This window comes from Candoia aspera, chromosome 13, assembly GCF_035149785.1.
Source record: "Candoia aspera isolate rCanAsp1 chromosome 13, rCanAsp1.hap2, whole genome shotgun sequence".
NCBI lineage: Eukaryota > Metazoa > Chordata > Lepidosauria > Squamata > Boidae > Candoia > Candoia aspera.
In genome coordinates this window covers 8,013,683-8,157,861 of record NC_086165.1, presented here as the reverse complement: position 1 = coordinate 8,157,861, position 144,179 = coordinate 8,013,683, and the positions used below count along the sequence as shown (strand labels likewise).

Genomic DNA, 144,179 nt, shown 5'->3' with positions numbered 1-144,179 from the left:
GTTTCATGTCATGCATGCAAATAGGCAAATACTCAGCTTGCATTTGCAATGATAATCTGATCACAGAGTGTGTTAGCAAATTGTACAAGTTGTGTAATTTGATGCAATGCAGTTGTTTCTGTATCAAAAGATCAGGTTAGCTACTGGAGATGTTCCTAAAAGCCATTACATTCAAGTGTATATTGTCAGTCTTTTCAGTTTTAAAAAAGACAGCATTAAAATAAAATCCATTATGATTATGTAACGTATCATTTTAAAAAAAGACTTTCTCCAAGCAGGATAAAAATAGCAACATTTTTTTTAACTTCTTATATAAAATACTGTAGGAAATAACTACCATGTGCTACATGAAGTACTAAAGAAAGTACTTCAATTGTGTTTTCCTTTGCACTTCACTAATTATAGTTTTGGTGTGACCAAAAATCATATGAACAGACTAACAGATTTATTATGACTCATGTGTTGAGGTAGGCAAAGCTTTCTACAGGGTGTGCTTTTGCAAACTGGCACAGGAGCATTTCTCAGAAATGATTCGGACACAGATGGATTTGTTTGCTTAAGTTGGGCAGCCAGTCTGTTGCTCTCATTTAGGAAGAAATCATTGCTTTGACTGAATTTCCATTTTTCTTTCATGTAGTAGATGAGTGTTCCTAATTGGTTGAATCAGATAGAAGCAGAGCAGTCTCCTGTTTTGCTCTGTGATGGGATAAGAGCTTAAAAGTAGACAAACCTGAGGATGGTTTTAGTGACTATGGCAAGGTTCTCACATGCTAAGTCATAAACATTGGTTACCTGGAATTACTGTATACTATAGACCAGTGTTTTTCAGCTTTGGCATTTAAGATATGTGGACTTCAACTCCCAGAATTCCCCAGTCAGCATGTATCCAAAGTATCCAAACTATATTAAAGCTTTGTAAAAGTGCAACCTAAAGTTCTACGTTAAATATACACATCTCATTTTCCACGCTAGTCACCCAGGTCCAGCTGGAAGCACAACCATGAGTTCCTTCAGAAGAGGAGGAGGATGTTCAAGACACCTTCAGATCACTTATAAAATACGCTTATATTTTTATTACTTATGGTGATCCAACATAATCTACAGAGATTACATACATTATCTAACAGTGACATAGAAATACCAGTAATAAATAATAATGTAGGAGGATGGGGGCTTTCTCCCAGGTATGCTTTTTAAAAGTGATATATACAACAATATTATTGCAGTTAGAAATTTAACAAGCATACCTGGGAGAAAGCCCAGTGACTTGCTTCTACATAGATCTGTTCACGTCTGCATCGCAACAGAAGCACTTTTGAGTTTTAGACCGGCTGCCCACAAAACCATTTTTCTTTGCAAATGGTCATGGCCTGGAAGCCTTGTGAAGTTAAATTTCCAGCCTTCATGAAATGAAAGTGCATCAGATCTCCATGGCTTATGTGAAGCAGCCACATTGCTGGTTCCCCAAATACGCCTCTGCAATGCCAGGGATTGATGTTTTCTTCTCATTCTTTTCATTCCCTACTGCTTTCTTCATCCACGCTGTGGCAACCAAGATGTGTCAATGCCTTCTTCCAGAAACTGGCCTTTGTCAGAATCCCTGGAGATCCTTGCAAGTGTAACATCCCCAAATTGACTCATCTCGAGCAACTACTAAAAATATGTTCTTAGTCACAATGAATTTTCCAGCATTTGTGAGCCTGTTGGCTGGACTGGCTCTTTTTCAGATACTTTAAGAGGAAGTTGTGTGCTCATTCCTGAACAACTGCAAATAGGGTTGGGGGAATGGCTGGGCTTCAAAGCAGCTAACTGATTTTCCTTGAACAATTTTGAGCATGATATGGAAAGCCAAAATGTAGATTGAAACCTTAAATTATAAGGGCTCTAACAATTTATCCAGAACTAGATTCATCGACAAATTATACCATCACAGTTGGGACACTGAATCTTAATAATAGGCTAGTCAATATTGCATTGATTCATTTTTGTAATTTAAATGTCTCTGGCAGACAACACAGATTTGCTTCTTTTTATAATCCAGGCAATAATTCTAGGAACGTGACTTTCCATATTTCAGTTTACAATTGAAATTCTTTACACTTCTTATGTAGAAGAATTCAATACTGGAGGTAAGATTAAACATGTTAACTCTTCGATTTAAGAAATTAATGTACAGGCTTTGTAAACCTGACATGAAGGACCCAGGACCCATTCCCTCTGTGAGACACATGCTGGCAATAGACAGTTGGGGATCACTGTTTTAGCAGACAGTTTTGCAATCTGCCCAGTTGCAACCTACAAAAACAGTACCTAGACAGTTGAGAAAATGATACCAAGATGAATTGTAGGCAACATCATTAGCCAAAAACAGTGAAATTACCAACATTTCTTACCAAAATTCATCTTAATGACATCAGTTTTCCAAAGATTTGTAAGGCAGATCAGATCAGTAATTAAACCAATGATTATTTCTCTTCAGAGAGCCATAAAACTCAGGTCAATTCTATTTAGTTGGCCAACACAACCCATCTTTAATCACAGTTCCTTTAATGGTGAGAACCACAGACCTCTGCAACAAGAGCGTGTCCATCATTAAAAATAGATGCAGTATCTGTTGTATACAGATTGACCTTTACAAAATAAAACCTAAAAATAATCCACCAGAAGAGAAGTTCAAACCCACTGTTGAACAATATTCTTCTATCTGATCAAAGAGCCCCAAAAGGGCATTTAGCTTCTCCTGAATTTTCATCAAGTGAGATGGCTTAAAAAGGGAGGGGAAAGCAGCTGTGCCTTGTGTATCCCTGACTTGAATTAACCAAATCTGGTGAGTTCACACAGGCAAGCCCAAACCAAACAAGCCACAATGCAGCTTGGCATTGTGCATAACCAGGCCTAGTTTCAGAAGGAGATCCAGTTTGCAATCTAATCAAGAAGGTATCTAGGTTTGTCTACCAGAAAACCAGCCAGTGTGCCAACAATCTCAGCTTTTTCTGCCACTAGATAGCCTGGGTGTTAAAGGCCTATCACCCTCTGGAGCCTCCTGCTAAGGTCATCTGGTTTTACTTGCTAAATTAAGCACAACTCCTTAACTAGCTTGTTAGCCAAAGACTGAAGCTGTTGCCTAATGATTAAATGGCGGGGACTTTTAAAGAGGACACTAATACAGCAGAGTGGCTTTTGATTCCATTCTCATTTTAGAGTCAAGGGGAACTTTGTACACGGCAGCTGTTCATACAGAAAAAGTAATAGGTAGATCAGTAATTTTACTTGCTGTCACTATGGAAACATCTAGGCTTGGATGAGCCTGAGACTTCACCAGACTTGGAGTTTGCTTCAAATTTGGAGCTTCTCAGTTCTACAACTGGAATTCCATTCAGCCATCAATAGATACATAGAGATAAACCATATTTACACAACATTCAAAAGAGATAATAAAAAAGCTAAGAAGGAAACAAGACCAGAATACAAAACTCCTCTCCAGCAGCCTACACCCAGATAAGCAGGGATTAACACCAGACAAACAGTCAAGCAGAAAACCACACCCTGATCAAGGAACTACCAAGGAGAAAACCAGACCCCCACCAACACGGGCAGGGCAAGCTACTGTAAATAGACAGGGAGCCAACCCCACCCTCCCTCGCACTGATGGTGTTACCTAGTTGGGTAATGAAATGTCTGCAAGCCAACAACCAAGCTCAGCACCAAGGACTCCATAATAAAGCTTGAGTAACATTTCACAAATGTAACACTTGCTCAGGGACAGGACTGTATCCTTGGTCAAGTGGGGCCCTGGATTTATCATAATTTTGGTTAGCCAGGCAACACTTGTTGAACTTCGTTTTCAGCTTTCATGGGTGTCTGGGTTGCTTGATACCAGCAGGTTTTTTTATTCTTGGGGACAGGGAGTAGCTGAGACAAGGCCTGAAAGGTGGAAGGTGTGTGGGTTAAGGAACCAATCCTAAATCCCTCACACTGAGGGGTTTCATTCCATGATGTCTGAAGGCCTAGTTTGGCTGAACTGACAAGGAAGAGAGAGACAAGAATGAGGCACTGGTTATCTTCTTTAAAGGGGTCTTGCAAATTGCCCGTCTTTTGTGCCAGTCTTATGGACCAGGACTCAGCTGTGAATCTTTAGCCCTGATTTCACCCAGCTTAACCAGGTTCCTGGGCCTGAGCTTTGCAGAAATCAGTCAGCAGACATATGACATGGTGTGGCTATATAAAAATCTTTCTCGCAAACTAGACTGAATCGGCATTAAAAAGTTTATTGCTGTCTGTCGGCATGAAGATGCAATTGCTGCTTCTTTAAACCTGTTGCCATTTCTCCTGCTTCCCCCACTTTTCGAAAGAGCTTTTGCCTTGTGCTTTATGACCTTGAAGCTAAGCAGCCATTGGTTGTTGATATAACTGACATCTCTGCCCTGAGACCGCCTGGGTCAGGCTTATCTCTCGCAATGCGTTTGTACAAAATTGCACCATAATGAGCCTCCTTTTCTACCAGGGCTCCTGGCTATGGCAATTAATTATGGAATACCAGTTTGTATGGGATGCTGCATTTGTTGAAAAGAATCCCTGCCATCTACCTCTTCAACAGCTAGGGCAATATTCTGCAGTGCCCGGCATCATTGCAATGGGAAACGTAGGGTGTTGCCCCAGGACTGGTTCCCAGCTTCATTGGATCCAACCTCCATCTCTCAGTTAATTGGATCTAACTCAATAACAGGACAGAGAGGATTTGTACTAGATGCCCTTGGATAGATGCTGTATTAGATGAACATTGTTTTCCAAAGTGCAAGGTGCATAAACCGCCTTTTTGAGCACTTAGATTTCCCAGGGCCTAACGGTCCAGTGTTAAACATTAACAGCTGGGCAATGAACTCCGGCAAACTCAAGGGATGAATCAGCATTTGCTGCAGTTGTAAAGGGGAGCCAATATTCCCACAAAAGAAGGCAAGATTTGCTGAAAGGAGGATTAACAGAGCTCATTGGGGCACGTTTTGGTGACTAGGCAAGGACAGGCACTTCATAAATCTGTCTCAACTAGGTAGTGATTGGGCTTTTTTTTTTTTGCACATGAAGCAGCTGCACCAGCCTGGCCTGAAAATGAAAGAATTGTCTGTGAAACAGGTCAGATTCTTAGGGCAGTAGTACAGAAACATGCAGCTGACATTACTGGGGCTTTTCACAGGCAGCAGAATATGAGAGTATCACAGGAACCCACTCCCTAACTTTTTAGCCCTGTTGTTCTACCTCCCTAACTCCGACGTGAAAGATTTCTGCTGGAAGATAAGCCACTATCAGTCAGCCTCAATATTATTAGGCTCGATGGACAGGTAATGCCTTTGGAATAAAGCTGTTTGCTAAGCCAGCGTTCACTATCTTCTGCTAAAACAAAATGGACAATCCCATGTATTTAGGCCTCTGATGGGCAACCAAATGAGACAAGAACCCAAATGCGAATTGGGGGAGGTGGGCCAAACCTTGAAGGGATGTACACAAGCGATGTTTCTCGACCTTGGCAATGTTAAGACGTGTGGACTTCAACTCCCAGGATTCCCCAGCTGGCATATGCCAGCTGGGGAATCCTGGGAGTTGAAGTCCACACGTCTTAACATTGCCAAGGTTGAGAAACATGGTGCCCAAGAATAGCTTTTCTCACCCAAAACGTGCAAGCTGCCATCTGGATCAGGTGCCGTTTCTAAATATGTCGCTGTGGCTGTTGCATGTAGAGCTCCTGGCAAGAGGCTAATCTGGTTGTAGTTGAGGTGTGAGTGACAATGCTCAGTTGGGGAACTGCTAGCACCCTGTCTAAGGCACAGTGAAATGTCGTCCCACGCTTCCCTGCTGTAGCCTGTCATATAAGGCCACCGTGGACTGTCTAATTCAGAGTCACTCTTTGCTTTCTCCCAGATGAGATACGATGAACCAGCAGCAGGTTTTATCTTGTTCTGCCCAAATGTTCTGCCGCTGGTCATGTTTCCCCCCCCCCCGCCGCCCTCATTTCCTTTGCTGCTTGCTATTTGTATCCAGCTCTCTGCTGCATTTTCAGCTTGCCTCAGCCAACTTTTCAGGGGCTCTTCGTTTTAAAAGAAAAAGAAAGGAAGGGATCTGCAGAATGAGAATTAACAGATAAAATGTTTGGCTAGATCTTGGTCGCTTCCTGGGAGAACATCCAGAAATATCTTATGTGGGGATAGGGAGGGGGCAGGGGAAACTCTCTGGCACCAAAAGTAAAAACACATATGGATGTCATGTTTTGAAAACATGAGTGACAGCATCGCACCTGAAAAAGGCCTTTCTCTGTAGTTTAAGTTTTTTTTCTAAATTCCCATCTATGAATACATGGTGACTGGGTGCCCACATTTCATTGATTTTCTCTGCCCGAAAGTAACAGCATTGTTACATATTGAATGCAAGCTTAATTTACTGTGGTGACAAATTCCCATTTATGTATTTTGGCAATCTATAGTTGCAGTCTAAGTTTACAGTTCCAGCTAATTTATTGTATCACTGGGATGGGGACCTACTCCATACTTCAGGAATTTTTATGAGCGAAAGAAATCTGAATGGTAATTGAATCACTGCACAACAACACAAGGGATTCGTTTGTCACCAGCATCATGCCCTACCATTAGGATGGTCTTTGCTGGGGGTGAAAAGTGGTCCAGGCCAGTCATGAAAGCCAGTTTGGTGTATGGTTAAGGCACTGGGTGGAAACCAGGAGACTGGGAGTTCTAGTCCCACCTTAGGCACGAAGCCATCTGGGTGACCTTGGGCCTGTCCCTCTCTCTCAGCCCTAGGAAGGAGGCAATGGCAAACCACTTCTGAAAATGTTGCCAAAAGCCAGCATGGATTTGTCTGTGTTACTGTTTCTCAACCTTAGCAGTTTTAAGATGTGTGGACTTCAGCTCCCAGAATTCCACCAGCCAGCATGAGAAACACTGGTCTATGTGGTCATCAGAGACTGACTTGATGGCACCCCCGCCCAAAAAAAAAGTCCAATCAAGAGCTTTCAGAACTATAAACCATGGTAGTGTTAGGTGCAGTGCACTTTAACCAATGAGATTTCTCTGACTTTAGTTTCCTTTGAAACAAGATCATCAGTGGTTAAGTTAGGGCTACCAGATCTGGGTGACCCCTAGATGGTTATCTATTGTGTTATCAAAAAACAACACTTTGCTGCCACCCGGTGGTGGTCTCAGGTTGGCAATCCAGAACGGGTAACTTTATTTTGCACAATATGGCTGTCTCTCATAATGTGCTTAACCATGGTTAATTTAATCACATCTTACTCAATTAACTCCATTTTCTGGCCTTGTTCAACACTGAGCCATAGATTAACAACATGGGCTTGGCTTACACAACCTGATAAGCTAAAATGTGGCTGGCTAGTTTGTTGGTTTATGATACCAACAGAACCCAGCCAGAGAATTTACTTACAAATACAAAAGTTAAGGATAGAGAGAGGTGTATCATGGAACAGTTTGACAAAGGGTCTAACGTTCAGTTCTTCTATAGCAGTTTTGTGAGGGTCCACCAGTGGTTGGTCTACCTTTACTATATTAGAATTCCTTCTTTCTCACACACACAGATACAGCTTATGCCATAATCCCCAGCCAAGATAGCTAGGAAGCAAACATCTTTCCAGTCCAGTCGTAATTCCAGAAGCAGGCTACTGAGAACAATCAGCTAAACCTTCAAACAAAGGGAAAGAAGTCAACCATTTGTTCCAGTGGCTTTACAAATCAAAGATGCTGACCAACTGCAGAGCAGTATCTCAAGCAGATGTATGGATAGGAAAGCCAAAGTCACAAATCATGGAATTTGGAGGAGTTCAAGACTCTACCACCCCATCTTTCCAGATTCTTTGACTTGAGCACTGAAGACAACACTTTTCGGTGTGCTGTGCATGTTTAGAAAGTTGTGTTCAGAAGATGGGAATTATTTCTGGATTCTGGGCTCTGATACTTTGGAGTTCTATAGGACTCTCTTCTATCCTATAGGATTCTTCAGATGTATTACTTACTGCATTTGGGTTCCATATCTTCTCCAAAAGCGCAAGGCAATGGAGATGAAGATCTCACCTAATTTTATGCACGCAACAACCCTGTGACATAGATTGGACTGTATGATGCATCAAAGTCACCTGATGAGTTCCATGACCAGGGACTGGATTTTGAGTCTCCCTGATTCTAGTCCATTTTAATCACTCTTTTGCACTGGTTCCATATAGTTTTACAACCATCTAAACCAATAGCGGTGGCTTTTGAATATTTTATTATTTATTTTTCTGTTGCCCCTAAATTAAGTCCAGAGCCATCCTGCATGCAAAGATGCTTATGGAATGAGCTTGGATCAGTCTCTCTCTCTTAGCCTAATTTACTTCACAAGATGATCATGAACTCTTAGGAAGAAAAGGGATAGCAATGCAATATAAATTGAAAAAACAAAGTAAATAAATAATTATATTTTCCAAAGAAAAAGCAGAGATTGGTGGTGATTTCAGGGAGAAGCTGTGTCCCATTTGAGTCAACAGGACTTAAAACAATGCTGTTTGGATTGAGTCCAAAGTAACCATGAGATATTTGTACAGAGCTTAACTTCTGTACTAGTTTTCCACACATTCAGCCAAGCTGAATTCCATTTGGTTAATAGATTATCTTCAAGAAATGCATACAAGGGGAAAGATGATTCATTTGCAATAGCATCTTCAAGCCATGTCCACTGTCAAAATTTAAATAGCCTGTAAAACTGTCACCCAACAGCTGTGTTTAGTCCGGGAATGTTTGGTTTGGTTTGGTTTTTTGACACTCCCAGAATTCTTCCTGAAGAAATTGCTCGGATTCACATGTGCAGTTTCCTGCTATTTTGAGGCAGAGAAGACATAAGAATGGTTATGTGAGTCCTCAAAGAAAGAAAATTCTCAATCCTCCCCAAAGCAAATCGGAAAATATGAGCAGGAGGAGCAACCAAGTGAGGCTGTCTAGCTATTTCAGTGTTACCAGCTGATTCTCTTGGACCCGTAACCTCCCTTGGTAAACTCTGGAAAAACAGCCAAATCCTGATGTCACAGGTTGACTGAGGCCATCTTCATACAGCCTTGAGCTCTTGAATGAAAACATCCTGAACCACACCCCAACAAATGACAGTGGGATAATTTCTGATTAGCCAATTTCAGTACTAGTTTAAGAGTTAACCCAGTTTTGATTAACAAGACAAGGAAAATGCATTTATTTAACCGTCCCATGGGCACAGTCCTCTTAACTGGATCAGCTGAAGACTTAACCGCGGCATTCATACGACATGTTGAGCTTGGTTCCTCTTAACCTGGGCTTGGGGTGGCTTGTGAATTTTGGGTTGTTTAAGCTTCCATTTCCTCAATGGATTGGCAGACATAGGAAACGAATTACTTCGACAATTGAGGGGTGTGTGTTGTGGTATGAAGCTACCCGGTGAGTCCCATCTGATAACTAGATTGGCGGCAACACATGTACATACACAAGTGCACAGATCTGTTTAGAAGGCATAAACAGTCTCCCCTGGCCCCTCGCAAAACCTCTGATTTTTCAAGGAGCTGCAGACTCAAGGGGAAGCCTCACTCAGGGTGGCAGAGTGAAGCTCAAGCAATTTTTGTAAATCGTATTGATCTCTGTCCATGTTCAAGACCAGATTATCCAAGCAGCAGAGCATATTGGCAGCCCAAAGCAGTCGTTGAGAAGAAATCCTCTATTCATCACCTCCACTTGGTTTTATTTAAGGCTACACATGCACTTGATCTTGGCCAAAAGGCCAAGAAACAATTTTTAAGGCTATCATGTATGAGCTGCAAACATCTGAATGACCATCAGGTGACAACAAAGAGATCCAGAAAGCTGCAGGTAGTCCTTGCTTAACAACCATTCGTTTAGTGGCAGTTCGAACTTACAGTGATGCTGAAAAAATCGACTTACAGCCGGTCCTCACATTTATGACCGTTGCAGCATCCCATGGTCATGTGATTGCCATTTTTGACCTTCCCAGCCGGCTTCTGGCAAGCAAAATCAATGTGGAACCATGTGATTTGTTTAACAACCACATGGTTCACTTAACACCTGCAGTGATTCAGTTAGCCACTGCAAAAAAGCTCGTAAAATCGGGTCAGAATCGCTTAATGACCACTTCGCTTAGCAACCGAAATTCCAGTCCAACTTGTGGTCATTAAGTGAGGACTATCTGTAATCCTTAGGTGCCCTCTGGTGGATGGCTAGAGTTTTGCAGCCCAGCAGTGATAGTCCTATTTATGTCTTTCTTGCCCATATCAAGCAGACAGGATCGTGAAACATCAAGATTCATGTGGGATTCATCCTCTTGACATCTCTACAGAGAAAGAAAGCCCTACTGAGCCCATATTTAGATAGAAGCCTCTTGTGAGTATTCATTTTGCTCTTAACATACATCTGTTTCTCTGTTCATTTGGTGGGAATGGCAGGTAGGGCAATCTGACTCAGGCAAGGGTGACCCCTGCTGTGGAATGATTGAAAAACGCCTCTCTATACCAATTCAGAAGTACAGGTAGTTATTGCTTAACAACCATTTGTTTAGTGACAGTTTGGACTTACAGCAGTGCTGGAAAAACCAATTTATGACTGGTCCTCACACTTATGACCATAGCAGCATCCCCTGTGGTCAAGTAATCATGATATGGGTGTTTGGCAACCAGTTTGCATTTATGACCATCACAACATCCTGTGGTCACGTAATCGCCATTTTCGACCTTCCCGGCCAACTTCTGGCAAAAAAAAATCAATGGGGAACTATGTGATTCACTTAACGACCACCGCAAAAAAGGTTGTAAAATCAGGTCGTATTCACTTAATGACTGCTTTGCTTAGCAATGGAAATTCCAGTCCCAATTGTGGTTTTTAAGCAAGGATTACCTATAAGGCCATTGCATTCAAGGAGACCTACTCCTTGGGGTGAATCTGAACTCTGTATGTAAGTTGCCCTTCAGATATAGGCAGCAACAGTTCAGCTTTGTTCATGTCACTTGCTAAACTCAGGACAGCAGATTTTGCGGGGGGCCAGGGGAGATTAATTCCTGGGTTCCCATAATAAGCAGCACCCAAAGAAATAAACCACTTTATGTCTTAATGGGATTATCTGAGTCCCATCACAGCTGGATTCCCCATAACCCTGAACCATGAACGATTCAGCCCATTTTACCTAAGTTTTAAAAATTGGGTGGAGCTAGCCATCAAGACCAAATCAGAGGCGATGGAAGTTGAACAGAATTAGAGGCTGCTGATTTTCACACAATGTGACATAATTTCATGTATTAAATCTTGCATTTTACAGCAGCAACAGACCATGCTGATTGTTGGAACAGATTGTGCCCCAGCGGGCGCTCTCCAGACATGGTGGATGCAGGGCTTTGTTAAGGAAGCAATATTTTGCCAGGAGCAAAATATTCGTCTGAGCTTATCGCGCACTGCAAACCATGTTACTGCCATTTTTGTCTGTTGCAGGGGGGTCCGCAAGGGACAAAACCCCACCCTTTTCATTGTGCCATGATTGCATGGTTGTGGCTGCCATCTTGACTTTTTTGACCCCCCACACAGATACCCCTGCTCCCTTGGTTTCTTTCAATTCAGTTGGTAGCTTAGTAAATGAGGAGGCATGAAAAAAAATCCAGAATTCTGAAAATACTTTCACGGTTTGCATTGATTTGTTTATTATCTTGTGTGACCAGATTAGTCCAACCCATCAGTTCCAAGGTGTTTTTTGTTTAAATCATCTTAACATGTTTTACAGAAAGAAATAAAAAAAAATACAAAATTCCATCAATTCTAAGGTTGAGCTTTAATGTACAGAGTCCAGGGCAGTTCATAACCCCTGCCCACTGGAAACAGAGGAGCTCGCTTATTTGAACACCGAGCAATGGGAAGAGAAAGTCAAAGCATTTGGAAGACATGAGGTTGGGAACAGCAGGACGCCCCAAACTGTGGTCTTTTCCAGGTGGGATGCTGTGAGGTTGTTGTGGAGTTTTTTATTTCTGTGTCTTGCCACTAGAGGGCAGACATGGACATCAAAAGATGCAGGTCTCTAAATATGTCTGAGGAACTTATTACATCTCTGCAGTGGAAGGAGACAAAACACAGGTAGTCCTTACTTAACAACCATTTGTTTAGTGATGGTTTGAACTTACAACAGTGCTGAATAAAACCTGCTTATGACCAGTCCTCACACTTACAACTGTCTGAGCGTCCCTGTGGTCACATGATCATGATTTGGGCACTTGGCAACCAGTTTGCATTTATGACCTTTGCAGCATCCCGTGGTCACATGATCGCCATTTTTGACCTTCCCAGCCAGTTTTTGACAAGCAAAATCAATGGGGAACCATATGATTCGCTTAACGACCATGTGGTTCACTTAACACCCACAGTGATTCGCTTAATGACCACTGCAAAAAAGGTCGTAAAATTGGTTGGATTTGTTTAATGACCACTTTGCTTAGCAACTGAAATTCCGGTCCCAATTGTGGTCATTAAGTGAGGACTACCTGCATTTGAGGAGGAAAAGAAAGCATATCCAAAGGGCAGGAGAAAGTGTGGAAAATCTGTATTCATATACTTTTAAAGCTGATTATTCAAGGATGACAGGCAGAAGGACTAGATTTGTGACTTGTGATAAGCCCCTTTTGGTATAACCATGATTTATTGAATCAACCACAGCGGTTGGGTTGGGTTCAGACAAACAATCAGCCAAATGCGTGCAACAGCATTAGATTTCCACTACATTGATTAGCCATGGTTTATTGAGTAAACTACAATGGCCGGGTTTGGGCAAATGGTCAACCAAGGTCTTGCAACCACCTCTTATTTCTAGCCCAGCAGCTTCTTTGAAGCCAGAGGTGTTTAGAAATCTCTTCACCGCCTTTTGATCCTCACAAGCATCAGCATGAATGCACACCCTGCGTCTGGATCCACGGCTGCCGCAGGACTTCCTCTAATCTGTGCAAAGTGTGGTCTTGAGAAAGTCATGTCAGCTTGTCTTTGAAGTGAAACAGAGCAATCTTTTCATGGGACTCCAACTTAAACAGATAAGTGCTATGAAACACCCTAATGATGGGAACACAGCAAGACTTGTTTGAGTGCCATAATTATGGCTGATTCTGGAGCACGGGATGGGGGGAATGTTTACATTGTGGATAATGTATGTAGCCGCACGCCTGGCCTCACAGTTCAAACACTTGTGCTATTGAAAACAAACTTTGGGGCAGCAATGTTAGGGGGATAACGGAGCTTAGCACCAAAGGCAGATTGGATTCCCCTCTCCCCCCACCCCCCGCCCCAAATGCCAGTCACTCAGCCCCGCTTCACTTTGCAAAATAAAGGTAAACACCCTGTTCTCTGCGGATCAGAGTAGAACTAGAAAGACACGAAGGATGATTGAGGACTGGAAACATAGGAAGAGAGATTGAGGGAACTGGGCGAGTTTGGAAGAGAAGCCCAAGGGGATGTGGGTTTTTTAGGGGGGCTGCCTTTGAGTCAGTATTGACTCCTGGCCACTGCCTGGACAGGTCCCTGCAGTTTTCTTGGCAAGATTTTGGAAGTGGTTTGCCATTGCCTTCTTCCTAGGGCTGAGAGAGAGTGACTGGCTCAAGGTCACCCAGCTGGCTTCGTGCCTAAGGCAGGAGTAGACCTCAGGGTCTCCCGGTTTCTAGTCTGATGCCTTCACCACAATACCAAACTGGCTCTCTCCAAGGGAAGATAGGATAGGTGAGATCCTCCTGAAGGGGGATCTCACCCCAGAAGGCGAAGTTGTGTGCTCTGTGCTTGACACAGAATAATGGTCTTTGGTTGCACAAGAGCAGGTTCTTATCAAATGTTAGAAAAAAACTTCCTACCAGTAAGAACAGTTTGGCAGTGGAACAAACAAGGGAGATGGCTGGCTGCCCTTCACTGGATGTATTCTAGCAGAGGCTGGACAGGGTAGAGACGCTTCAGTTCAGATTCCTGAATAAGGGGTTGGACTTGGGGTCCTTAATGGGCCCTCCTGAATCTGGGATTCTATGAAATCTTGATTGGATGACTGGCAAGGAGGCTTCTGAGGGACCTTGTTTGGAATAGATGGCTTGTCGCTATTTAGGTCTATACCCCTGTTTAGGTCTACAGCTAGCAATGTTTACTGTTTATGTTTTGTGCTGGATTTTATTGTAAACCGCCCAGAGTCCCTCTTTTGGGGGAGATGGGTGGTGGCTAAATTTGAGCAATCAATCAATCAATCAATGTCATATTGTCATGACAAGGAAACATCTTGTGGTGTTCAAAACTTGTTTAAACAGTATTGGGGTGCATGTGAGTGCCTTTCCTCCAGGACTCCAAGGTGGCATGAATGCCACCCCTGTTTACAACATCCCAGTGAGTGAGGGTTAGTGGCCAGGATCAAACAGTGCAATTGGCCATCATGGGGTTTTTTTTTGGCTTCTGCTAGGTGTGTTGGCCCTATGATTAGTCAGCTGGGACCTCTGGCTTATGTGTGAGCCTGACCGTTGTGGTTTATTCCATAGTGCAATTGGGAACCAGGTCAGTGATTGGCCCAGAGTGAGTTTCACAGTAGATGGAAGAACTTCAGTCCGCCCAACACTAATTGGAAATGATATGGTAGGACCTACATGGTTAGGTTTCTTGGATTTACGTTTTAAATAATTGCAATGTGTGTGCAGTTACTGCTCCCCAATGGCTGCCCAGGTAATGAAAGAGTAACTCCATAGGAAGGCACCTTAAAGCTGTGGAGTAGCAGCTATTCCAGTCTGCAAGAATAAAGACACATTGGAATTCCAGAAGGGAGATACCATGAATGCTCACTGGTTCTGCAGAGTGGTAAAGAGATCTGGAGAGATGAGAAATCCCCACCCCTGTATCGCCCATCTAAACTGCACCCCCCCCCATCAGTGCTTTCCTTTTCAACAGAAAGGATTTAATTGCACACATCTGCATGTAAACATTTAGCTCAGCAGAGGGCAGGAACAGTGGGAAATTACTCCCTTTGTCAAAACATTGGAACCATCATCTGTCCAATAAGAATGACTGGCAGCTGGTTTAAGAAAGACGAAAGAAGCTCTTTCTTCCTGCTGTGTGCAATCAACTGATGGAATTTGTTTGCAAAAGTGGCAGTTGTGATGGCTCATTTAGATGTTTGTGTTTGGGGAACATAGACAGGAAGGGTCTTGGGCGTCTTAAAGACCAAGTGATAGATACCATATGAAGCTATCCAAAATGGATGGTAGCAATTGTATCTCCACATTCAGAAGTGGCCTGTATTGGCAGAGGCTGGGAGTCTGCAGGGGGTCACATGTTGGGGGGCAGGTGGCCACACACACATTAGGGCACCATCACACAAATTTGTATGGTTTGCATGGTGACATCAAATGTGCAATTCTATTGTGGCTGGTACCAGATGCCCTTGAAATGAGGTGACAAGCTATATCAGCTCTCCCCAACGGGCTGCACACTAGCGGTGCCCAGTTGCAAAGCCCCCTACCTCTGAATTCTGGTTCTAATCCAACCCACATAGTATTAACACACACTTTGGAGATATTCATCTTGCCATGGCTATAATAGGATGGTGTCCAACCCTGCCACCATGCAGAATTCCCACTGTACCAAATGTGCAAACCAGCATGTTTAGCAAGCCATAACATTCCCTTGTAATGAAACAAGCAAGGAATGTTGATTTCAGCTTGTAATGTAAAGCTTCAGATTGTCTTTTGCTCAAGGTAAACAAAGCTGTTTGCCCTATAAGAAAAGTTCCAGGTCAGGGGTATTGGTTAAACATTTGGTGCTATTAAAGCCAACTCCTTTGTTCAGCCATGATAGCTGGACATGGCCAAAATGATTTGTTCATTTTTCTGGGGTGGTGGCTAAATGCCAACATAAAGGTAAGCCAAAGCTCCATCTATTTACCATCCCACGGCTGCTTAAGAAGGCAGCACAAGTTCACAGAAAATTTGATATTAATCATTCACAGGTCCAATCCAAGGGAATGTCAAAGTTCTAGGAATGACCAAGCACCCACAGAATAACTAAACAACGAACCAGGGCTACAGATCCCTGGAAACAAAAGAATGGTCTTCCTCCACTGGCCTGCTTCACACAACATGAAAACACAATCTATGGTTTGGCCTAGCAAGTTGTCCAAACCTAGAGCAAGAGTCCAAGTTGAAAATTTAAGTTTGAGGTTAGGTTTGGACCCAGATAGGCTGCTTATTCCAAAATTACCCACCTGGTAACGGGGCATTTCTAAGTACAGAGTCTCTGTCCCCCTTGTTTTCATCCTCTGCAGTTATGTTGGAGAAGGCAATGAGGTCATAAGCAACTGGGGAAGTTCACCCTTCTTTGTCTTCTCCATAGTGGTTTGGAGCATTAATTGGAGCACTGTTTTTGTGTTTTTTGGGGGGTAAATATTACTAAAAAAATAAATAAGGGAAAAGTTGGCTGGACAACCAGCCAGCCGTTGCAGAGTTGACTAGGGTATTGGCCAAAGTGGCTGTCAACCATGAGCAAGGCCCAGCTTCCATTTGCTGAATCATATGGTGTGAGCCAGCTACCCACATGGCTGAGCATGCTTAAGTGCTGTCTTTGTTCCCTGCCCCTATTTCATCTCACAACCAAAATACAATATCTCACAGCACTGAAATCTCTTTGTGCCAAAGTTCGGAGCCATTTTCAAAGACACGCTGGGCTGACTCGTGGACACGTTGAGACACATATTGCTTAATGTCTTGCAAAAAGCAGAGCAGCTGGCATTGGACTGTTGACCTGTTGGCCCAACACCATCCCTGCCCTCCAGGTCAGAGATGACTCCTGCATTTCTCCAAAGCCGTCTTTCCCTTGTCCAGGAAGTAAGGGAGAAAGAGAGAGAAGGTCAATCTGAATTCAGTTCAGCTGAAAGTCACATTTTTCCACAACTATATCCCTCCCACAAAAATTGAAAGCATTTATTAGCCTTTCCTAAAGTTCTTTAATTTCGGTTACAATCATTTACAATTTTTATTCCTTTTATTCAGGGAAAGAAATAAAAAGAGAGAGAAGAAAATATAAAAATGAAAAGAAGCAAAATTTTAAAAAAAGCAAGCGAAAGGAACATATTACAGCAAAACACTCTTCTAACATTGTTGTGAGCTGCCCAGAGCTGTGTTCTAAGATGGGTCGCTATATAAATCTTTAAATAATAATAAAGTAGAAAATAAAATAAAATAAAGGACCATCTGGAGTGTCTGTTACTGCCAAATGTCCATTAAATGCAACAGTATGTAGTTACAGAGACTAATGTCATATGTGGGCTGATATCATGACACAAATTAGATTTATGCATTACACAAATGATGTAAAAGATGTCATTTGTGACATGTGTGTGTCATTGGCATAATTATGTCAATAGGCCAGTGACATAAATTGACCTAAATGATATAAATCATCACTGGTCATAAAATTAAAGTAGAATTAAGATAAATTCCTTGCCCAGACTTTTTCAGAGTTGTAACTGTAAAGGTGAGCGTTTAACTGCGTTCACATATTTGAAAGGCTGGGGAGCACATTACTAACCTGGATTATCATTACTACTAATAGTAGCACCACTACCACCATCATCTTATATATTCCTATTCACTATAATAAGGTAGGGTTGGGTTAAAAGAGGTCTGGAGGACTTGTTTCCAATGCTTCTGTCTTCCTCAATCTAGCACCTTCCAAGTGTGTTGAAACCACCCCTCTCCCCAATTCCAAGCCAGGTGGGCAAAGGGGGCTACAAGTTCTGGAACCGAATTCAAGTTCCACTAGGAGGGGGCCGCTTCGGGGAAAGCAGTATGAAAGGACATGGGTTGACAGGCTCGCGAGCTCCTCCATTTGGGATGGAAGGGGTCCCACCAAGGACCTGCTCTGCAAGCTGGTTTCCAAGGTCACACTAGTTTTCTCCACTCAGTCTGTCTTGAAATCTGGAGAGCCCCCATAAGTGACGTTAGACCAGGCTGAGCTAACAAGTCAGCAGAAGGATGTTTCTGGTGCTCTTCGGACACAGCTCTGTTGTTTCAGGTGAGACCAGCTCTTCAGTTCCCATGAAGCTCAAGGCTTCAGGAGCAAACCAAGAATTGCTCTCCAGGGCCAAGACATGCATGTTCTGTCTCAGCTGCCCGGAGACTGTTGCCCAGACATTTTGTTGTTGTTGTTGTCCCACTTCTCCTTTTAAGTGCCTGCTCTTTGATGAGGCCGGGATGAGATCAGAACAAATGGTAAAGCTGCAGCATGAGCAAGTTGCTCAGCTGCTGCTAGACAAATGCAGGCTTCCATGATCTCATTCAAGGCCAGCAGGGAAGCCAATGCTGTTTCTTTGCTTCCTTCCTTCCACAAATCTCTCTTGTCATCATCTGGCCTATAAAAACCTTCCACTTGAACTCTGGCTTCGAAACTGGCAATGCTGAAGAGCCGCTGGATTCTTGCACATAGTGAAGGGTAACTCCCCAAGCATCATTCATGGGTTTTGGGTTTTTTATTTTTTTACTTTTGGGAGGGAGGGAAGGAGGGAGGGGGAGGATCTGTCAGCATTATGTGCCTTTGCAATCAACAACGTTGCCCAGCTCTTCCCCACATAATAAAGTTGCTTTGACAAGCAAAAGTGGCTTCCGTAAGGCAGGCAGGGATGTGTGCAAGGCAATCTTTGGACAGGAGCCTCCTCCAATAGGCGTCCAGGTGCAATTCAAGGTGCTGGTTATCACAAAGCCCTTCACGGCACAGGGCCAGGTTATCTGGGGCAAGCCTGTCTTTAAGGGGTTTCTTTGACGGCCTTAAAGATTTGTGAGAGTCCTCCAAGGCAAGGCGTTTCAATCTTTTTGTCTTTTGCCTTTAATCCCGATCTTAGACACCCAGCATCACATTTGTGAGTCGGGCAACCATATAAATTGGATGGGTGGGTGGATGGGTGGAGTCCTGTGCTGCCCTTTGGATAGATGTACAACTTTCACCCTTTGGATGAAAGCTCCAGGGAATTCATTTCTTTTGTGCTGGCCCCACAAAAGTCTGTCCACCCGTCCGTCTCTGCGTCTGTCCATCCGCCTCTCTGTCCATCATCCGTCTGTCGTCCATCCACCTGTCTGTCCGTCTGTCACCCATCTGTCCATCCGTCTGTCTATCCATCAGTAGACCATATCCGAAAATCAACTCGAACTCTAATCGAAGAAAATATCTGTAGCTCAGGGTTGAACTGTGGAGTCCTTGGTGCTCTCTGAGCTTGGTGTTTTGCTTAGTCAGGTAATGAAACATCTGCGAGCAAACAACCAAGCTCAGAGAGCACCAAGGATGCCACTAGAATTCAACTTTATTGAGATAAACTATAAGAACAGAACCTTGCTAGTTCGATTGTGCTTTTCCTCCCCTCCCTCTTCTACCTCAGTGAGTTCGGTATGGGCCAAGTTGAGCCTCTTCTTAATACTATCTCCATTCACAGGATTTAAGGAATGCTTCAGATGGACGGACAGGACAGATGGACGGACAGGATTTAAGGAATGCTTCTGCCCTTTTGCTTATGTAATGGTTTCTGAAAATTTGCTTCCAGGCCACCTCTCTAGCTCTCTCCATTTTGTCACTGGAGTCCAGACAGCCTCTAAAGACAAATATCTTGTCATCATGCATTCCAGGGATATGAAAGTGTCTGCCTCCACTGAAGGTTTCAGTACAACCCTTCTAACTTCAAATTGCAGGTTGGGCCTCTGAGTGGGACCTGGATTGAACTGGTTGAGAATTGAACATGCCAAACTTCTATCAGTACACTTGACCTTCCGGCAGGGATCACAGATCCAAAATAGTCCGGGCCAAGATGAAGGAAGTTGACAGGGCCAGGACGTTTGGTTTGATTTTTTTAATTTATCAGTTATTTGATTGTATGAATGGTTCCCCCTTTGGTCACTTTAGAAGTCACAATTTAATGGCAACCTTAGAAGGCTCTATGGGAATAGAAAACCCACCGCTGTTGAATCAGGTTAGGATCTGAAGCAATGGCATTACCAGCTGAACACAACAAGGACAAAGGCTTGATGGGTGACATTCTTGTAAGCAGCCTAAAGCAAATAGAAAGTAGCAGCTTCCCTGCACTGCCCGATTGAAATCCTCTGCCCTCCTGGAATGGAAAGATCTTCTCTCCCAAGAAAGACGGTCCTGCTGACGATACTTTCTGTAGTTTATAGTTCACCTTGGAATTACAGAGGAATTGTTGACCTTTCTTTTTTAAAAATGTTGGCCTATATTTTCCATAATGAAAAATAAATCTGGGTTTTGGTATCATTTATTTATTTATCTATCAAACTTTATCACTGCCCATCTCCCTCGCAAGGAGGGACTCTGGGCAGCTTACAATAAAAACAAAATTCAAATTGAAAACAATTATAAGAACAATAAATACAATAAAAATAAAAATGTGATGGATAAGTCCAAATAAAAACCTAAGAAGCTGTATCAAGCCAGACCCAGCAGACAATGGAATGAAGTTAAAAGCTGGATTGCTTCTTTTAAGGCCTAACTACATTTCATCTCCATTTCAGTTCTGATTTGTTTTTCCTTCCATTTCATGCACTGGCCAGGCCTTCATTCCTCAATTTCTATTCTGTGCCTGCAGCTCCAGGATTTCAAAAGTATGTCAGTGTTACCTGTCAAGCTGTGAAATACATAAATAAGTAAACTGGTTTTCATTGGTGTAATTCCAAAAGGCTGTTTTGCAAAAACAATTAGGAACTCCAGTTGGAAAAAAAAAACTTAAAAGGCTATACTTCCAAACTTGTGGGAAAAGGAAGAGAATAGAGGAGGGTTTCTCAACCCCAGCAACTTTAAGATTCTGTATATGGACTTCAACTCCCAGAATTCCACACATCTTAAAGTTGTTGAGGTTGAGAAACAGTGGAATAGAGCATCCACAATAACTAAACAGAACTTCAAATTCTAATGTGGGCTTCTTCTGAACACAGTTCCGCAAATCTTCCTATTGATTGGAATAGTTTAATAAGAATTTTAAAAGGCACATACAAAGAAAACACTGCTTGCACAATATTAAGAATGGGAGGGTATTGTGGGGAAAATGTTTCGTTTTAAAAAAATCTAGATGGAATCGAGAGAAAGGCCACTTGCCTAGGCATACATGAGAAAAGATCCAACTAGGTTGCTGAAACTTTTTGGCTTCAAGTACTTCTTGCTTTATCGTGAAACTAGAACCCACGGACCCTCCAGAGCAGTGTTTCTCAACCCTAAGATCTGTTGACTTCAACTCCCAGAATTCCCAGGCCAGCATGAAGCCCACCAAGTAATTTTAACAACTCCCATTTTCCAACCCCATCTCTCTGACAAGGTAGTTGTGAGTATTTCATTCTCAAGGGGAAAGAGAATCAGGTATATCAGCTTAAATTTGGGAGGGACAATAGGATACCGATGTAATAAATAAGAACCTCCATAAACTGTAAGTCAAAGATCACCTTTTCCAACCTGTTGCTGTGCAGATGCATTCAACTTGGCTGAAACTGCAGGAGATTGAAGTCCACCCTATCTGGAGGGCATCGGTTGGAGAAAGCTGTTGTCTTGAGGGTTTAGGTGCTCAAAAAAGCTCAGGGAGGAACAAGTCAACAAGTACAACCAAGTCCAAGTAATTTCTATCATCACCACCACTTAGGGATTAAATATCACATGTAAAGGCCAGGGGCTACAACCAGATGCTAAGCTACTTTATCTTGGTGCCATGCATCTGACTGGAGGTTGACCTTTCCTGTTCACCTGTTTCAAACAACATCAGACGCAGGCAATAAACAACTTCAGCTCTGCAATCTTTTCCAAGAAAATACATGAGAAAACACACATAACTTGGGTCCCACTTCTCTTGCATCAGGCCAGGCAAAGCCTTACGTGTGCTTTAGATCCTGAACGTTTTGCAGGGACTTCAGTCTGACAGTTGCTATCAGACAGTCCTGGACTGGTCAACTTCTTCTAGGGCAGCGTTGAAGCCATTGCCTGAAAAATGCAGAAAGGCAGTTTTGCTTCTTAATTTCAGTGGGTTTCACCTTCTGTACACAGATCTTCCTATATGGGTTCTTGCTGAGATACAGGAGTCGATTAATGAGAAATATAGAAATTCCCCTTAGCTAAAAAACCTGACAATTTTGAGCCCTCTCAAAAAATATTGCAAAGAAAACGAGTGGGTATATTGCAATCATCCTACCCCCTCCTTTGCAACTCTGCGAAATCCTCTTTGTAAACTATGGATGTACAGACACATATCCCTAAACTTGGCTCTCCTGTCTGGTTTGTAGGGGCAGATTTCCCATCCAGAGTGTTTCTTCTCTGGATTTTTAATTTCAAACATCCAAAAGAAAAAAAATATCAGGTGCAGTCATAACGGCAGGGCCTGATGGATGGACAGACAGTCCGTCCATCTGTCTGCCTGTCCGTCCATCTGCCTGTTTGTCCATCAATCCGCCTGTCTGTCCACCCATCCGCCCGTCCATCTGTCCATCCTCTGTCCAACAGACGGACAGACAGACGGACGGACGTACAAACATTTTTTTGTCAACTATCTTGGGTATCCCATGGTATAATGGGGTATGTTAAATAGAATACGCCCTCTATGTTTTCCTGCCAATTTTTTTTGTTTTTAATTTGTTTTTATTTTAATTTAAATTGGTAGTTTTAAAAATTTATGTTTTTGATGTGACCTCATGGCATGGCCTTCATAAGACCCCCAACCCTCTTTTGGGGGAGATGGGCGGTGGCGAAATTTGAATAATAAATAAATAATAAATCAAACCCTTCCTGAATGGCAGCCTTACATCAGTCTTAGTTTTAAAACAATCGCTTCCTCTTATCTCAACACAGGTTTTGCTATGATATCGTCTGATATCCTTCATCTATTCCATTGGTGGAGGCTACCCCTAAGGGGTGGGAACAGCCTCACAACTATTAGCCACTTCACACTGGGGCAGGCAGCAACCATGTGGCTCCTGGGCACTGCCCTCCAGGTCCATTCTGCTTTGGGCAGCAGTTGAATTTGTTCTTTCTGCTGCTCCATAGCACAATACTACCTGCCCCCTGTCAGCAATTGTTTATTTGGGCTGGTTCTGAAGGTGGGTTTAGCTCTCTTCTGCAATATTACTAAAACTGTGTCACAAAGGATCCTGATTATCAGCTGATAGTCAAGCTTCCTTCAAGCACACCTTTGCAAAATATTTGCACAAAACCAGGGTGTGTTTTGAGAATTGGTTAAACCTGTTGGCCTACCCGCTTGTCAAAACCTGTCTCCTCCCCCACCCCACCCCTATCCCTGTTAAGGACAGTGATTAGTGGTTGCTTTTTTGCTGGGTGAAGTTTGTTGTGATGGGAAGGAAACAAGGCAGAGGGGTCACCCAATCCATGTCTTAAAAGTGCCTATTCCTGTAAAATAAGGACAGCACTATTTCCAAGAATCATTGGATGGTGATCACTAATTGTGGTGGGCAGGGGGAGAATAGATTTTATGCTAGTAATGTTTTCTTCTACCTCTCTAATTCAGCCATGAAAAGTCCTCGAGAACAATACAGAGATGAAAATGGAAGCTCCTGGATCCAGTTATGCGGGCCAAGGCATCCTCTACTGCTGCCTGGGCTATTGAGGTCCCTCTGGGTATCAGATGCTGAGGACGAGCTTGCTGAAGGCTGTGCTTTTCCTCCATGAACAAACATGGAAGAAACACAGTGTCAGACTGAAAATATCCCAAGAAATTTAGGGGAATTAAAATGTTGCTTATGTTAGAGAAAAACTGGAAACAGAAAGCAGAAGGAGAAGCTGAGGGATACCAAAAAGAAGAACTTTATAGACCAACAATTGACTGGCAATTTACATCACAGTGTGAAATTTCCTGCTTGGCATTCATTGCATTTTCTGGGCTTGGCAGTGTGTCACAAAAATGCCTCATTTTCATAATTGCACCATTCCATTTATTCATTCTTTAAGTTATTGTTACTCAGCCCATAGCTGCTATTCCAACGTGCATCTCTCTCTTTTTATTGCCTCCCCTTAGTCTTTCTGATGATTTCCCTTTTCCTCAATAAAATTGGCATGTGTACATTCCTCTATGAGGTGTGCATCCTGAATAACTGGAAGGCTGGTGATTTACATCCGCATACAATTCAGAGCAGAAACTCTCCTGCCACAATCACGGCATAGTGCAAACACAATGAATGGATCTCTCTTGGTTTTGCCAAACACTGCTTCTTGATTTAACACATTAATTCAAGGCCATATTCCCATTAACTAGGTGTGGAAAAGCTAAAACCTCTCTGATGTTGCTGAACTACAACTTCCAGCAGCCTTAGCCAACACAATCAATGGTCCTGACCCTGCAAGCCATTCCTCCTACAGTGCAGATATCCAAATTAAACCTTCCCTAATTTGAGGCCCCACAGATATTTTGGGCTTCAACTCACATCATCCCTCAACCATGTTGACTGTGAATAGTAAAAGCTGAACCCTTCACAACTTGATTATTCCAAACAACCATGGTTTTCATCCATTGGTTCTCAAAAGTCATTGGTATAAGAAGATCTTTAGGCTCTCTGCATCTTCACTTGAGTTACGCACAACAAATGAAACCAGCCCCAGATGTACCACAACCTCTGGTTAACATTCTATGGCAGCCTAGAGAGAAACATAGGTTACCTTTGAAATAGGAGCAGCTGCTTTTAAAATAACCTTACTTCAGTTATTCTCTATTTGAGAAAAACAGCTAATCTTATGATGTTTTCTCTCTGCCAGAACTCTGGAGCACATTTGACTATGAGAACATACATTGCTACATCTTGGAGGGGGGTGAATCTGTTTCAGCAAGAGTAGCATTTAAGAAAGGAGTAAAAAAAACTTGAAGTTCATGGAGCAAAAAATATCAATGCTAGCAAAGTCACGTCATATATTTAGTCAGAGTCACAAGACCCAAAAAAAGTACATACAGTGCGAAGTAGCCAAAAATTCCTTGAAGAGGAGGGAATTTGGCAGGACTTACTTCTAACTCAATCTGCAATGATTGTTCAGAATGTTGTTTTCTTCTTTAAAATCGGCCCCCATCATCTGCCATGGCACTTGCTTTTATATATGACGGTCCTGAGCAAGCCAATTCAAGAAGGACATTTCTCTGTGAGGAATAAGATTGTCACCTAGTTAAAGAAATCTTGGCTAATTGAAAAAATAAATAAATCAAAAGCCTATTAATTTTAGTTGGTATGAAGAGTGTTTTTGAGCATCCTTCAAGCAGGAAGGATTAAGGTGCTGGGTGGGACAGGACCGGGGACAGACTTGGAACCCCATGCCCTTCTGGGGTGAATCTAAAATTACATCAGCCATGAAACTATTCAGATGATCACTTCAGGAGATCATTGGTAAAGGATGGTGAGGAACTGAGAGGAGAAGATAGTTAAGGGCTACAGGGCATAGATGGGCATGGCATCACCTTCTGATCCATCCATTAGACATCCATTGGCATTGTTGGTGCTAAATGTCATATCCTTTCACAAAATCTTACTCATCTATGAGTTTATCAAGGATGAGGGAGTCAACCTGATGTTCATTACTAAGTAACTGGTACAGCCCTGATTCCTGTAAGATAATCTTTCTTTTGATCAAATGATATTGTAACTAGTGACTTGAAATAAATACTAATGTTGATGTATCCAAGTGCCAGTGATATGGGTTCTGTGGATGGGGAACTGTTCTGTCAAGGCTGAAAAAGCTTAGGAAATAGCAACATCTCACTGCCTTCTGCTTGAAGGTATGGTCTATGTTCTCACTGGAGGAAATTCCTGACAGATTCCACCTTACATTCCTGGGATTCCACCAAAATCCTTAGCAGGAGCCCAAATGCAGAACTGCCCACTTACTATCAGGTGTTTTGAAGTCCAGGGAGGTTTGCCACCATGGAGAACATGGCACCGGAGGAAATGCAAGCAACATACTTATTTTATTTTTGTGAAATGTGGGGAAGGAACTAGGCACAGTCTTATGGAAGTGAGGTAAGGCACTCAGTTATTGGCTGGGAAGTGAGCACTGATTGATTGGCAGTTGTCTACCAGCCCTGTGGATATGCAAACATGCAAAAGTACCCATGTTCAGCTCATCTGGTTTTTCAGTGTAACTTTGGGGCGGTGGGGGGAAGGATGAAGTCATGTGGTTCATCAGAAGCCACTGTGGTCCAGCAAAGAATCTGGTAGCACCTTTTCCAACTAACAAATATTATTAGAAGGCTTTAAATAAAAATGTGTTAGTCAGAAAAGGTGCTACCTGACACCTCCCAGTTTCTTGCTGCCATAAACTAACACAAAATGTAGCCTGTCGGAAGATCGCTGTGGTGATCTTGCTCACCATAAACATCTCCAGACTCAGACAGACCAAGTCTCCTATCCCTAATTACATCAACATTTTCAAGTGGCAAAAGTTGCTGGAAAAAAAAAATCAGCAACACAGTTTTGAGGCAGGAAACATGAAAACAGCAAAGCAAGCCATAAAACTGGCTCAGTGCATTTTAAAAGGCACATACAAAGAAAACACTGCTTGCACAATATTAATTTTTTTTATATTTTAATAATATAATAATATAAAATAATTAATATTTTAATTGATTACTGTAAACCGCCCAGAGTCCCCCGAAGGGAGGAGATGGGTGGGGACAAACTGGAGGGAGAGAGAGAGAGAGAAACAGGAGTGTATTGCATGGGGAATATTCTCTGTAAAAAAAAATCTAGATGGAATTGAGAGAATGCTTAGGCATACATGAGAAAAGATCCAAACTAGGTTGTTGAAATTTTGGGGCTTCAAGTACTCTTGCTTTGTCATGCAACCAAAACCTATGGACCTTCCAGAGCAGTGTTTCCCAACCCCTTAGGAATTCTGGGAGTTGAAGTCCACACATCTTAGAGTTGCCAGGGTTGAGAAACACTGTTCCAGAGGAATGACTGTTCAAACAATTTACATTTATGATGTAAATTCACCTGTACTTCAGGGTAAGATGCCCTCAACCTGCACTGTTCCTCCATAAATCATCAGTACAGTATTTGTTATAAATCACACAACTAGCTTGGATGTAAAACCTGCTTGTTTTGTACATTAATCAAACTTTGCATCACAGAGAACTGAAAGAGCTGGGAAATGGAAGCATCATCTCCATTTAAACCAAGCCAATTTCTATTAAGAGGGGCCAAAAGTGCTTGGAAGCCTCTACTGGGTTTTTCACAGACTCCTTGAGAGATGGCCAAAGCGAAGCAACATAATATTGTTAGCCGCCCAGAGTCACATACTTGAGATGGGCAGCCATATAAATCTACGAAATAAATAAACCTAGCTGATTCACTCTTACAAACGGCAGGTTTGGGATAGAAGGCAGGAGGCTGCAGATCTGTAGGAGCAGTTTGCTCAAGACGTGGTCGAAGGGAAGGATCTCCTCATAGCTCACAGCCTAGAGAACAGAAGCTTGACCTTCTGCACCAATCACTATTTCAGCATGTGCCTATTCTCCTAACCAGCAGGAATTATTGATGACCAAGGACATTTGGGTGCTACTCAAGGGCAACTGTCAAACCTCTTAGAGCATGGCACAGCCAAGGAAGCAAGAATCAAAGATGCTTCAGTGATGAGTTTGAATGCAAGGATTAGGGATAAGGAACAAAATCTTGGAAACTGGGATAGGAACTTCCAGCCCTTCTTTATTAGTAAGCTCATTAAGTGAAGCTCATCAAGATGCAGTCTCTTCAAAGTTGCAAATCTCTTATTCCTAGGTTTTCTACAGCCAGGACTGAGCTGCTGTTTATTAAATAAGCCACTAATAAACTCCTCCCCTATCGGTTGATTGTTCATAAAGGTTCTTCTGCGTCTTCTGCAGCCTCTCACAGTAAGGCTCAGTGGCAAGAGGGACTCATGACCACTGGCTGCCTGAGAGACTAGCCAATATGGTGTCCCTCTTCCATTCTATGTGCAGAAACCATCTCACATGATGGCTGATACTTCAGCATGAGAAGGTCCCACCATATCAGACAGCAAACAGTTAGTTTAGGAAACCCAGTATAAGTCCTCCATCACTGTTGCTCCAGCATCTACTGCTTCTACCTGGACATATATTCTGTATGTATCTTCTCATTTCGCCTAGCCTATATTACAGACTCCTAGCAGAGATAAAAGGAGGAGACAGGACAATGTGCAGATTGAGACAGGATAGATGAGTAATTTCATCATCATATAATTAATCTGCCTCGCCAGTATGCATGGCTGACTTCCCTCTACTGAAATGACAACAATAAAAGCATGGAACCAGCATGCAAGTGAGACCAATCTCCTTGTAGATTTGTCCTTGAGATAAAATTGCCCAGACTGATATTGATTTTGGAGTGTTGAAAGATCAAGCCAATTCGGTCATCCCATTTCTGCAAATCAATGCTTTTCTCCTAGTAGTCTAAACCCTCCCCGCAAAACTGGACTTCAATAACAATCCAATAAAACCTCTTTTAACCAAAATTCCCATTAGTTGTTACTCCGTCCCTGTTTGAACAAGCATGTTTGCCTTAAGCTGCACATCAGTCCCAATTACAAATGCCTGGATTTACCTTCATGTTCTTCCTAATAGCTACTTGGGGGGGGGGGGTTCCCTTTGTTTCTGCTTTTTTCCCCTCTTTCCTTTTTGTGCAAAACATCTATTGGATAAGGCTCCCCCTCCCACCCCAAGGAAAACAAACCTGTCAGATGTCAAAACTTCATAATTCAAAACTGAATCAGTCCTTTTGAGAGGGAAAAAAAACAGACAAACGGGTTTGGGGGGAAATGTTTTAAATGCTTCAATACAGAGAAGATTTGCAAGATAGGTGCAACGCTCACACCACCCATTATATTTCTTTATGCTAAGTCATCAGCCTCATTACCATTCCTTTCTTTGCTTTATTCTTTGTATTATTCTAAGGAATGAAACACTGTGAAGCACCTTGCCTTCCAGTCCTGTGGCAGACAGATCTGTGACCTGTCAGAGATGAATAACTTTAATTTATCCTTACACATTTTGGTTAATGTTTTATCCAGCGCAGCACAACACTCAGAAGAACTTCCCCAGCGATCTCCAAATCTGCATCAAGAATTGGAACCCTATTATAAAATGATAAAGTGGGGAGAGAACAGCAGTTGATCATTCTGGTTATATCTCTTCATCTGTCTGTCTGCCTATCCATCCATCTATCTATCTATAATTACATCACATGGGGGCCGGAGTTTTATATTAAAACAAAATGAGGTTCTTTTTTAAAAAAAAAAGATTAATGTTCAATTATATTGTTTTACTTCTCTTTTCTTTTGAAAAGTGGTGGATAACTCGGCTCCACAGCTTGCTATCAACTTCGAGAGAAGCCATCTCTGGTGGCTTTCAGGAAACCAAAAATAAGTGGGGAACATCAGCAGCATCTGTGGGGGGGGGTCAAAAGAGGCAAGATGGCAGTTGTGACATCACAATCAAAACCCCATCCCTGTACTTGCCTGTGATGTCAACACATGTACAAAAGGGGCAGGGCTTCACCCATGAATGCCACTGGAAACATGTAGCATTCCAGGTGCTGCTTAACTAGTAAAGGTCAAGGTTTCCCTTGACATTAAGTCCAGTCGTGTCCGATTCTAGGCGGCGGTGCTCATCTCTGTTTCAAAGCCAAAGAGCCGGCGTTTGTCCGTAGACACTTCCTCTGTGGTCATGTGGCCAGCATGACTACACGGAACGCCGTTACCTGCCTGCTGAAGCGGTACCTATTAATCTACTCACATTTGCATGTTTTCGAACTGCTAGGTTGGCAGGAGCTGGGACTAGCAACAGGAGCTCACCCCGTCACGCAGATTTGAACCCCCAACCTTCCGATCAGCAAGCTCAGCAGCTCAGCGGTTTAACCTGCAGATCCTAATATTCATGATCACTGGCTACATAGTCTAGGATTGCAGTTCAAGATACCTATTATTTTCCCTAAAACACATGATATTAAGCAAACTCGAGAAGCCGACACTGCAGGTGTTTCTTGGTTGGCGGTGATTCTCTGCCCCATCTGCCTATGTGGAAAAATAAATATTTTTCTGATATTCGATTAAACAACAATTCTCACTTTATTGATCTTGGTACACTGTCATGATCCCAGTGCCCAGAACGGTCCTGCGTCAAAACCTGGAGGATGTTTGCAAAGACTGATAATTATAGGGTGTACTATGTGGCATTTTCTTACTCATATCCTTACTAAGAAAGAGAAAAACACATTTATTTTAACCCAGCACTTCGTGTTTAATTCAGTCTGCAACCTGGAGGGGTGGTGCTGCACTCAAATTTATTTTTATTTCTTAATTACACAGCTTTTATAGCACCTGCCGGAGAGTCAGTTGAGGCTCAAGTGGTGCTCTGTGGCCAGTCACAGTGATGATAGCTTTGATGGCTTTCCAGTTTTACATGTGATAATGTATGCATTTAACACAAACCCACTTGGACTGGAAAGTGGACATTCATGTGGCTGCATCCCAAACTGATCCAAGGACAGATCTCCTTGATCTCGCTCTCCTTAGCCAAGGCCACTGGATTATTTCCATCTCAGCTGATTTACTGTATAAAAGAACGCTATGCTCATTTAGCCAGAAATATGGCTCCCTGCCTTGAGTTCATACAACACATTAAGCCAGGGTACTGGGGCTAATTTTCCACCTTTGCACAAGACACTGACCTATACGTGGCATCACCTAAAGTACCTAACCAAACTTAGCATGTTTTGCAGCTACAGCTCCTAAGTGTGTTGTGCAAACACAATCCTTTTGCTCCATGTAGGGTCACTGCTAGGAATGTATGCATAGAAGTGTCATCTTAAGTCAAGGGTAACAAATTTCCTGCAGCCAGGGTCACACTTCTTTTTTTAACTCGATGGTGATGCTAAAGTTGCAGAGTTTATGCAAATGATGTCCAAACGGTTGAGCTTAGAATTTGAAGAATTTTTATTATTTGGTCTTTCGGATTTCACACATCTCCAAATTTTGCGACGCAGTACTTGGCCAAAACCTGCATAGAAAATGTGCACTTTGGGGGATGAAGTATCTCAAAGACCCATAGACTTGGAAAACTGCCAGAAATACACATAATTCAGGGGGGGAGAGTATCATCCCTGTGAATTCTTGTGCGGTATTGTTTTTTAAGGGAAGTATGTAAGGAAATTGGAAGAGTATAAAGTAGATTGCAAATGTTTGTAGCCCTTTGCTCACTTACTGTCACATGCAACAAAGGATCCTGTCCTCTTGCCAAGATTGTCAACTGTGACTGAGTATATCCACTGTGCATAGAATCAAGGACAGGTGAAGCTGACCATTTTTACATCCAGCATCAAAATGTTTTAGTCTAATCCTGTGCTGTACAACAAGGATATACAAGTCTTTCCAAGCTGAAGGCTGCACTTGGCCAGGAATGGCAAGTCAGTAACTGAATAGGGCCAGGAGAAAAACAAAATGTAATTTCCATTGCTAATCATTGCCTGTAATTACTATTACAGGTAGTCCTCACTTAACGACCACAATTAGGACAGGATTTTCAGTTAAGCGATGCAGTCATTAAGAGAATCCAACCCAATTTTACAACCATTTTTGCAGCAGTCATTAAGCAGGTCACATGGTTAAGCGAACCACATGTCATTAAGTGAATCACATGGTTCCCCATTGATTTCGCTTGCTGGAAGCCAGCTAGGAAGGTCGAAAATGGCAATCACATGACCGCAGGACTCTTGATGGTTGTAAATACGAACTGGTTGCCAAGCACCCAAGTTGCAATCATTTAACCACAGTGATGCTGCAACAGTTGTGTGAGTACCGGTCATAAGTTGGGTTTTTTAGTGCCGTTGTAAATCCAAATGGTTGCTAAATGAATGATCGTTAAGTGAGGACTACCTGTAAACAGTTTGGGGATAATTTTCCCATACTGCATTAAATATTACCACTTGTGATTAATTTTTGGAGGTCTCTTGGGGCTGCACTGAGGTTTTAAGGGGCTGGATTTGGCCTTGGGATCTCCACTGGTGTTCCTCTGATCTTAGAAAGCTGAACTTCGGCCCATTTCTTCCAATCACATTGAAACCCTTGGGGAAAAGTACAGTTGCTCAGCAGGATTTGTTCCTGCAACAAACATGTTCCTAAGAGAGCTACAAAGAGCAAGAAAATCATTAATACTGATACTAATCTGTGCATCTTCCTGGCCTTGCAGCTCCCTCATGGAGAGGACCAAGAGGTGAACACAAGCAGAACAAATCTTTCTCCCAGGAAGATGTGTACAGCTCAGGTCCAAAAGGAAATGCAAGCAAAATGCAACAGTAGCAAGGAAGGACTCGGCCCACTTCAGGCAGAAGATGTCTAGAACGTGTCTTGTCCAGAGGCCCTCCTAAAACCACAAAGTCAGCATTGGCTTAAAAAGACCCCAGAGCTTGTGAAGGCAGCCTTGATGCTAACCAGTAGGCCACTGACACAGAAATGGAGCTCACGGGCCGTGCTGGTTTCATAGAAACATAATCAGAGTGTTGTTCCTTTGCTTACTGCCCACTTGAAACGATGGGATTTCTCTCCTGGATGTAATAAAAAGAACTGCATGCATGGAACCTGTTTTTCAATGTCATTGGTAACCACTGAACTCACGCACTGAAGATGATGCAAGAGTTAGGTGCCCCACCATTACACCACAGTTGCATAAGCACATTAAGGCCCTAACTTGGTTTGCCCACTGGGGCAACACACAGGTGGGTTGTCCATGGTTCTCCAAGTGTGAAGAAGCTGAGATAGATTATTTTTAGAAGCACTAGTGTGAGATGCATGAACCAACACTAGTGATGTCACCTCCCAAGATGTGGCACTTCTAGAGGGTGTCACCTCCCTGTCACCATTTGTCACCAAGCTGTCTAAGATCATAGACCAGTTGTTTCAGAAAAAGGAAGCTTAATTTGGTGTTAAGCACTCCATCTTCATTACATTCACTCCTTCCCATCTCCCCTTCCCACTGTTGGACAGTGATTCTGTTCCGCAGCTGTTGGCACCTCTAAGCAGAAGAGAGATAGATTTCAGTGTGGGATGAAACCTTCCCCCAATATTCCTTCTCAACCCTGCAGGCACATTGCTGAGAGGTTGAGTTATTTAAGGGCTGCAGGGGTTCTGCTGTGAGAAATCCAGTAAAAGGATACAAAGAGGTGGAGAAGGGATCTTTATGGAGAAAACTGAATGGATGGTTCGGTTCAGGTAAAATGCTGGTTGGGCTCCCACACCCAAAGGTTGCTTGCGTTTTTTGCTCAACTTTGTACACCACTGACTCCTTGCAGCTCTAGGTGGTCTACAACATGTATCAAAACACCATTAAAAAAATGAAATTATTAAATACCTTCCTTAGGTATTTAATCTCCTTACCCAAATGCCATCTGAAAGAGGACTCTTTCAGGATCAAGGATCATAACGATAAGGACCTCTGGGGCATGGTGTTCCACTGAGCGGCGGCTGCTCTTGAGAATATGGTTCTCTGAATCCCACCTCCCTTAATTTCTTTTGGGGCAGGCACTCAAAGCATTCCCTCCCTACTAGACCATGGGGGACAGGCAGATTCTACGAGGAGATGGTTCTGAAGCCATGGTTTAATTGTAGCTTGATGAATAAGCTGCAGTGGCTGGCATCACACAATATACAGAACATGGTTTATAATCTGTAAGAAGTGGGTTCCATATCACACTCTAAGCCAAACCCACACAATCCAAAGTATGGCTTAGATCAGCCTTCCCAGAGATATTTGGACCATAGCTGTCAGGATCCATAGCCAGCTTGACGCAAGGATGTCATAGGAAGCCTGGGAATTGTAGTCCCAACACATCTGGAGGGCCCCTATGGTCGGGGAAAGTGATATGTGAACTGAGATTTCCTATCATGTCATGCAGGCTTGGAGGTCTGGCATTTGAAGTCTGGAGGGTGGAATGGCCAAACAGCTGAAAAACAAAAGGGAGAAAGTTAACCTACGGTTAAGGAGTTACTGCACAACTAAGAGGGCCCCATCAGTGGAGAAATACAACAGATGAAGCAGGGATGCAGGGATTTTCCCTCTGCCCCAATTTTGTCATACCACACTGAGTGCTTTTCCCCAGATTAATGAACCAGAGGTCCCTTGGATATCTCTAGACCTAGATTTGCAAAGTGTTTGTTTATTCTAGAAATGATGATCTGGAAGCATCTGAAAAGTCCAGAAATGCAGCGGCCAAAACTCTGAGTCACAGGCGATACACAGACAGAGGTTTTGCAGACAGCAGGCTCCCTGGCTCCCTTATGCTGTAGCAGTTCTGTGCATGCGGTACATGAATGGCAGGCATGTAAGTTACAAGCAAAGATCGGATGTTGGGACAGCATAGGAGATCTCCTCCCTACATCCATTCACTAAATCCAACTTGGAATTCAGAATACAGCATTTCTCATGCAGGGGTCAGCAACCTGGAAGTGTGGGCAACTTAGGGAGGCCCCCCTTCCCTAGCTTTGACACTGGTGAAATTTAATAAAAAATCTTAAACATTCAGCAATGCCATTTTAAAGACGAGTTCATCAAACATCCAGCAAAATCTGTGTGCTAAGCAGTTTCTGGGCTCAATGCGCTTGTTCTACTTCACAGAAGTAACCCTGCCCCAAAGAAGCATCAACATGTCAGACTTGCCCTCTTCCACTGCTATCACTATAATGCAGCCCGGGGCTCCTGGAAGCCAAATTTTAAATCAAGGGTAGTCTTCAGTTTGAAAACAGTCCTCCCCCAGCCACCCACCCAATTCGAATGAAGCTGGCCCTTTTGCCTTTGAGTTTCTGATAAAACGTCATTTGCTGCATTAGAACAGAGCAATAAACCTGCCCCCTCCTGCATTTAACCTCTCCTCCATCAATCTGCGGTAGAGGTGTATCTTCTCACTTTTTAGAATTGGGAAGGTATGAATAGGATATGCAGCTTAACTTGCTAGAGTTGCACATTTGACCAAAATTGCCTTGCAACAACACAGAAATAGTCCTAGTGGACTTCTCAAAGTATGTTAGTCAGTTTCCTTTCCTATCCCTTTCTGAGAATCGCCCACATACCTAGAAGCAACCAGTGGTGCCCTGTGACAAGTTGCTCATGGTTTGGGGGTTTTGTTTGTTTTGTTTTGTTTTCATTTAGGTTTCTTTTTAGATTGTTAGCCCTTCCCAGCAAGTCAGAGAAACCAGTAGTGAGAGACGGAAGCACACAATAGAAGACCTACCTTGTTTGATGCATGTATTATGGAAGAGATTGATACTGTTCAATTGCCTTTAGCAAGTAGTTCAACAAATTGTATAGGATTCACTTCCACCCTGGAGTTTATGGAGAGAAGAAATCTTTGGTGGTAAATCTCAAAGTATCCAGAAACCTAGACCAGTGCAGACAGTTGGGGCATGAAAGTAGCCAGGCCCACAGTAGCCTGAAGGACCAAGTTGTCAAGCGCAGTAGAGTCTACAAATGCAGGCCTGCTGTGACATCAATACAGGTGAAATACTGGCAGGAAGAGAGGTATGGAAGCAGAGAAGATAGAAGAAGAGGAGGAGACAGCAGCAGGAGATGAGCGATCAGGTAAATAATCTCTCACCAGATGCTCTTACCTCATCTAAACCATCTTGATAGAACCCAAGAAGGCATTTTCTGTGGTTTGATGAAAAGGAACCAAAATCAGATTATTTAAATACATAGAATTATTACTTTTAGACCACAGTCTTATGCAGGCTTTTGTAAAAGTAAGCCTTTCTGCTTATTGTGCATAATCAAGTCATAGAAATGAGGTGTTGGACGTCACCACAATTCAATGGGTTGATATACTCAATGAATCTTTCTGACAGTTGCACATTGGGTGTTTTAAAAAAGAGAGAGAAAAAGACGACGTTTGTCAATCAGGAAGACTCTGAACTCTGTTCTATAACCGTCTCCTTGGCCAGTCATAAAGCCACTGTTGTTTACACTCCTGGTAAAAGCTGTATTTTTCCAGATGAATTTAAGAGACGTATTTTTAGCTGCTCCCTATTTTATAAAGCCACTTCTTTGCACAAGGTGCACCACAACATTATTCAGTTTCCTGCATTCTGCACCTTTCAGCCACTGTCTGCCCAAGCCAGCCAAGGATATGAATGGGGTCTAAAACAGAGAAGCAAATTAGTTTCTTTAGTATCACCAGTAATTGCCACGAGACAATTCAGAGCAACATAGTTAAGTCTCTACTTTTAAGAAATTCCATTCTATTGGACCCAGATACACGCAGATTTAAGAGTGAACCCACACAAAATCAGTAGGATTTACGTATTGGTGAAATTCCACTGGTTTCACTAGGTCTCAGGTGTGACTCAGTCTGCCTCTAGTGCGCTGTTTCTCAACCTTGGTGACTTCAATTCTCAGAATTTTGGGAGTTGAAGTCCATACAGCCTAAAGATGCTAAGGCTGAGAAATACTGCACTAACATATGTAAACAGCTGGAGAAAAAGCTGTTGTGGGAGGGAAAAAATCCCACATTTTCCCCTTTAATTGGTAAAGATTGAAGTTGAAGTCTATACAGCCTAAAGATGCTAAGTTGAGAAATACACTTCAATCTTCAACCATTTTCCAGAGCTTATAAAGTCCTTTGCAGAGCTGATTTTAAAACTTGTTTCTATTTGTAGGTGAGTTTTCCAACTGGATGGAAAACTAAATATATCATTTGTTGTTTGTTCTTACTTTCCCTGCTATCCAGTAGCAGAAAGAAGGGCCCCATTTAATTCTTTCCCAGCTTCATCATAGTTAGACCAAAAGCCTTCCTCAGTATTGCCATTAGTCCTAGAAACACACTTCAACTGGACCACTTTTCCTTCTCCTCCAGAATTAATAGTATGTCTTGTGGCAAGGGAGAAAAAAAAAGTCAATCAGATCTCAGCTTGTTATCTTTCACTAACCTTCATCCACACACATCCACGCATATACTTTACATACATGTAAAAACCCTGCCCATTTATTTGACAGAGATAGAAAGCTAGGGCAAATTCATTTAAAAATATAATAAGGATATTATTTATGCTTTAAAATGCTTGTATTAGGGTTATTGGGGGGGAAAAAAGCTTGCATCAGGGATACTTATGTGGAAAAACATGTGTTAAGGGGAAAACTGCATGTCAGGGAAAGTTGCAAACAACAAGCCGATATGGGGGAACAGATTTTTTAGAAGCTCATGTAAAGAAATCCAATCAAAATGTATCTTTCTAACACAGGCAGGAAAACAATTCAGATTTGTACTGATGAAGGAAATCATGAAGTATTCCTGCTGCTAAGAAATCACCAGCCAGCTTCTGCATATCTGTCAGCCTGTGGTATCTTTTTGAAGGTGCCGAGGTCACAACTGCATAGCTCGTCTGCACCCTTGGATTCGATGTCACCATCTTTCACAACATCAAATCACTGTTGGACTCTCAGTGAGGGTTACCAACCCACATATCAGCTAAGTTAAAACTAAGGTGCAGGTTTCTACAAGTGAAAAGACACTTGCAACCGCCAACGGAAAATTCATTTCTGTACAACCTTTGTTTACCCAGAGAAAACTTCCTTGGTGAAAGAATGTGTTCCCTATTGTGTACATTTGTATGAAGTCCTGCATGCAAGAGTGAGATTTTAATTGTCCCAGCAACCAAGTCCCTTTAACAATTGCATCTGATGCTATTAAAGTTCTCTTCACTTTTTCCATGCAAGCTCCAGGCTGAATAGAGTTCCAGAAAGAACACTGTGCCTCAACACTTTGTCCACAACACTCATTGTGTTGGAAAAGGTTAGCGCGTTCAAAAATAAAAGTGAAATCCTAAACAAATTCCTGAGATTAAAATAGCATGTGCCTTTTGCAATGCTGATGCTAATCGGAAGGTGGACAGGAAGTCTCGATCGCTCCACAATGGATTAGTGGCTATTGAACAAGTTTAATGGCATTTCAGCTTGGCAGAGACAGAGAGAAAAAAACCTAACCAGCTTATGTTGTTATATTTAGAGGTGAAAAAAAACTCGATATAATAGGTTTTGTTTTGAAGTTCCAGAATTTTACATAAACTAATGGAAACATTCAGCACAGCCAAAGATACGTGACTATATAAGCTTTTATTTGTGGGAAATTTCCGCCGAGGAAAATAGCAGTCTTACTTGTGCCAACCTGGAAGCAACAAATATGATGAGACTTATTTATAAGCTTGTGTAGGTTCTATCATTAGCAGGCGTTACTTCCGAGTAGCATCAATAGGCATTCAGACAATGTGACACATGGAGTAGAACCCAAAGCCCTCATCCAACTATTTCCTTTACCCACATTCCATCTGCAGCTAGCGAGAAAGTGGACAAATCAGGCTAAAATGCCTCATTTTTTGTAATCGGCAACTTGATATAATTCCTTCTGTACCATTTTCCTTTTTTCAAGAGAGCCGGCTTTTAGAAAAGATCTTTCCAGGCAAGGCAGACAGGAAACCATGATTTTAAAAATAATCTGAACCATAATCATCACCACGAAGGTTGCCAACTCTACAATAATAGAATGGAAAATACTATAGCTACATAATGCGATAGGAAAATTAAGTGGGCAGCTATCAAATTCTATGCCAGGAAGGATGCCCCCAGTCACCCATCCCATAGCTTGGCAAAGATATCAGATTGTCAGCTGTTTAGGTCTGGAGACCTTAGAATTGCTGGGGGGGGTCAGGTTTAAGGATTCTATCCTCTTCCACTGATCTAGATTAGCAGGAGGAGAAAAGAATGATTTTGAACTATGCATCATGCTACACATCAGGTAAAGCAACATGGTTGTGTGATTGTGCCAAAAACACCACTCAAAACAGGACTTCCATTAGATCAACTTTAATTTCTGAATGGCCTTCAGACAGCTCTGTTTTGGACTTCATGGCCTCACAGGGAAGCTACAGAGATGGGAATGTGTGCTATTTCTATTGAGTTGGACCCTAATTTGCTACGTGGGCCCTTGCCTTCTGCCCTCAGATCCTGCCTAATGATATAACTTGCGATATAACTTGGAAATACATTTGATGAAGAAGATTGGAGACCTTCCCTCATTGTGGGAAGCAGGGCAGAACTATAATGCCTCATTGCCTCTATTACAAGGAGAACGTGCAAACTAAATCAGGCTGAGAAGATACTGTCTGGGTTCACATAACCCACTACTTTTGTTTGATACTCTGCTGAATGACCCACAACAGGCTGGGTAGGCAGGCCCCAGGGGTAGGGTTCATACCACAAGCTAAATCACATTGGCCTTGTATGAAGCTAGCTGCTCTGCATTAGGGCTGTGCAGGATTTGGGATTTGATGGCAAAAGGTGCTTCAGAGGCCAGGGGGATACTAACCACCCCTGAAAGCAGCTGAGTCTTTTTTAGGAACGTCTGGCTGCCTTCCACAGCTGCAACAGAATACCAGGAAAAGAGGAGTTTGGTTGAGGACATGCAGACAGGTGTGACTTGCATGGCCCATGTGCTCCAGAACCTTTTTTTGTCTTTGAATCCAAAGCACTGCACAGTCTTACTATGTTCTAGCACTGCTTTGGCTGTTTAAGAAGGTGGTCAATGATCAACTATGAGACAGAACGTGAAGCTCTCCAGATTTTATTTATTTATGTATTTATTTTTGTGGCCTTCCAGTCCGTGCTGACTCCTGACAACCAGCTGGACGAGTCCATGCAGTTTTCTCGGCAACATTTTTTGGAACTGGTTTGCCCTTGCCTTTTCCTTCCCAGAGCTGAGAGAGAATGACTGGCCCAAAGTCACTCAGCTGGCTTTATGCCTAAGGCAGGACTAGAACTCACCATCTCCCAGTTTCTAGCCTGGTGCCTTCGCCACTACACCAAACTGGCTCTCCTGCTTTGGTTAAACTAGAATTCCGTAGGTAGCATGGTCATCAGTGAGAAATGTCAGGAAGTTGTAGTTCTGCCACGTCTGCAGGGCCACCTGTTGCCCAGCCATGCTACTCCTCAAAAGTGGGGATATAGCTGTTCCACTTCCATACGATTGCTGTGTCTTATTTTCATTTATTTATTTATTCATCATATTTATCTCACCAAATGTGACTCAATGAAAAAAATTAAAAACAATAATATAAAAAACAATCAACAATTTAAAAAAGACAAGGAGAGAGAGAGACAGATATTAATAACAGTGGAGCTACCTCAACAACTCACCATTCCCTTGGGGTCCCCAAGCTTGATGACATAGCCAAGTCTTGAGGGACTTGTGAAAACTTAAGTGGGGGGGATGATGTTCCATAAGGTAGGCACCACGGCAGAAAAAGCCCATCTCCAGGGTGCTGCCAGATGTAGCTCTTTAGCAGACAGGACCCACAACGTGCCACTTCTGCCGGGTCTGATGGGAGGGGCAGATGTAATTGGGAAGAGGCAGTCTCTCAAATAACCCAGCCCCATGCCATGAAGGGCTTTAAAAGGTCAAAACCAGCACCCTGAATTGGACCCAGAAGCAAACTGGCGATCAATTTTGCTGTTGATTCCACTGTTGTGGGGCAAAGCTGGAGTCTTCATGCTTCTTCAGAGAATGCAACAGGAATGCGGTTCAGACAGCTACAGGAGAAGCTCGGTGGAAGGCACCCCAGTTCCCAGCATCTCTCTCTCTAGTTTGGAACTCATAAAGAAGTGGCAAGATCTCTCTTCTGACAGCAGGCAGGTCTGGTTGCAAAAGTCTATTGTCCTCACATTTCATTGGCAGTAGCCAGCAGATACTTCATAGCACTCAGGAAAGGCAGATGGGCGCATGGCACGCTGCCAAGCAACGCAATGGGAGTCCGTGTTGCGAAATACCATCTCATTGCCCTGGAGTTTTTAAATCAGCACACGCACTCAGTGCCGAGGCCAGCAGTGGCTGAGCACTCTGGGCAACCTTAGCAACAACTCAAGTCTATCCTAGTCTCAAAGTGGTCATCAAGGTGGGACTTGGAGTCAAGACATCCAGAGCCCCACTTGGCAGGACAAAGAACAGCTTTGCTCACCCTACCTTCTAAAGTCACATTTGTTGCCACCTAAAAAGAAGATCCTTGGAAGATGACTAGGTAAATCCCACTTAGCTCTAAGACTCAGTGAACTCCCTGGAACTGCACGTGTCAAGCTTACATAATCCTGCAATTTCACAGCACATCCATTTGGCTGGTTTAATGTACCGTCCTCAGTCTCAGTCCTCAGTATGCTGGCATAAGTTGCTGTATCTAAGTAGCTGGTGTCTACTCAGCTTTGGTAATGAGGTAGGCAAATACTACTGTCCTAGCAGTTTACTACAGGACAAGTTAAGGTTTATCTACTGTTGCTAGAGCAGCAGCAAGACCTCAAGAGAAAGGAGTAGACCAAAAGCCCTCAAAAATGACTTTTGTAGGAAACAAAAAGTGTCCCTCAGAGTGACCTGGGAGGTCCTCATGCTGCTCCTCTTTCCTGGTGGCATTTCAGTCCAGCCCCACAAACCAAGATGGCCATGGAGGGAAGCTGGAGTGGAGGAAATGTGCCCACAGCATCCCAACACAGCCAGTAGGAGCTGGGAAGACCTCAGTTCCTACCACATCATTATCATGGGTCATCCATTAAGGAATACAAATCATCCATATAGTAAGGCCTGGGTCAGGAGAAGATGGGAAATATTATTTCCACATCAGACAAGCCCTAAGTTATCTGGCCTCACTTACCACCTGGGGATGAGAGGAAAGCTGCATCGTGATTAAGGAGGCATCTTCCAGCTAAAGTTGAGGGAACATGTTGATGTGCCTTCAGTTAAAGAGCTGGATGTGAAAAGAGTAAAGGGGCCACACACACACTCACCAAGATTCATGGGAAAGCATGCTGTAACTCTGTCATTCAAAGAGGTTAAATTCAGAGGTCAGCAAGTTCTGACCTATTCATTGGTACATCCAAAGTGCCAACTTTCATCTCCTGCTGAAGCTCTACCAATGTCCCTGTGGATATTAAGGGGCTGGTGACCTCAGTCATTGGATGCCACCCACCCTTTGTCTGGGAAAATGAGCCCAGATCTGAAGTTGCAAAGGTGGGAAGAAATATCCTGGAGCATCCCCATGGAATGAGTTACCTACCGCAGCCACCAAAGGCTTTTTAAAACAAGCAGAGGGCTCCACACCAGCTTGCTCGCTCAAGAAACCTTCTGCCCCTTCAAAGTTTAGATTTCACTCATGACCTAACTGAGCAAATGCCTCCAGCTGCAAACAGCTGCGAAGCCTTCACTTAATTACATCCACAAGCTTTTTCATGGGGAGGGATGCCTGATTTAAGCTGCTGTGGGAAGGCTGGCGTGTAATGTAAAGCAGCCAGGCCAGGAAATTAAAAAGCTATCACTCTGTCCTGGGTTAAATGCTCCCCCCTTAAAAGGATCTCATCACCGAGATGGCCACCTCTCCTAAATTTCCTCATTTTGTCAAGTTGGGTGGTGTTACCCTGAGAAAACATGCTTTTTAATCTTGAGACCGTTCTTTCGACCAAAAGTCAGTTCAGATAAAGATGACGGTTGCAAAACTGTAAAATGGCATGTAGCGCTAGGATCTGGTTTGCTTCTTTCTAGCTATCTGAACCTGCTATTAGAGTATATAAAGGATGGTTAATGCCGTAACATATTATAAATACACCCAACTGGGGTTTATTTGGTAAACCATAGTTAAGCTAACTACAGCTTATTGTCATGTGTGAACCCCAGTCACTGTATTCTACTTCTAAGGCAAACAGGGGTCTACCATGTGCCCTTTGATGAGGAATCCTTCAGATGGAATCATGTTATCAAGGTTACGGCTACCAGATATGGTTGCAAAGCTTCAGGCAACCACTAGATGGCAGCAGAAATCAGATTTCCCCCCACTGCCTCTCTTTACTGCCATCTAATGGTCAGCTATATTTTCACAGTCCAGAACTGTAGCCCCAGTCAAACACAAGTGGAAACCTGCTATCATTTTGTGAGAGGTTCTTAAAGCTTTCAAAGAAAAAAAAAGTTTAGTCCCAAAGCCAGTCCTATTTGCTTCTTCTGGGATGTCCAGTACCAGCTATCTTACCCCTAGTCATTAATCAGTTAGCCATTAATCAACTATACAAGTAGCTTATTAAATGATGCTACTGGGAATCCTGAGTTTTGAAATCGCTCACATCTGGAAAGCACAAGCTTGTGCTTCTGTTTCTGAGTAGAAATAGAGCTTTGAAAAATAAATGTTAAGAGTCATAGCCACTGTCGTGTCTTTCTACCATAAACGGGCAATCTACATTAATTGCATATTTCTGGATACTCAGAAGTAATTTCTCCACAAATAAATTCTTATTGCTAAAGGGAACATCTGCAGAATAACTTGCCTCGGGAAAACCTAGAACCTTCGAAGCTTCAAACATTTTCCTCACAACTGTTGCGATATGCCTACATATTTCTAACAATATTCCATTGTATCTGACCTAGAGGAAAAGGTCAGTGGCAGGGAGGATTTTAAGAGCCTACTCAATAGATGACAGTCTACCCTGAAGAAGATGGGAAACGGTTGTTCTGCTCTGAAGGTCAAAGACTGTTTTCCACATTATGTTTTTACAACACCCACAATTCACTCCTGTGTCTGAAATGTCATCAGAGGGAGAGTAGTATACATAACTGTTTCCAACTAGGCAAAAGATCCATGCATTGCTCAGGAGGGCTAACTACGAATCTGCAAGAGAGTATTTAAGCTTCCAGAAATTGTGGGGGTGGGGGCGGTAGCTCCCCCTCAAAAATGCCAAACATTTGGAAACATTTCATATTTTTAACTGATAAAATGCAACTGGGATTGGGGATTGAGCCAAACCCAGCAGTCTACTTTCTGCATTACCATTCACAATAACGCTATTCAGGGAAGGCTGGAGAGGGAAATTAACTCTTTGAAATCACCTTTCCTAGGTGACTTTTAGAGACTCTGGTTCAGCTCTAACAATGGGGGGGGGGTCATATTCGTCCAATTCAGAAAAAGGACACAGCATAAGGCCAATTCATGAATAGCATGAGCGTGGCTGAAACAGCCAGATAGGCACAGATTTCACTTTGCAGCACTCAAGGAACGCAAGCATAATAATTCCTTGCTCAGCGGGAGAGTCACAGAGATTGTGTTTATGTGTCAACAGTGAATTGAGTTGCTTTTAGTGGAAAATCATTTTTGCATTCTCATGGTTCCTTGTGCAATACGCAAATGCCCCGGTTGAAAGCTGGCCCAGTCTGGAGGCTGTTCCAAAAGGATAACAGACATTTCCCCCCAACTCCCATCTTTCTTTCAAGCAGAAAATAAGGCAACTGTTTGGAAGAATAATAAATAAGATGGGTATAAGCTGGTTCAAATAATAGAGAAGGACAGTATGCCGAAAAGATGGCCCTTGCATCTTGTCATAGGCCAATAACCTGCAGTGGCCCCACCAGTGTGGAAATGGTCTACTGAGAAGACTGACTTTACTGTTACTACACCATCTCCACCCCACCAGACTTTTGTGTGGATCACCAGTGGTCCATGCACTATGCTGAGAAACCACTGGTCTGGAGCAAAGATGGGTAAAGTCAGGCCCTCCAGATATTGTTAATTCCCAGCAGCAAAAGAGGATAACAGTTGTAGTCCATCAACATCTGGAGGATCCATTCTAAACTCTAGAGTCTCTCAAACACATAAAATGCCCTCAAAAAGTATTTGGAGATACCATTAGGCTTAACATTGGTCTAGATTTCCACACACCCTGCTTGCATGGAGACCCAACTGAAAATATCATATGAATTACTTGTAGAGGGTTGTCCAAAATGGTGGGGCTTCAATCATGATGCCGCACCCACCCCCTTGCAAATTTTGATTTCCACTGCAGATGGCCCTGGATTGATCCAAGATACTTCCTAATACCTCCTTGAAAGATGCAAATCTATCTGATGATAAATGAAAATGATTTTTTGAACACTTCATTGTCTTTTGTTTGGCTTTTACCATTGTGTACTTTATAAAGAGAAAGCTAACATAAGACCAAAAAGTTAGTTTTGTTATTTAGAGAAACGGGGCGGAGAGAAACTCACTGTTTGTTAATCAAGCACAACAGGTAAAGACATGTTTCCATGCATTCTTTCCTTTACCTGCTAGCTAGATGCCTCCTTTATAGACACCTGTTGTTATTCACAGCCACTTTGAATTTTGGCCTGGGTCACCTGGTGCATTTCCAAGCAGCTGTGGAATGTCAAGATTGTAGCCTAACCTACTGTTTCAGTTAAAAGAAAAAAAAAATTAAAGGCCTCTTGTATCCCAGATTCATTGAAGTTCTTCCCTCATTTTTTTTCCTCAGTTATGACTTATGACCTTTCCTAAAGTTGCCCATTTGTCATTTCATCACTTTCTGTCTTCAGTTTCTGCTCTGCAATTCAATTTTATCCCTCCTGCTTTGAAACATGCGGAAATGACTTCCTCCATCCACTTTCATATTGTCCAAACAGCTGACAAAACTCTTTCTATTTCAATCTGGGATTCTTCCTAGTCCTTGTGCAAATGTTAGGAATTAAGCTTTAGACTTTCTAAGTCCCAAGCTTGACCATCACTTTTCACTCTTTGCTTCAGCTGCTTAATCTACGCCAAACTACTACAAATTTTCTCTTTCACTTACAAAATTGTAACCTGGGTTCTCATCTTATGATGTGATTATATTAGTGTTATTGCCAAAAATGCCCAAGAAGAAGCATTCCATTCATCTCATTGAGAAGAAGATGCCTCTTCTAATATGCCTCTAACAGCACATAGATGTGTGGGGGGGGGCATCTTTTAGAAGCAGCATATAAATAAATAAAATAAAATAAAACTTCAGGGTTCACGATATGTGCATCCAACTGCCTGCTTAGGACAGGAATCCAAATTAGACCAATCAAATCTGGACTATAGAAACTCAGATGACCTCTAGATGGCAGTATCCAAAAAAAGGCTAACTATTTGTTGCTCCCTAATGGTCATTCAAATTGTTGCAGTCCAAATCTGGTACCTAAATTAAAGCATTCTTAACCAATGGCTATCTAGCCACCATTCGAACACATCCAGTAACAGGGAGTCCTCTATTTCTCTGGCTAATTGGTTCCTGAATCAAACTGTCTTACCATCTCAAAAGACTTCCTAACATTCAATCAGAATCTGTTCCTAACAGAGTCTGTTGTAGGATCAAGTAATCAATCTATAAATATATTGACTATGTTTAGGCTGGAAGTTTAAAAACAAAGGTGCGTCTGACTCACACCATGGTCTTCTCAATCGCCACATATGCCTGTGAAAGTTGGACATTAAAACAGGAAAATAGAAGAAGAACTGATGCATTTGAATTGTGGTGTTGGCCAAGATGATTGAAAATACCATGGACTGCCAGAAGAACAAACATCAGCTTTAGAAGACATACAACCAGAACGTTCCCTAGAGGCGAAGATAACTAGGCTTGGACAATCATACTTTGGGCACATCGTCAGGAAAGACCGATCGCTTGAAAAGGACATCATGTTTGGTAAAGTCGAGGGCCAGCAGAAAAGAGGAAGACCTTCAATGCGCTGGATTGTTACAATCACCGCAACAACGGATGCAAACATTGGAACAGCCAGGCATATGCACAAGACCGAACAGCATTTTGTTCTGTTATACATGGGGTTGCCATGAGTTGTAAACGACTCGACGGCAACTAACAGCAACAACAACAGGCTGGAAGAAAAGTTTAGCAATGGAACATGCTGACAATGCATAAGAGCACCACAGATGGTATGTGACAATGACAACACATTTCACTGCTGTATGCAGGAGACGACTTCCCTTTGCAGACTTCCTTCTCGAGCTACAGCAATGTCTGCAGAAACGGAGATCCAGATAAGCAAGCGCTGTCCCAACCAATCTTACTGGACGTACAAGATTGTTCCCTCAGGGGAGCGTTTAAAATTACAAAGGGGAACAAAACCCCACAGCGTTCACTAGGGGGGGCCCAAGTCAAAGGGGCAAAGTTAGAGGAAGATGTATTTATTTCATGTTATGTAACAGGAATGGGCCATATTTTAGGCATCTAATTTTGGCAACAGCAAAGATCTGACTGGAGGAGTGTGTGATGCAAGATGGGTCTTACATTTGGACAAGGCTTGGAATTTCCATTCTTACTGAGTTGGGGGAGAGGTGAGCTGAGTTAAGCCAATTTTTTAGGGCTTACACTATAGACTTTATGTGTTTTCTGCCTCTGCAATGGAAAGATTTGCGGCAGTTAGAAAAAACTCCAGGGTCTGTAAAAAAAAAAAAGTTGTAGGTCCCTAGTTACCCCGTCGCTGCTGGACATCTTCAATGAACCAGCATTCTATTCATCCATTTCCTTAATGCAGGCATTCAGGTGTTCTCTATGTTACTGAATATAAAGTGTTGCATACCATTCTTACCTACAGGTTCATTTAGCGACTGCCTCATTTAGCCACCATTCACAGTTATGACAGTGATGGAAAAGTAACTTTATGACCAATCTTTGCATTTACGACCTTTGCAGGTCTGTAAAGCAAAGGAAAGCTGAAGTCAGATCATAAAATATAGGCATGGTTTCACTTAGCGACTGCTTCACTTAATGACCAAGTTGCCAGTCCCAGTTGTTGCTAAATGAGGACTACCTGTACTGTTGAAGTCTAACCTAAATAGACAAAGATCATAGTGATTCTGAAATAATCCAAAGGTTGGACCAGTTTGACTTTCAGGGCAAAATGCTGATGAAAATTGAAACGATCCGTGAAAGGCAGTCCCCGCTCAGCAGCATTTCTGAGAGTGGGAGGCCTCCTTCCCAAAAGTGGAGGATCAGAATAAACATTTTCTAAAGGGGTGGAAAAATGAAAATAATTAATGCAACCTGGATCCATAGCAGGGTTCACACAGTGAAGTTGAAAGTTTGGGAGGCACAAGCGTCCTCCAGCGTCTTGATGGGTTGGTGTTTTGTTCATAGCCGCTTTCATTCTTCCCAGCACTGATGGGCATGCATTCTCAGAGTTTTCGGAGTACTCTTCGTTCAGAACATGTAATTACTCCATCAGTCGTTTCCTACTTATTTTGTTAAGGGCACACAACGCAAATCTAAAGAAAACTAATGAAAGGCCCAGAATTTCCATAGCGTGCTTTGCAACAGTGTTTTATTCAGTCAGTATGGTGCCAGTTTTCCTGAAATGTAAATAAGGTTAATGAGATAGAAGGAGATATAGAAAAACGTAGAATTCCTTTTTGTTGTTTGTAAGAAAATCCCATGGCTTTTAGAAAATGCATTCCACGCCTCAGTAAAGAGAAACAGACATGCAAAATTGACGTGCATTTATTTCATTTCTAACATTTGAACCCAGTCTTTCCTCCCCAGAAGCATCCTTGATTTGCCTTTCCTTCAACCACCCATCTGATCCTCACAAACAATCTACCCTGTAGACTGGGTTGAGAGACAGGGCCTGACCCCTTGACCTTCATAGTCAACCCTGGGTTTCCTCAGGTCTCATCCACCTCTGTACCATGACCGTATTGAACTTTAAGCATATATACGCAAGAACCTGGAGCTACCATGCCGTATGTACAGCTCTGTAATGGTGGTTTGGCCCTGTTTTAGTTCTGCTGTGATGTGACAGTCCCTTCAAGCTTCCAAAAAGAACCAGTAGTGAATGCATGGGTGTCTGGTTCAAGGACACAAGAAGCTTTTGTCCTCTACCTGTTAAAATCCCTCCCATCAACCAAACTAGCCTGGGGCTGCTGTGGGTGATAGTTTAGCAAAGCTGGAGCAGCATTTCCCAACCTGAGCCCCTCCAAATTAAATTTGCAATGTGGCCATTGCTGGGAATTCTGGAGATCTGAAGTCCATCTGTCTGGAGGGTGCTTAGGTTAAAAAGACTGACCTGGAGGACTGCAGGTTGCTTCCCTTTCCATGGAGAATCCTTTGCAGATGTCATATTCCTCTTAACCTGCATGGTCATTCTCTGTATCATGTTAAAAATGAGAACTCAGTAGGCTGAAAAAGGAGGAGGAGGAGGAGGAGGAGGAGGAGGAAGAATAGAACACAACAAGAACAGAAGGAACAACAAGAACTATGACAACAGTGAGTATGGAAAAGACAGTAGGAGTCAAGATTGCTACAATCATCCCAAGGTAGGAAGAAATTTTTGTTTTTTAAAATAATCTCTCTTCTGTTAAAAGTTTAGTAGCAAAAGATGAAATGTTGATTTTCTATTGTTCCCACTGTTACAATTTTCAAAGGATTTCAGTGTCCCTGGAAGGAGATTGAATTAATCCTTACACTCTTCTGGTCAACCCCTACCAGCACCACCAGCAGCATAAACATGTCACGGAATATGTTCAGGTATGGATAAGGCAAAGGTTTTCTGCATTATCCTAGGCTTTTTGGGGGAGTGGATTATATTATGTCTCTTTAAGGGATTATGCTATCATTCTGGGATGGTTTCTTGTCTAAGAATGGGAGGAAATCACTACCAATTTTGGCAATTGTGGTTGGAGGAGGAGGGAAATATGAAGCAATTGCCTAAGTTAGCTTCAGGCCTCCCTCCTGCTTTGTTACTTGTCTGAGATGAGTGATTGGACTTATTTTTTCCTCTTGGGGACCACGTAGCTCTTCCTATGGACCTCACGGCTCACAAAAAGAAATGCAGATCCGCTGACCATCCACCTCGTCTAAACCCCCAGGCTGGTAGCGAGCAATGTTTTGTCTGCACAAATCCTTCAAAGTGGGGGCACATTCCAGAGCAAAACTGAGACTGTGGTGGTGGCGGAGGGAGAGCCGATGTGGAGAATATAATTGAAGGCAGAAAGCAACTGTGGGTAAACGTTGTGGGTTATGGGGTGGGGTGGGGACAAGGAGAGAGAAGAGCATTATTGGTGCTCAGGCAAGGAATTCACCACTGGAATGTACAGTATGTAGTGGTTTTTGATTTACTTCCATCAGGACCAGCCACGGCGCAAGCAGCGATTACCAATGCTAGGCGCTGGGTGAATTTGCAGGGTGAGTTGGCTCAGCCAAGATCCTAGACCAAACTGAAAGCTTTCAGAGCTCATATTAGACACATGATAAGTGGATATTATCAACTATGTCTATGGCCCTGAAAGCTTCAATGTTAAGGCAAGACATGCATATACCCAAAAGCAACAGTAGATATGGAAGCAATCTAGGAAAATCTCTGGTGCTTTGACACCTGCCAAAACTAAAATAAATGAATACTAGAATATAAATAGAAAGCACTGGTGATTCATCCCAACGTCCATCTTCTCCCCTATAAAGACCCAACATTGGATGCCTCTAGGAGGCTCTCAAGCTGGAGACATCAGCAGGAACTACTGCCCACCCCATGGCTTTTCCCATTAGGAAGGAGAGAGAGTGGCCAACGGTCTTGGTGCCAACTCTGAACATTGAATTTTTCTAACGATGTCTGATAGGCACTGCTAGGTCTACCCTTTTCATAAATCTATGCAATCCTTTTCATTTATTTAGATGCTATCTCAATCTCGACTCTGCTTTGTATCTACCCATACAGCATATTATATGAACAACATGTGTCACTATATGTAAGATACATGCAGTATTAGTCCATTCAGAGCAGACAAAGACTACTAGAATTGCTAGAAATTATTCTCAGCTGCCAGGGAGGAGCGGGGAGTGACATCATGGATGTCATCAAGTGTCCCGATTTGTTAGATGTGAATTATGTACTTGGTATCAATCTCATTGTAACTGAGACAAATAACATCATAATGTGTGTGGCCTCCTTGTGCCTTCTACCAGATATCTATGCCCTCTTGGTTGATAGTGGATTCCAATACCTTAATTAATTGGCTTGGCTTATAGTGTGAATGAAGCCATTTTGGTTTGTGAGCAAAGCTGCATGAAGCTAGCCAATTCTGATTTAATCATGGTTATGCAACCCAGGCTTTAGCAGAACATGAGAACGCAGGGTCTCTCTGTGTCTGCGGTATGTATTCCCCTCCCCACTGCTGAATCCATGGTGCCGTCCCCTGTCCCACATAGAACAGCATTCATACAGATTGCCTTGTCCCTCCCTGGTTTGAGGGAGTGCGTGCCACGTGTTTCGTTACATTGCTACAAATGCCAATCTTGGTGGCCTACGTGACTTCCATTAGTAGGTCAAGTGGATAAGGAAAAGGTCTATTTTCTGTTAGCAACCTTCTCAGCTACTTCAGGAGAGCAGCCCACCACACTGCCAAACAGCAAAAGCTTTCAGGCAGACTTCTGTGCGATGCTGGTGTTGTCTTTCGGATTTATTGCAATTGCGTATTGTTAGATATGACATTCACCAATTTTCTTATTTAACAGCATTTTATGAGTGCTTAACTGTAGCATGCAACCTTTTTGGCCTCTGACCACAAACGTACAAATTCAACTCAACTCTAGGAGTTTGGAACACTTTCCTTGCCCGAACAATAAATAAACTGACTGTTATATGGATGCTGTAGAAGGAACAGACGGTGAGAAGTACTGCTGCAGGCAGACCCAGCCCCCAGCCCCCAAACGCCCAAAATATAATTAGGAACCCTCCTGAGTAAATATGGCTTGACCTCCAAATGAGCATTAAGCAACTGGGAACTTTCCATATGCAACATGCCAGATGGTTCAAAGCAGGCTTACTAGTTGAACTAAACCCGGCTGTCAGAAAGTAGCTTGTGTGTTGGATTAAAGTTCCCTAGCGATGCAATCCTATGACAGTCTGCTCTGAAGTGACACCCCCCCCCCTGAATCCAATGGGTCTGTTTTTGACGTGAATTGGTTTGGAATTGCAACCTGGGATGCTTGTATAACCCTCAGCTTCTGTTGCTTGCAGAACCAACTCATAAACCATTTCTCAGACTAGACCATTCCCCACACATAATTGCTCCCTAATAAAAGAAGATATTCCTGAAATAAAAAAATGAGAGATACAAAGGTAGCTAAACCCATCTCTCTTCAGCGACTACATGGATTTTTCTTCTTCTTCAAGCAGGCGTTCAACCATGAAGCCATGCCAGACCAGCCTGAGACCTTTGTTTTGGCCTGGTTTCTCCTTAGATCATGTACATGTTTTGCTTGAAGCAGGGCTCAACATGAGGAGGAACAAATTGGTCCAGCAGCCAATTTCGACTTTAACATTGGCGAGAGAGCCATGTCCCCCTCTACGTGGGGGTGGGGGTGGTAGCAATCTACTTTAGAGGGCTATGTTACACACACAGCTACCTTCCAACTTAGGAGAATTGCTAGGTAGGGAGGGGCAGATCCATACAAAATGATTGGAGAGCTGTTACTGCTGGCTGCCTCCCCAGTGCCCATGGTCTGAAGTGGTGGCTGTGCCAACAGTGCCAGTGGCCACAATGCCAATGGGTTCCTCCTCCTCCTGCAGATTTTCTCCTCTTTGAAACCACCTTTCCCCTTCAATTTTTTTTCACTCCTTCTAATTTTGCATTTTTCCCAATTTTTCCCACCCGCTCCTCTTCCCATCTGTTTGGGTACCCATATCACCCTAGGCCTTAATGCTGGCTTTGGCTTAATAGGTTGCATGAACCCAACTACCATGATTTTGGTCTAGCAGTTAAGGCAACCAGCTAGAAACCAGGAGACTGAGAGTTCTAGTCCCGCCTTAGGCATGAAAGCCAGCTGAGTGACTTTGGGCCAGTCCCTCTCTCTCAGCCCAACCCACTTCACAGGGTTGCTGTTGTGGGGAAGATAGGAGGAGGAGTATTAGGTATGTTCGCCGCCTTGAGTTATTTATAACAATAATAAAAGGATAGGAAATAGATAGATAGATAGATAGATAGATAGATAGATAGCTTTGCAAGCCAAGATTCATGACTTAGCAGTCCTGTAAAGGTGTTAAAACAAAAACAAAACAGTAAGCAGAACATAGGAGTCCAGCTGCTGTATTTAAGAGAAGATAGCACAGATCCTTCTTCTGTTAAGGAGGTTCAGGGAGAACTCCTACAAACATAGGTTCGCTAAGTCAGATCAGAGCTGAGATGCCAAAGTCCTCCAGCAGACCTGGGTCAGCAGAATGCAGCCTTGTTCTAGACGCCAGCTGGAATCCTTCAGAACAGCCCTTGGCAGCTGTTGTATTCATTAGAAAAGTGAAATAATGATCAAGTCTCTACCTTTTTCTGAAGCTCGGGTGGATTTTCAGCCATGATTACATTTCACAAACTGACAGCTGAGAAACGGAACGGCAGAGAGAGACACCCGCTCAGCTGCTAGGTTTGGGGTATGTTAAGAGCTTCAGGAAGGCTGTTTCTGTTTCCAGAAGAGAATGCAAATCCAGCACAGCAATACAGTGGCTGTATGAGTTCAAAGGGCCTCAATCCACAGAGCAACAATGGGGCATTGGTGATTATGGGATGCCACACAGGACATGAGATCAAATGTTCAGCAGATGGTTGAGTGCTCATGCTGAGTTTCTTGTTTCACTGTTGTCTTTTGACCTACCCAAAACCACACCGTTAACCAATTCCTTCCACAAAAATGCATCAGCAAACAACCCTCATCCAGATGCTTCAGAAAGTGGATTGTTGAAAACGGTGAACAGGCTGCTGGATTTCAGCTGCTGGTGAATGGGTACTGGGCAAACCAGCCCTGCAAAGTTTAAGTCTTCTTACATCATCTGGAGCCCTCACACTGTAAGTTGGCCTAATTTTAGCTAAGCAGCTTATGTGGACAGAGGCACTACAGTTCTAAACCATGGTGGTGCATGGCTTGAGTGGTGCACTACTCAAGCTAACTATGCATTTGGGGGACGTGCCTGGACTCAGTTGATGGGAAGCACTTGGATTTCTCAGGCCATTGGTGAAAATGAGGAGCAGGAGGTTTTACAGCCTGAAAAAAATTGCAATTTAACTAATGGGAGAAGAGGAATACATTGAAACAGTAACTGAAAGTAACTGAAACTTAAACACTGCATGAAAGCAAGGGATTCCCAGGGGATTTCCATTATTTCTTAGCCCCCAAATAGTTGGAACTAGGGGAATTCATCAACTGTATTTACACTTCATCCTTTGCCATCACTTGTTTAGGCATAGTTTCTTGAATAAACTAAAGTAAGCCAGATTCATAGAACATGCTAAGCTATAAACCATGCTTTATATTGCAACTCATTATTGGCTGGGTTCAAATGACATGCTAAGCCCAGAGCAAGCAACCTATATCATGGCTTAGCATGATATATGAAGGAAGGAATTCTTGGTGGCTAAGCAGGCTTGGGAAATACGAACTTTGCCTAAAGATCATGGTAGAAGCTTGAGAAGGCCAATGGTATTCTCAGGATTAACAAGGGAAGGAAATGACCTGTTGAACTATGGCACCCACCATACCTTCCTATTGGCCATACTAGTTCAGTATGGTGGACAGGTTCCCTATCTCTGACATATAGGTGGAACTCATGCTCTAGTTAAAACCTAGGGGCTGATATTACTAATCAAAGCACCATTTCGAGGACTGGTATGGTTTACTGAATTAAGTCACTAATGATGGTTGAAATATGTTGGGACTTACCCATGTTTCCCTGGAATGGCGAGAGAGAGAAATCATGGATATCCCATACAAAACAAATTAACCAGGGCTACTCACAAAGCCAGCTGTTCCAGATCAATTGTGCAGGTGTGCTTCCAACTTGAACCATGGCTTTCATTTGCAACTTGCAGTTGCTACTAACTTTTCGACTGGAAGCCTTCAGGGCAATGGGCACTTCCTGGTCTGAAGAAGCAGAGTTGTGGGATGGGCTCTCTTCGATGAATAGCTGTGAACTTGTTTTCGAATTTAAAGAGGCAAGCCTACCCCTAGCCTAACCTCCAGGGGGTCACTGTGGTCCAGCCTTCTCTAATCTGTTCTCCAGATGTGTGGAACTTCAACTCCCATAAGCTCCAACTGTGTAATTACGAAAATCAAAGCCCAGCAGATCTAGAGGCCTCTAGTTCTATGTTTCAAATCAAGTCTTTCTTGGTTGCTTCATAAAAATATTCAACGAAGAGCCAAAACAAAGCCCAGCATAACTTTATAAGCCAAGAACAGTTCCACAAAGACCAGAGTCTCACACCCTGAATGACCCCAAATTCAGTACCATGCATACCTTTCATATTTGCAAGCAGGCCTTGCCTTTCCCACATCTCTTCTGATAGCTGGATGACTAACTTCCTGCTCTTTCTTTATCTCTTGGGAAAGAGAATGAAATTGAGCAGGCAGAACTCCAAATGTGTGCATGGAGCCCCAGAAGGCATCTTACCTTGGGCCTCCTCCCGGGTAGCCCTCCTGGATAAAGACCCCAGTGATGGGAAATGGCTCCGTTTCTTGAACCCTAGATTCCAAGGTGGCCTCCAAATATCTGACCCTTGACATCCCCCAAATTCCATTTCCAGATTTCTTTTTAAGGATGCTTCTAATTAAAAATAAATCCAATGAGCAACTGGGTTACTGCCAGGCAATGTGCTAACCTCCAGCATGATCTTCATTTCCAGAAATGGACTTAGGCTGCCCCATGTACCCTGCAGGCCTTCTTAGGAAATAAGAATAGCTGCAATCCAGGGCTCTTTTGAAAGGGGGCCCACCTGCCAGGAAAACAAAATAATAATCTGACATTACCTTGGGAGACTCACAAGGATAGCAGAGAACCCAACTTCCTACTTTGCCTTCTGGTACATGAAGCTTGACTGGCCAGGCCCACTGTGGCAGCCATATTGTGAGTGTGCTCACAACTTGCTGTCAAAATTCCCTACCATAAACCAGCCCTGTCTGTACCACCCATGAATCTGTCCCACCCCCACAAGACAATACTATCACTGTAACACAATAGAAATTATTTGGGGGAGGGAAGGGTGTGGAGTTCCTTTCCTTATTCCTGTTATATCTAGGTTTACAATGGGAGTTGGCTGATCAGAAATAAGCACATGGTCGAGCTAAATTAAACACAGGAACTCCCAAAATTGGGTGTGGACACAGGTCACAATCATGAAAGACAGGGCCTGCAGAAGAATGCTTTTTTTTAAATGTACAATTTTTATTAAAACTTTTAAAAAAGAAAAAATCTAATGCGAACTAATATAAAGAGAAAAGAGAAAGCAAAAGAGAGAGCAAAAAGTGCAAGAAAAGAAAAAAAGTTTTTAAAAAATAGGAAAGGAAAAAAAAGATACAAAGCAGTGGCTTCCGACATTCTTCATAACAGTTAAAAGTTGCAGAATGTTTTTTAGAGCATGGGATGGCTTCTGCTTTAAAAGAGATCCTTTCCTATCACATCTATGCACAGCAGATTCTAGGTCTACCCCATCAGAGCAGCCCTGCACACCCCATTCATCTTAAGGGGACTTGCTTTTCAAAAGCATGTAGCTATTAGCAAGTGTTTAAAAAAAAAAAAACAGAATTCAGGGGTTGTCCTCCGAAGCTGACGGGCCCCACCAATCCACTGCTTCAGGTTGCCAGATAACTTTCAGCCTGCATTTCTTTCACTATAAACAGAGAAAAAAATGAGACTTTACTGAGGGATAAAAATAGAAAGCAAAAGTGACTGAAATGTTCTCATGTCCTTTAATTGCTTCCTTATTCACTTTTGATTGTACTCTGTGGACAGTGAAAGTAAATAAAAAAATCAGGTACACCTTGACTTTAACCATTGTGTGCATAACATGTATAGCTGATGCAAACATGGACGCACGCAGCAAGCCTGCTGCTTAGATCTTATTATTTCTAAAATTGAAATACAGTTCTCATTCCTCAATATACTATATTGGTTTTTAAGTTCATGTTTAGATTTTTACATACTGTTCTGGCTGTAAACCACATTGATTAATGCCCCATCTCTCTGGATGATCAATCGAACAAGCAAGGAAGCAGACTAGAAAACTTGCACGTTGGCAAACAGTCTAGAATAGTTTTTCCCATCCTGGCACTCTACAGATAAGATGGATCCACAACTCTCAGGGCCACCAGCTTGTTGAAGCTCTAGGCCTGACGCATCAGCAGTTGTGGGGAAGGAGGGAGCGGGGGAGAATGGCCTCTAGTCTGTAAGATAAGGTGGTCCCACTTTTCTTAGCATTAAGATGGCCTTGGTGGTCTTCAGAGGGGGCAACAGCACTGGAGGATTCCTCTGTTGCAGGGTTTCTCAACCAGGGTTCCATGGAAACCCAGGGGTCCCCTAGGAGATCACAATTTATTTAAACCCTGGGAGATCACAATTTATTTAAAAAATTAGTTCAAATTTGGGCAACTTCACATTAGAGGTAAGTTTTGTTCTTTATTTTTAGTTTAAGAACACCATTAATGCATATATAAAGGCCTACACATAAATTTAATAATTTTGTGACTTCTGGCCTACTGTAGATTTGAGCTTGAATGTGCAGGGGTTCCCTGAGGCCTAAAAGGTATTTCGAGGGTCCCTCCAGGGTCAAAAGGTTAAGAAAGGCTGCTCTATTGGCTTTGTCTTTTGTGTCCTATTTTGGAGGATTTTAAACCATAAAGCATCTTGTAAGGGCAGAAAGACAGCATTAAATAAATGCAAACAATCAGTAAATCCTGTGCTCAGACACTGATCTTGCAAATTATATCCCGCCCCATTGGCTTCAAAGGAGCTGAATTCTACCTGTCCCTTTGCAGAGGCTGCTTTTGAACAATGGGCTGAAACACCAGGCCTTCAGCACAGAACCTGGGTTAGCAAAAGTTCTGTGGATTTTTGGTACGTGCCTAAATGAGAAAAGCGACACATGGTGAGATTTGCTCCTGTGGAAAAGGTTAATCTTGGATTTCAAGTCTCAACAATTTTTTTGTGTTAAACTTTAAAAAGACAGGTGGCAAATTAAGTGGCTATTATCAACCCCTGTCCCATCAGCAGTTACCAAGCAGATGCACAAAGTTCTTTCAGGAAAGGAGGAAAATATCAAAGTTGCCATTTTTCCAACCTCACCTCATCTTTTAAAAAACTTTTTTGCAATGTAGAAAAGATTTCAGGAGGGCTTAAAGAACGTATTTAAAGATCTAGGTCTCTTCAAAAGCAGACTACTCTGGGGCCAGTAATCGGTGTCCTAAATTAAGTTCGGCAGCTTTCAGAGAAGACTTTCTAGGCAAAGTCGCAGAACTTCTTTGAAGATTCTTGGGGAGGTGAAGTAATGAAACAGAAAAAACTTGGCTCCAGTTTTACTTCTGCGGGTACATTAAGTTCATCATCCCCAACCATGGTGCCCTCTAGTGTGCTTTTGTGGGGACATGTACCATGAGTATGTCTAATCCTGGCGGGGTTGCTCAAATTAAAAAGTGAAAGCAAAAGAAGTCAAAACATGGATCTAAACACCAAAAGGGTAGGGCATGCTTTGAAAATGATTGCATGGTGTCTTTTTTTGGGAGCTTCTGTGCAGGCCAGAAGATACATGTCTTAATGAGCTGGTTCTTTAAAGCAGCTGTATCTCCCCATTAATGCAGAAGCCCAAGAAAAGATGTAGCGGCTTTAAAGAGGTGCTGTCTCCACGTTTTCACGTGTTCTTCCAAATCATGCAGTCCCCCAAGCTAACACATACACCAAAAGACTAACATCTGAATGTCGTGATCTTCAATTCACTGTCACTCAACCATAGCCATGTATGGCTTCTCAGGACTCCTATACCCCTTGCGAGATTTGCACCTGATCTGCCAAGATAGGCCGTGTTTCTGTTTCTCCACCGCTGCTAATGCTTTGAACGTGGCATTCATCACATGTGCCACAGGCACACCGCTGCACAACGGCCCTGGAAGGAAAGGTTCCCAAACTACATTGTGAGACAGAAAGTACGCTGTGACATAAGCATCTGAAAGGCTTGCAGGAAATCTGTCCTGCATTCATAAAGATGGCATCAAGCCTCCTGCTTGCTGGAACATGGAAGCCATAGCATTTATCTCCCTCTAGAGCAAACAAAAAGCATTAAAAACAAGGAACAGCTTTTTCCTGAACGCATTTCAACTCTACCTGCCCGCTAGGCCTTTAAAAAAAAAAAAAAGTCCACATGAAGTTGCTCATAGACTTGTTTAAAATAAAAATATTCAGTTATGTTTATTCACAAATTAAAACTGTACAAGCTAAAGGACACAAAACACTTCTCAAGACTATTTTGTACAATACACAGTATATCAATTACCAAAACTAGAACTGTTAAACAAGTTATAAGACAGGTACAGCCAAGAAAGCAACTGGAGAGCTTTTCTTTTTTTAAAAAAAATGGTATTTAACAAAAATAGATGTTAACCAGCTACCAGTATTATACAATGATAAATACTTCAAAAATATATTAAGTTATATGGAGTTTCTGGATTTGACAGGAAATCCACAGAAATCCCAGCCTTCAATGGACTTCCAAATATACCAATTTTAAAAAGGTTTTTTTTTTTAATAGTTAAACAACTTCAGTTAAGAACTGGTTCTGCAGCCTTGACTGTTTTGGTATCAACATTCTTGACATCTACTTGTAGTGTAACTTAAGAGTTATGTCATTATAACAAAAACATGTAAGGTATAGTGCTCTGTGCTACATGGAACTTGCAACGTTATGTTATCGAGTGGCCTCGGTATGATTTGCATTGCACCACAGGAGGAGTAAGCTGTTCATTCTTGTTAATACTGGCTCACATTTCACAAGGCAATGATCCCTCCCCATCCTCCCCCGCCCCACCCCACACACGCACACAAAGAAAGGCAAACACATCTCCCACTTGGTTCCATCACAAGTCCACCATGAACAAGTAGCATTAACACCCAGCACTCCACGGTTCCCAGGACAAATGGTGACGAGGTACGGCCCTCACGCCAAGATCCAGAAGGTGCCCAGTCTCAGGATGAGCGCAAAGAGGCATTCACCAACCACTGGTAGTGCCAGAAGGTGATGTGCTCAGCTAATTTCTGCCCCAACTCTAGTTAAAAATATATATTTATATGTAGGCTTCTATCTCTGACCGTCGTAGAAATATAGAATGGACGTTTCGCTGGGTCGTTAGCAGTTTCAGGAAGGAGCGTGTCCACCCATCCCGTCTCCTTGCAGTCTCAGTCCACTGATGTGTTCTTACCGCACCACCAAGAGAAAAGCCAATCCGGCTAAGCCAAATCCCGCTGCCGCCATAATAGCATTGCTTATGGTACTGCTCTGGTCAGCTGCATCTGAACCATGCTTGTTGAAGAAGTGGTAGAAGCCATCCTGGAAGAGAAGAGAGAGCAAGCGACACTGAGTCAGGTTTTTCTGATCCTCCGCCACTGGAAGCTTCAAGCCCTTCTTTGTAAGCCAGGTAACTTGTGGACTCCCACAATTCGTCGCCCATCAAACGCGATGGACTTCAGTGCCCAGAACTCCAAGTCGCCATGACAGCTAAGCAGGGGGAGAGTTGGCCCAGCTGACTTGGAGCACACCAGGTTAGGTTGGAAAAAGTGGGCTAGTCTTCATGTTGGTGCAAAGGAGACATTCAATGGCATTGATGGGGAATGACATCAAAAGGTAGAGGATACAAGCCAGTTCTAAGCTAGAAGCGAAATTAAGAGGTGCCAAGTGTGCAATATTCCTCCACAAAGTGAGCTGGCAAATAAACAAAGAGCTGCAGATCTGGAACCAACACTGCTGATGGTATGAGAGATGCTTCAAGCATCAGGTCTTTGCTACTTCAATACATTTCCAAATCAAGTGGAAAAGGAAGAGATCCTGGACACCCATTAGCTGAATACGAAGAAGCATCTTTGATCTTCTTTCCCACCAAGAAAACAGGTGCAGACTTTTGCCAATAGGGACTGATGGCTGTACCATCAGCCACAGAAAAAATGAGGATTGCACTATTGTGCTTGCAATAAGAATGGGGCTGTCCAAACACCACTCGGGAAGCCGGAATCCCATTCGCACAAAACCAAACATCATTGTTATGTGTATGTGTTCTTGCTCAGTTCCAAGCCCGCTTGTGCCAGAAATGAACCAGCAGCTGTGTTGCCGCCTCTTTATTCAGAATAATCAAGAATGACAAGAATATGACTCCAGATGGCCATGTTTGAACTCCTATCTGGCAGATGTCTATGCAAATTGGTCCTACCCTTAATTTCTTTCGGAACTTTGTTCTTTACCACTTTAATTTGGGCAAACACCGGGGAGACGGGAGGGTGGATGTCAGTTGACACGTCTGCCAGCAGCGGCCACTCGGATCATTAGCATTCAGGTGGGCTGCTTTCAGACATGACCAACCCTCATTCTTTTGAGCAGGAGAACCAAATGGCACGAGTCACCATTCAGAGCTACTGGGGCAAAGGTGCCTGAGCGATTCCAAAAGCAGAAAATATGCAGCACCAAAAATAAGGAGGTCTAGAATGAAATATGTATTCTTTCCCTCTTCCCTTAAAAAAAAACAAAACTTTGCCATTACATTACTGGGTGTCACTCAGATTTCTTCTAAGATGGGGCCTGAAGGAAGAGCAGCTAAAACTGTAAAGAGGGTTGTAACCAAGAAGGGAAATAGAGGGTCTAAAAGAAATTAAGGGAGACAGAAAGTCTATATCCATCAGTTTCACTTAATGACCATCTACTTCCTCTTGCAGTGATTCAGCATGGCCAAAATGCTTGCAGAGTCTTTTCCAGCATTTGGGATTCAACCTCTGATCTTATAATACAGCAAGAACATGTAGGACTACATCCCAGCAGGTAGAAGAAGAGCAAGTAGACAAACACAGACATGGATGTGCATTTGGACTTCCATCTACTCCTTCCAGCCACCAACACCAAGGAGACTACTACTTATTTAAGGCAGCTTTCTCCAACCCAGCACTGTTCACAGCTGCAGAGGACTACAATTCCCAGAGTTCCTAGTCTCAGTCTCTATCCTTCTGGCAGGTCCTAAGATGGAGGAGGTGGATCTAAGACAAAAGTGCCCAACCTGAAGCTCAGGGACACAAGTGGCCGCCAGAGGCCCTCCCAAGGTTATCACCAAATGGTTACTTTGCATGTTCCAGGAAATGAAAAGTTACATGACTGGTAATCATGTTCAATAAAATGTAGTTAATCAGGGTTGAAGTTTTAAAAAATCCATAGCCCACTCTCTCTTGGGAGGATTAGAACATAAAAGGGAAAGGTCAGAAAGGATCTTCGAAATCATCTAACCCTACTTTCCATCCAGCGCAAAAATCCACTATAGTCACCCAGCCTCTCTTCAAACCCACCCAGCAACGGAGAGTCCGCCATCATGAACCCTTCTTCCTATTAGGACATTCTCCTATGTCCAACCGAAACTTACTTCCTTGTAATTTAGACTCCTGGTTTCCCACGCGTCTTCTGGAATGTCTGCCCCATCTTCTACATGGTGGCCCTTCCCAACCTTGGAAACAGCTCTCGTGTCTCCCTGCAATCTTTTCTTCTCCAAACTAAACATCTCCAACACATCCAACCATTCCTCTCAAGTTGTTTCCTTCCAAGCTCCTGATCATCGGGGTTACTGTCCTCTCTCAACCTGGATAAAGGTGTCCACCTTGATGTAAGGGATAAAACTGGAGACCCACAATCTGCCATTGAAGCCAGTATCATACACTGTCATTTCTCCCCCCACCAAAAAAAAAGTTTTATTTTTGGAATGAAGACACCACCAGTCTTCTACAATAGCATCCCAATTATCAGCTCCTGGGGAAAGCAGCCACAAGTGGGGCTGGCAGAATTCAAATACACTGGAGAAGTCAAGTTTCTGGAAATAACCTATTACTGATTTCCTTGCAGTAAAGCCTGTAACTAAACTACATACCCATCACATGCAAAAGTCACACAGGGCAAATGTTCCTGCCTTGAAAAAAGTTGGGCTTCCAGACATCTGTAGCCAGACATGTGATTCACACTCAGCTCACACATGTTCCTATCCTTGAATCACGTAGGTGGGAAAGTCTTGCCAGCAGACTTTAGAAAAATCTTATTGCCAGCAGACTTCTGGCCAGCTTCACAGATGGTCCCTGCGCCTACCCGGGAAACAGCATCTTATTTCACCTTTCATAGATTAGAAAATGCACTTTTGTCCAGTTTAAACCTTTGATGCAGCCTGTGGGCAGCAGTCAAATGCAGAATATGATCGCAGAGATCCAGGGATGGTGGGGGGGAGTAGAGAGAACGGCCCACAAGCGAAGAGGTGGCTTTGAATAGACTTACTTTCTCTCCCCTGGCCTGTTTGAAAACCGAGAACTGAATGAAGGTTTCTATGTATTCTTTACCCGTAGTACTGTGAGAAATAGTTGCTTTGAAGTTGATTATTCACATTCCTGGCCAAGGTTTACACCCGCGCCCACTCAACAATAGCTAAGGTTGGATTTTGCAGAGCAGCAAGAAATCCTACACTGTGGAGTGGGGGCGAGAGAACAAGCTCGTAATATACACAGAGGGAAGTTTCTATAACCTTCAGCTGGGCCAGATGCAAAAAAAAAAAAACAACCCTTTGTTGTTGCTGACCTAAAAGATTAGCCAAGGACATTTCTTCTGCTATCAGCAATAACTTTCTCATTTTAGTGACCTCCAGGTGCGTTAGACTACAACTCCCAACTTCCCCAGCCAGGAGAGCCAACAGGTTGGGATAGGCTGATCCTCACATTCAGAAAAAGGATGTTTTGCTGGCAGCTATTCAGTAACAGAGTTACTGTATCTCATGGGGTTCCGAGTTACATTGCAACAATCTTATCAAGAAAGGATAAAAAAATGGGCTAGACTTCTTGAGCTATCAGCAAGGGCTGGAAAGATGCCAAGCACTTAAGAATGCAAAAAATTCTCTCTTGTTCTGATTATATCCAAGACAAAACAAAGGCTTTTGTTGGCGGTAGTCTAATTCAAGTAGGTGGACGGGAAAGTCCAATAAAAGCTCGCAAGAACAAATCACGTTACTGGAGTTGCATTTGATTTCCCACGGGGCTTTGTTGGATCAGCTGTGCCAGAGTCTCAGGGCCTGGGTTCCATCTCTGCATTAAGCCACAATTACCTTGGGTTGGGTTGGTCTGGGCTTTGTAGACTGTGCGAACTGAGCCACTCTACTTGCTAGCCATTTTGTGGCTTTGTTCAGGATGAGTTGTGGCTTAGTCAATAAACCATGGATTGGCCTGTAAACCCAGCCAATGGAAAGACATTATTAGGCTGGACAAGCTCAAGTGCCAAAGAGTTTCCACACTGCAGGTCTTGGCCCAGTTTTGATTAGAGATACGGCATCACAACTACCCAATCTTCACCACCCATAAGAAAAAAAGCAATGATTTTACCGGGGAAGCCATGAAAACCTACAGACCTGCCTGCTATTCCTGTTTACCTCAGTTTACTTTGACTGATGGATTCTAAACCTTACAGGAGATGACATGAAAGACCCATCCCTGGTCGAACAAGCTCTGCAGCATTCATGAGAACATTTCTGGCCAGCAGGGCAAACGGGATAGAATGTAAGAAGTCAAGTCAAACACTACTGGATTAGACTAAAGGTCCAGGAACCAGACTCCCATGGTAGTCAACCTCCATCTTCAGAGAGCTCAGAAGCACAACTGGTATGAAACTGCAGCCTCCTGTTCCTCATTAGCTGGTACTCGCATATTTGCTCCTCTGAACCTGGAGCAAATGTATAGTTGCAACTAGTAGCCACCAACAGCCTTCAACATGCCCTTGCCCAAGCCATCTAAATTGATGGCCATTACACCAGAAACCGATACCTGAAATGGAAAGCCCATGGCTCTCCAGAGGTTAATGGACTCTGATTTCCACTACCTGAAAGTAGCAACCAAGCAGACATTAGCTAATGGGAGGCGGAGCTCGATGACTCTAGACGTTGACTTGGAAGTTCCCCACTTCTCCTTTCATCTCCAGAGCATGCTCCATCATGTGGTTAACTTGGTTACTCTGGGTCAGTTTATATCAGCCTTACCTATTTCACAGAACTGTTTCATGATAGAACAAGCTGGGGGCACTTCTATATATACCTCTTGGAGGAAAAGTAGACTCTACTGGAAACACAACTACAACCTTAAGACTTTGGAGATAACCCCTTCTTTACTCAAGATAAAGGAGATACACCCTTTTGACTCAGCCACATTTTTCCAAATTAGCAGACACGAGCATCATTTCTGCTATTCCCCTCTTGGTCCTTATCTTTACTGCATTTTGGTAAGGATCTGCCCTTGGCAGCATCTCTGCAGCTTGAGCTGGTCCAGAATGTGGCATGTAATGGTGGGCTGAAAGCAAGACTTGTAACAAATATTGCAGGTCCTCCTTAATGTTTCCCTGTTCCAAAGATTTTGGCTGAGAAATCTGTACAAGGGAACACTTTCTTCTATATAAACAGAAAGTACAGCTGGGCTTTGTTTCATTCATCAAGGTTTAGGGCAAAAAGCTATATTCCTAGCAGTACCACCAGAGGAAGAATCCATTTGCTAGAACTCAAGAGTCCCAGATGCCATCCAGTTCTACAAAAAAGCGAATTGAATGGAGACTTACACGTTCTACATAAAGTATCAGCTGCGTTTTCCATCTCCAGTTTCAAGGGAAAGACTTCTTTCCCACCATGTCGATTAAATATGAGCACATCTTGAGCAGAGCAAAGCAATGGTTCAATGGTCACATCTAGGACACCACAGCTACGATCATCTGATGAAGAAACGCATGCACACCCACAGTTGCCATGGTGCATGCTTCCAAACTCCTGGGGTTATACCCACCCTCCTTCTACTTAACTATATACCAGCTTGATTCACACATCATGCTAAGCCATAAAGTGACTTGTCTGGTTTTGCCTTAGGATATGTGCAAATCCAGCCAGTGGCTTGTAAACCATTGTTTCACAGTTTAACACATTATACAAGCCCAATGAGTTCTGGTTTATTTTTTGCAAGCCACAGTTAACCACGCCATGGTTTCATGAGATGCATGAGTCTACTCTCAAGGTTCTTGGTCTGAAGAGTACCATCTGTCAGGTACTTCCTGTCCAGGCTGGACTTGCATAAAACAAGACAGCTGCCTTATTACCTGCCTGTAAACTAAAATTCACAGGAAACCTATTCCTCTGTAAATATTTTGAAATACTGGACACAATGGATGGGTCTGTCGGCAAGCAATCCACATTTGGACGAAGTTACCCAGGTGCAGCCCTTTACCTGGTCAGCCCTGAAGACCAGAATTGTCCTGCTTCATGCTAGTCCCAATTTCAGAGAAAGCAGATTGGAAGAGAAGACCCCATCAATCCAGAAGAACCAGGGCCCAACCGAGGTGAGATTCACTCATCGCATTAAGCCAGGGTTTGCTTAACTATGATCTGAAAAGATCTTAGCAGGCTGGTTTCAAACAGCACATTAAACCAGAAGGTACAGTTAGACCACCAACAGCTGGAATGCGCTAAAGCCATAAGCAAACGAATCACATGACTTAGTACAATACGGGAACGCCACAGTGTGAAACTATGCAGAAAAGGTTCTCAGGATGTGTCGGGGGACAGGAGGCTGCCTTAAGCTGCAGGACTGGCAAGAGTAAAGACAAAGAAATTTTGCCCCAATTCCACCCATCTAGGCAGATTCCAGGGGCCTTTGGGAGAATCACTTTGAGGAGGAATAGTTGGTTCACCAGGCAAAGGGTGGCAACTCCACGGGCCAAGCAACCAAGTTGCTGCTGTTTCTCCACGGCACCTTCGTTTGAAGCCCGTCACCCTTAGCAGGTTTTGTTTGCACACTCTGCTTCAAGGGCAGGTGCTGGGCCTTTAAGCTCCATCAGCTGCCAGCCCGGCGGGCACAGCTTGTCCCCGAAGCCACGCCGCACCGCCCAGCCCAGGCTCCAACTCCAGGCAGCCCACTTTCGCAGTACGTGCAATGCATTAATAATGCGGCTCCCCTGCGCTCAAGCTGCCTGCGCCTGTAGCAAAATTTAAAAAGCAACCAGCCCCTTAATAGGGAGAAAGGGAGATATGGCGGTGGGGGGGGGGGGGAGAGAGAAGGGAAAGCAGATTCCAAGAAAAGCGCTTTCTAAGGCAACTTCTCACGGTTTGTCCGCGTTTGCTTCCCTTATATGGGAAAAAATTATCCGGGCCTCCCTGATGTAACCAGCCTCAGTCATCCCTCCCCTGCCTCGCCCTCCTTCCCCGTAATTCTGCTCCCCTCCTGGTCTGCATCGGGGCTGCGGCGGGGGTGGGGGAAGGGGGAGCCGGCCAGCAAAGCACAGCGGCGGGAGCCTCCGCGGCCGGCGACCGAGGGCGCATCCGAGGCGGCCGGCGAAGCGTTCGCGCCAAGGTCACGCACTCCGCCGCGGCGCTGCAGCCCAGACGGGGGGGGGGGGATGCGGGCGAGGGCCGGCGGCTGCCAGAGCCGCATCTTCGGCGGCTCCTACTTCGGGGAAAAGGGCACCCGGCGCCGGGCAGGGGCCCGGGGCTCCCCCCCGCCCGGCGCGCGCGAAGGCCGGCGAGCAGAGAGCCCGGCTCTTGGCAACGGCGGCCGGCCGGGGTCCGCCGGATCTGAGGGGGGAGCGCGGGAGCAGCGGCCGCGGAATGCGCCCCAGGCCCGAGCCGGGGGGGCAGGCAGGGCGCGGGGGGTGCCGCAGCAGCCGGGGGCGCGCCGAGAACGGCGAGGGGGCCGGGGTCCGCCGCCCGCCCGCCCGCTTACCCAGCCGCCGTGCGCCTCCAGCCAGTCCCGCTGCTCCTCGGCCAGGTAGGCGGCCAGCGCCTCGACCAGGGCGCCGGTCTCGTCGCGAGCCCCCCGCTCGGCCAGCGCCGCCGCCAGGTTGCCGGCGAACACGACCAGCGCCACCACCCGGCCCCAGTTGAGGCCGCCCTCGGCTTCCATCTGCGTCGCCACCCGGCCCAGCAAGGCGGCCGCCTCGCCCGGCTCCGGGAAGGCCGCCGCGCTGCAGGCGCTGCGGAAGAAGAGGCGCTCGCGGCTCTCCAGCTCGTCGGCCACCCGCCGCAGCGTCTCGGCCGTGCGGCCGGGGGGCAGCGCCGCGCCCCCCAGCCGGTGCTGCAGGTAGTCGCCCAGCAGCTGCGCCGTCTCCTCGCGCAGCGCGCCCGGCATGGCGACGCTCTCCTGCCTGCCTGCCTGGCGAGCGCTTCGGGGCGGCGGCGGCGGCGGCCGTTGCAGCGCAGGCGGAGGAGGCGGCGGCGGCGACCAACAAGGCCCAGTACCGGCGCCCGCCGCTGCCTAAGAAGCCGCCTCCGCCCCGTTTGCCCACGTGTCGGCCGGCTTCAGGGCTCCGCCTCCCCGGCCCTTCCGCGCGCGGCGCCGCCGCCTCTCGCCGGAGGAGGGGGGAACTGCAGCGGGGGGCGGGGGACGGACCTGTTGGAAGGGCAGCCCCGGGAAAGGGGGAGCAGGGGGGGAAGAACCAACCCACGCGTTTGCCGCCTCTTCGCGCGCGCGCGCGCGCCGGATCGCTCGATCGCGCCGGTTGGGCTGGACGGGGGGGCGACTGCGGCGTGTGAGGGGGGCTCTCGAGCGGGCGTAACGGGGCGCGGGCTGGGGTCGCCCTTTGGGCCCGTCGGTTAATCGGCAAACCCCGCGGCAGTGAACTTGGGGGTCCCTGAGGCATCTGGGCACGGCCCGTGCTGAGTTAGGGCACGGTAGCCGGGATTTGCCGAACGCAGAAAAAGGATCTGCAAGGGGCGAGTGTATCGCGAAATCCGAGGAGCGGTCCTGCGGGCCAGCTAGTCCAACCGCCTGCTCGGAGGTTATCACCCGCCCTCTCAAGATTTGCAGTGAAGGCGTCCTCACCGCGTCATGTGGCAGGCTGTTCCACTGGCGGATAGCCGGGATAATCAAGGGTCTCCTGCTGGTGCCATCCTAATCCTGCCCCTTGGTGTTTACCCGTTGGGTCTGGGCCAGTTGGGAATGTCCACTCCTCTGGGCCAGCTCTGCGATATCCGGAGGCTGCCATAATCTCTCTCCTCACTCTTCTCATTTGCCGAATAAACACACACACAGTAATTCTTTTATCCATTCCTCTTAAGAGCAGCCTTTCTCAAGCTTGGCTGCTTTCAGCCGTGTGGACTTCAACTCCCAGAATTCCCCAGCCAGCTTTTTTTTTTTTTTGCTAGCTGGGGAATTCTGGGAGTTGAAGTCCACACAGCTGAAAGCAGCCAAGCTTGAGAAAGGCTGCTCTTAAGAGCTTGGTTTCTAGTTCCTTCAGCCTCCTTGAACTTGCTGGAATACCTTTTTGAGCTCATTCACAGAGCAGACTAATTTGTAAGTTGCTTAACCATGACTTTTGGATAAGCCACAGTTGATAGCATTCACGCATCACATTAAACCATCATGACTGAGTTCACACAACACAATCAGCTAAAACTGAACAATCAGTATCACTGCAGGAGTTCAGGCTGGAGTTTTTCTGATCGTCTTGGAAATAGGTCTTGTGCATGCAAAGCTCCACACTTGAGGTCTTCCTTATTCAATTTGGTTTTTATTGGGTGGGGGGGGGTTAGGTTTTTATTTTGTTCTCTCCTTTATTTGTACCCATGGGGAGGGGTCCTAAATAAACAAGAAAAATTCTCTCTTTGCTGATATGAAAAGCTAACAATATTTTTACTTCCAAAGAAACACCAGCAGAGGAAGGGGAAACTCAGTTGCTTCATTGGCTGTGCTGAAGCGCACTGCTGTCAGTTCAATTGCCCCCTCAGCTACAAAGGATCACGAAAAGACAGAAAAAAATAAACCTACATCACAGCTTAGATATCCCATTACTAGAAACCTAGCTGGAAAAACCCTAAAAAATTTTTACCTTTATAATTTTTGTACCGCAGCCTGTTACCGCAAAATGTTCTGCTTTCCTGAAGACAGCTGGCTTCTGGCCTATGACTGCAATGAAATAAACTGAACCAAAGATAGCTGGTTTGTTCTGCACACCAAACCAAAAACCTTAATTTGTCATCCACAGCTTGCATTTCACAGCTAAGGGAACCAGGTTAGTTTAGAAGCCAGTGGCTGTAGCCATATAACATGCTACACTGGGTTAGTTTTAACTTTGGTTGCATAGGGGTCTGTAGAAAGCCACAATGATGTCAGAACGGCACGTGCGTCCTGACATGGTGTCATGACGCATGGCACACACATCGTTTGCGTGCTGACACCATGACGCACATTGTCACTTGCTCCCTTCCCTTGCAGATCCCTGTGCTTAGCATATGTGCACATGTGCATTGAGTGGCTTAGCATGTCGACAAGCCCTGCTGCTCTGGGTAACGCGGGCCAATGCATTCTGCAAACCAGAACATGGGTTAATTCAAGAGCCAAATGAAACACGACCATTACACCGCAGACTCTACTGAAAATTCGGCCATTATTTCAAGACATAATAGGACGGTTTTGGCATAACCTTTTAGGTGAGCACTGACCACGGTGGACCCGGCATGTGGTGCAAACACTGATTATATTCATTTCAGATCCAGTTGTTTTACTGAAGCCCTGTTTAGCTACACAAACATAAACCCAGTGAGCAGAATTTATTTAATGTATGGCTAAGGAAGTATGGGATTAATCAGAAGCGCCCCCAAAATCAAGGTGGTGGCCACAGCCATGCAGCCAATTTTTTTTACACACGTTTTGGGCATCCCTGGGCTATTCAGCTTTCTTCCTTCTTTTCCACCAGGGGGTTTTGGGATCACAGCTCCCCAAATTCTCAAATCTGTATGGCATTGAGAAGGCTGGCTCACCTGCTGACGTATCAGAAATATTAAGCTGCTGTTCAGTTCATAATAAATCCAGGACATTGATAAATGGAGATGTAAAACACCAAAAGGTCACTTGCAAACATGATAATACGTCTCCATTATTGATGGTTTTAACGTGCTGGTCATTTTGTTATTCAAACAACTGAATTGACTCTGCAACTACGTCCATAATATTTCCAACTTTTTTTTTTTAAGAAATGCTAATTTCATTGCATATTATGCCACCTATTTGGAAAGAAAACAAGGGCTATCAGTTTGATACATTTTGACAACCTCGTGGTTTACGATATTTGAACTGCTTTCTTCTTTCATGTAACGATTTTGTCCTCTGCTTTAAAAAAATATTACCATATTGGTACAATGTTTTGGAAGGTTTTAGATTTCAAGGGACGGCCTGGAAGCTGTTGAAAGAAATGAAAAGATTTGGAAAGCTCACTGGTTTTTTATTTATTTATTTTTTATTTTTTGCCCTTCCGGCATCTTTCTCCAAAGTCAGCGTTTTCAAATCAGCTACTGCTTCTTTCGATTGTAGTTTGGTAGATGGATTCTTCCCACCCCCCAAAGCTTTCATCAGCAATGTCAACATGTTTAATGAAAGCTGAAGCTTTTCCCTGCACTTCAGTATTGAAATGAATTGCTAGGTTTGAGGAAAAAGAAGGCAGGTGGGGGGGAGAATTGGGAAAGATGGTTTTGAATGCCTATTTATAATTTATAATAAATGATGTTTTATAATAAAATTGCTTAACTTTCATCTCTGTTGAAGGTCGACAGATGCTGGGATGCAAAGATGTTATGAGGAATCTCTCTGTTTTCCCCTTTGTTTTTCAGTTATTCACACCCTGCTTCTTTTTGCATCCCATCTTCTGTCCTGTGATTTGGGACCTGAGTGATGAAATCAGGGCTAGGCAGTCCATGTCCTGACCCCCCCAACTCACATTTCAGCTGCACAAGGGGGAGGGATGTAGTAAAAGGTGCAAAAAAGCTTCCACAACGTTGAAGAGGTCACTTTTGCACACAAGCAGACTTCCAAACCAAGTAAAAAAAAGGCACCCTGACATTTTCTACCTTCACCGTCCAGTGTTTATTCCAAATAGCCTTTGTAAAGCTGCTCTGCCCTATGAAGGCGCCCCACTGGGCAGAGTGTATTTCCTCCGCAGCCTAGAGAAAATTCTCTGCTGAGACCATCTGCTCCTATATTGATTCTTCAGTATTTCTTGGTCTGAAGAAGGCCAGTTCCCTACTGGTGATTTATAGCATCTTCCTAGCATCACCCAGCCATCGCTGAAGTCATAAAGCCTCTCCTTGTTACAGTTACGCTGGCGTAGCGATGGTTGGGTGAATCTAAAAGGCGTTGTAAGTCACCTACAGGGGAACGACCTAAGAATACTTAAAAAAAATATCATCCATCTCCTTGGCAAAGCGATCTCAACATGGAGATTTTGCAGTCACCAGATGGTGGGGCAGACAAAGCCAAGATCCACCATGCAGCAGATTTCTCCATGCCACTGAACAGATCCTTGGCTCTTCCAAGGGATCCACACGGCAGCATCCGCAGGGAGCCCAGGTGGGCCAGGCTGATGGAAGCAGCTTCACAAGACAAATCTCACCCGTTTTGTTCATGCATCATGGTGTCATACCCATGTACAAAATGATCGGTACTTCTGTTTGACTACGGAAAGCAGCGAGATACTTTGCTTTGCTATCCCATATCAAAATGACGGACAGCCCGTTTTTCAGGGCAACAATCCACCCAAACTGGTTGGCAAGCAGTCTCAACTGTAAATGAAGCAGGTTGCAAATATTATTTAAACAACCTATGATTTTAACTGTGCCAAAACAGCTTCCTGAGAGCTGTTACATATCGTCCTGATGAACTCCAGGAGCAGAAAACCCCAGCCTGACAATTTAGTCTGCTCAGGTTGCATCAAGGGATTCTTTGAAAGAGAAATTCTCCAACTTCTTCCATACAGGAAAGAATTCTGGTCCAGCCAAGAGTCCTTTGTACAGCCCAGAACTTCTACGACCAGCCCCTAACAACAGTACTGCAGTTCTGCATCAGTTTTCTTGAGGATGTTGAGTAAAATTAGCACTGGTGACTCTTCCTTGGCAGCCATGTTTTTAAAAATACATACATACATACATAGGCTAACCTCTCCCAGAAGGATTGCAAGACTGACCTGTCATGGATATGGTATCGGAAGCATCTATTAAAACAAAAGTATTTCAAATCTATCAATCAAATCAATCAAAGGATGGAACAGCGCATGGTATTTTGGCAAAAGAGTCAGGTTCCAACTCACTGGAGACAGCCATTCCAAGCGTGTCTAGCCAGCCTGTCCTTATTCCCAAACAGACGTGCACCATATCGTTCCGCGTGAGATCCAAAGTGGTCTTTAGGCTAAGAACGTGGGACATACTGAACGGAGCATGGCCTTGTCCGAAATCCAGAGAGACAACCCAGAGACAACAATCCTCTGTATGTAAAATACAATTTATTATAGTGAAGCCATTCATAAGTTAATCAACACCACATATTCCATTCAAAACGCAAAATATCTCACCAATAAATACTGCATCAAAGTGTGCGTCAGTTCGTCACTGCATCACAAGCTAACAGTGGCAATTTCTACAGGGCACCCCACTGTTCAAGGGGCAAAATGGGCCGCCCACATCATAAAAGGACATCAATCCATTTCCAAGCTGAAAGTGTAGGGAAGTGATTTGTCAAGCTGTTTCCAGAAATGGTGGAACATCAATACCTAGAAACATCTTATGGAATCACCTAGAAATATTTACATTTCTTCCTTTAAAATCTAGGCCTGTGCATACGGATTCAAAGAAGTCCCATGAAGCCACTTCAATTAATCCTTCTTTCTAAAAAAAATAAATAAAATTAATTCTATATGCTGCCTTTGAAAATTTTCCAATTTAAATTCACCAGCTGAAGGGCAGTAACTCTACTTGAAAAATGGCCCATTGTACTCCATATAAATTTTCTTTTCTTGGGGAAGGAGTATCTTTAGAGGAAGCCCAGGAGCAAGAAAAGAGAATCCTGCCTCTTGGCAGTATGGTTACAGAATTAAGAAAAAGATGCCAATGGCTTGGTCACTTATGTTAGGTTGCTTTCGGTAAAAAAAATCAGATGGAGGTTGCCTTGTTCCCATATTTCAGTGGTGTGATTTCAGAAGGTCTATCTAAGGAGAAAAAAGGAACTCAGGACACCCTGGCTTGCAGACTGCCCATCCTACTACTATTAGGAGCTCTATTCTCCTGGGGGATGTTCCTCAAAGCACAAGCTGTTAATGGGAAGGATTGCAGTTCACGTGAATGGAGCAGATGACCCCTTTTTCTTTCTATCTTTTTTTTTTTTTGCCACATGTGCACCATCCCTTCCTCTCCATCCAGCAAAGGAAAAATCAGTTTTGTTGACCAAACACAACACTTTCAGATGGTCTTTGAAATTAGGCCAACAGTCAATCCCTGATGGAAAGCCCAACTTCCCAGACTCCAACATAGTTCTACACCCATTGCTAAGAGAGTGGAACTCTTGGGCCTACTGTGTACCACTCAAGCTCCACATCTTCCTAATCAAGACTTAAGCACCTCCAAGTATTTTTTCCAGTTATTTTCTGGACATCTGAATCCTGCTCCCCATCCAAAGTATTTTTATTCCAGGACTGGCTCTACTGTTGGGTAGAGCAGGAAGCAACTGCAAGACTGGAACAGGCCTACAATGGAGAAAACAGACCCCTGGATCTTCTGTTAAACTCTGTGAGAACTTTTGCTGTACAACTGCCCTGCCTCATTCATGTTTTTTCACAGGGGGGAAAAAAAACATTAAGGACAGAAGAAAGATGGAACAGAAGTAGAGTGGAAGCGTCCTGGGGCTGGAAGTAAGCTGAAGTTAAGCTACAGCCAACAGTATTCAGCACCACCAGCTCACAGAAATGGCAAATAAAACCCACTGATTTTAATCTGAATTACTTTTTTTTTAGGTCAAGATTCAGTTAGGGTTGGAGCAAAGAGGGTTCCAGGCCAGGGTCGATGCATGCATTCCATAAAAGCTAAAAGCAGGAAGCAAAGAGGATAAATACACCAGGTTGTCCATCCCCCCAATCTTTTGGGATGGGGTCTCAAGTAATCAGGAGATGTCCGGTCATCAAATCAGATCCCACCCAAAGGGCCTTGCACTCACTCCTATTACGACGCTTTCATCTGACAGTTGATACTTCTACCACGTATTTCCCCCAAGATAATCAAGGCAGTGTAACTCGTCCTCTGCACCACTTCGGGTTTTTTTTTCACACAACCACCTTATGAGGTAGGCTAGGCTGAGAGATAGTGACTGAGGCCACGGGCACCCAGTGTGCTTCACGGCTGAGTGGGGGGGGTTGAACCCCACCCAAGGGGCCTCTTACCCACTGCCCAGCACTGTCTCTCTCTGTCACCTGAGACCTAGAAGAGCAGGGGGAAGAAGTAGGGTCCCTTCTCCTCTTCCTGCTTCTATTATGGAATGTGCAAACAAACCCTCAGATACCCTGATTTAAAGAAAAAAAAAACACCAACCACCTACACCAGTGTCTATTTTAATTCCAAGTCGACTTTAGGAAGGAACGAAATTTCATGCAAACACGACATGTACGGCGTGATTTAAAAGGCTAAAGTCCCCTTAACCGGTTATTAGTTCCCCCAAAGTCTGGCTTTAGAATGATTCATCTCTATTTAAGGAAAAAAGGTAGTTTTGGAAACAGAATTAAAAACATCTTCTTACTAGAGCACGCATAAACTCCCCCCCACCCCGTTCCACCCCCGTATGATAAAAGTATATTTTTCTACCTAGGAGCAGCTTTTATCTGGGCAGCTATGTGGTAAATACTAACAAGGCGGCTTGTTCAGTCCCTTTAAGTCCCCTGTGAACTGGTGTTCCATGGGGGGTGTGATCCTATGATGCCTATGTGGACACGTGTTTGGAAACAGCCCTGCCGTTTAAGCCCAAATCTGTGGAGAAAAACATCAGACAATGATTAGCTTCTTCAAAGAGACTTCCTTCTTGTGCCATTAACTTGTTCTATGACCACAGGAACTTCACATTCATCTGCTTGGCTTATCCCTATCTCCACTCAGAGACGGCTTTATCTGATTGATTTCACAGCCCATACCCGTTGGTTAGAGAGGTTGTACTACAAAATGGCAGTGAGGTAACCACAGGATCTGATGACTTTGTTCAAAATGATGCCCAAGCATCACAACACAAGCGCTGTCCCCTTGTGTGCACGCACCATGCAATGGCATGACACTCGTGTTACCACATTCACCCTTGCACGTAGTGAGGTCCCCCACTCAGGCCTTGCTTGTGAATTGGTCCTTCCGGCCTGCCTCTTTTCCCCAAGCCTGCAGCACAGAACGAGATGGAAATGATGCTCTGCTGGGGGATTGTGGGAAAATTAGAGTGGGGAGCCAGCCATAGGCTTCCACATCTGAACTTTAGCCTTCAGTATTGAAGCTTCCAACAGAAAGCAGCTGGGAAATGTAGTTTGGCAAGATCTGGAGGTTTCCGACTCCTAAATTAAAGCATGATTTAAGCCGGTCTTTCTAACCTGAAGCACTTTTAAAAGGGTGACTCTAAGTTTCCATCCTCCAACAGCTGGAGAGGATGGGAGCTAGGATTTCACACAACCAGTGGGAAAGCTGACCCAGATGATCATCTGCACAATTATTTGATTGAAATCAGGGCAGCATATCTGGGGCTCAAGGGATTAATCTAAACCCCTTTATGCAGGAAGATGCAACATTTCTCAGCCTGAGTGGCACGCTGGGGACCAAAGTCTAAAAACTGGAACGGGCAGGGTATAGCTAAGTAGCAAGTGGTGTCCGAACAAACAATGATTCTGAGTTTAACTCAGAATGATGATTTGGTGCTCTGGATCTTGCAGGGCAGGCTGAGATTAAACATATATCCTAGGTCACTAATTGCTCGAATCCACTGATGTAAACCTACTGATTTCTGTACAAATCATCTCAAATGCACACCAAGAAGGGAGAGGAAGACTTAAAAGAAAAAAAAAACAGAAGAGGATCAAGGCCTTACCCTTAGAGTGTGATCCCACGATCCAGAACAAAACGCAGTCCCGTCAGGCGAGACCCTCAAAGTGCTAACACGGTTCTCGTGCCCAAACAAAATAGCAACCCGAGACCCTTTCAGAACATCCCAAACGTTTATGGTGTAGTCGTTGTAGCCCGCAAATAATAAACGCCCTGTGGAGAAAATTACGCTTGTCAGGAATCACAGCGCCACACTGACGACACCGTCTAGCAATTAGAGCTCCCAAATGGATTCACGAGTAGCAGGAAGCCGTTGAAAATCTTCAGCCAGCCACCATAATGCAGAACAAGGCGCAATTCGCGTGGGAGGTAGGCCTTAAGAGCAGGGGTTGCATTCGGCTTGCAAGCCAAGATTTCGAAGTGGATGAATTGCGGATGGACCCCATTAGTGGTGGCAGCTGGATTTAGGTATATCCAACTTCCTTTTGAGAGGAAATATCAAAGGAGCTTCAGGAAAGGGTAGGAACCCATCCACAGTTGAGTGCTGATGAGAAGGTGGGAGATGAGAGGCAGTTTTAGTCAACCTACACAGGCATTGCCTGTGAATTGGTGCTTCCGGCATGCCTCTTTTCCCCAGGTCTGCGGCAGGTCTGGGGGATTGTGGGAAAATTAAAATGGAGAGCCATCCCTCCTAGTGCTGTTTTAAAATGTTCTTCATCCATGGTACGTCTGAGAAGCCTCCCAAACCTACCATGTTATTTTCATTTTTAATGGGACCAAATGGGAGATAATAGGACAATCAGGACAATAAACTAAAAGGAAGGTGATTTTGGTTGGACATCAGGAAGAACTTCCCAGTGGGAAGAGCTGTTCAGCAATGGAACAATTGTTTTGCAGGACATGGTGGAGTCTCTTCACAGGAGATGTTTAATAAGAGGCTGGATTACCTCTGTAGAGGATGCTGTAGTAGTGGATTCTTGCACTGGGCAGGAGTTGAATTATATGATCTCCAAGATCCCTCCCAATTTTTCCATCTTATGACTCTGTGATTTTACTCCAGCGACATAAACCTCTCCCCACTCACCTATTGGAGTGAGTTCACTGGATTAAAGGAAACAGTGTGCCCCACTTATTAAGCAGTTAAATTCAAATCAAGTAAATGCTGCACCTCTGGGGAGTCAACTTCATATATATTTTTTGCTAAATGGGAGAGCTGAAGCAAACCTTGATTTGGAGGACCAACTCAGGAGCAACTGTTTTAAGTCTCAACGTCTGGAAGGGTTTACTTCACAGCCAGCCAAGCTAAGCTGGAACGAGACCACGCTTGCTCTTCTTCTTGTTTAGTTCCCATGAGAAAAGAAAATACATCAGGAGTCGTATCTCACCGCTAAGAGAAAAATCCACACTGGACGCCCCAAAGATGATGCTTTCTTTGGAATAGATGGCTACCTCTCTGTCTGCTCGGAGGTCATATAAACGGCACTCAAAAGGAAGGGAAGGAAAAAGGCAAATTCATATCTAGAGTATTTTTTAAATAATATGATCAGGCACAAGATTTCAGCTATGCGAGTAAATCCACGTAAACCCCAACACATTATCCTACACACCAATAAGCCCCTTTGATGTTCCCCAGATGGGTTGGATTTCAACTCCCATGAATTGCATGACCTTCTTTGGTCATTCAAGAGCCACCTTCCCCAACCTGTCTCTCTTTAAGCTGTTTGGATATCAACCTCCAGAATCCTCATGTGTGGTCTTGCTGCCCAAGGAATTCTGGGAACTGAAGGCCATACATCTGGAAGTTGCTTGAGCTGAAGGAAGCTGCCCTAGGAAACCGATGTCTTGTCTTGGCTGGTGAAAATCTCTGATTTGGTACCTCAACTAACTGCTTGCCTTGTCAAAGAAACCCACCTTGGCCTTTTTGGTGGATCAGCTACATTATGAAGCAGCTTCCCAAGAGAACGCACCATTTAAGAAAGCACAAGGATGCATTTATTTCAACAATACTTTTTCCCTCTTGAAATCCCTCAGTCACATGTGCTGTAGATTTCTTTGCTGCCTTTGGAGATTATTATTTTAGCTTATTTTTGTTGTGATAGCATTTTTACACCACCTTGGAATAATCTTTTGGCATGGAAAGATGGGGTGGGATGTCCAAAATAAACAAATAAACCAATAAATAACATTTAAAATTTGCTTCCAACAACATTCCATCCTTCTTCTACCTCATTTGCCATTGTAACCTTTTCCTCCCACACACATTCCAAAGCTGTGGTTTGGCTCCTACAGATTATACTCAACCCATTTGTTTAGGATATTTCTTTAGCATATTGATTTGTCGCCCTTTCTCCAGGATCCTAGGGCAAAATATGTGTGGATTATTCCATTTTAACTCTGCTAGGGCAGTTAGTCTGAAAAGATCTGAGCCAAAATCTCTGGAGAAATTTCAGTGCTAAGCAGGAATCTTAACTTGAGGTCTTCCTGGTTCAGATTCAACAAGGACACAGAGTTAGAGGAATCCAACATCCCTCTAAGTAAGCTGGCCAAGAAAATAACCACATGCTTTGTATCTTGAACTACACTCCCAGAAGTTTTAGCCAATGTAAGTAGGGGATGCTGAAAGTTGTAAGAGCAACATCTGGAAGGTCAAAGGCTGTCCATCCCTATGTTTGGGTATGATAGTTCCATGAGGTGGTAATGGGAAACATTTTAGAACAGTGTTCATTGACCTAGGAACTTGGTGTGAGACAGGGACGTGAGATCTCAAGTCCTTCAAAGGATGCTGGAATTCTCACTCTCATCGTTCCCAACTACTGGCTAGCTTGGTTGATGTTGATAGGAGTTGGAGTCCAACACCAGTGACAGGCCTACTGGTTCTTCTCTTATGGCGATGGTGGACAATACACAACTAATAAGCACATGTGGCTTGGCAGCAACCCATCTGTGCCCTCCAAACTCCTGAGTTTTTAGAAGCAGATGTTCCATGAGGCTGACTGTGGATTCCAGATGACCACACATCCAGGATAGACCATCAGTCATTTCTCTGCACACCACTGAACCATCTCTTCTCATCACACATTGAATACACAGCAAATGGTACACACGGTTGCTAAGAGTTGACAGCAGCCTCATGGCACTCAATCAGCCACTCATGAGGGGCATCCAACAAGCCACTGGGCCCATAGTTAGGTCCAGTCTTCATTCACAGGAAAGGAATGTGTTTCTCAATATTAAAGAACGCTACGTACTGTGGCATCATCTGAGCCAGAGGCAAAGGCATCTCCACTTGGGTAGTACCTACATAAAGGGTAAGAAAAAGATGTCAGCACCATTTTGAAGGGACATTTGGGAATCCTTGCAAAACACAACTGAGCCCATGTCCTTGGACTTTCTCCTGATCACGCCAGCCCGTCACCAAGCAATGGCCCTCATCACATGGTCCATGTATTGACTCACATCCAGATTTTCCCAGACAAGCCAAGATAATTTGGATCCGTCCTTCAGGTACATCCCTGTTTCGCATTGGGTCCAGAGGGTGGCAGACTGGCTGAGAGATGGCATGAGAAGCCCACCCCATCGCCTTCTCCCTCTTCTGCCTCCTCCCACAAAGGCTTTTTTGTCAATAGGCCCCAAGGCACCATTTCCGAATAGGATTCTGACCTGACACCATTAATATCTGATTCGTGGGTTTCGAAGGATTGAATGCACTGCCCAGTCCGCATGTCCCAGATCATTGCTTTTTTATCACACCCCTAAACAAACAAAACAAACAAAAATGCATATAATAATAAAGTCTAGTTACATCCTCAAGGAGGAAAGAACAAGCACAAGGGATCCCAGAACGGACAATACCCTAAAAGATGCTATTTATTGGAAATATCTGTGTGTGTTTTTCTGCTACGTGCTTGTTTGTTTGCTTTTGAATTGGCCGTTAGTTTATAAAAGTTGCTAGAAATTTTGTATCCGTAAGCTGCCTGGAGTGCCAGATCAACGAAGAAAGGAGAGCTTCAAAGTTTATTTGGGAAAGTGGCTGAGATATTCATAGAAAAGGAATCACTGTCTACCAAAAACGGAGGGAGTTCAATAAATCGTAGTGATTTCCTCAGCTCAGTTCATCTCTATTTATTTGACCCAATTTATTACATTTGCCCAAAGGGGCAATATTTGTACACATGAACAAGCATGGAAAAGGAGCGCAGAGAAGACGAAGAGAAATGGCAGCGAAACTCTGCAGTGTAGAAAACTCCCGTTCAGGGTCTCTGTCACTCTGTCCTTTTCCTGTTCCTAAATTCTCCATCTCCTCCCCAAGTCAGCTGCACTTCGTGCAAAGGTCGGCCCTCACAGCTCATCCAAGGAGTATCCTAAAAAATACTCCTGCAAATTTAGATGGCGTGTCCCCAACTTGGTTGTATGTGTGGAGTGTAGTCCTACCGTAGAGAGAGAAACAGGGGAAGAAAGAGAAAGAGAAAGAGAAAGAGAAAGAGAAAGAGAAAGAGAAAGAGAAAGAGAGAGAGAGAGAATAAAAGAGACATAAATTAAATGTAGAAGGCATAAAAGATAAAAAAATGAAGAATCTACAAAGGAGATGTTGGGGCATTAGAGGGCTATAGGGAAGCATAAAAAGTTAGCATGTGGAGGACTGTTACCGATTAGCTTACAAAGCACCCTAATATGACAGACTAGATGCAGGCTGAGCCTAGTTTATAATATTTTGCCAATTCTCAGAGCTCTTCAAACCATGCTTGCTGAAAGGGAGGGAGCTGACTCCTTCCATCGGGAGCTACGAAAGCAAGAGGAAGACCTCAGCATAAACCCACCCCAACAGAAGCCACCCCAGGTTCAAAAGCAAAGGCCCTCTTTTTTAAAACAATCAACACATTTTTTTAAATGCACCTCCTGCTTGCCCACGTGCAACGCAGCTCGACCCACCGATGTCGGAAGAAGGGCGAGTGACGCAGCTCTGTGGCCGTTGCATTGCACAAGCGAGGCAAGTGACGGCCCTGCACCCTTTGCAGAATCGCATCATTTTGGCTTCTAACAGCCACCTGGGGCTTTCCTGTAGCTTCAGCCCCATCTGAGATGCTCCATGTCACCTTTGGTCCTGCTGAGTCTGTTGGAACCCCGTTCCAACCTCTTTCCCTTCAGAAATGTTTTGCTGAGCCAGCACCCGCCCTCCGTTTCTTCTTCTGCCATAGACCCCTTTATCCCCACCCTGCATAAAGACAAGCCCGCTTTACCCCCGACACAAAGGTGTTCCCTGTTTCTGATGGAGCAAGATCCAGGCACAAGACGTCTGCCCCGTGGCCATGAAAACTCTGCAGGAGCTGCCCGCTCTCAACGTCCCAGAGGGCACAGGTGCCGTCGCCACTTGCAGTCAAGATCTTTGGGGGGGAAGCAGAAAAGCAAAGATGTCATTCTAGAAATGGCAGGGCGGTCATTCAAACAATTGGCATCGAATCATGGGTTCCCTTGGCTTCTTCCCTACTGATTCACCAAATCCACATTCACCCATTCCCTTGATTCATATTAAAGGACCCTATCTCCCCCTCCTCCATTAATTGATTTAGTAAACCTAAGGCACTAGTGTTCAGTTTGGGGGGCTGAGGGAATTCAGTGGCATCACATTTTAAGGCAAACTGTGGAGTCCTTGGTGCTCTCTGAGCTCGGTTGTTGGCTTGCAGACGTTTCATTACCAGACTAGGTAACATCATCAGTGCTAATGAGTGTGGGATTTGCTCCCTGTTCATATACAGTAACTAAACTCTACACTCACTTGCACTGATGATGTTACCTAGTCGAGTAATGAAATGCCTGCAAGCCAACAACCAAGCTCAGAGAGCACCAAGGACTCCACAGTTCAACCCTGAGCTACAGATATTCTCTTCTATTGGAAGGCAAACTTTCTTAATCCACACTCCTCAAATCTCTGCCTGAACTAAAAATAAGTTATATTCTACTTGGCCTTTCTGAATGTTAGAATACAGTTCTGATATCCAAACACAGACACAGCATGTACATTAGAGAAATGGACACATAAAAATACAAATTTATGAAAATAATGTATGCATTATATCACGGGAAATAGCAAACTTTCAAGGTGGGGGTGGTATAAAAATTCTGTAAATAACTAAACAAATATGCAAGACTGGGCATTATTTCTAATGAGCTGAAGAGGGGCATCCTCTTCCCTTCTAATGTTTTGCTCTCTAGAGTACACCTGAGTACAGAAAACCATGATTTATTCATTGTTTTTAAACAGAGAATTCTCCCCCTTTTCATCCAGGGAGGGGGAAAAAAACAGCTGGGACCACAGATTTTCTAAACGCCTACTTTGTTTTCCGTTTTCTTGGCCATGCACCATCAGCAGCTCAAAACATACTGGGCTTCTAGTCTGAATCATTCATAGCCCTCTACTGGTGGCAATTTTCAACATTTTGCTAGGAAAAGGCCCACGTCAAGTGAATTGAAGACCTAGAAGTATCAGGGCAGTGTTTTGCTCTTTTGTTCCCCCATCTGTGCAGTCAATGCTGTGATCAAGTCAAACACAAATATGTAAGAGCGAGAAGTTTGCAGAACTTTGTGGCTTCAGATCCCATAATGGAGCAAAGGGATGCATGCTGACAACTGATGAAGCAACAGTGGGATACGACTCTTGTTCGGAACAGGAGCAGCAACCCATAGCAAGTTCCATTCATTATATAGGACTTTCTCCCTGAAAAATCAACTAATTTTAAAAAGAAAGCCCATTTTTTTGCTAAATAGAAGGCAAACTTCTAGAAAAAATGGAGGCCTTTTCATCCAGAACTCTCTTTTCAGTAGTTTTTCATTCCTTGTAGGCACTTCATGTAACATTTCCAAATGCAAGATCGCTTTTGGAATCTTCACAGCATCTTCACAGCTTCCTGATTCTGCATCACATTTGCTTTAATTATTCCACCATCCTCCTCTCTCTCAAGGCTACGTTTCATATACGAAAAGCACCACAGGTAGATGAGTGACCTTGGTTTCCATGGCAATAGACTTGCACCGTCATCTTGGGCTTATTCCTGGAAACTGCAGAATGGGAAATTGCAATTTCCTCTGAAGCCTCTCACATCCCAGAATAGATTCCACTCAAGCTGATATTCCAGTAGCACAAATAACTGAGAGAGATCTAAAGCTGTGCTCAATTTTACACCAAGGGCCAAAAAAAAAAAAAAAAATACTTTGGAAATTTCTTTCAGAGAAAAAGAGAACATAAGTGAACATGCTCATGGGTGGAGCGTCACTGAATTTAGCAACAAGGTGGCCAAGGAGTTTGCGTGAACATCCTCATACAATCATTTCTTCCTTGGTCTGTAGCGTCCCTGGATTCATTCAGGTCCAAGGGAAGACAAATACGAGCATCTTCCCACTGGGGTTCTCCAGCAGTAGAGTGACCCCCACCACAGAAGGAGTATTCTGCCCTTGAGAAATTGCTGAAGAAACCATCCACCCAATTTCCCTGCCCACAAATTGAGTGGAGAACTTTAAAAGGTTGTTTGTGTCCAGCTTTGTAAATTGCCACCTGCTTTTCCATATATATATATGTATATTTTAATTAGTTGGACCTCAGTTCTGTGAGATGAGAAAGGGGTGACTCTGTGGTTTTCCTCCATGAAGCATAAAGAATATTTATCCATCCCTATCCCACAAAAAAACAGATGAGTGTCTTTACAGGGGTGAAGAAAACCATGCTCACTCTTAACTACACATCTTTTCCAATGCAAAGAGCAACAACAAAATGCAGGTTGGATGTACTTGCCTGCATATCAGAATTAGTGAAGCTGCAAGCTGACAAGTAGTTAGTATGCATGGCGACTGATTTCTTCTTAGCGGCCATATTCTCGTTTTTTTCAAAGGTCAAGGGGTATACAGAACATTTGTTATCCAGTCCGCTAGATTAAGAACAGGATGAGAAAAAGACAAGGGAAGTCCTTTCTGAAAACATCACCAGAGCATTCTACCCATGGCCTCTTTGGGTAAGTGGGCCATGGTAGGAAGTGCCCTATTCCCCACCACCACCACGAAGGGGTCTTTTTCAAAATATAGTTCAGTATTCGGAATAATCAGATGGACCACTCAGTCAGGTAATAAAACCGGCCCATTTAATCTGCTGGTCTATCTGACCCATGCTAGTTATATTGGCCATGCAACCTTGAATCCCTCAAGATCCTGGCTTATCAATTTACTTCTGGACTAAATTGGAAGTCTGGGATTGGAACTTTGAATCCCTGAACAACCTGGGATATAAGATATGGAGAGCCATCTCCTCAATGATCTCATTTCCTCCTTGAGTCTACTAGAGATGCACGTCTTCAGAAGATGCATCGTGGGAGACCCTTCTAGAGACCTCCTGCTCTTTCTGTAAATTTTGTTTAATTAGCTGGTAATCATTGCATTATTTTTGCTGAAAGCTCCGTTGAGGGCCAATTGCTGGAAAGGTGGCCTATAAATAACTAAATATAAAGGAAAACAGGTATTCCCCGTGACAGCCCTGGCATACCATATCTCCAGATGCAGGCCTGGCCCACTCACTTCCAACATTTCCTTAAAAGTCTGCCTGAATAACATCGTGAATATAATTTTATTCAGGCAGGCTTTTGAAGCTTAATGGTGATTGGTCTCCCACTGTTTCTTCTTCTACATGCTTTTCTATTTGGGCCAGGTTATTCTACTAAAGGAGGGGTTTTAGGACATTTCATTATATAGGTTACTATGTTTTCATATAGTGCCCAGAGTCTGGCAATAGGGACAATATAAACATATTGTTAATACACATTCATACATACATGCACACAAACCACTTCTCCTTCAACCAACAATTAAAACCTGGCCAATATTCAAATTTTCCATTTTGGTACTATGCAGTTTAACAGAACAAGATGTATCCCTTTTCACGATCAAAACATTGATTTCCAAATGCCTTTTGTTAAAGAGCTTTCTGCTTACCCACAAGCAATGGCACATCCGGAAGGAGCATAGGCACATGCCATTACCCATGTGCAGGGCATCGTCACCGCGTGCTCCTGAAATACAAAACATTCCTTGCATCTCCCAAGCCAACATTCAACTCTGCCTTGACACCAGCCAGTCTAGAGGCTGCCCAACTAATTCATCTCTTAGTTTCTTGTGCTAGAGTGGAAAAGAAGCATACTTGTGGTCAAGTCATGTTTGAAACTCCAAGACCATTCACCATCTCAGTACCAAAGGTTGTGGGTTCATCCCATCTGTCTCAGAGATTAACAGGATAACTGGGGCAAATTTCCTAGTATTGGTGTACCTGTGACATAGACCACTGGGGGTTGCTGGTTAAGGTGTTGGATTAGGACCAGGAAGATCTAGGGTTAAGTCCACCATCAGCCATTACAGTTTCTAAGACTTTGAACTATTGACTCTTCTTACCCTAATCTTCCACACAGGTTGCAAATTACAGAACTTAATTCCTTGCAGGAAAGGTGGGATATCCATCTAAATAACAATTGTTGTTGTTGTTATTACTATCACTACTACTATTATCCCCACCATTTTTTTCCTTTACTAAGTATCACTTGTAAGGGACGCAGTGGCGCTGCGGGTTAAACCGCTGAGCTGCTGAGCTTGCCGATCGGAAGGTCGGCGGTTCAAATCCGCGTGACGGGGTGAGCTCCCGTTGCTAGTCCCAGCTCCTGCCAACCTAGCAGTCTGAAAACATGCAAATGTGAGTCGATTAATAGGTACCGCTTTGGCGGGCAGGTAACGGCGTTCCGTGTAGTCATGCTGGCCACATGACCATGGAGGAAATGTCTATGGACAAACGCCGGCTCTTCGGCTTTGAAACAGAGATGAGCACTGCCCCCTAGAGTCGGACACGACTGGACGTAATGTCAAGGGAAACCTTTACCTTTACCTTTAAGTATCACTTAATATAGTTCGATAATATCAACCTTGACATCTGGATTATTTATATTAATGTTATTCTAATACTTTTTTCCTTTGATGAGTTTAATGAACCCCAAAAGAAAAATGTACTCAAAATATTTAAAGGGTAAAATGACTCAGACATGATTCCTTATCTCAGGGGTCCACAGCAGCAACACTGTAGGATACGCACAGGTACCTGCAGATTAGAGTTCCTCCAGAAACAGAGTTTTCCTTTACCCATCAGGGTGGATAAAGGGGAAGAAGAGCCACATGTTTGCCATGATAAAACATGTGTTGCGATGCCAGAGCAATCTTTGCCCTGACACACTTGCCCTTACCCAACAGAGGCCAAACATGTATCTTGTGGTTTGTCCCCCTATGGACACCTATGGAGAAGTAGATGTGCAAGGGAGAGGTCTGAAATACTATGAGATTATTGACAAGATCTGGCAGCTGTTGAGCTGATGTTTCTAGACTTCACATTGTAAAACTGACATTGTTCCACCCCCTGCATCACTCTCTTCTCAATTTTTCTCTTTGAGCTTGGCTCAGAGGGCCCATAAATCTATCCTACCCAATTCAGTGCAGTATCTCCTATCTGAAACTAAGGTGGGAATCTAAAACAAGGAACAAGAAGAATCCTCACCTTAGTTTCTTCTTTCAATAAACATAAAACTGATCTGGGTAGGATGCCCTTTCCAAGGCTAGCCCAGTTCAGATCCAGGACAGAGAGCAAAGGAGACTCCCTGCATTTCCACTGGGCTGAGGATGTGCCCAGGAAGTGCCCCAGAACCAGAAATGGAAGTTCTAAGCAGAACTTAGGGATGACCTTGTTCTTGCAACCTTTCTTGACCCTCCCTTAGGACTCTGATCTGGATAACTCATTCGGCTATTAGAGAAAAGACCAAGAACAAAACACAGCCAATGCCAAAAACACCAACAAAAAATTTGGTGGATATTATCAAGGCCAATCAGAATTTGGGGCCTCCATCCTTAAGCAGTAATGCAGTGGAAAACAGAACAGGATGCACTTTCTCTCCTGTCTCCCCCACAAAACTGATCCATCAGACTTTATCGAGCCTTGGGGGAAAAGAGGTTCGAAAGCAACTCACCTTATTGGTGGTGAAGGCATCCCAAACTATCACCTTCCCATCCTACAGAAGACAAAGAAGAATAAGACACTCTGAAATCTATGAGTTTATTTTGAAGCTACATTGCAACTGAGTCCTGTTACTGAGTTCTACTTATGCCTTGTGCCTATAATTATGAGGGCTTATGAGGCAGGGGAGACATGACTTAATTAAACTGGTGGTACATAAACTTGCAAAAGGCACATCAGGTCTAGATTGAAAGTAAACCCTTTTGGGATTTCACCATGAAGTCAGCCTAGAGATTCTGCCTTGGTCAGTAAAACCTGGTCTACATCTCCCACATGGCTCTCCAGTAGTTCCTAAAACCCCTTCCCTTGTGAAGGAAAAAAGTAGACATTCACAGGAGCAGGAAAGTAGCAACATCTGAACTGCCCAAGGACACATAGAGGTTAATTAGAATGTAAACCATCTGCATGGATAATGCTTGCTCTGCAATGGAGAGTCCTTTCTCACCAGAAGAAGCCAGGTATGAAGGAATGTAGATCCAACTTGGGAATGGGGAAAACATGAGCCAACTGTTATGGGGAGACTTTAAGAAAAGATTATTCAGTCCTAAGAAAGAGGAAAGCATGAGAAAAATGACCCTGCTTTGGTTGTTTGATATAAGATGGGGCAGGGAGAGACACTGACCCTCCCATGGTTGTTTCTTGACCTTGCCTACTTCGAAAAGCTGACCCCAGGAAAATTTGATCTTAGTGGTGCCAAGGAAGGTGGCATTGTTATCCCATGCTGTCACAATGACTCACGAGTGACCCCAGATGTACATCAAGAAGGCCATGGTGGGCAACCACCAGTGGTTTTTTCTGCAGCTTCCCCTGGTGCTCTCAAACACCATGAACCTTGGCTTTTTGTTCCTACCCAGCTGTGAGGCCAACATCAGGATCCAGTTCATGCCCTTCAGTGTTCCAAAAAAAAGCAAACAATGCTTATCTAGATGTACTTCCCAGCTGGCCAAGCATTTCTCCATCCAAAGGGAGAACATCAAGGACACTTTCACCTCCTTCATGATCATGGCTGCCAGGAAGGCAGGCTGATTTGATGCAGCAATCCTTGTTGAGCTGCTGGCCCTAGACAAGGCAATGCGTGGGTCAAGACCCCCAGGTTCTCCTTTGTTTTGGACTTTGCACTTAAGACAAGGGCTCTTGCTTCAGCAACAACCTTGGAGAGCATGGTAAAACCTAACCCAGGTCTTATATTTACTCTGAACAATAGAGGTAATAATGATCTGTCTGTAAGCATACAAATGTCCTTCTCAGAAAAAGTGGGCATTTGGTTTCTTATTGTGGTGGAACCCCAGTTCTTTGACAGAGGGATGGGTGGGGCAGAAGATACAAAAGGCTGAGAAGCATTGGTCTAGAAAGGTGCTGAAAAAACAACATAAACAAACAAATGTTGTCCCATTACCTGGGAAGAGCTGACAACTCTTCTTTTGTCTTTGCACCAGTCCATACAGAGGACTTTATTACCATGGCCTTTCAATGTCCTTCGTGTCTTCATCACAAACTGTCCCAAAGCCTCCACACGCTCAGCCACCTGATGCACTATGAGAAATTCACCACAGCATTGGCACAAGAGCCACCATTTTAGCAGGCACAGGCAGGACCCCATGCCAGCTGCAAAGCTAAGAAGGGGATGACCAGAAGACCTGGAGGAGAAATGTGAACCCAGGGAAATGAAGCGGGCTTGTTTGCATCCCGGAGCAAGGACCAGCAAGATGGATCGCCTCACCAGTTCAAAGCCCTGGTCTTTGATTTCAACATTTAGAATTGCACCTCATCTGTTGAAAGGTAATTGGGTAAAGTGAAAAACACTTTCCCCCCACCTGGTTGTCTCTAGATAGGTTTGGACTTTAGTGTTCTTAATCTCTAGCCAGAATGGCCTTTGACTGGGAATTAAGGAAATCCAACCAGGATGGAGAAACTCACTGATCATCGACTCAACATCTATTGGACACTACACCAGAGATCAAGAACAACCTTATTTCTAAGCAGTTGTGGAATTCTGCAAGGGTTGTTTTCTCCCAAACTCCAACCTCTAGAACAGGATTTCTCAACCTTGGCAACTTTAAGATGTGTGGACCTCAACACACAGAATTCTGAAGAGTTGAAGTTGCCAAGGTTGAGAAACCCTGTTATAGAAAGAGAAGGACTATTCATTTTATTTACTCACGTGTACAACTAAAAGAGGCTCAAGTTGACCCACATGGTTCTTCTCTCTCCTTTCCATTTTATAACCCCAACAAACCTGTGAAGTAGGGTGGACAGAGGAAAGGTAGTAGTAGTTCCAAGGTCACCCACTGAGCGGATAATGATGTGGACATTTTTCGTTCTTTCATTCCAACTTTCTCTTTTTTGGGGTGCATGTTAATTTAAAACTAAACATTTGGGAGATGCCTGAAATTATCCGTGAGGTCCCCAATGTATTTCTCATGAAGCGTGTGGACCTGCTAGCTTGTAAAAACAGAAGCCACAGTCCACCAGACCTGCTGTGGTGAAGAATACTGCAAATTTGGGAGGGAAGGGGCTATGGGATTTCTGGGCTAGTGATTTTACGCCCACTGCATTTCAGAAAGTAGGTTTATATTTACTTATTACAGACATTTAGGCAATATTTTTTATTAGGACCAACAAAACGCCACAAACACCATGTGCTATTTTTCATATTCTACAGATCTCATCAGGCTGGGCAATCAATCTTGTTGGAGTTCTGGATAAGGCTGGTCCTTTAAAAGGTATTTTGGATCATTTATTCTCATCGACCAACACAGCCATATTATTAATATTTTACGACCAGTAAAATGCCATCTTTTAGGAGCGATCCTCTCTTCTAGGAAGAACATAAGCTTCCTTAAAAGGCATCAACCCTCATCCTAAAAAAAGGGGTCCAATTAAAACCACATCCAATCTCCTTAATGCTGCAGTCGAAGAAGCAATGGCCATTCATACACAGTCAGTTTAAAAAGCAAATTGAAAAATTTCATTCTTCCTTCCAAAATGCTGCCAACGCGAGGGCCAGTAAAAAAGCTGAATTAGGATTTGTTTTCGCAGTCAGGCACATTTTGCTTGGAGCGTGTCCCTGACAAGATCCAGGACAGATGGAGCACTTATGGGCCGAAAAGGCCACAAATTCCCACAACCTGTCTCTGTCTTTGCTAGCAGGGTTATCTTTTTGGCAGGCCTCCTAAACCCAGTACTGACAAGCGGTGCCTTATGGCTTATTTGGCTACCATTCAAACAACCCATTTCTGCCTCTTTAATCCTCATGTTGATGGATTCGCTGTTCAAAAAGCAACCACTTGCATCGCGTGGCAGAAAGAGGAACCCTCTGTTGTTTGGAATAAAAGAAGCAGGTCTCCTTGCAGGCAGGAGAAGCTATTTCCCATCAGCTGGAGGACCAAATACTGGTGAACAAGTCAGGAATTTTTAAAGCATTTGCTCCCTTTCCCCAACTCCCATCTTACTTTCAGGTCCACCAGGCTTTGGAGGACTCGGTGGGTTTTGACCCAATTATTCACAACCAAAGGTCTCTCAAAGTTTCACCAAACTAAGAGCTCCTTGGAAAATAAAAAATATCAGTGAAATTCACTGGTTATTTCCCTGGGAAAGAGAAATGTGCATGAGAAAGGGGAAAGGAACAAACTTCTTCTTAAGCCTTGTTTGGCGTTAATACCCTTAAATCGACATGAGTGCCCAGGATTGTTAAGCAGCCAAAAGAAGTCAAGCTTTTAAAAGGGAAAAATAAAATGCATTGGCCCAGAAAACCAAGTAACTCAGCTTTAGACTAAGACTCCCCGACGGCCAAGGACTTTACTTGTAAAATCCATACAGCGTCTAACAGTGCAATGCTGTTTTTCAACCTTGGCCACTTTAAGATGTGTGGACTTCAACTCCCAGAATTCCCTGTGCTGGCTGGGGAATTCTGGGAGTTGAAGTCCACACATCTTAAAGTGGCCAAGGTTGAGAAACACTGGTATACATCAATCTTTTGCAGGTCTATGCCCTCCAGATATGTTGGTCTCCAACTCTCAGCCAGTGCTGGCTAGGGATTGTGAGAGTGGGAACTGGACACATCTGGAGCAGATGGGTCAAGGAAGATGGGTAGGAAAGTGTACTCCGCTCACCTAGCCCATCTCACTGGATTGTTGTGGTGATAAAATGAAAGGATGTCCATGTAGTCCTTAGAGCAGTGTTTCTCAACTGTGGTAACTTGAAGACGTGTGGACTTCAACTCCCAGAATTCCCCAGCCAGCATGCTGGCTGAGGAATTCTGGGAGTTGAAGTCCAAACGTCTTCAAGTTATCAAGGTTGAGAAACACTGCCTTAGTGAAAGCAGTGAGCCACAATTCTGTGTATTTTAACCATCCAGAGTCACTGGGAGTTGGGCAGCATATACATTTAATAAATTATAATCATAATTATTATTAAAATAGGTTATGATTCCCCTCCCCCCCACTTATGCAAGCATCATGATGGCAACTGCTAACTCCAGCCAAATTTAAAGTTTTTTTTAACTTCCTTTCTGGGTAGCAGGTCCTCCCATCTTCTGATAGCAGAAACCAGCAAGACTCAAACTCTAAAAGCCGGGGGGGCGGGGGGCGCCTGGATGGTTGGCAGTAAGGTGCCCTCCTCCACAGGACCAAGCAGAGGAGGACTTGCCTTGCAGCCCAGACTTGCCCAAGGGGCTCCCCACCAACTACTCTCAGCTACCGCCTGCAGGCTGGCTGGGTCCTGGGGGGTGAGGGTCTAATGCATCCAGAGGGCGCCAGGTTGGAAGCGGGGGCAGCTTGAGTTTTGCGAGGGCACCGGGCACCCATTTAGCTGGCTGGGAGGAGACGGGCAGGACGCAGGTGGGGGGAAAGGCAGGTGGGGCGGTCCTGCTCTCCTTGCCCCCAGCTGCTCAAGGGACGCGGGTCCGGCGGCCACCCCGCGATGCCCCCTTGGCCGGGCGCTGCCCTTCGCTGGCCCGGCCCCCTCCGGCGTCTCCGCCCCTCGCCCCCCGTTGTTTACGCTCGCCAGCCCCGCGGAGAGCCCGCGCCCGTTCCGTGAAAGCGCCCGCCCGCCCGCAGCCGCCGGGAGGGGAGGAGCGCGGCGGGCTTCCGCGGCCGGACGCCCCCGCCGGAGCTCTCCCAGAGGGGCGCCGTCCCGGCTCCCCGCGGGCGTGCAGGAGCCTCGCAGCGGCGGCAGCGGCGGCGGCGCCCACCCGCTCCCTGCCTCCCTCCGGCTGTGCCCGGGGCGCAGCCGGCCCGACCCGGCCCGGCCCGGCCCAGACCCCGGCCCCGGCCCCGGCCCCGACTCACGTTCCACGTCGTGCAGCTTGGCCCGCTCCTCCTCCAGCTTGCCCTTGAGGCTCTCCGCCTCGTTCTTCAGCACGGCCAGGCTCTCCTTCTCCTGCAGCCCCTCGGTTGCCATCTTGGCGAGAAGGGGAGAGATGGAGCGAGCGTGCGAGCCAGCGCTGGGCAGGGGAGGGGAGGGGAGGGGAGGGGAGGAGCTTCCGCCCCCGCCGCGCTGAGCGGCACGCCGGGGCAGCCCTGTCGGGAGCTCGCGGCCCGGCGGCATCCCGGCGGCTGGTGTGGCGGGGGAGAGGAGCGCAGCGCAGCCTTCTCCGACCGGCGTCCTCCGGATGCGCCCGAGGACTACGACTCCCGCCCCCGCTCCGCTAGCGGGGCTAAGGGGAGGTTGGGAAGACGTGGCCCCTCCACCTGGAAGGCGCAGCTTTCCGGCCTTTCCCCTGCCAAGATTTCCCTCCAGCCCGGCTAATTCGGGGAAGTAGAACCTCGCCGTATCTGCGGGGGCGCCCGGTTGGGGAAGGCTGCGCCCCGAAGTTCCACCAGGTTAGGGGATGGGAGTGGACTGGCCGGCCCCAGCCTTCCCCAACGGGATGCCCCTGGGCTGCTGGCCGTGCGGACGGGGAATCCCGGGAAATGCTGTTCAAGAGAAAGCAAGGGGGTCTTGGGGAAGGAGGGACAGGTTTTTATAAGAAGTCCAAGGGAGGGAGGAATTCTGAAGGTTGGGAGCCAACTTGCTTTCCGCATCACCTTTTTTTCAGTTCCCAGAAGATTCATAGCAGAGAGAAAGAAGGGCCCTCTAAAGCAGTGTTTCTCAACCTTGGCCACATTTAAGATGTGTGGACTTCAACTTCCAGAATTCTCCAGCCAGCCATGCTGGCTGGGGGATTCTGGGAATTGCAGTCCACACATCTTAAAGTGGCCAAGGTTGAGAAACACAGCTCTAAAGCAATTCTCCAGATGTGAAGGACAGGACTACATCATGCCTCACTGGTTAGCCAGGGGTGATGCCAATCGCAGCCCAATTATTGGAGGGGATGAGAGCTAAAGAATCAATGCATCTGTAGTTTGGTTCCCATGATCATGCTGAGTGAGCAGTGATGGGAATTGTGGTCCAACACAACTGAATAGGAAGGGTTGGGGAAGGTGGTCCAGATCAGGGGGAGTCAGATTCAGGTCTACTCAGCAATGAGCTTCATTGGTTGGGTTGTCAAAATACATCTGATGTTTTCCGGTTGACCCCAGTGCACTGAATCTCAAACTAGCCAGTCTGGGTTCACAAAACAAAAAAATTAACCAGGGTTAATGCTACCCAAGTGTAGCACATTGTAAGAATTACAGCCTTTGGATTGTAACAGACCTGGTGACCCAGGACTTAAATGTTTCTCATCCAAGTGCTGGAAGGATTTTATTTTTGAAATGAGGATTTTAAAAATTCGTTGGGAGAAAAAAAATGGCTTGGGTTGAAATCCAAGTTGGTATCTACAAAGGCTCACAGGTCATCTGTGATTGGGTATGGAGCTTTTCAGCTCAGCTGTCTCAGGGCCTTTGAACCATATTGTGGAATTTATGGAGCTATTTACAGTATGACCACCCTTGTATCTATGCCTATCAATTCAGGATTATGCTTCTTGCATTGGGAAAGCACATTCTGTTCATTGATGCCATAACAACGCCATGTTCACCCAACTACCTCAGAACTTATAGTAGTTCCCTCCTGGATTGACTTCACTCCATTTTTGTCTCCTGGTGCACCCAAAACAGAAGGGCACCACGCTAGATCAGCTGATTCCCCAGAAAAAGCCTTCAAATATTTGCAGGCCATACCAGTTTCACGCACAGCGAGCAGCAGCTGCGTTTCTCCGATTTGCGGTATACTTGCTGGAGAACTCTTTCTTTGGAGCAATTGTCACACGGGCCAAAAATATTAACTGCAAAGGTCTGGTCACACATCTTTGCAGGGAGCTGTAAGAAAGAATAGTGCAAAACGGGTGGAAGTGCAAAACTGTTTTCTTCATGTCTTAAAAAAAAGATAAGCAACAGGAAGTGTTTGATTAGAGAAAAGACAGTAACTATTAGTGGCTGGAAACCCCTTATGGACCTTTTGCCAAAAAAAGAAAAAAAATGAACTTGTGATTTACAGGTTTGATGATTAGAAAGGATAGTCTATGGAAAGAAGGAAATTAGGTTGTAATCGTAGACACAGGGTAAAACATAAATTACTTGTAAATGCTGTTAAGATCGGAAGCCGCTTCTTTATAACTTTTCTTTTTTTCTCAATTTATTTCTTTGTACTTTCACTTACATTTCTTTCCTTTCCTTACCTTTTTCTTTCAAAATTTGTATTCTTTTTGTTCTTTTCAAACTTTAATAAAAGAATTTTTTTAATAAAAGAAAACTTCTTTATATAAAATAAAAAATATTTATATAAAATAAATTTCTTTATATAAAATAAATTTTTGTTTGCATAAAATAAATTTCCTTATATAAAATAAATAAAATTTCTTTATACAAATAAAAGAAAATTTCTTTGATAAAAATGACACACACACACAATGGGAAGCAGGGCAAACTGTTCACACACAAAACTTGATTCCTTGGATCCTAGCCATCTGCAGATGCCAAAAAACGCTGAAGAACATAATTGATCTATAGAATCTATAGCAGGGCAAATGAAACTGAACCAACTATTTTATTTTATATGTATCAAATTTATATAGTCACCCATCATGTGAATGTGACTCTGGGCAGTGTACAGTAAAACAGAACAATTAAAAATAAAACTTTAAAAACCATTAAACAATTAAAACATAACTAAAAACATTTGCTAAGTACAAATACATTTGCCTGTGAGCACAACAACATTTATGAAAACATTGGTTTTATTTGTAGGTAATACAGGACCTCAGTTCATTTGTTGTTAGTGAAACCATTTAAAAATTCTTGCACATAACGTTTTTATTATAAGCCACTTTGTGAAGGCTTGCTTGAACAAGTAGGGTAACAAACCAAAATGGAAACAAGATTTTATTGAAAAACACTTTAGTATTATGCTATAATGTATTTGTAATGAAAAATAGTAAGGGCATTTCTTACCTTTTTTCACTCAGAGCAAATACCTTGAAGCGTCAGGAAGGCAACAACCTAATCAGTGGGCTATTGAAAAGGCAGGAGGAAGAACTTAAGGCTGAGTTAATCTACTTAGAGGGAATTACCAACCACCCTGTAATGAATGGAAGTACCTTATGCTATTGGTTTAGGTTCCAGAGACACGTTTAAAACAGTTCAAGAAAATTCTAAGAAATGAATCATCAAATGTGGCTGGAACTGCTCCTTTCTTTGGCCTTCAGGTTTCAAATGCTGAACCTGTGCAATGCCCAACAACTCTCATCGTTGGCCATGTGGGAGGTTCTCCGTTCCTCGTCCAGCCAACGTGAGTGAACGTGATGTCTAACTTGGAAAGAGGCTGTTCCCGTGCAGTTAGCTGGTGACATGGTGAACACACCTTTTCCCCTGAAATCCTCCTCCAGATAAACCTCCAAGCTTTAAAGAAAACTTCTGAGAAAACGAGAGGGAAGTTGGGACCTCTGGCATTAAGGTATGAGTTTTACCAGGAGTGGTAACACTGTTAGTCCATGTGGACTAGAGAGGAGGTTTGTAATCTAGGAATGAAGAGGAGGCTAAGGGCAGAAACCTTTTTTCTGTTTTAACACCTTCAAAGGATTAGTTTTTGAACGATGAGAGTTGCAACAGACAGCACATTGAGCCAGTTTGGGATGATCTAGAAAAAGCTAAGCAGGAGGCATCTTGCTTAGTATCTGGATGGGAGACCACTAGGATGATGGATGGAGAAGATGAAGGTAGCAATCAGTTCCATATGGCTGCCATGACAACCACAGAGATATCTCCATGAAGCCACCAGAAGTTAACTTGAGAGTCACCAAGAGTCAACTTACCCTGATCTTACTTAAAGGATAAAAGAGCCATGCATACTCAAAATAAGACCATATGTTGCACGTCCTAGTAAATGTGTATGCTGGTCTTCGACTGTAATAAAGATTTGATTTGATTCTAATAAATGTGTGTTTGTGTACATATGACGTGAATGCCCCTTTTTTTGTATGTACACTTCTTCCCTACTCATATATGCCCTACTGCAGCACTTCATGGATACACAGCTGTCATTTTCTTATGTAATATTATAAAATATTGTTTTTATGGTTGAATTTCCTAATGCCTACATAATGGTCCTAAGGAAAATCAGATTTTCTTTCTGTCCATATAAGAATTGTCTTACCATTTTCATTCAAAATATTTTTTTTTAAAAAGCCAAGATTTTATTAACTGTTGAACAATTTGTTCTTTGCTTGAAAAGAGATTCTGCTAAAACAAACAAAACCTACTTTCCAACTGAATTTGTAGATCAACAATTGCTGAATTGGTATCTAGTTGCCTTTAAATTTAGTGTCAAATCAAAAGCAAGAAATCATAAAATTCTTAGGCCAATTCTGGAAAATGTAAAAATCAAAGTTCAGCTGTGGTTTCTCAAAATAATTTTTTTAGATTCTGCTTTTTTTCCCACCCCATAAGAAAAATGTGTGTCTTTGCCAAACCTTCTATAGTAACTCCCTTTTTGTGTTTGTGTGTGCTTTCTAACCCTAACTCAACCTGTATATGTGTGAGCATAATGTGATACAGAATAAATGAGTGGAAAAATAATGCAAAAAGAAAAAAACTGTAATGGAAGCATCTTGTGTGGGTCACATGGAACCCCCTATTTCACAGTGTGGGCCTTTTTTATATATGAAAGCATCTTTGCAAACTTTGAAGTATTAGCCTATCTGAGTTGCAATGATCTGACTCAAGATCTAGTGGAACACTGTCATTTCATCTGTTGCATCATCTATCATTACACACAAACCGCACACACATAAAAGATCCAACACAACTACTTTCTTGACCATATATTTACAAAGATGCAACTCTACAAACAGCATTTCAAGTACTGCAGGGTTAAAAGAAGCTCTTCATTAGTCCTTCATTACAGAAAAAGTTTAGGATCTGAAGGGATCACCAACCAACTCTGGTCTGAAGTATGTCTAGATTTAAACCTGAGCATCTGTAAATTAAAATGAGGTCCATGATACAATACGGAGGAATCTAGAGCAGTGCTTCTCAACCCTGGCAACTTTAAGATGTGTGGACTTCAACTCCCAGAATTCTCCAGCTGGCCAGAATTCTGGGAGTTGAAGTCCACATATTTTAAATTTGCCAAGTTTGAGAAACACTGATTTAAAGAGAGGAAAACAAAATATGCAAAATTCCATTTCTACATTCTGAAGTCCAACATTAATGCCCACTTCAAGAAGCTTTACAGTCAGGGTGGAAGCCATAACTGGAAGTATGCACCTGCTCTTCAAGAAAGAGTGAATTTATAATCCATTAATTATTGTAGCTATATTCTAGTGAGAAAGCCAAGTCTGAAACTGCTGGGGATTTCTATCATTTCCAGTGGATGTGGTGAAGGTGTAAAAGGAAATGTTACTTGAAAGAGGTATTTTGTATCAAGCATCAATTGTGCCGAATTCTGTCTATTGTTCAGCATCGCCTGAAATTAGAATAAAGAGAAGAAGGTTAACAATTTCCCCAGGTGCAATATGTGTCTAAGCAGTTACCTGTGGGTACATTCTCCTACAGAAAGCCGCCTATTACATTACAGCAAGTTTTAATTTATTTATTTCCTTGATTTACATGCTACTTTTCAAACAGAAGAGGTCTCAAGATGTTTGGCATTTAAACATAAAGTCAGAAAATACGAAAAATAGGGTATTACAATTAATACAATTAAGAACCATACCTGGACTTTACGAACAAAGGATGGAGCTATCCTTTTCTCAAAATCGTCAATGGGAGTGTAGGAATTGAGGATTTTTACTATCTGTAGAGATGATTAAAACAAATTGTGACTTAACAATCTGCAGTCTGAAAGGGAAATAAAAGTGCACTTGAGGCCAAGGGGAAAAGACCCAGTGGAAGATGCTGATGGTGGGAAGATTAAGGAACAGAATACCGGTAGCCCTCATTTAATGCCAACTTGTTCAGTGACCATTTGAAGTTATGATGGCACTGAACAAAGGGGACTTACAACAGGTCCTCGTAGCTGTGGCCGTTGCAGCGTCCCCATGATCACGAGACTGCAATTCGGGTGCTTGGTGACCAGCTCACAATTATGACACTGCAGTGTCCCACCGTCATGAGATTGCCATTTGCAACCTTCACTGCCAGCTTCTGACAAGCAAAGTCAATGGGGAAGCTGGCAGGAGGCTGCAAATGGCAGCAGGCAGGCAGGCAAAAAGAACCATGCTTTTAAAACAGTGTGTGAAGAAACTTCACTATAAGCTACAGGGCCTGCTTATTTGAGGACTGGTTGTATCTGATAGTTTCTGTCCATCTGGTGAGATTGGGCAGAGTGGGTGTGCTTTGGATCCCTTCGATTAAACAGTGTCACATATTGGGACCTAGGAAGTGTGCCTTCTCTGTTGCAGCCCCTGCCTCTGGAACAGCACCCCCCCCGACATCCATATGGCTCTCATCACTGAACATCTGGCTGTTCTCCCGTGGGTGGGGGTTGGGGCCTTGAAGGATATTTCCTTTCTTATAGAGAGTTGGATGCCTAGGGAGTTGGGCAACCTCTATATTATATAAATAAATAAGGAAAACATACTGATGTACACCCAACTGAAGGAAGAGCTGCATTCTCAATCAATGTGTATCAGATTCCAAAGAAACTCGGCAATCTGATCCACACATTACAATAAAACAAAGTATGTTTTGGGCAGGGGGGCTGGCTTAGTGCATGGCTTAAACTCCCCCATCATGGTTTGTAAACCAGTTTATGGTTCAGCGTGCTATGTGGATTAGCCTAGTTGTGCCTTATGCAGCAAACCTAGCTTAGCACAAGGTAAGAAATGACTTTGCACACAACCAAGAAAGTTCGTCTAATGATGCTTCCCTCAGATCCAGGAAGGAATTCGATACCTGCACAGCCGAGAGGGTTGTGCAGCGCTCCGAGATCTCTTTGGCGTCTTCCTCTGTGACCTTTTTGACCTGAAGGAGCCAAGCGGCTTGTGAAAGAGGCTCTAAAGTCTCCTTTGCAGAACTGCTCTGCAGATTCTTTTCCTTCAGCCATTCTTCTAGGTAGCTGATGTTGCACCTAAGATGAATGAGAAAACTGCCATTTTATTTAAAACATGCTTTTGGAAGCCTACGGTATCTGAGCTGCAATCCTTTGGACTACCACCAGATGGTGGCAAAGGGATCCAAAAATGCTGACATGTTGCTCCCTCTAGTGTTTGTCCAGATTTCTCAGCCCAGATACAGTAGGGCAATCCTCTTGTCCAAAAGCCCAGGAGTTCCTTCAAACATATACCTCCTAAATGAAGTGGACGCAAAGCAACACACTATCAACCACAGACCCAGAGTGGGCTTCAGGGGGAAAAAATCACAACAGGAAAACTGCTGCTCATGTTGTTCATTTGTACATAGAATGTCTGGGTTCATACAATACACTTCATTTGTGTATGTATTAGCATGTTAGCCAACACTGTTTGCAAATCCTAGCATGAGGCTTAGCAGGGTTTCTCAACCAGGGTTCCGTGGCACCCTCGGGTTCTGCGAGAGGTCACTAGGGGTTCCCAGGTAGACAACAATTTATTTAAAAATGTATTTCAAATTTGGGCAATATCACATTGAAAAGGTAAGTTTCATTCTTTATTTTTAGTTTAAGAACACTCTTAGTGCATATATACAGGCTTACACATGAAAGGAGTATAATAATTGTGTAATTTCTGGCCTATATTTGAGCCTGAATGTGCAGGGGCTCCCCGAGGCCTGAAAAATATTCCAAGGGTTCCTCCAGGGTCAAAAGGTTGAGAAAGGCTGGCATGGAGTATAAACCTGTACAAAAAGGTTGAGAAAGGCTGGCATGGAGTATAAACCTGTACAAAAAGGTTGAGAAAGGCTGGCATGGAGTATAAACCTGTACAAAAAGGTTGAGAAAGGCTGGCATGGAGTATAAACCTGTACAAAAAGGTTGAGAAAGGCTGGCATGGAGTATAAACCTGTACAAAAAGGTTGAGAAAGGCTGGCATGGAGTATAAACCTGTACAAAAAGGTTGAGAAAGGCTGGCATGGAGTATAAACCTGTACAAAAAGGTTGAGAAAGGCTGGCATGGAGTATAAACCTGTACAAAAAGGTTGAGAAAGGCTGGCATGGAGTATAAACCTGTATAAAAAGGTTGAGAAAGGCTGGCATGGAGTATAAACCTGTATAAAAAGGTTGAGAAAGGCTGGCATGGAGTATAAACCTGTATAAAAAGGTTGAGAAAGGCTGGCATGGAGTATAAACCTGTATAAAAAGGTTGAGAAAGGCTAGCATGGAGTATAAACCAATAATCTGCAGTTGAGCATGTTGTATGAACACAATCACTGTGTTTAACCTCTAAAGATCTGCCTCATCTGGGTCTAGGATATCTGAAGAATCGATTTGGGTTTTTGTGTTGAGTTTCATGTCATACCCAATAAACCCTGGTTAGCATAGCCAATGGCCCTACTAGCCATGTATTTATGGATACTATAGCTCAACAGATGCAGAAGAGTTCCTTGGAGAATGCTATTACTTGTAGGAGCCTACCCATGCTTTAAACATTTGCCATTCGAAGCACAGAGAGGGATTATATGGAATACGTATCTTTTGTGACGCTCTCAAAAATTTGTACATTTTAAAATGTTTGCCATCATTTAAAACAGCATTTTCTCTTCTCACTAATGATGTATCTCCTCTATTTTGATTCTAAGCACCAGCCCAAGCTGGCTTTTTCTTGCAATACTTTTATATTTGCAATGAAATATCAGTGGCTTAACCTTATTCAGGCTATTGGATCTGTTGCTCTCATTGACCTCCTGATACTAGCTGGGATTACACATAACACTAAGTCATAATGTGGTTAGTTTGACACTGGCTTAGTATGACGCCCAAAGCCAGTCAATATAGTTTAAAAACCATGATTCATGACTCAGAACTCATGTTTGTTGACACAAACCATGGCTTAGCACATTGCACACATCTTATTTATGCAATCTGATTTTAGTTTATATGTTGTTTGCCACTTTTGAGATTCTTTTCTACCCTTAAATCAACATGCAGAATCCTAGAATTCTAATGACTTTTTTTTTTCCCCCAAAATACAGGTTTACCTTATTTGCATTCCTTTTCTGCAAGAGCACATGTCCTTGCGGAGGAAGAGACTATTAAGGGTAACTGCTCCAATCAGGAAGAAAAGCTGCCTCACTGCCTGCTTTAAAAGCTCTGGGTCTAAGCCATTCTGACACATGGTGGTGTAAAAATAGCTGAGCTGTTGCAAGATGGAGGTCATAGTGTAAGCATCTGTGTCATCTATGCTAGAAGAGCGCTTGCGAAATCCGGTTGGTTTTAAGCCAGAAATCCCCTGGAGACTTTCATATTCCAGCATTCCTGGCACTGTAGAAGATAACAGGAAGCAAGCAAAAATAAGGGTTTCAGTTGGCTCTGGAAACCAATTGTGGTTTGAAATCTGCTACACATGCTTTAAATATCAGCTTCCTTACTCTGATTACACTGAAAGAGGAGGATGCTTCCTCGGGAACTGGGTTTTCAGCATCCTGTCATCAATGAACTTTTTGATGCTAAAAATGGAGATACTAGTCAGGCAGCTTTTGAAATTGACAGTGTCTCCAGTCACTGTAACACATGCAGTCTTTTGATGAGTAAATAAACTATTCAAAATGGGAGGTCTGGATTCAAATTCATGGATGTGAATTTCAGTTGATGACCGAAATATACATTTTCTAAGTATGTTAGACTTAGTTCTTGGTTAAGAAACTTGTTCTTGAGGACAAGGTTCCTATTCAAAGCTGCTGTTGTTGATTTTGGCTCAGCATGATTTATGCACCCAACTGCCACAGTCTACAGGTAAGCACTGTCTATGAACTACGGTGGTCTGTTCATCAGACAGTGTGGTGCAGTGGTTAAGGTGTAGGACTGGCAAGATCAAGTCCTTCCTCAACCACGTAAGTTCCCTGGGTGACTTTGAGCCAGCCACTCTCAGCCCACTCAATCTCACAAGGTGGTGAACTGAACAGAAGGTGGAATATAAATCTAACAAACAAAATCTAAATGAATAGTTAAAATGATAAACAAGTCAAGCAAAGACCATTCCTCATTCCTACTAACACTAGAAAGCCTGTCATTCAACTACTATGATTTATGGCTAGTTGTTGCTCCAGTTAGTTATTGTTGGCTGGGATCTACATTTGCTCCACGTGGATTTCTTTTAGTATTGTTTGCAAGGGAAGAAAGACCTACCAAGTTTGGCAGGAGGAACTGGGCCATGGAAATGCCAGAAAATCTTTTCTGTGACTGCTAAAATATTCTGGTTATCATTATTATCACAGATCTGAAAACAGGAGCTGCAATCTTGTTGATGTACAAATCCTGATAATGTGTATGACCTCACTTGCTCTCCCTGCAGACACCCCGGATTGCAACTGCTTCATTGCATTGCTAACGTTTCCCTCCAAACATTTAGAAAGTACATGGACATTCCATATTGTTCTCAAGTTCCATCAATGATTCAGTAGCTTAAATTGTTAAGGTCACGGACAACTACCATTTCAGCCCATCAGAGCAACAGCACAATTTTATGCACATTAACCTAGAAAAAAGCCTCAAGAGATTTTAATCCCAGGGTAATGAGTAGAAGATCATAGTTTAAGACTCAGCACACATAACACAAGGAAACAAGGAACTATGACCCACTCAAGAAGTTTGTAGCCACACATACATTTGAATTAAGTGTTTCAGAATGGCCTTCCCCAATCTGACAGGCTTCAGGTACTCTGTGTTGGAATTGCACCTCTCAAATTTCCCAGTAGGGTTTCAAATGAGACATTTTATGAGATATATTATCGCTAAAGCTTATCTATCTCCTTACCTATCATTGGCTGAATATTGTTCTCCATCACAATGATAAACTGATGATATACACGAATAGCCAGATCACTAAGAACCTGCCTATATTCCGACAGATCAAAGTGTATCAGATTGTTCTTATTTTGTTGAGGTGTGTTATGCTTCATGAATTCCTGAAAGTCAATTGTATCGTTATCAACATACGGCAATTAAGCTCACAAATAAACTACAGGTTTTACATAGTTACACATTTATCAGGCTAGTACAAACATGTGCATATCCTCAGAAGAGCACAGAGCTGTTAATATAGCTTAGCCAAGAGTATCCATGTGCATATTTTCCCTCTAGTACAGTAGAAAATAAACAAACTACAGAGCCAGCCATTCGATTTAATTTTATTGGAAAATATTAGGGACTGGTTTTCTGTAGAATTCTTAAATTTAAGTGCATTTTGCTGAACACCAACTGTGCAATAAGTGGTTGATGAATTCAAAAGTTACAGTAGGTTATTTCTAAGACATTTCCCAATTCCTAGCAATAGCTAAAAGGCGGGGGGGAAGAGGATAGATATCACTATAGGTTAGAATTAAGCTTCTTACTTAATAAGTAAAGTAAGAAATAAAGCAAAGCCAGAATATGGGACTGCAGAGGCTATTTGGATTATTAAATAGAATTAATGTCAACCAAGCATGTAAGAATCAAGTAAAAGAAATGTAAAGTCACTTTTAATACAAATAGGTACCTCCTATATTTCCTTGTTAAATTAAAACAAAGAAGCAAATCAAATAGCAATTAAAAACTTGTTGGTTGTGCTACTAGTGATCAGTTAATATTCACCAAGGTGAACTACTCATTAACTATGCTTGGTTTTGGTATTATTTCATTAACAGACTTTAAAGGGAATGGATTCAGAAGGATATGGATTCAGTGGATATGGTTCCTAGGTTTTCTAGTCAATCTGTTTAAAACAGAAGATACTTCTCAGACTTATCACTGTGAAATATAACACAATATTCAGTGCATTTAAGGCCTTTTCTTCCCTTGCAGTTTAAACTGGTATCACTGGGTCCTGGCAATCCAAATTTTTCCCTTGCATTTCATGAAGATGGTCTTATCTCCAGTCCACAATTTAGATAGTCTTAAATGATTCCCATCCCCAAAAACAGCTGGTTTGTCCTGCTTGCACTGACAAATCCCTGTCACAATTAGAAGCATGGAAATCACAGCACAGGACTCACCCTCTCTTTGGAGAGGCAAGGCCAGGTGATCCCTTGTATGGTATGATCAGAGATGTGTCCACAGCCCATAGGATGGTGTGGTCCTACCCCCTTCCCTCACCTCATAAACTGGCAGGAAATATCACCCATGCCAGAGATAGACATTAATCAAGTACCAGCTTGAAAATCTTGGCATCCAGTTTATGGGGACAAGGCACTTGCTAGCTAAGTGCTATGAATACAGGATGGTGACCACAAATTTGGGCAACCTAACTTATGGAGGCAGTTCTTTTTAGCCAACCAGCAAAGGCAGTATGGTGTATTAAACCATTGGTGAGGACAGGCCCTAGGGTGAAGTTAATCTTACCTCTTCCCCACTGTACTGTTTCAGACAGTTAAGAAAATGGCACGTATTGGAAAGCCAGAAAGATAACATCTCAAAGTCTTCAGCGTGTTCCTAGATAATGAGATACTTTTCTTTAATTGCATATTTTATATACACACATACATAGCTGACATGATTCATTCAATTAAGGAGATCTAATGGATCGGTTCTCTCACTGCAGAAAACCAAATTGCGATTTGATGGGTTTGGGTTAGCACAATGGTATACAAGCCATTGTGATGTGAGAGATTGCAGGGAGGCAGGGGAAGGAATGGAAGGGAGAGAAGGCATGAAGAGTGAAGAGACAGAAGACAAGTCTATTGACAGCTTATCTTATAAATGGCAACTCAGCCCAGGTGGCAAGGAATTTTGCTGGCTAGGGAATTCTGGGAGTTGAGTCCACCCATCTTAAAGTTGCCAACTTTGAAAAACATCGTTTTAAATAATTTAAAGAAGATCTGCCTTAACTTGCTGTAAATGAAGGTTAGTGATTTCTTTTGTCTGGGTAGTTCATTTCCTTGGTTTTTTCCAGCTATGTGGGAATTGATACGTGGTTCGTAAATAACAGGACGTGGCTGAACATCTTATCTGAATCCAGTTAACTGTGAATTGTTTATGCCATTAACCATGGCTATACAAGCCATGGCTTGGTGAAACAATGAACCCAATCAGTGTTTGCCTTCACACATCGAGCAAAGCCACACCTTAGACGTATGCGTGAGCCAGACCATTGTGTTGAAACTGACCACAATTTGGGCAATACAGTCTCAGACTTGTGGCCAATCTGTAACTGTAGCAGTATACACCTTGTGGCACCACTGTTTTTCTTCCTACTAGATCAAGTGTGGAAGCCTTTCTGTTTTGAAAACATTCCCATAGATTTGCCATGCCAGCCCCTTGAAAAGAAAGCTAGCTGTACTCAAGTGATCCTTACCTTAATGACTTGTTTTATGCTACTGATTGCCATGTTCATAAAGGATTTCAGCATGCTGTCATCGTTCACATAATCTGCATATCTTATGCACATAAAGAGGATATGAGCTGGGAGGCCAGGAATCATATTTACTACTACTCCACGGGGTTTCAGATCTGCATGAATTCAAGAATTAAATTTATCATTTATTGGAGACTAAAGTAGGTTTGCAGGCTTTTAAAGAAAATGCCACCTTCAGTTAGATTAAGGTTTCTCAGCCAGGGTTCTGTGGCACCCTAGGGTTCTGCGAGAGATCACTAGGGCTTCCCTGGGAGATCATGATTTATTTTAAAAGATATTTCAAATTCGGGCAACTTCACATTGAAGAGGTAAGTTTTATTCTTTATTTTTAGTTCAAGGTGACTGTCAATGCATATATTCAGGCCTACCCATGAAACGAAGATAAGAATTCTGTAACTTCTGGCCAATATTTGAGCCTGAATATGCAGGGGTTCCCCAAGGCCTGAAAAATATTTCATGGGTTCCTCCAAGGTCAAAAGGTTGAGAAAAGCTGAGTTAGATTGTTTGGAATTCTACAATACAGAAGGTGCACCAAGCAACCAGGAAGAAGGAAAACAGTTCACTTTTCAAGCTACTATGGGCTATTTTGTACTTTCTGCTCATTGACAACACCCATCAGGCCGAACTGTATTTGGACAATCACACTATATAAAACAGAACTGCCTACAGCTAAATGGGTAGCCACAGATATTATGAAAGAAACTTTTCAGAAGGCACAACATTGTTTGAAGTGCTCTGGAAGTGTACTACCAAAGCAGGACTAATAATAGAGAGGAAGACTCAGGATATGAGCAGAGTTAAGTGCATTTGGAAAAGCATAGGTAAATACAATAGCTGTACTATTACAAAAGGGTGGAAACAATATATTAGAAGCAGAGGTGTTTGTGGATGGATAACACCTTCACAGAAAGAAAGGAGAAGAGAGATGTAGTGCAAACATACTAAGGTGTCACACGTGCTACAGGTGTCAGAGAAAACAATCAATGGGAGATGTAGTTTCAATTAGCTACATCACTGATACAGGCTCTACACTGGAAAGACAGAGACGGATACAGTACATAATATGGTTGTATTTGAGATAGATTTGGAAAAGCTGTGCCACCCACCCAAATATTGTTGAACTATCAGCATCTCCACCATTAGACATAGTGATTAAGGCTGCTCAAAGCTGTAAGTTCACAACAAGGTCTCCATCCTTTGTGAAGACCCTTCAGGGAAGAATGAATGAAGGGAAAAGGTCTCAGTAACAATTTGATTACAAAGAGTGTTTCTCAGATGCAACTTACAGTAATGGTAGATCAGAGTAGAAAAAGGGAATTCAGGATTCTGGAGTCTTCCAAGGGTTTAGCTCGAGAAATGAACAGTTTAGAGAAGTTACAGAAAAAACAAAGACAGGAGACCCATTCTCCCCTACACAAATATCAGACCGAAGGAAGGGAGGGAGGGAGGGAGGAAGGAAGGAAGGAAGGAAGGAAGGAAGGTTGGTTGTAAGTACTGATCACAGCCCAAAGTCTTCAGTAACATAATCTTTGGTGTTGTCTATGACTACTTGAACTGAAATTCAAAATGTTACATACCAAGGATCAGATTTTGAACAATTTTTGCTTCATCCTCCTTTCTGTACTGCAACATTCCCATGTATTCTCTCAGCACAGAAGATAGGGACTCTTCACTGACTGTTTGGTATCAAAATATAGTTACTTCCAGCAAAAACTCCACTATATCACAAAATTGAATTTTAAGATACAAAGCATTATGTATGAAAAATTCATTTACAAACAAATCCTTCGCCACTAGGCTCCAAAACAGTGAGGATTTCCTTCATTCTTAACCATGTTCATCCTACTTTTAGGCATATACAGCATCAGAATTATTCCTTTTATCAAAATAGAGAAACTATGCTACCATTTTTCAGCAAGTGTGTTCAGAAGTGGCTCTGGTGGCCTCAAAAGAGTATCTTACTCGCCACACCCTGTTTTAAATTTTGAAACAAGAGTTTCTGCAAAAACAATGGAGATCATACTACAGAATTCTACAGAGATGCTTTTTGATGGTCACCACATAGATGCAGACATGGAACACTGTGCTGAAAACTAGGGTTGGGAACTTTTGCTTAAACACTATGGGAAGTTTAAACGTTAAGGGCAACACGTGGGGCCATTACACGAAGGACATTTTGTTGGCAGAGGAATTAGGCAAGGATGTCTCTTGGGACTACTATTGTTCAATCTGTATATCAATCCTCTTGTGGCCAAGAGGGATAATCTAGCTCATCATCCCCTAAAACTGAAGGCCAGATACTCTGTAATCCTTCTATATATGGATGATGCTGTGCTGCTATGCCAGACACCAATTGGTCTAAAGCAAGCGTTACATCCTTTAGCTGCATATAGCAGTAGAGAAGCTCTCAAAATTAATTATGAAAAAAAACTAAGGCATTAGTATTTGCTAAGCATCCTAAAATTTATGTCTGAATGTCTGAAACTGAATAAGCACCCAGTCAAACAAGTGTTTCATGCTTCTGATTAATGCAGGGCACACATGGAGTATGTTGCCCACAATGCACCCTGCAGTCCTTTCATTATACCAGAGATGCATTATTCATACCTGCTGGTGAAAGGTCTCACTCACAAAAGCAGAAGAAGGAGTCTAAAAGCAATGGAGGTCCCCAGATTGACCATAATTTTGGTCTGATTTTCCACATAGTTCCCAATATACCATGCTTTCCAACAGTTTTAAAACATAGACATTAAATGTTCTCACCCGTTTCAATTGACTTTCTAAGGGTCCTGATCTGATCCTGAAGTTTCTTTATCAATCTGTCCTTCTTATCCAGCTCTTCTTCTAGATCCTAGGATGTCAATTGAGTTGAGGAAGCAAAATACACATTAAAAAGGCCTTTGTCAGTTATGGGAATGGAATCACCCAACTGTATCCTTACCTAACAGACAACATTTTGGTTGGCTACTGACCAACAGCAAGCATGTTAGAAAGCCACCTTCATTCTGACATGGAATACCATTTTTTACTCTGACATGGAGTAAATCCACTTTTTAAAAGAAAGTTAATGTAAGCAAATGTATGACCAATCATCTCTCCTACTGAATTGCAGATGAAGGAGAAGAATCATGAGACTTGCTTATCTTTCAGCAGTTTATAATAAACTATAATAGCAAGCATGTTAGAAAGCCACCTTCTTTCTGACATGGAGTACCAACAGAGTAGAGCAGTGTTTCTCAACCGTGGCAACTTGAAGATATGTGGACTTCAACTCCCAGAATTCCCAATGCTGGCTGGAGAATTCTGGGAGTTGAAGTCCACACGTCTTCAAGTTGCCACGGTTGAGAAACACTGCTCTACTCTGTTGGTACTCCATGTCAGAAAGAAGGTAGAGGAGTAGAGGCTGAATTTGCAAGCCTTCATCTCAAGTTGATAGGTATTTCATCAATTAAATCCATTTTTTAAAAGACAGGAATTAATGTAAGCAAATGTACAAGCAATCATCTTTCCTATATAGTTGCAGATAAAGGGGAAGAATGGTAAGACTTATCTTTTAGCAGTTTATAATAAACTATTTCCAAGAATCTGGATCTTCCTTACTGTGTTTTCCATGGTAAGGGACACCACATCCTGCCATATTTTGCTTCCAGTCCCATTTGCCCTTTCAGGCTCTTTCTCCAGATGATCATTGTCCCTCGGAAACTCTAGAAAAGTGGGTATCATCTTTCCTTTAGTATACATTTCCTTTCGAAGTGGCAGGGCTCTAAAAAGCATAACATTTTTTTAAACTTTTTTTTTCTGTGCACAAAACTGAGTTTTGCTATAAAATGTTCTATATAAGTTCCACTTTCTATGCTTTTGAAGCTCACTTCTTTATCCCAGGGTCATAAAAAAATAAAAAACCCTCCTGCCCTTCCTTGTTTAAAGAGGGGGCTGTTCTGCAGAAATCAGCAAGTGAAGCTTTGCACGATATGAAGCTATACAAGATCAATTTCTAAACAGCTATTCAACAAAACCTTTAGATTGCAAAATACAGAAACCCTTTCTGAAATAAGTGGCAATTTCTTACAAGTGGCCAACATAACTACTCATTTTAGGTCTTCCTTTCCATCTAATCTGGCTGTGTTTGTCAACACAAGTAAGCACAAACTAGCCAACCATATTTTAGACTAGCAAATTATACAAACTCAACCCCATATAAGCTAGTTTAAGGTTCAGGAAATTGTGTGAACCCAGAACATATAATTAATAGAGTAAACTGTGGTTAAGTTAATCATGGATAAGCCTGTTACGAAACTATTGCCTCTAAAGTTCAATGCCCAGATAAATCTAGATTATCATTTTTTCAGATTTAAACCTGCTTACTGTTTTTGTGTCCCCTCCTCATCTGGGCTTTGATGTGACCAATCTTTCATGCCTTCCATTTTCTCTTCAACAATAAAGATGAAGGTTTAATCAGTGAACTCACATTTAATACCTTGAATATGATAACAGTAATCATATTTTTACACGCTAGAATATTCAGAGAGAGGCTGGATGGAAGAATATGAAGCAACAGAGGAAAACAAAGGAGTGAAAGAAGGGGAAAGAACTAGACATTTGCAAAGTTCATCAAACAGGCCATCCAGACACATAATATGAATGATACAGCAAGATTCGCAAAATACAATATGACCTCCCATTTAAAAGAGAAAACAATTTCACAGAACATGAATAATTAAGACTTTATAAAGTACAGCCTATCATCCATCACTGGCTGTTACTAGGCAGCGGTTTATGGATGGCAGAGTTTTAAAGCCTAATAAAACATGAAGATGATATAGAACTTAAAATCTTCCAATAATAGCTCTCCTTTTTTTAATCACGGGCAAAATGAGACACCCGGCCCACTTACGGAACCCAGAGTCTTTCTCTTGAAATACCTTTGCCTTCCTGGAAGATAGTATTCTCAGAAATAATTCTAATATATTTACTTAATTTATTCTACAGTTAATGCTATTTTGTTCAGGTGTATTTTTTATCCTGTTTGCCTATTCCTGCCCAATCTAGCAGGGAAATTAATTATGAGTAAAGAGTGGGTGTGTGTGCATGTGTTATTATCAGCCCAAATCAATCCCCTGCAGGATTGTTGGATGTTATACTCTCTTTGTTTTATGTTATGAACTGTAATTTAGCACCCTGGTCCAATGAGAGTTGGTAGATGGATACTTTTTGACTTCCCAGTCTTGGACTAAGAGAGTAACTGGCCCAAAGTTATCCAGCCAGCTCCATGCCTAAGGAAAGGTTAGAACCTGGGTCTCCCTGTTCCTAGTTCAGGACCTTTACAACCAAACCATCCTGGCTCTTGGGCTGAGAGGGAAGAACTGGCTCAAGGTCATCCAGGAAGCTTCCATGGCTGAGGGGCACCAGAACTTAAGACCTTCCCACTCCCCACTCCAGTGCCTTCACCACTACACCACATTGGCTCTCATATCCATACAAACTGTACATACACTGTGTGTGTATGTATGCGTGTATGTAAAAACGCACAAAAATGCAAAATTCAGCATGTTCAATGTATATGTGATGAAATGTCAGGCGAGTGTAAAGACATCAGAGAAAAAATATCTGAGTCCTGGAAAGGTCAAAGGCATGAGAAAGAAACTCAAAATAACAGCACCTTGATTGGGGTAGGTATAAGTTGAAGTAGAGAGGGTCGTTGGCAGGCTTTCAAGATTCTATTACAATACCCTAACTGCATTAAAGTAGATTCCAAGACTCCGAGTGACTCCTTTTTCCTGGCCTGGCTTACCTTGAAGGGCTGGCAATATGTAATCAATCTATCTAGCCCAACACTTTATTTTTACTGATTGTGGCCCTCCCAGATCAGAAAGCATTTTCCAGACCAGTTCCATCCAACAGGAGCATGGGTGTCTGCAAAGGAGGGGAGGGGGACACAGGAATAATGTCCCATGCAATCATGACATCATTGCACAAATGACATGCGTTACATAATCCATGTCATCTCTGTGATGACATCATGACATGAACAGTACCATTCTGGCTTCCACTGGATAAGCATACCGAAAACTAAAACAGTGACTGAGTCTATGCACACCACTCAACCTTATTCCTGTCTCACCAGGGTAGAAAATCCATAGCAAAAAAACGTAAGTGTTTGCAGAAATTCTCCCCATTATGCAAATTACCGTTATTCTTTGCAAGTTCATCTTGAAGACGATTCTCAAGATCCAACTTCTGCTTCTGAAGTTCAGAAACCTGCAGCTTAAGACTGGGCATCATCTTCACCAAAAAAAGGAGTGGAGGTGGAGAAGAGTCCAATAACTATGTCATTCAACAGCTCTATTTTTATAATAATAATAATAATAATAAAAATAATAAAAATATTTCCCCCAGTAATTATTATACACTTTCTTTGAACCAGTCAAAGAGATCTCACAAAACCAAGCCAGCAGTTTGGGGACTGATAGTTAAAGACAGGCATCATGCTTGCATGCAAGAACTGCAGGCCAATTTGTAGTATCTACGGCTGGTTTTGCTAACTGCTTACCTGTTTCTATTCAGAAGCCATTTGGTTCTAGGAGATATTTCTAAGTTCTATAATAGTCCTCACCATATTTTCTGAGGTTAGCCTGGCAACCTGGAGACGAATACTTTCGTTAGTGTCATTTTCTTCTCTGAAGAGTTTCTGTAGGTGGGTGACTTCTTGACTAAAATGGTTTACTTTAGAATTCAGCTCTTCTATCTCCCTTTCATAGCTCTCTTTCTGATCCTGGAAATGTCTTTCCAAAACTCTGCAGGAGGAACAAAAATAAAGTACTGTACAATAAACAGGACAGCAGTATTAAGACAATGTGTATCTCTGCCAAGAGCAAAAGCAACCCAGAAAAAATTCCTTTGGCCCCAATTCAGAAAAGTTGACTTGCTAACAAGGATAGTACTTTTTTGATTACATAGAAATTCTGGCTAATTGTAATTCTGACAAGTTTCTTATTATACCTTTGCTAATTATTGAGCACTGATTTGATGTTAATAATGGTTTTGGTCACTTCTATACACAGCATTAATGTAATGTTACTTCAATATTTTTACTTAGTTTTATATAGCTTGTAAATCTCTTTTCCCTTTTTTCTTTTCTACTTTTTCTCAGGGTTGTGCTTCCAACGATCTATTAAATAAAAGGAAGTTTCTTTAAAAAATCATCCCATACAAACTTATTCACTTCCACAACAAGTGTGCAGAAGAATGGATCACTTCCTTCATTAATTAACACCAGCCATCCTCAATTTGATGCATCCAGAAAGACTAAGCTGGCAACTTTCAAGGCTAAATTGAAATACTAAAGGATGCACTTTCATTAGTTCTGGATGGCATCAGGCCAAGAAAGTTGTATCTAAACAGTAGGAACCCCAGCAATTAAACTACAAACATGTTGAAGAATCTCTACATCTGGAAATATGGAGACCCACAGAGGTTACCTTACCATGGTTATTCTAACGAGCTGGTGAGAGTTGAAATCAGTATCTGGAGGGTCATAGGTTCCCCACCCTGATATGCAGCTAGGTCAGAAAAATTATACTGAATCATAGAGTTGGAAGGAGCTATTTAGGCCAGAGAGTTGAACCTCCTGCTCAGTGCAAAAATGCAAATTAAAGCATCCATGACTGATGGTTGTATAGCCTCTTCTTGAGCATTTCCAAAGAACAGGAGCCCACCAACTCTCTGGGTAATTGGTATTGGCTTAAAAGTCAAGTTTAAATGACTTTTCCCAGAAAAGTTATTCATCTAATGGAATGTACTTCTTTTACTTGCAGGAGAGTCAATTAACACATGACATCAAATCCTTAGTATCTACAGACCAAATACCCAGCATTAAAAAAAGAAAGTAAGTTGAGATAACAGAGTAGGTTTAAATCATGTCAGAGGTAAGCTGCTGAAATAAAAACTGTTAACTTAAGCCTTGTAGTAAACAGACCCACAGAACAGAGCTACTGACTTGCATTTTTGACAGTCAAGACATTGCTATTTCTTTTCCATAATGTTTGAGACTGATTTATGCTGAGTCAGCTTGTGGGTATCTACCTCAATACTATCTAACCAGATTGAGTGTATCTCCCCAAAGATCTAGAAGTATCCAAGACTTAGTTTTATGAATCTAAATATACAACAAAGTTATCTAAGGCTTAGTTCTAGGAGTTTTCAAACAGATGAATTGATTTCTACTGTTTACTGAAGTTCTCGTAAACAGAGTGCAGGCTGCCAATGTTTTAGCCAAAGAGAAGGAGAAACACAGTTTCTACTCAGTGTCTACTGTCAAAAGCCACTGAAAGTCAAAGTCGACAATTCCAATTGACCACGGATTTGGTTTGCAAGCCAAAAAATTAGGAGGAGTCTGGTAGCAACTTTTCCAACCAAGACATTTTATTAAAACCATTAATGGTTTTATTAAAAACCATAAGCTTTCATGATCTGAAGCTCACTTCGTCAGTTGCAGAGAGTGGCTAGACTGATGGGGGATTAAAACTGGGATGAGGTGGGGAGGCAACAAAGGTAGAGGAAGACAAGTTGGTTACGCAGGTCCCATGATTACAGGTACCCTATCAATTAACAATTGTTATGTGTTAAAAAAACAATTGCAATATGTTAAACACTATCAAAGCACCATCACAGGCCCCAACAAGTATACACACAAGAGTGTGTTGATCCTCTAACACAGTGTTTTTCAAACTTGGCAACTTTAAGATGTGTGGACAGGCCCTAGCCTGGGAGTTGAAGTCCACACATCCTAAAGTTGCCAAGTTCAAAAAAAAACCCCTGCTCTAATGAGATATATGCCATCATCTGCCAATAATGCCTCTCTGGATTCTACCTAGGACAACAGGACAACCTCTGTACACCATAAACCTTTCCAACCTCTAATCCTTTAAAGCAGGGTGAGGCAACTTTCCTTTTATGGGATCAATAGAGAATGGCTTTTTTTCCTTGTTGCTGCTACAATAAAACTCTTTTACACACAAGCTGTCCCCCACATGAAAGCAAAACTGCTCTGGTTTTCTTCAGGATGATCTCACCCAAAGCATTTGGAAAACTGCTTTCCAGAGATCACATGACCTCATTGTCCCAATCAGTGGGTAAAGACTGGGAGCAACGCAGGGCAATTTGTGGCCCTCCACTTACTGGAATTCAATGCAGTAAACAGAATGAACCTCCAGACACCTTCAGAAATAATGGCTTAAGTCCATTGTGTGCAAAGTAAATTGGATGATCCACTTAAAATTTACAGTTAGTCAATTATGTCTTTACACAGAGTACATAAAATGACATGAATTGATGTGAATGATTCAAATTTGGATTTAAAAGGTATTTGGGATAAACGGAAATCCCTTCTGTTAAATTAAGACTTTACTATACAAGCAGATTTATACTATAGCTTCCAGTTATGATAGAGGACCAGAAACCCTGTTTCTCCACATCTTCTGCTCCATTGTCATCCCCATGCTACGGGGGACATTAATTTTAAGCATGAAGAGCGTTCCCCCACTCTACTAAAGTTCACAAGTTACTGCTGCAGGGCAATATAGGTCATCATCTGGCAGCTTCATTACAAGATACCTGACGTAAGCGTTGTGCTTCCATTATTCCTACCAATACGTGACTCAAGGCTGTCTCCACCCAAATGAGAATATAGCTCACCGTGTGGCTTTTTTCAGGCCTTCATAAGCAAACCAGAGTTCACCATCTTCATTTAAATGTTCCAAGTCTTCAGCAGACAATCTGTTTATAAGGCAAAAAGGGAAGGTGGGGTGGGGGGGAGAGGAAGCATGTGATTTGTGAAGCAGAATTGGAAGCTGCTGCTGTTCTGACAAGCCAACAAAGGCACATTGATACCTGCTTCTCATGTATGTAAAGTCATAGCTTTCTGAGAGTTGCTTTGTAATGTCGGACATCTTCTCTAAATGAGAAAAGAAAAGAAAAGCTACATGCATGCTGGGTTTCCACTTTGACCACACAGTCTTTGTGACTGCATCAATTGTTTTGCTTCAGTAATCAAGTTTCACTTAACAGCTACAGGTCAGCTTTATCTAGTTGGTTGCCTTCCAGATAAATTCGAATTGCATTTCTGGACTTCCATTACCATTACCTTCCATTTCCATTGCATGCTGGCTGGGGATTCTGGGAGTTGAAGTCCACACATCTTAAAGTTATCAAGGTTGAGAAGCGCTGGGCTAGACCATGAACTTTCCCACTTTGTCCTTCACAAAATGGTCACATTGAAAGGGATGAATATCCCACTAATGCAGTATATTTAGTCAGGAAGCAGTTTTGCGAAATGCTCATTTTGAGTTTTTGCCAATTAATTCTCCCAATTTCCCTCTTTTTGTCCAAAATACCTCTGTATTTCCAGGGTCATGGTATAAAAGTACACAGATGAGTTCAAGATGGAAGGGTACATAATTATAGCCCTTGGAATGTGAAATCCATTCACCGGCAGATTTTAATTATGGGAATGACTGATGTTTTCAAATTACCTCTCATTTCACGCTTCTGGTACTGTAGTTGCTTCTCCGCATCCAGTTTTTGAATCTGAAGGAAGTCTATTTCTTTTCGCAATTCCGAGATTGTCTAAGTTCATTAAACATTTATAGAATGAGACACAGTTCAATGAGATGGAAATAATGAGGAAAAAGGAGGATGCTACAATAGCAGATGAAAGCACGCTTACTTGTTTTTCCCATAAATGTATTCTGAATTAAAGTGGAAGACAGAACGACGATCTTTAGTATGAAATATTTTGAGGAGGAGGGTTCAACAATTTCATGCCTGTCAGAGTGATAGGGGTTCCTTGTCATTTCCTGATCTTAGAATCAAATTATCTGATCCATTGTTGTTATTTTAATGTTAAAGGAATGTTTAATGTTTAATGCTATGTAAATATATTGAGAGCTTTTCCACCGAACTCAAATTCCTTGTATGTCTAATCATACTTGACCAATAAAGTATTCTATGCCATACTATGCCATGCTATGCCATGCCATGCCATGCCATGCCATGCCATGCCAATGCAGTGGTCCAGATATTAATGTTACATCTTTTGGTGACTATTCAATAACCAAAATGTGTGTCTCCTGTCTCTAGGCTGGTGACAAATCCTGACCACTAGAGGACTTCTTTCCTTTCCCACTTGCATCCCCATTCAGTCCCAAACATGAGATGAAAACCAGTAATTTGGAATTATTTTTAAGTATTACAATTAATTGGGCTCAGGCAGGAAGACCTTTTAAGGTAGGCAGAGACTGGTGAAAATAAGAGTAAAATACATTAACAATGTGCAGCATGCGAAACTGGGACTTTGCATAATGCAAGAAACAATCCAAAATTAATATGCACCTGTTTCATTTGTTATCCTACCTTTATTTGATTTGTAAGTTCCTCTATTTCTGTTTTCAGGTCATCCTGAATTTGTTGCATTTCCTGAACCTGATTTTGCAGCTGGGTGTTTTCCTCTTTGAGCAATATTATTTCTGCATTGAGGGACTCTATCTTTTTTTCATAATCTTGTTTCTGGCTCTGGAACTTTTTCTCAAGTGTTCTACAAAGATTCAGAAGGACATCCTCATCTCTCTAGGAATACAATTCTATAAATCTAAGCCACAAGTAAATCACAGACGTGTAATCTATCTCTTGTAGATGTGGTTGGGGAATGTAACAACAATACAAAATGTATCTGAAAATATGGTATTTTAAAAAAGTAGGTGATAGAAGAACAGAAACAATAAACTAGCAGCATTACACAAGTATAAATTTCACTCCTTTCTTCCAGCACCCGTATTTTAATCGGAAGATATACATGCTAAAAACCTTGAAAAAAGAAAGAAAATGAAACACCCTCTTTGAATGATAGGAATCATCTGAAAATCCATGGAACTGATTTAATGCAACACGGTGAGATTGCAGAAGCACACAGCTCATGCGATTAGTAAGATGTTGGTAACCAGTCTATCCACATGATTACGAGGTCATTCTAAAAGTCACAAAAGTTGTGTTGTTATTACTCCCCCTGGAGATCTGGAACTGTAATGGCAGGCCTTATTAAACACTTTTAATTTCTGAATTTATTTTTGTGGAAAAAACACATATACAAGAGCCCTAATAATTCTCAGCAAACTTCCGCACTGCATGCAGCGAAGGGAGTCATGCTAATTTTTGCAGGGTAGAGCCCATATTCTTTAGCAACTGAGTATGTATACCGTCTGCTTACAAATCCGACTTAAATTAATACCTCCTGCTAGAACCATCTTCACTCCTTTTAAAAATATTCACTTTCTTTGCAGAACAGAAAATCAAGACTGTAAGAAAACGGCAATTTGAAATGAGAAGTTAAATTCCATACATTCGCTGCCTCTCCTCTCTTTGAACGTCAGAGAACAGCTGCTTCGTCAAATTATCCATTTTATCTGAAGGGAGATAATGCTTACATTAAAAAAAAAATAGGTAGAATAAAATAATTAAAATCAAGCCCGATGTAATTTGTAAAGGCTAACAAAGCTTAGAAAAGTTTAATTTTACATGAAGTAATTTTACATAGCAGTCTACAATGGCTGGGAGAGACATTATGTGAGTTTTAAAAACCCAGATGCGTATTTACCGTAAAGTGAATTTAATGTTAAAGCATGAAAGTTGTTGCCTTCCAGTTATACTGAACTTAAGACTCATATATCTCCCAACAATCATGGCCAAAGGCATTTTGTTTAGATAGGTTAAGTGCCAAGATAACATTAAACTTTTTAAAGCGCTGTTATAAAAATATTTGTATTGTGAATGATTTTTAACTCTTGTTGCTTTATTGCTGGCTACTATATTTTTAGGCTAATGAACCATGGTTTGTAAGCCCTAAGTCTTAATTCACATAATATATGAACTATAAACCAGAGTTTACAAGGGAGAATGGTAGGGTTCACTCAACACATGATGCCAAAACTATGTTTGTGTTCAATAATCTGGTTTGTAAATTCTGGTTTATATTATGGCTTATTATGAAAAGATCCAAGTAACAATTGTAATTCCCAGAATAACGGTAGGTCACACCTTTCATTTCCTCTGTTTTCGCTTGGATTTCTTTTTCCAACTTCTTCTTCTGTTCTTGCAGCCCTGAGTTGTGGTTTTCAAGTGCTGAGACCCTCTGCAAGGAGAAAGTAAAGCAAGAAAAAGAAACGCTCATTTTTAAGAGCACCATTTATTTTCTATATATGGATGGATGAATCACATTGCTCGCAATCTGAACTTTTTTTGCTGTATAACCTCTTTAATTGTTATAAATCCTCTTATGCCTCACCTGTTCATAGCCAATCCTGTACTTCTTTTCGTTTTCTTCAGATATTTTTCTCTGCACAGTTAATTTTTCAAGATCCTGTTGAAGTCTTTGAATTGTCTCTATATCACTGGAGTGATTTGAAGCAAGGATGGTCAGCCTTTCCAACAAAGTATGATTTTCCTTATTCTAAAATCAGGATAAAGCACACATTAGGCAAGATAATAAAAATACACTGGTCTGTTATTTTATGAGACAATCAACTAAAATTGCCCCTTTCAATTGCCAAGAGACCTATCTAAAAGGAAAGCTGGCATGCCTACCTAGATTATAATACCCAAATCTAGACATATTCATTCAACCTTCAGAATGGATATTGACCGAAGCCTCCGTCAGAACCACCATCTGAGTCTATAAGCATGGGCATCCACAGAGGGGGAAGGAACTGCAAATGATGTGAATTGCAACATGGTGCCATGTTGCACATGATGTCATCATGGACTGCACCAGAGGTCTATGTCTACACAGTTTGAAACTTTGACCCTTAACGCTTACACTGCTTGTGAACTATGGGCATATATTTCAAGACTGACACATCAGTTATTAAACATATTTGTGTCCCACCATCATTCAAGCCAAGAAGGCTTGGACACATCCTTAAATCAAATAATAAACCTAAAAAAATCCTCCCCAAAACACCATACCAATAAATAAGCTTGCATATGAATTATCAAATGCTTGGGCAAACACAATTATTTCCATTTGGTACTGGAATAAAAAATAATAACAATAATGATGTTGGCTGGCAACATACATATCTGTCAGGAAGATATCTATCAAGAAGGAGACCAACACCAAAAATTGGACCTTATTGTCCAGGTGCCAAAATCAAAGTTCAGAATACACTTCCAAGGAGCACCAAAGTGTATTACTGAACAATATATATTTAACTATCAGGACTCTTGTGACACCAAACACATTCATTATCACATATTATTCTCCATGAGACTTTGCATAATAATAACTGTGATAGGCTTGAAGATGCCACAATATTCTGCTATTTTTCCTGCAAATGACCAACATAGTTACACCTCTGGAATATATATGAATGAATTCAGCTTCTGGTACACAGAAGTTATTAATTCTTGCTCAGTCAGCCATTACTTTACATCCTGAAACTTGTCACTTGCATAAAAATTACAGACAATTCAAAGCGCAACTTGATACTTCCTCGTTACCTGTTCTTCCAGTCTTTTCTGCAGTCTCTGGACCCTGTAGGAAAGCTGGATGTTCAGGACAAAACGGCGAATGCTCTGGAATCGGCGTCTTGCCAGCCATGCTCGTGCGTATTTCTGCAGAATTAAAGCTTTCTGTTCTTCAAGCATCTTTATAAGAAAATTGAGATCATGCCTCGTCATTTAATAACCATCTGTTCGGGGAACAGTTTACTAATTTGCTTAAACAGTAAATCAAGTTCATCCGCAAAGGCTGGAGCAAAGGTAATAAGTAAAGGTAACCAGCATGTAAAATACACAGGATAGAGTCCTAAACACAACTTACAACTGCAATGATAAGTCTGAACATAAGTCGATGAGAAATGAACAGTGCACTGATACATTCTTACCTATCACCTCCTCATTCACAACCCGTGTAACACCTGTTCCAATTCCACTTAACCAGAGGCTGCTGATCAGAATGATAAACCCTCCTCTTTGAGCTGCAGTCTACAGACTGCTGCCCTTAGTTTTGCAAAGGACTAGCTTTTTCTCTCTCCAGCAGAGGGAGGTGCTAGAGTAAGCTGACTCAGTGGGTGACCAATGCCTCATTCGTGGATATGGGTTCCCACTGAGATGAGAAGATGGTCTGTATAAGCAATGTTCTGCCAGCTGGGGAAAAGACATCCACAGCAACATACACCTCATGTAGGAATGAAGTGGTATACTGCTACTTCTGTCTAGACCAGTGTTTCTCAACCTTGGGAACTGTAAGATGTGTGGGCTGGGGAATTCTGGGAGGTGAAGTCCACACATCTTAAAGTTCCCAAGGATGAGAAACACTGGTCTAGAAGGATAGGAGCTAAATCTAGAAGAAGGGTTTTTTTCTCCGGTAGGTTTACCTGCATACCCTCTATGTTACTTCAAGGCTTTAAAAAGTCTTTGTCCATGATGGTATCAAATCCATGAACCATACACTGTTAAAGGAGCATGAGAAATCTCCTCCAAATTCTGAGTCATTTCCAGGTCATTCTGATGGCCAACAACTGGGTTTTCAATATACAGTTGGAAGGGGGTGCCATCCTGTTCTTCACCAGTGCTAATGGAATTCTGATTCCACAGCCAACCAATTTCAAAGGCCACATTAAGAAATCCAGCACCATACTGGTTTCTTCTGAAGCTTGAAGGATGCTGCCAGTTCCACAAGGTAGGCCAGTCCAAGAAATCAACTCCACTGGGAGGCTAAAACTACTTTTATTGAGATTGGCTATAACAACTGAAACTTGCAAGTCTGATTGTGTTGTATCACCTCCTCCTCGTACCCCAGTGGATTAAGGAAATGTCTGCCTGAGCCACTTCCGGATGTCATCTTGATGTTCTAGACAAGTTTCAGGTCCTTGGATCTGTCAGCCTTACCAGGTGGGCCAGACAGGAAACAAGACCCGATGAGCTAATTCTACTTTATCTACATTAAAAGAATGTTGCAAGTCTTAAAGTACAATTTTCCCCCTGTCTCCTTTACACCCCGAGAAATTAGGGAGGGTCTCTTCCGAGCCTCTTGCCCCACCCACTATCCAGCTGCGGGCTAAGCTGTCTCTTATCTGACTGTTCCCTAGGTCCCGTCTCCCAAGGTCTTTCCCACATACCATTACAGGATCCTGCACATCTCCATCAATGTCATCTTCCTTACTCTCTAAGGTGCTTCACTTTACAAGGAATTTGAGGGAAGCCCCTTCAAAATGTTTCTCTTCATTAGCAACAGGGGAATGGATTGGCCGGGGTAGACGGAGAGACCCCTCTTCAACTTCTCCTTGAGGCAGATGCCATCTTGCCTTGGCAGGATGCTTCCCTGCATTGAGGCATTGCAACATGCTGCCACGAAGTGAAGCCCCCTTATCCAGAGGGACCTACATTCTTTACTGAATAATAATCCTGAAACATCGACTATGGGTTGTTGGTGAACTCTGTTTCAAAGATTTGTACCTTTCTGTAGTTCTTCCTTGCTAGAAATCCCCGGGCAAAGGCTTGGATCGTCAAAGCAGCCACACGGATAAGCTGGCAGAGTTTACGCACTAAGTATCCTCGGCTGTATTTCTGGATAACTATGGCAGCCCAGGTTTCCTTTAGGGCCCTGGCAGTTATAGCTTTCCTGGAGAAAAAGGAGTAAGACCTTTAGTTGTGAAACTCTTTCTTGAAGGGATCTTCTCAAGAAGTTGCTTTCTATCCAAAAATTTGCCTTCACAACGTTACTACTAGGGTGTATCTCATGGGTATATCCAATCAATGGCTTATTTTGCTACAAATATGACAGTTGGGAAGCTGCCCGTTAACAACTGGGGGACCAGCACGACTGTTCCTTGCAAATACCGTACAGTCCTCTGTCCTCGGAAGTATTGTTGTATGATGACTGCTGCTTGTCTGACGCGGAGGAATTTCTTCCTCTGGAGCCAGCCTCGGATATTCTTCTGAACCATAATGCATGCTTGCCTCAGTTGGTCTGACCGCACCTTTTCCAAATAAGCAACCTGCCCCGCTCTGAAAAAAATCTTTGTTCTGCCAAACTGATACTGGCTTGGATCCTGGGAAAAGAAATATGTATGTATGTATGTATGTATACGTGTGTGTGAGAAATATCTTAAAATCAGTGCCTGCGTGATACAAAATGTTAGAGCTAGTTTCCGTAAGTAATTGGGACCAAATGCGTTTTCAGTTAGGGAAGGTGCTTAATTTATTAATTCTGGTTATTAAGCATCCAGATAACTTCTGACACCAGAAGGGCTGGCATCTTGGATTGGTGTCAACTCTAGAAGGTAGACCAGACTAAGAAACCAATGCCATGTAGGTCAGGGCTATTTCTATTGTAACAGCTATATTAACAGAATCTTACAAGTCTGAATGTGCTTCCCCCTCCCTCACTTCATGTGGACTGGGGGGGCCTGTCTGAGAGATTTTCTCAATTTAGTTTCTTGGAACAGGCCCAAGCCCCGCTTATCTGACCAGCGGGTGTTCCTCCTGTCCTTCAAGGCCATTCCCTCTTCCCTCTACAACTGGGGATAGTTACAAAGCCCCTGACCTGGATTAGCCGCTGCAAAACCATCTTGCAAATTTGTTTCTTGTCCGTGAGAGAAAGTTCATATTGAGACATGAGAATGTGGTAACGGCTGTAAAACTCAATATAAGTCCATCTGTCAAAGGAAAAGAACGTTTGAATTGGTTAATTAAACAGATGAGAAGTAAATATTCGAAGGACGTAGGGATATCACTACATAACCCCCCCGAGTCCCCTTTTTGGGAGAGATGGGCGGTGATAGAATTTGAAAAATAAATACATACATACATACATACATACATACATACCTTGATGGGTAGCTCTGAGAGCTAATACGAATTGTTTCTAACACCCCACATGCTCGTAACTGCTGGACCACTCTTTTGGAATCAAACCTAAGGAAGGAGGAGAAAATGGCTGGTTTCTGCCAGATTAATTAACAAACGTTTCATCTTTTTATTTGCTACATATCACATTCAATGGTTTTAATAAGGAGCAAACTGGTATTGTTGATTTTGAACACTGTGTTAAAATAAACATTATTTTCTTGTAAAGCATGGATATGCCATCTTTACAATGCAGGTACCACGCTTTGGAGGCTGAGGGCCACAGTGGATGAGGTGATAGCTCACAGTAGATAGCATCATGCTGTCAGGCTTACTGGCAAGACTTCGCCAGTATTTCCTGGATACTTAGCACAGTTTTACTAAGTTCACGCTTAACTAAAGGCCAGATAAGCATCTTTATGTATATTAGAAAGAAGCCACAGTCGATTATCTCTATCAACAGGAAGGTGCAATTTCCCACAGTAGTTTAATGCAGGTGTTTCTTTCTTGCAGCCCTCCTATTCTTTAATGCAGGGGTCCTCAACCTCGGCAACTCTAAGCTGTGCGGACTTCAACTCCCAGAATTCACCAGCCAGCTTCTGGGAGTTGAAGTCCACACAGCTTAGAGTTGCCGAGGTTGAGGAACCCTGCTTAAATGGACCTTTTCCTCTGGGCTTCTTAACCTTGGAGCTAGCCATCTCATGGTAGTTGACAGAACTGACATCCCTGTCCTGAGATTCTCTAGCTACCAACTTAACTCCCAAACATATCACACTGGGATGTTCTGTTTTTTAATCTACTTTTTTATATATATATATTTGGGGGAAGCTGAGATTAAAAAAAAAAATCAACTGTGCTAAACCTGCATTAGAGCTTCTACAATAGCTTTGCTATGTTTATTATTTCAGAATGATAAGAAACCCTGCCATCAATTTCCAGCAACGGTTATGCCTAAATTCTATGGAGCAGTCAGAAAGCCCTCTAGGAGTTGCAAAAATAGGTTTGGCGAGCTGGATATACCCAAACGTGATGCAGAGGGCAATTTACATAAAATAAGCCTATGATTTTATGAAACAAACTTTCTACCCATACTATTCTAAATATAAACCATATTCCCTGGGAATTTCCCCCAGAACAGGCACATAAACATCTATTGAGTCAATTCTGTATGTACTCATACACTATATATTTAAAATAACATTGTTTTCTTTCATAAATATACTTACTCAAATGCTAACTTTTGATCATTTGGCTTTATGCACCGGACATAATGTGGTGTGGTCGCATTAAGGGTCTCCATTAATAAATATAAGGAACTGCGGAACTGGAATATAGTAAAAAAAAAAAAAGACCGCTTGAACTTTTATAATAAAGCAACACCTTTCATGCTAATTTATGAATGGACGCTACGACAGACTCTTGTCTATTACACACTTCAAAATAATGACAACCCTACTGCCAAAACAGGTGAGCATATAGCAACTCAATGATCCAGATGGATGGAAGTTTGGGGGGCCTTCTTCCATATCTCTTCCACCCCTCTCCTGCTTTCAGCCCCTCTTCATTCAACCCTTCGGTTGAGTCCCAAGTTCATTCCCAGCCTAAGATTGTCCCAAGGCTAAGAAATAAAATGGATCCAAGAACCAAGACAATCCTGCATGTGGGTTTTTTATCTTCTCTTTAACGACCCACAGAAGATGAACATGTTCAGAGGCAGGCAAAAGCAGAGAAGGTTAAGTCAGCAAGGCAGGTCAAACTGTTCAATAAAAGAGGGAAATTGGTGGCATCTAATTTAAACAAGGATTAGACACATTTACAGAGGGAAAGGTTACAGCAGCTATTAGTCATGAGACTACATACAGTAGTTCCCTGTTTTATAACCCTTGTTGGGCCCTTGATAGGATACAACATGGTTCTTTTGTCGTTCTTATGGAAAGAGCCAGCTTCAAACCCCCATTCAACCATGACACTCACTACGTGACACCGGGGCAATCAAAGGTTATACTAATACATTAAACCAGGATGTTTTAGCTAGGATTTGTTGAATAAGCTATCACAATCTGGTCTGCACATAAACCTAAGCCTGGTGCTCTCTGGATGTTTTGGAATTCAAAATTCATCGGTTATCAGTCAGCAGTGCCAATGACAAAGACAGTGAGAGTTCCCTGCACTAAACCGTAACAGCTGGATTCACATGCAATGCAGAATAAAAACAAGGCACCAGACTACACCTTAGTGCAATGCATAAACTCAGCCATTGCTCCTCAGTGTCATCTGCCTTTCAGAAACGCTCTGAAGATAAAATAGAACTGGAAAGGTGTTTAGGCTGCCTCAGACTCCTTGCAAAGAGGGGGCATAAAAGTAATGGAAACAAATGAATGCATCAAACTAGGTTTCTTATCCCAAGAGGAATCTAAAATAAAAATACCTTACTTCCAACAGTCGTACGGAACTGTTTGTTAGGCGCCGCAATCACTGTTTTTGCAGACTTAACTTTGATTGCTGAATGGAATGGGGAAAGAGGGACTGGACCATCTTGGAAGAAGGTTGCAAACAGATGAAACTAAAAAGAGATGAAAGTTAAATTTAGATAGCGTTACAGGGTAGGATTTATTATTATTATTATTACTACTACTACGCATCTGCTTTTCAGTGGCTATCAATGGTGTGATAGACAGACTGATAAATAGAATTCACAGGTCTTTCTGCCAGGAACTAGATCTTCCAGTTTGTTTCAAGAGTTTAATAGCAGATGGGGCTGAATTTGTTTTTATGGATAGCCTACAACCACCTTCAGCATCTGAGCACCAAAGGAAATCCAAGACAAAACCTATATTCTGTCAAATGGGATGGAAAACACATTGGAATAAAATAGCTTTAACCTACTGACAAAATCGAAACAAGGTGGGGGCAGCACATACTTTTGCGGGGAGACTATTCCATAAGGTGGTGGTTATTTGAGAGAAGGTCTGTCATTGTACTGTACCTCTTGGTATAATAGTATGTGGGAATGACCTTGGGAGACAGGGAGAAGAGACGCAGCCAAAGGAACAGTCAGATAAAAGGCAACTTAGCCTGCAGCAGGAATGTGGGTGGGGCAAGCAGCTCAGAAGGGACCCTCTCTAGTCTCTTGGGCTGTAAAGAGGATGGGGGAGAAATGTACTTTCAGACTTGCAAGTTTCTGTTAATGTAGCCTTACAATAAAGTGGAATTAGCTCATCTGGGTGTGCTTCCTGTCTGGTTTACCTTGCAGGTCTGACACATGGCCTGGAGGGGCTGATGGGGGGAAACTTTCCACTCTCAATGACTAGACCAGATGGACAAATTCAATTCTGGCCAGGCATTACTTGATGCATCCCTGTGTTGCGCCATGTGGAGTTTTGAAAGTAATGACCAGCATCAGAGGGGCTGGAGTTTAGCTCCCGTAATTCCCAGGCGGCTTGCAAGGTTGTGCTTGCCACAGCTATAACAGCTAAAGTACTATGGAATCATAAAATAATATATTTACCTTACTGTTTCTCAAGATTTCAATCAGTACTTCATAAACAGTGTCTCGGTTTTTTTCCAGAAATCCTTCACTTTTATATTCTACCTGTTTAAGGAAGATAACATCAATTATGGAACACTAAAGTTATAAAAAGGAAATGCGTTTCATCCATTCCCACGGTATATCAGTGGAGCAGCCAAAGGGCATATCCATAATTTTTAGATTTAAGTTGAAATCTAAATTTAGTTAGTTTAGTTAAATTTTTAGATTTAAGTTGGCCGGATCCCACCAGATCAAACAAGAGTGGGATCTCAAAGGGGTACGAAGATAACTCTGCGTAAGCAGACATGGTCGTGAATTACAGAAGGGAAGGAGATCTTCTTTAATTCTCAAATGAAATGTTCTACCTGTGTTCTTAGAAAATCCATGGCATGTTTGGACTAAGATGACAAGCTTCTACAGAAACCAAAATAACTTGCTGGTAGCATTATTTCTGAAGCTCATGTTGCTCATTCCTTTCAAATCATGACCTTATTGATACAAATAGCATCAATTTTCTGGATAGGTGTTGCATTATTAATTCCATATAGTTGAATAAACCATTCATTAGGATGACAAAGCATGAAGGATCATTCAATGGAAAGGTGTCATTTCTTTGCACAGTAAACACCTCACCTTATCAGCAAAGTGCTGGATTATAAAAGAAGTATTTGACATTCTTGGCTTTTCAAAGAGAGGGTTCTTGTTTATAAAATTATTATATAATTTCTGGAGCCAATTTTCATCAGTTCCTTGAAGTAGCTGTTTTGAAAAAAAGCAAAAAGGGCTTATATAAATTTAAAAGTGATAAATGAATATACTTATTGAATTAATCAAGTTGTTGATTGGTTAGTTGGTTGGTTGGTTGAATGACCCACTTTTTTGTACAACTCTAGACTGTGTACCTGTGTCCCAGCTCCTGCCAACCTAGCAGTTCGAAAACATGCAAATGTGGGTAGATTAATAGATACTGCTTCGGCAGGCAGGTAACAGCATTCCATTATTCATACCGGCCACATGACCGTGGAAGTGTCTACGGACAAACGCCGGCTCTTCGGCTTTGAAACAGAAATGAGCACTGCCCCCTAGAGTCGGACACGACTGGACTTAATGCCAAGGGAAACCTTTACCTTTACTAGACTGTGTACAGAGCTCCCTCCACCTATTTTTCTCACAACCACCACCCTGTAAAAGAGGTTGGTCTTCTTGTTCTATAATGTAAAATGGGTTGCAAACCAGAGCACCCCAATCTTTCTCTCTGGCTGGATTCAGACTTCTCACTAGGCACTTTGCATCAAGATTTACCAAATGGCTGAGACACAATTGAACAAACAGTGGATGACAACTTAATGCGATATCCAGAAATAACTTGTTGATACTTCCCACAGGAAGGAACACCTGCTGCTGCTGCATTTCACTACCACCATCCTGAAGTTCTCAGGTTCAGCAGGAGTTGCCAAGCACAATTAACAGGATTCCACACATTACAATAAAACATTTGACTCTGGCTTGACTCATCAATCCAAGACATTTTTGGCTCCGATGCAAAGACGCTAAAATTGGCTATCCCTGCATCTCTTTTTAAGAGCCTGCTGGCTCCAAATTGCCAGTTTCAAGTGTATTTAGCGCCCTATTTTGAGGAGAAACAACATCTGCATAAATAGCTTTAAGGGAAAGAAACTATGAAGTTGAATTTTGCATTAGCAAGGCATCTTGCGGACATGGCTAAAGAAGCATCAAAACTGCCAAACTGCCTTTGCAATAATAGTTTTAAGAAAATAAGCAAAAAGAGGACGGAAGGATGGATTGGGTTGTGTTAGGAGTGAAATAAAAACTTTGAAACTTACCAGGCACTCTTCATCCAAAAGCTCTAGAATGCCCATTTGAGCTTCAATAAGGTCAATGACAAGCTGATTGTCGTAAAAATCAATTAATGTCCATGGGATGTTTTCTTTCATATATTCTTCTTGTTCGAGTTTAAAGACGTGCTAAAAACGACATTGCCGATTTAGTCTCAACAGAATCATTTGTTTCATGAGGCATGTCAGAACTCAATATTGCTTAACAATACTGAAGTTCTTTTGGGATCAAAGGATGAGAGACATTTAATATAGCAACACACCATGAAGGAGTATCCAGTCTAATATCCTGGTTGGATATAAGGCCGGAGAAGATACAAAGATTTTATTTGTCAGTTCCAGGTTTCAAAGAAATGGCTCTCAGTTTCTCTGAGATCTTCTCAGCTGTCGACCATCATGGATACCAGATTTAAAAGGGCTTATGTTCTCCATCATACTCTGACCCACTCTCTTCATACAACCAAATCTCCTCTTTCAACTTTTACTGCTGTACCTTACCGCTCCATACTAGTCCCCAAATTATATTTTACTTTTTTCCTCTTTGGCTCAAATAAACAAATCTACATCTTTCTTCAGTCCACATGGTTGAAGAGTTATGGCAGTGTTTCTCAACTCTGGCAACTTTAAGCTGTGTGGACTTCAACTCCCAGAATTCTGGCTGTCTGGGGAATTCTAGGAGTTGAAGTCCACACAGCTTAAAGTCGCCAAGAATATTTTTTTCTGGAATATGAACAGAGCGCAAATTTTAATCCCAACTAATTGACATCCATAAAAAGATCATACCAGGTTAAATTGTTGCTGTAGTTTTTCATTGGCATAATTGATGCAAAATTGTTCAAAGCTATTCAAATCAAAAGTTTCAAATCTGAAATAAATGATAGAAAGTTTAATCTTTAGATTAAAAAAATAATTTATTATTATTATTATTTTTAAATCCATTTAATCGTGTCCAATTCTCAGAGACTGTCTGGACGAGTCCCTGCAGTTTCCAGGCAAGGATTTTCAGAAATGGTTTGCCATTGCCTCCTTGCTAGGGCTGAAAGAGAGTGACTGGCCCAAGGTCACCCAGCTGGCTTCGTTCCCAAGACGGGACTAGAACTCATGGTCTCCCGGTTTCTAGCCCGATGCCTTAACCACCACACCAAACTGGCTCTCAGCCCCATCCTACACCTGTACATTTAATTTGATACACATTCCCCCTATTTACGTAAGAACACAAGCCTTGCCCTGCTGGATCAGACCACTGGCCCATCTAGTCTGGCAGTCTGTCCTCACGGTGGCCAACCAACTGCACAAGGAAGCCCACCAGTCTCCCAGCAGATGGCCTACAGAGGTAGTCACACTGCCCCCAAGACTAATAGCCACTGATCCCCTTAGATGACTTCTTCATCGAAGTCATTAATAAAACCATTGAAAAATATTGAGGGCAGAACTGAATGCTGTGACACTCTACCCTCTTTTCAGTTTCATGAGGCACCGCAGATGAACTGTTTGAGCCCGCTATGTATCCATTTGATGGCCATTAGTAAAAAAATCTCTTTCGATTTTGAGCTTTCCTGCATGAACAAAGCAGGCTCTAACTAAATAACATCTTACTACAAGCTATCTCCAAGTATACTATTACAATAGCCCAGTATTTATCAACCTCAGCAACTTTAAGAGGCGTGGACTTCAACTCCCAGAATCCCCCAGCCAGCATGCTTCTTAAAGTTGCTGAGGTTGAGGAACACTGCAATAGCCGGTCATCTAAAATAGATATAGAGGGAGAGATGTTGCTTCAGTTGTTTGCCCATTATAAAAAAAAATCCAGCAAAACTGATTGAATGATTATGCAATTTCAGCGAGAAGGTAAATGCTACTTGTACTCTGCAATTAGTCTTCCTAAGTAATTACTCAGGATTAGACAGCACAGTGATTTTATTTGCTTGTTTAAATAAAACAGAGTATTTAATACAGACGCGCGGTGTCATGTTCACCGTTTCAATGTGCACTGTACATCGTAACGTTTCGCATGCCAAGGCGCTGATGTGCGTTTCTGATTGGGTTATTTAGTTTGATTTTAGGCGCGCTTTCTTCATTCTCAGCTTTCTTTGTATTTGCATTCTATTCTACAATAAACCAGATTCTATTAAGCTTTGGCTTGTGAGTCTGAGAATGTTTTTGGAATAGGCATTCATTACACATGGTTATTTCTGAAAAGGGAACATCATCTTACCCATAGATGTCCAGAACACCAATAAAGGTATGTTGTTTGCCTGAAAATTGCAATGCCTTGTTGAGTCTTCCCACAATGAAATCAAAAAGATGGGAATAGATCTTCTTGGCCAAAGCATCCCGTGCATTCAGGGCTTGGAGTTTTGTCATTGGCTTTACTACAGTTTCAGAGGTAGTAATAATTTTCCTGTGACAAAGCCACTGAGCCATTTTATCACTGTCTACCCCCAGGAGTTCACAAAATATATTAAGATGTTTGTCGTCCACCTTTAAAGCACCAAGAAGAAATTTATCATCACTGGGTATTTCAGTAACAAAAAATGCTATTGCTTCAAAATGCAATATACTTTTTAATATACAGTGGGTAACTTGTCACCCCACAGACCCCATTTTTGTAGTTCTACTTCCTAGAGCAGTGTTTCTCAACCTTGGCAACTTGAAGACGTGTGGACTTCAACTCCCAGAATTCCAAGGCTGGCTGGGGAATTCTGGGAGGTGAAGTCCACACATCTTCAAGTTGCCAAGGTTGAGAAACACTGTCCTAGAGTATCCCAAAGTTTAAACACTCTTGAAATTTAGTGCCAATTCACTAGAATTTAACAGCACATTTTTCTTGAACAGCTGACAAGATTTTACACAAGGTGTCTGCATGGAGGGTCAAAAATGTCAAGATGGCAGAGCGAAGATCCATGTTTTTTGCTTCTGATGCATGTAAAAGGGGACAGGGTTTCATTTGGTCACAACCACCATTCTGACTTTTTTTTTCACTCCCCCTACAGACTCCCTTGTTTAACACATATTTTTCCCTTTAAAAAATTAATTGTGGGTTTCCTCAGAAGAAATAAGTAAGAATTTCCAAGAATATAAAGTTTGATGACAGACATGCCTCCCCCCCAAAATTAAAGAAAAATAAAGGGCAGCCTTGCAAGAAAAAAAAAGTTGCTTATTCTTGCAACAACAACAAGTGGTAGCAGTTGTAGTAGTAACAGGGTGGGAGACTAGACTAAAAATTCCATGCTGGAAAAAGATCCCTATTTTCTTACTCGGTTTGAAGGTTGGAATTTCAAGATTGACTTAATGAGAACATGGAAGTACTACAATAACAATATCCTGGAAAATATGATGGTTAATATAAGAATATACAGTACTTCTTGCTGAATGTACTAACTACAAGCAAAAGATTAAAGGAAAAACATAGCAAAAACTTGCATTATTCATTCCGCCAATAATTCTTACATTAACAGAAGATTTTTCATCACCAACAGAACTGATCTGCACATTGCCTAAATGAAGAATAGCAGAGAGTATTTTAAAAACATCCATCTGGAAATCTTCCTTAAGGCCTGCAAAGAAAAATGAGCAAAAATTGTCTTCCACCCTGATGTTAACATTACAATTAATTTTACAGTAACAGTGTAATCTGATGGATGCCCCACTGAATTCAGTGCCTCCTAAAAAGAGGTACATCGGACAGCATGCCAAATTTTTGCCGAGCTCTACCACGACAAAGCCAACAGCTATCAGAAAGTTAAGGATCCATCAGCATTTCATAAGCATTAGAATTTTGTTAGCTTTTCAAAAGCCAACTCGGTTGATCTTACCTAGCAGGTTGAATGTATTTTGAGTCTCCTTCATACTGGCCAAGTCGTTCACTCCTTCAATTACAGTGTTTCTACCCATGTTAGTATAATTAAATTCTTCAGCATTTGCTGCAGGTGGAAAGCAAACACATCAACTGGATGTGCTGAATATGAAGATAATAAGCTTCTAGGAATAGGTCATCAGTAGCAAAATATTGCAGAGATTCAAAAAACGAGACTCTTAAGATGAATACTGAGAAACAAATAAACCTTTGTGGGAAAGAATTTAGTTCATAAGACACCATTACATGACCCTTTCATCAAATACCTGCCATAACACCTCTGACGTATGTGGAAGTGTACCACGTCTCATGTATTGACTGAATTCCTACAACTTTGCAGGTAGAACATCAAAAAGCTTTGCTATCATTCACTGCCATCTTATTTTATTTATTTAAATATACTGGCCACCCAACTCCAGTGGATTCTAGACGTCATTTAACAGAACAGAAATTGTAGGTAGCAGGATCGTAGCATTTGGTGTGGGGGACCAATAAAACCATGTTGTGGCATTCTTATTGGGTTGAACAAGATATTACTTAATCGTAAGAAATCTTTTACATCAGACTATACATTCTTCTTTTAAAAAGAGGGGTAACTAGGCATGATGTCACTAGCCTAATAACTTTTCTTATCTAATCTGCTTTCTAGGAAGGGGTCTCGACCATTATGAGTTTTGAAATCATGGCTAACACTGGGCCAGTATGCCCAACTATTCTTCCTTATCTGCAACATGCTTTCTTTAAGATCGAGACTGACCTTTAATTCAACAGGTTGTTTACAGCTCTATGGTGCGTAAGTGGATCTTTTCAAAAGTTAGCATGGTGTGGCTTACTAAACTGGGTGCATGTTTTGACTACATGAGAACCTTCTATCCCGTAAAGACATCCCTGAAGAAACACTAGAACCCTTTCCTGTGAATTATATGCCAAAATATTATAATAAAGCAATAAAATAGATTAATCTTTAAGGTGATATGTAACTTACCCAGCTGAAGATGTTTAAATTCTGGTCTCTTAGCTGATGCACATAACTGATAGAATATGTGGTAATTTCTTTCATTTTCTGACTGTAAATGAAAGGAAAAGAAAGACAAAAGTAGAAATAATTTGGACTTCTTGCTGAAAGAAGAAAGAAATGAAACGATGATTTATGGATTTGAAGATTAAGAAAGATGTAGATTAAATGAGGGGCTGAAGGGACTTACATATTAACTAAGAGAAGAAGGGACCATAAAATTGTAACTATTTGTTGAAAAGAAGGTCATAAGTTATTATATTTCTTATAGTTTTTTCCTTCTCTTTTTTGTTTCTTGCACTTTTCCTTCCTTCTTCCCTTCTGGTTTATCTTTTACTCTTTGAAAAATTCATAATAAATTAAATTAATTAATTAAAAACCTAGAAATGGTCTGAAAACGTGAAGACAGAAAGTTGCCCAAGTTTCCATGATGTGGGTTGTAACTGGCGGTGTGTGCCGTGTGACAGGGGCTTCTAAAATCCAGCCCCCGAAATTTAGCCAATCGCTAAACTAGGTAACCTACTAGCCTCTCAAAAGTAGTTTTGCATTTTAGCCAAAGTTCTTGCTCTCATTGTTTTAATTTCCCAGTTAAAAAACAAGAGGAAGTGTCCTGAGTCATTCTATTTGAGTATCAGTGCCTCTGAATAATACTAAAAACTGCACACAGAAACCCCAATTTTTTTATCTTTCATTCTTATTTCCTTTATATGATTTTTTTAAAAAAAGGTTTCCTTTTACTTCATCTGTTAAACAAGCTGGCTGCTCAGCAACAAGCTGGCTAGTCTGAGACTGGGAGAGCATCTGCAGAAGGCTGGCCAAACGGAAGGCTGCTGTGTCTGAAGTTAGCAGAAACACACCGATTTCACTGCAAAATTTTACTAACCTGAAAAACAACTCTGGATTTCTCAAGCAGGTACGTTCTCATATTTGCCCCAATGATCTGGTACTTCTTATCAAAACTGATTTCTGTGTATTTTCCAAAGCGACTGCTGTTGTCGTTCCGGGTAGTTTTAGCGTTTCCAATCGCCTGGAAAAAAAGAAAAAAGGTGGAATCATTTTATTATTTTTTTTAATAAACCTTTATTAAAAGTTTTAAAGAGAAAAACTAACACCAGCTAATAGAAAATAGAGAGAACCAAGAAAGAAAGAGAATAGGAAAAAACAAAAGTGCAGTGAGAAAGAATAAAGAGAAATAGAAAGAAGTTTTTCTCTGCAGCAAATGTGATTACAAAATTATCTGTCCTAACAAGCAGGAACCACGCTGAGATGAGGAATAAGTCTCTGGTGTTTTATTACTGCTACATTAGCTAGAAAATCCTACCAAACTGAAGAAGCGTGAGAAAACCCATACAGATAAACCCCAAAAGTCAAGGTGGGTCTGTTCTGTGTCTCTTTGAATGGCTGCTCAATTCCTCGCTACTACGCATGCGTTTTCCCCCCTGGATAGGGGCTCCCTCCTGCTCACCATCAGTGCTCATGACATTATCACTATGATTACAAAAAAAGCTCACTTTTTTCTATTATCCTTTTTTTTTCCTAATCATCAAAACCACATGAAAAAAAGATGGAATCGTTTTAGATGGTACGTGGCTATTTACATTAGAAGATGCAATCAGGAAACATTTACCTCTGTTATCGGATTGCACGCCAACACTTTGTCCTCAACTTCAGCATTGCTGCTAGACTTGCTGACTGTCGCAAAATATCTCATGGCATATCGAGCAGAAACTGTTTTTCCAGCTCCTGATTCTCCACTTACGATAATAGATTGATTTCGGTTGTTCCTAGTTTAAGATCATTTATTTATCATTTACTTACTTATTAAACAGATTTATAAGGCCACCCAACTCACACATGGTGACTCTGGGTGGCTTTTATCGTCATCATCTTCATCATCAAAGTAAGGAAGTTAAAAATACATTATGTCTCTTCAAATGTCATTATTTCTTTTATTCAACAATATTCAAGTACATATATATTTCTAATACATTTATATGACTATCGTGTTTTCTAAATAATTTTTTAAAAAATGAATATTTGTATCAGATAAGTACATATAGAATTGTAATTGTTTACTGTTACAGTGACATATTAACATTTTTTTCTTTGTTGTATTTCACTTTTTTGTTAAAACACTTTTGGTGTGGTTTTTTTCCTTCTCTTTTTGCCATTAAACATTAAATAAATAAATAAAATTATGTTTCTTTTATATTAGATTCATGTTGTCTAAGGTGGTATCAAAATGATACAAGGATGTATCAGTGTGACTGACACGATTCTCTGAAAAGTCTCTTAGAAACTGTAGTTCTGGGCTCCAAAAAAATCAATGAAGATGCTTGTGCGATCACTTTACTGACTCTAAATCAAGAGGAGTCTGGTAGCAGCTTTTCCAACCCACACATTTTTTTATTGAAAGGCATTCAGCTTTCATCAGATGCACAGAGTGGCTAAACTGACTTGGGATTTAAACTGAGACAAGGACAAGGAAGCAGAAGACAGGCTGGTTATGCAAACACAGTTTACATGAGAGTCAGGGGTACCTTATCAATTGACAATTGTAATGTGTTAAAAACCCATTGTGTTGTTGAGACATTTAGGGATAGCCCAAAACCTTTTGCTGTAAATTAACTGCCATAATCTCTCACTCAGTCCTGCTGATAAAACCTGGTTTTTGCAAACGGTCGCTTTGAGATCTGCAAGAGAGTGTCCACAAAGGCTCTTTTATTCTTTTATTCTGCTTCAAAATAAAGTTACTTTATTGTCGCTTTTGAAATCTTTCTTTGCATCCTTATTTCTATATCCACTAAGACACTAACTAAGGTTAACAACAGCAAATTTGTATCACTTTCTCCTTGTTTTGACTCCTGACGTCCAGCTTGTGCCTGTTAATTCTTTTGCACACAGTTGATCCCATTCTGAACAAGGGAGCTGCAGCTGACCAGAGTGTATGCCTTTTAATAAATTTTGTTAGCGGAAAACGTTCCTCCTGATTCCTCCTGATTTTTGGCTACCATGGACTACCTGGGCTCTCCTCTCATAATGTCTTATTGGCTCTTAAGAGTCCCTTCCTACATCCTTCAAAGCTTATAGGGAGGGGCAGGCACGGGTCAACATGTGCAAAGGTTAATCAAGGGACACTTATGGGAACGTACCTCGCCATCTGCTTGTAGGCCTCTTCTGCTACCGCGAAGATATGGGGATCCATATCCCCCATATTCTGACCATTGTACGCATGAATAATGGCATCCCCATAAATTGGCAGCTGTTTGTAAGGGTTCATGGCAACCAAAATTATCCCTGGGGATGACACACAGGACAAAATTGAGAGTTGTATCATGCTTTCTTTAGAAGCACAAGGGCTGTGTGGGTCAATCCATAGTGTTTACCGCTATAGGTATATATCAGCTTGGACTCCACAAAGCGGACTCTGAGATTGTGCAGCACGGCCGGCTCATGGAGGTAGCTAAGGGCTGTGAGATCATTTTCTCCAACAAGAATGTCTGGATTTCGCAAAGGTGGCAAAGCACAGGGATCTACGGGGTAATCCAACTCCTGTGAGTAAACCAAGCAAAAAAAAAATTATATTAAGAGATACCATGTATTCTTTATTTATTCTGAAGATGTTCCCACTATCTTTTAAAAAAAAAAAGCTTTATCCAGGAAATTTACAAGCAATAAGCAATCATGCCCAAAGCAATGCAGGTAGTGGTAATGTTATTTTTAAAACCCCTCTGTCTTTCTCATGCAGATGCAAGGGATTAACATCCTGGAAGAAGCATAAGTCCAGTACATTTTGCCTGTAGCATTGTAGATTGGCAAGGAATTGAAAAACAATCTCTTACAAGCTTCCTACTTTGGCCAATGAAGACAAGGCTGAGGTTGATGCACAGCTTATCACTGGATTGGGAGAATGATTTTAGGATGATTTACTCTGTTGGTGCTTTAGAGACTGAATGATACCAGGATTGGATTGGAACACTTCTGACCATGGAGTGGTCTAAATCAGGGTTTTTCAAATCTGATGGGGTTCCAGGATCCAGGGTCCAGGATTCGGGGTCCCACCCAATAAAGTTCAAACACACTCCTGATTTTTTGCTAACGGAGAGTAACATGATTCTCCTCCTACCATCATTTATGTTCTTAATCATCCTCTATTTTTCTTTAGTAAAAATCCTCTGCATAACACCTACGCAAGGAGAAAGCTAGCCTGTAGTCCTTCGGGGGGATGTGAACTGAGAGCTTTCATTTGTCTGTAAGCAGTATATAAGCCCAGGTTCTGTTTTACCAACTCAGTAAGAACTAGGAGGGAATCTGTCAAATGCAAAACCAGATCCACTGGATAATCCAATATGTCTACATTTTAATGTGTTGCAAGTCTATCACCGCCTTTTTAAAAACATCAACTCTTTATTCTCACTGTGCCATCATCCAGCTGGAGGTGAAGAATATGGTCTCCGGGCCTATAATTAGCTGTAATTTCAGCAGACTGCCAAACTTCTTCTGCATCAGGGATCCAAACTCTGTTGTACTACAACAATAAAGCAAAAATATAAACGCTGTATAGTGTTTTGCAGTTTAATTCTTAACAGACTTGATGAGTTCCTCATTTTGTTCTCAAATAAACATGGTAGGATCAAGCATGGTATGTACTTGCCACACCCTCTCTCCTCCTGTGGGCTGAGATACCTTTTGCATGACAATTGTCTAGGCTGCAGCTCTTCCTCCTGTCTCCCGATGTCATTCCCACAGACCATTACATCAGGTCAGCCTTCAACTGCACCCCCACCCCCACCATCCTGCCCATTTTAAGACCTCCTGCCAATGTTCCTGCTTTTACAGTCCATTACTGTTCTTCCCCTGTGCTCTTGATGGCATCATTTTCAAGACTTACCTACTGTCTCTGCTTTGTTCACAAGGCACCTGCAACAAAATTGTTTTTTTCTAGAAAGGCCTTGTGTTGAAGGACAAAGATGCCTTCAGGAAGCTTCCATGACTGCAGGAGTTTAATAGAACTGGATGACTTACTTGTTAGGTTCTAAACTGATCTTTACAGAAAATGTACCTTGTTCACTTATCCAAAGATTTTCCTTACTTTGAAATACTAGAAACTACATTCACATTGAGTTGGCAGCTTCCTTCCCTGTTTATATAATCTGTTGGCCCGTTTACCACTGTCACTTGACTGAGAAACAAGTTACACAAAGAAAGACCTTTTCAGTTACTCCAGCCTACACTGCATTATTCCTTCACATTCCAACAGCTGAGCTGACAGTGTACCCCCTCTAAGCTTTTGGATAACAAGGTTTCAGACAAAAAAAAAAAAGCTACATAAAGACAAAGACTGTCTGGTTTTCCATGGTGCACAAAGCCACAATTTTAACATTTTTTTTAACGAATTGGCTGGATTTGAACAACACACTATGCCATAAAACATGTGGTTTTATAGCAGCTCACCTCACAGCTTGCTAAGCCAGAATCAAACAAGCTGTATTATGGTGTAGTGTGATGTATGAACCTGTGTTTCTTTCTTCCTTAGTGATTTATTCTGTCCTCGTGCATCACACAACTGTTACGGAGTTGTTACAACAGTAATGGCAACAGGCTTTATATCACCACAACAATGGCTAGACAATGCTTTAAAGGTACCAGAGGTATCATCATCAACCTTTATTACCGTCATTAACCAGCACAAATTGAGAGCCAGTTTGGTGTTGTCATTAAGGCATCAGGCTAGGAACAGGAAGACCGCGAATCATGCAGTCATTAAGTGAATCATGTGGTTCCCCATCAATTCTGCTTGTCGGAAGCTGGCTGGGAAGGTCACAAATGGCGATCGCGTGACCCCAGGATGCTGCAACCATCATAGATGCGAACTGGTTGCCAAGCGCCTGAATTTTGATCACGTGACTGCAGGGATTCTGCAATGGTCGTAAGTGCAAGGACCAGTCTAAGTCACCTTTTTCAGTGCCATTGTAACTTTGGTCACTAAACGAATGGTCATAAGTCGAGGACTACCTTTATTAGTATTCTTGGTTTTGGTTTCCTGATCTAGACTATCTTGAAGGGCTGACATCAGTTTAGCACCAAGTTTAATCCAAACCTTAGAGAGCTTTGTAAACAGGTCAAAACATCGCAAGATGGCAACATGCATGCATAGACTCCTTCCAATGATTCACATCTACTCAGAAAAGCAAGGTAAGTAAACAGCCTTACTCTAAAGTATGATTATGGGCTTTTAGGTTCCACTGACACCAATGTGATCTGGTTGGGGAATTCTGGGAGTTCATGTCCACACATCTTAAAGTTGCCAAGTTTGAAAAACACTGCCCTAAAGCAACCCTCAAAGACTCACAAACAGTGTTGTGTGTGTCCCCAACCAATACTAGGCCATGTGGATGGTCCTGCTCAGCTTTTGATGATCCTGAAAGGAATGGAAAAATCTTTGCTCAAGTGGAGCCTTTGGATTTTTATCAAAGTGTTTGTACACAAAAGAGGTTTACGAGCTGAAATGCTGCAATATAAGCTGGGTTCCTCCTCATGATTTTGTCCCATAACTTTTAAATCATCCATGTTAACTAGATCTGGTTTTAAAGCAGACTCTTCCAGGTGCCTCCATCTGCAAATATTACAAGCCACCTACAGACCAGGGAACCTGCCTTGCAAATAAACCCAACAAGTTTACTTTCCTACTGAGTCACGCTCAACTTCCCCCTTCACCAGCACCAGCTGGAGAATTCCTTGAGTCACTGGGGAAACAATATAGATTCAGATTATTCTACTGGTACATTACAGCATAGTTACATGATACCTGCCTGAAACTGGAGAATAACACAGTCCTACCCAAAAATCAGTAAGTACGTAATGAACCACTCATACATGAAGTAATCTAGTTTTTTCTTTTTTTACAAAGATTTTCCAAGGTCCTGCAAAGCCCTTCCTGATCTTTTAAAGTATGTAATTCTGTACAGGTAATCCTTGCTTAATGACCACAACTTGGACCAGAATTTCAGTTGCTAAGCAAAGTAGTCATTAAGCGAATCCGACCCAATTTTACAACCGTATTTGCAGCAGTCATTAAGTGAATTGCATAGTCGTTAAGCAAATCACATGGTTCCCCATTGATTTTGCTTGCCAGAAGCTGGCCGGGAAGGTCAAAAATGGCAATCATGTGACCACGGGACACTGTGACGGTCATAAATGTGAACTAGTTGCCAAGCACCCAAATCATGATCACAGGGATGCTGCGACAGTCGTAAGTGTGAATACTAGTCATAAGTTGATTTTTACAGCACCGTTGTAAGTCCAAACCATCATTAAATGAATGGTCTTTAAGTGAGGACTACCTGTAAGAGGAATTCTGCAGATGAATCACGCAATCTGCTCCAGTATTTGTGTCACACAACAAATGGCCAAACGTATCCACAAAATTCACAAGGAGGGACTGGAGGGTGGCAGCCTCCACTACTGTGGGTCCCTCATTGTCTTCAGATCCTGGGAAGGCTACCAAATATATTATGGGATAAGGTTCCTCTCTGTAAGTCAAAGCAGGACTGCAGACAGCTTTTGTGGTTCAGTAGTTCTGCCAACTGGTTTCATTGAGATTTAACTTTGGGTTTGCTGGGACCGTGCAAACTATTTTGCTGAAATTACTTTGAGAGAGTTTTTAATCCATAACCATGTTTGCATAATGTGTTTAAACAAGTCAGGTAGAAGGCCTAGCAGATGGGTTCACACAACAAAGGTTGGCTACCTTGATTAGAGTGTTCCTCCCCCCCGCCAGGTTTAGCATGTGGGGGAAAAGCAGCACAACTTGTTAATTTATGGGACAGGGGACTACGCAAATCCAGAAAATGGGTTTATTTGGGAAGCAGGTGAAGTGTGCTGTGTGAATGTGGCCAGTAGGTCAGTTCCCCTGAGGCTGCCCTGTCAACTCAGTCTGTTGCAGGTCCTGAAACACCAATCCTGAAAAAAGCTTCGCTGGACCAGCCAGGACAGCGGCCTGAGGCCCAGGAAAAGGAAGAGCCGGGTGGGTCACCCTGGGCCAGTCCCATTCTCTCAGCACAACCCACCTCACAGGGTTGTTGTTGTGGGGAAAATAGGAGGAGGAAGGAGTATTAGGGATGTTCCCCGCCTTGAGTTATTTATCAAAATAATAAAGGCGGGATAAAAAAAAGTCTTTAAAAAAAAGGAAGAGAACAACTCCGGGTCAGACTCTGAGCTGCACGGGAGTCTTCGTGGTTTGAACGCTCATCCAAGGGTTACAGCATTAGTCTACCTTCCGCGTTCACACCATTCGCCGAAGCGAACCGAACGGGCCACCAGCCGCTGAGGCACACCGCCGAGCCCGCTTTACAACTCCGCACCCTCCGCGCGCGGTTCCACACGCAGCCGCCGGCGGAGTTTAGCGGGCCGGCTCGCGCGTCTCGGCGCCTGGATGCCGCCCCACCTGTCGCCGCGCCCGGAGGCCCTGCCCGCTTCCACCCGGATGGCTTGGCCGGGCGGAGAGGCGCCCTCGCCTCCCTCCCCCGGGCAGGGGTTAGCGCTTCCCCCCTCTCCGCCGACCCTCCACCCGGGAGGCGCTGGGCGGCCGCCGCGCCAGCTGGAGGGGACCGCCGGGCGCGCCGGCAGCTGGTGCCCTCCGGGGCCGCGGAAGCGGGACCCCGCCGCGGCTCCCTGGAAGACAGGCCAGCAGAGCCCGTCCGGTTCCGCGCGAGCCCCCGAGGCCCGCGCCCCCCGGCGGCGCCGTCTCGCCGGCCGCCTCCTACCTGCGCGTAGAGATCGGCGAGCGCCATCGCCGCGGCGGGGAAGGTGCTCGCCCAGCCCGCCGCCGCTCTCGCCTGCGCCGGGCCAGAGGTGGGGCTCCGCGCTGCCGCTTCCCGCCCCCCTGCCGCCGGAGCGCCACGTTTGTTGGCTCGTTCGCTCGCTGCCTCCGAGGCGGGAGCGGTCCTCGGGCCGCCGGTGCCCCTCCGCGGGGAGGGAAGAGGGGGGTCTCCCGGAACCTTCCGGACTGACTCGCTTTGCGTGGACCTCGAGCGCTCGGCTTTGCGTGCCAGCCCCCCCCCCGAACCCAAGTGGCTGGATTCGCACAATACACGAGGCTGCGGGGGGAGTTAGAGAGTCTCAGTGGCCTCTCGCTGGAATAAGGCTGGCCTACGCCGCCCCCCACCCGGCAAAATGGCGCAAAAAAGTACGTGCGTTTTTGGATTTCCCTGAACTCGTCAGGTCAGATGTTCCAACAAGCGCCCCAAATTACTCCAGATGTTACAGCCACGAGTCCTGTAGTTTCAAAGCCATCTCGGTAAGAGGTGGTAAACTGAATGCACGG

The 144,179-nt window shown here is 42.8% G+C and overlaps 3 protein-coding genes and 1 long non-coding RNA gene across 5 annotated transcripts; all 4 read right to left on the bottom strand.

Annotated features, from left to right (window-relative positions):
• Positions 1-33,653: 33,653 nt before the first annotated feature.
• On the bottom strand, positions 33,654-35,615 carry LOC134504769 (uncharacterized). The gene is made up of 2 exons (XR_010068677.1): positions 35,387-35,615; positions 33,654-34,018 (listed from the first exon to the last, which is right to left on the bottom strand). It is a non-coding gene; the product is annotated as an uncharacterized LOC134504769 (long non-coding RNA).
• A 23,451-nt stretch (positions 35,616-59,066) lies between these two features.
• Positions 59,067-68,167, bottom strand: BCL2L10 (BCL2 like 10). Its single transcript, XM_063314042.1, has 2 exons — positions 67,646-68,167; positions 59,067-60,230 (listed from the first exon to the last, which is right to left on the bottom strand). Exons 1-2 carry the CDS (start codon positions 68,048-68,050, stop codon positions 60,099-60,101), a joined length of 537 nt encoding a protein of 178 aa, XP_063170112.1. The 5' UTR covers positions 68,051-68,167; the 3' UTR covers positions 59,067-60,098.
• Positions 68,168-75,605: 7,438 nt separating this feature from the next.
• Positions 75,606-95,166, bottom strand: GNB5 (G protein subunit beta 5). The gene is made up of 12 exons (XM_063314536.1): positions 94,924-95,166; positions 93,109-93,220; positions 89,217-89,353; positions 87,774-87,815; positions 85,711-85,787; positions 84,524-84,656; positions 81,978-82,121; positions 80,401-80,492; positions 79,989-80,037; positions 78,126-78,222; positions 76,787-76,953; positions 75,606-75,696 (listed from the first exon to the last, which is right to left on the bottom strand). Exons 1-12 carry the CDS (start codon positions 95,047-95,049, stop codon positions 75,685-75,687), a joined length of 1,188 nt encoding a protein of 395 aa, XP_063170606.1. The 5' UTR covers positions 95,050-95,166; the 3' UTR covers positions 75,606-75,684.
• Positions 95,167-98,045: 2,879 nt separating this feature from the next.
• Positions 98,046-138,432, bottom strand: MYO5C (myosin VC). Of its 2 annotated transcripts, none has more exons than XM_063313951.1 (39): positions 138,241-138,432; positions 138,007-138,151; positions 136,482-136,638; positions 135,738-135,881; positions 134,825-134,906; positions 133,799-133,906; positions 133,434-133,540; positions 132,199-132,464; positions 130,767-130,848; positions 129,972-130,112; positions 128,761-128,886; positions 128,107-128,190; positions 127,027-127,161; positions 125,825-125,922; positions 124,581-124,667; positions 124,297-124,408; positions 123,591-123,802; positions 123,207-123,372; positions 121,248-121,394; positions 120,034-120,198; positions 119,787-119,880; positions 119,092-119,155; positions 118,110-118,290; positions 117,230-117,323; positions 116,589-116,652; positions 116,394-116,474; positions 113,314-113,494; positions 112,889-112,982; positions 111,066-111,129; positions 110,301-110,463; positions 109,464-109,551; positions 108,278-108,376; positions 106,641-106,795; positions 105,689-105,778; positions 104,127-104,277; positions 102,352-102,634; positions 100,135-100,309; positions 98,954-99,034; positions 98,046-98,704 (listed from the first exon to the last, which is right to left on the bottom strand). In XM_063313951.1, the coding sequence occupies exons 2-39, from the start codon at positions 138,132-138,134 to the stop codon at positions 98,552-98,554; spliced, it is 4,902 nt and encodes a 1,633-aa protein (XP_063170021.1). In that variant the 5' UTR covers positions 138,135-138,151; positions 138,241-138,432; the 3' UTR covers positions 98,046-98,551. The 2 variants fall into 2 exon arrangements, with proteins under 2 accessions (XP_063170021.1, XP_063170020.1); XM_063313950.1 differs by having other exon boundaries at positions 121,248-121,361; positions 138,241-138,343.
• Positions 138,433-144,179: the final 5,747 nt, after the last annotated feature.

Bases quoted from the DNA above. Each gene is read 5' to 3' on its own strand.
- BCL2L10 (XM_063314042.1), bottom strand. From the start codon at position 68,050: ATGCCGGGCGCGCTGCGCGAGGAGACGGCGCAGCTGCTGGGCGACTAC. The intron at 60,231-67,645 runs GTAAGCGGGCGG...CTTCTCTTCCAG, and splicing joins TGGAGGCGCACGGCGGCTGG to GATGGCTTCTACCACTTCTT.
- MYO5C (XM_063313951.1), bottom strand. From the start codon at position 138,134: ATGAACCCTTACAAACAGCTGCCAATTTATGGGGATGCCATTATTCAT. The intron at 124,668-125,824 runs GTAAGTATATTT...CTCCTTCCTTAG, and splicing joins GATCAAAAGTTAGCATTTGA to GTTTGATTCCAAAAGAGTGG. The intron at 123,373-123,590 runs GTATTTGCAAGG...CTTTTTCTCCAG, and splicing joins CGAGGACAGAGGACTGTACG to GAAAGCTATAACTGCCAGGG.
- GNB5 (XM_063314536.1), bottom strand. From the start codon at position 95,049: ATGTGTGACCAGACCTTTGCAGTTAATATTTTTGGCCCGTGTGACAAT. The intron at 89,354-93,108 runs GTGAGTCGGGGC...AATTTCTCATAG, and splicing joins CAAGCTGCACGACGTGGAAC to TGCATCAGGTGGCTGAGCGT. The intron at 80,493-81,977 runs GTAAAGCGGGCT...TTGTTTGTTTAG, and splicing joins GGAACACCTTTGTGTCGGGG to GGGTGTGATAAAAAAGCAAT.